The sequence below is a fragment of the Nomascus leucogenys genome, chromosome 2 (genome assembly GCF_006542625.1).
Source record: "Nomascus leucogenys isolate Asia chromosome 2, Asia_NLE_v1, whole genome shotgun sequence".
NCBI classification, from domain to species: domain Eukaryota; kingdom Metazoa; phylum Chordata; class Mammalia; order Primates; family Hylobatidae; genus Nomascus; species Nomascus leucogenys.
This window is the reverse complement of record NC_044382.1, coordinates 2,624,882-2,769,060: the sequence shown is the minus strand read 5'-3', so window position 1 is coordinate 2,769,060 and position 144,179 is coordinate 2,624,882. Positions and strand designations below refer to the sequence as shown.

General features: G+C 45.1%; 2 protein-coding genes across 3 annotated transcripts; both read right to left on the bottom strand.

Annotated features, from left to right (window-relative positions):
* Window positions 1-63,719: 63,719 nt before the first annotated feature.
* On the bottom strand, window positions 63,720-73,184 carry THOC3 (THO complex 3). Its single transcript, XM_030824860.1, has 6 exons — window positions 72,585-73,184; window positions 71,729-71,885; window positions 69,492-69,696; window positions 65,600-65,761; window positions 65,380-65,480; window positions 63,720-64,326 (listed from the first exon to the last, which is right to left on the bottom strand). Exons 1-6 carry the CDS (start codon window positions 72,849-72,851, stop codon window positions 64,163-64,165), a joined length of 1,056 nt encoding a protein of 351 aa, XP_030680720.1. The 5' UTR covers window positions 72,852-73,184; the 3' UTR covers window positions 63,720-64,162.
* Window positions 73,185-76,433: 3,249 nt separating this feature from the next.
* On the bottom strand, window positions 76,434-137,482 carry LOC105739319. 2 transcript variants are annotated; one of them, XM_030824848.1, is made up of 12 exons: window positions 137,293-137,482; window positions 98,142-98,234; window positions 95,614-95,684; window positions 95,124-95,148; window positions 93,190-93,260; window positions 92,698-92,722; window positions 81,233-81,300; window positions 80,754-80,778; window positions 78,866-78,933; window positions 78,149-78,213; window positions 77,976-78,062; window positions 76,434-76,553 (listed from the first exon to the last, which is right to left on the bottom strand). In XM_030824848.1, the coding sequence occupies exons 2-11, from the start codon at window positions 98,185-98,187 to the stop codon at window positions 77,978-77,980; spliced, it is 549 nt and encodes a 182-aa protein (XP_030680708.1). In that variant the 5' UTR covers window positions 98,188-98,234; window positions 137,293-137,482; the 3' UTR covers window positions 76,434-76,553; window positions 77,976-77,977. The 2 variants fall into 2 exon arrangements, with proteins under 2 accessions (XP_030680708.1, XP_030680704.1); XM_030824844.1 differs by lacking the exons at window positions 92,698-92,722; window positions 93,190-93,260; window positions 95,124-95,148; ... (1 more) ...; window positions 98,142-98,234; window positions 137,293-137,482 and adding exons at window positions 83,295-83,325; window positions 83,788-83,828; window positions 89,273-89,372; window positions 89,757-90,152.
* Between the last annotated feature and the right edge of the window lie 6,697 nt (window positions 137,483-144,179).

Below are 144,179 nucleotides of genomic sequence, written 5' to 3'. Positions count from 1 at the left end.
CCCAGCACTTTGGGAGGCCGAGGTGGGTGGATCATGAGGTCAGGAGTTAGAAACCAGCCTGGCCAACATGGTGAATCCTTGTATCTACTAAAAATATGAAAAACCAGCCTGGCCAACATGGTGAATCCCTGTCTCTATTAAAAATATGAAAATTAGCCAAGTGTGGTGGCATGCGCCTGTAATCCCAGCTACTCAGGAGGCTGAGGCAGGAGAATCACTTGAGTCCGGGAGGCAGAGGTTCCAGTGAGCTGAGATCGCACCACTGCACTCCAGCCTGGGTGACATAGAGAGACTCTGTCTCCCTACCCATTGCCAAAAAAATGGGTAGAGAGAGAGAGTACAACCCTGACACACAGGCTAGGGACATCTAGGTTGAGGTCTCTACAAATGATGGACTCTCTATATCCCCCTGAGCCCTCTGAGCCTGCAGGAATGCCACCCCTGCCGCTAAGAGCTGGCACTCCCTCCCTCCTTGCCTGGACACTGTGCAGAGGCCTCTCCCCAGCCAGACAACACATCCCCGGCTCAGGCTCTGCCTCGTCTGTCCTCCTGGTCATTAGGCCAATGACTAGGATGAAGTCACAACGGCAACCGGCTGTGGGCATATTGAGCCTGGTGAGGAAGGATGGGGCTATACCCCAAAGGAGCTGTAGGACCTAGCCAGCACAGGTCTGCAGGAACATAGGACTGGAATCCCAGAGTGCCTGGTCAAGGAGGTCAGAAGGTAAGGTTGGATAAGGGAGTATTTATCAACTTGGGAGAACTCTCCCAGGATACAGGATTTAATACTCTCACCAGTGTCCCAGGAGATGGTGCAAACTCACTACAGATGGTTCCCAGAAACATGGGAAAAAGCAGCGGCCAACATGAAGTGAGAAATGCCGAAGCAGACGGTAGGCCCTTGGCACTTAGACTCAGAGAGGTGGGCTCACCAGAGGAGGTGTGCCATGTAAGGCTGGAACTCCCAGAGGCCTATGCTGCACACAGGACCCAGATGATAACCCACTTCCCAAGGCTGTTAGGAATGGATCACTTAGAAATTCAGTGATGGCTCCTCTCTGGAGACCAGGGCTGGCAGGAGGAGTTGCCACTGTAGAACCAGGCTGACTCACAGAAATGATCCCAAGGACCTTGGAAAACTAGAAGCCATCTGCCTTAGTGCTGCTGTAACAAAATGCCATAGGCTGGGTGGCTTATAAAGAAATTTATTTCTAACAGTTCTGGAGGCTGGGAAGTCCAAGATCAAAGTAGATTTGGTGTCTGCTGAAGGCCCACTTTCTGGCTCATAGATGGTGCCTTCTCACTGTGTCCTCAGAGAGTAGAACAGGCAGGGCAGCATGCTGGGACATCTTTTCATTAGGGTACTAGTCCCATTCATGAGGCTCCACCTTCATGACCCAATCGCCTTCCAAAGGCCCCACCTTCTGATACCCTCACATTGGTGATCAGGTTTCAACGTATGAATTTTGGGGAGACACCAACATTCAGACCATGGCACCATCAGAAGGCAGGAAGATGTCACTGTGGTGAGTGGTAGGGTACAGAGGAGGCCAGGGGAGCCTGACCTACAGAGACTTGTGGAGTGACTAGAACTTGGCACCCCTAGGGGCCACATAGATGTGGAGCCAACAAGGATACTACTGTACCTGCATAATCAAAAACAGCAAGGATGGATGGCTGGGAAGCTAAGGACAGTCACCTTAATTTAAAAAAAAGTAAAAATCCCTTCCCCAATGTCCATCCCTGAGCAAGTTCTTGGACGTGGAAATTTGATTGACAGAAAGCCCATGTCCCCAGAAGGAAGAACCCCACGACTGCACACAGCAAGGATTCCCCCATTTCTTCCCAGCGTTACTCAGATAACTGTGTACTGGGGAAGGGGAAACCCAGAGCATTAGCATGGCCCCTCCTAAGGGAGCCAGGTGATAGATGGAGTTCTAGCTTAGGTCCACTTCACCCACAGTCCATGGTCCCACCCTGAGTGGTCTCCAAATGTATAACTGTAATTGACATACTTAGTAATTGACACAAGCCCTTTATCCTGTGAGGTAAGAGCTATCATAGTGGGGAAATCCAAGTGGAAGCCTCTGAAACTCCTCCTTCTGGCCAAGATGGCAAATAAAAAGCAGTATTACATCCCAGGGGATGGCAAAGATGAGTGCTGTTCTTAAAGATCTAAAAGATGCATGGATGATCATTCCTATTATAGTCCCATTTAATTCACCAGTCTGTTCCCCATGGAAACTACCAGAAGTGCAATAAGTAGTAGCCCAATTGCAGCTTCCTTGCTAGGTGTGGTATTGCTGCTAGAGAAGATTAATATGAATTCAGGGAGCCAGGCGAAGTGGCTCATGCCTACAGTCTCAGCATTTGGGAGGCTGAGGTTGGTGGATCATTTGAAGTCAGGAGTTCGAGACCAGCTTGGTCAACAAGGTAAACCCCATCTCTATTAAAAATACAAAAACTGGCCAGGCATGGTGGCTCACGCCTGTAATCCCAGCTACTCAGGAGGCTGAGGCAGGAGAATCACTTGACCTGGGAGGCAAAGGTTGTGTGAGCCAAGATCACGCCCCACTGCACTCCAGCCTGGGTGACAGAGATTCCGTCTCAAAAAAAAATGGAATTCAGGTACATGTTATTGAAGCCATTAATCTGTTGAATATGTTCATTTCTATCTCAATCAAGAAAGAGAATCAGAAAGAGTTCACATTCACATGGAAGGGACAACAGTATACATTCACAATTTTCATCAGGGCTCTGTCATGACCATCCAAAAAGATCTGGATCATCAGACATCCTGCAGAACATCACACTGATCCAGTACACTGATGTCATCATGCTGATCAGGCAGATAGACAAGCGGTACCTATCATGCTGGAAGCCAAAGGATGAGAGAGAAAACTACTGAAGATCGAGAGGCCGCCACATTAGTAAAATTTCTAGGAATTCAATGGTCTAGTGAATACTTGGACATACCTACAAAGCAAAGATAAATTATTTAATTTTTCACCTCCCACCATGAAGAAGAAATCCTAACACTTGATAGGTAGATCTGGAGGCAACATATTTCATAGCTGGGAATACTGCTCCAACCCCATATGCGAGTGCCACGAAAAGCTGCCAAGGCCCAGAGCAAGAAAGGATTCTGCAGAAGTGTCAGGCTGCTGGAGCCATCAGCCCCATCCCTTGAGCCATACAGTACTCAGCAGACCCTATGGTGTCAGCCATGTGAGTGATAGGAAGGGATGCCTGTGAAGGACGCAAGCTCCAATGGGAGAATCCCTTAGGATCTGGAGACTCCCTAGAATTTGGGAGTGAATTACAATTAGCAGCAAAGGATTATTCACCTTTTGAAAACAGGTCCTGGTGTGCTTGTGCTACTAGCCCTTGTGTGACACAGAACACCCAGACATGAGACACCGAGTGATCAGGCAGCCAGAACTGCCTGTCATGAGCTGGGTCTGCCCGACCTAATCAATCAATCTAACATGGTGGGGACATCCCGGGTCAAACATGAGCAGGCCTTGAGGACACCAGCAAGCTACACGGCAGGTAGCCCAGACCCCAAATCATCCCCACTGAGGCACCAGCAGCCTCAGCTCATTCGAATGGCCACATGGGGGACTCCCATGTCACCAGCTGAAGAGGACAAAACTGAGATTGGTTTGGCCTGGCATGTGGCAGATGACTACATTGGACCCCCTCCTGAAAGATCAGGAATAGAGACCAGTTCCAGATAGAGATTTGCCTTTCCTGCCCATGGGTTCTCTGCTCAAGGGTCTATGAAGTGTTCGATTCACTGGCACAGGATGCCACATAACATCACTTCTGACTCAATAGCCCATCTTATAGCAATAACCCTGGAGGGGCAGGAGTGGGCTGGCCCATGACCAAGGATCCACTGGTAATACTGCACACCATGTGACCCCAAAGCTGCTGGCCCGATGGTGCATTGTGATGGCCAGTTGAAGACAGAGCTGCAATGCCAGTTCAGAAACAAGCCTTCACAAGGTTTCAGTACCATCCTCCAAGATGCAGTATCACTTCAAGTCAAATACTATATATGGCATTGCATCCCCACTGGGCAGAATACACGGGTCTAGGAACCTAGGGGTAGAAGCTTAAGTGGCCCAGTGGCCCACTTAGAGAATTTGTGCTTTCTGTCCCTCAACTCTGGGTTCCGTAAGTTTAGAGGTCCTTGTTCCCAAAGAGAAAATACTTCTGCAAGGTGGCACAGCCAGAGTCCCTCAAAGTTGAAGCACAGCTGCCTCCTTGGCACTCTGGGTTTCTTGTCCTTGCATCAAGGGGCCAGCGGTAAGAAGAGGAATCACATCCTGGCATCCAGAAGGGGTTGCATATGGGGCCTGGAAGGAATATGTTTGACATCCAGGTGATGTCCTTGGGTGCTTCTTGGTACTCCCTTGCCCAATTTTGATGGTAAGTTGACAAGTGTAGCAACACTGGCCTGAAAATAGCATGAAGACCAGGGTCTCAGTTCCCTCAGGTAATCAGGAGACCAACAGAGATGTCATCTGAGAGTGAGGTGGTCTATAATGGGTAGTGGAGTGGGCAGGTGAGGATGTCAGTTGCAACCCTGAGACCCCAAAACTTCAGAGGCAGGGACTAGAGTTCATCCCAGTAATTTTCCTCTTCAAGTTGCCTCCTGGAAGAGCTTCTTGCAGAACTTACATGAAGTGGATCCAAGAGGTGACTGTGAAGGACTCTGTAAGGTGCCACTCAGGTCCCTCTGCAGGAATAAAGGACTTATTACCCCAGCTGCTGGGAGTACCACCTGCAGAAAGTTGACAACCCTCATGCTCCATTCCCAGGGAGGCCTACATCCAATGACCCAATGTGGGGTCACTGGCACCAATGTGGGGTGCCAAGTATCTGAACTTTTGCCTTGACTTGGGACAGTCCTGAGGGGTCATCCCATCCTCAGGCCAGCTGAGGCTTCTGCTGAGATAGCATCACAGGTCAGCCTCCCGCTTTGCCCACGCCTGCTCCTCCCTGCTCCCTTCCAGTGGTATTGACTTCAGGAGCACCGGCCAATGAGCCCACACACACTTCATCTCAGAGACTTGCCCAAGCTCATACTCAGACCTGAAGTGGCAGAAACAAACCCCAGACTCACTGTGGCTGTCCAAAGCCCAGAGATTGGAAAGGTTAGGACGTGCAGGACTCAGAAGTGAGAAACAAAGCAGATACCTTGGAGGCAATGAAGATTTGAACTCCATACAAGGAATGACAGTCTAATTACCTTAGGCTGCTTATGACGTCGCTCAGTTTCTGCTCACAGGATGGGGAAGGGGAGATATTCCAGAAGAACAGAGCAGCCCCCTCACCCATCTCAGGCTTTGGGGTCATTCAGATCTGAGAATGTCAGAGCTTTCACTTCCTAGCTGTGGGGCCTTGAGTAAACTGCTCCACCTCTCTGAGCCTCAGTTTCCCCCACTCCAAACTGGAGCCAATAAGATGCACCTGTGATTCTTGCGTAGCTCACATTTGCAGGGCTCCTCATGCACAGAAATCTCTCGGTAAATGTGGCCATTATTATTCAAGAGCCGAGGAGCTAATTAGCCTTGCTGCTGATGCAACAAGAATTCACAGCGCGGGGACTGGCCTGCCGAAGGGAGGACGAGGCTGGAACATCTCATTTTGACAAATGGCTTTTGTTTACCCACGACTGGCAAACAAACGCTCCACGACGTGCGGCTAATCACCTAAAAATAACAGCACATATGTTCCCTCTGAGGAGTGTTCCTTGCTAACAAGCACAGCGGCCGTGGGCTGCTGGGGGTGGGGTGGGGACACTGCACTCCTCTGAGGCAAATACAAAAGCCTCTCTCTCTGCCCCCAGCCGTCCTCCTGCACCCCACATCCATCCTGCTACCCAGCCCTGTCCGCAGCGCCACACACAAACCACCCTCCCTTTTGTCTCCCTGAACCACCCCCCACCAAGTCCCTGGCTGCTGTCCTGGGGCAGGGCTGGTGCCACAGTCCCTTTTCTGCCCTCCTGGCCTTGCTCCATCCCCTCCACCCTGCCCAGGAGGCACCCTTCTAAAACACACACATCTGACTAGTCACTCCCCTTCTCGGAACTCCTCATGGCTCTCTGCCTCCAGGCCATGCCAGTCTCATTTCCCACACTACCTGGGCCTGACCATCAGTGTTCACCAGGGCCTTCCAGCCTCCAGGCCTCTGCAGATGTTGGAGTACAGCTGCTTCTCCACCTACACACCTCCTCCACCCTCGGGCAGGTGCTCAGCTCTAAATGACATCCAAGCTGATGACGAATGAATGAGTTCTCTCTGAACTCCTGCCCACTGCATGTCTCCTCCTGGTTGTCCAGTGGGCATCTCTGAACCGTGTCCAAAAGCACACGTGAACACACACACACACACACACACACACACACACACACACACACGGGATCCTCCTGCAATCTTATCGGTTGCTCAGGACAAAAGCCTTGGAGTCCTCCATGTCCCCCACCTGCCATCCCACAACCAACCCATTAGCAAATGGGGCCAGCTCTGTCTTCAAAACACATGCAGACTCCCCTCAGCACCTGCATACTGCCTCCTGGCACCTGCAGCCCACCTCCTACCTCCTACCTCCCACCTCCAGCGGCTCCCCGCCTTGCCAGCCACAGTCCGCTCACGCCCCAGGACCCTTTAAAACTGGTCACGCCCCATCTCTCTTGTACCCCAAAGCTTCCAGTGGCTTCCATCTCAGAGTAAAGCCAAAGTCTTACGGAGGCCACAGCTAGGGTGGCCAGATTTCACAAACAAAAAGGCAGGATGCCTGTTAGGTTTGAATTTCAAGGACATGTTAAGTGAAATAAGCCAGACACAGAAAAACAAATACCATGTGATCTCACATGGACATGCAAACTCTGAAAAAGCCAAATTCATTGAAGCAGAAAGTAGAATGGTGGTTACCAGAGGCTGGGGGGCAGGGAGTGAGAATTGGGGAGCTGTGGGTCAAAGGACACAAAGTTCCAGTTAGGGAGAATAAGTGCAAGAGCCCCATGGTACGCCGTGGCAGTATAGCTAACGACAGTGTACTGCATTCTTGAAAATCGCTAAGAGTAGATTTTAAGTGTTCTCACCACAGGAAAAAAAAAACAATGTGGGAAGTAATGCATATGTTAATTAGCTCAATTTAGTCATCCCATAAATGTATACATATTCCAAAACATCATGTTGTAGGCCGTAAGTATATGCAATTTTTATTGGTCAATTAAAACAATGTTTTAAAAAGAAGAAAGGGATATTAGGAACCAAAAATCTTTTTTTGAATTTCAGAGAAAGGCAAACTTGCGTGGGACACACTTATACTAAAAAATTATTTGCTGTTTATCTGAAATTCCAATGTAACTGGGCATCCTGTAATTTTCCGGCAGCCAGACCTACAAAGCCTGAGATGACCGGGGACACCCCCGCACCCCGTCGTACCTCACGCCCCCACCTCCCCTGCAGCTTGGGTGTCCTGCTTTTCCCGGAGCCCAGAGAGAGTTCCTCCACTTCAGGAATGCGTCCCGCCATCCCCTCTGCTCCTGGTATCCCTGTGGGCCACTCCCCTGGCCCCTGCAGATCTCTGCCCAGATGGTGTCTCTCGCCGAGGCCTGTCCTGACCAACCGGTACGAAACAGCAGCCCCGTCACTGCCCCCTCACTGCTCGGTGGCTTCTATGACCTTCCACCAGAAAGCCGTCTCCTTGAAGGCAGAGTTTCATCTCCACTGTCCACAGCTGTGTCCCCACACTGAGGACAGTGCCTGGCATGTAGTAGTTAGTCAATAAATATTTTTCAAATAAATGATGTCCCTACTGCCCCACCCCAGGTCACCTGGCAAACTCCTTAAACCACAAGGACAGATTTGTGGCCTCTCCTCTGCAAAGCTCTCCCTGACCACACGTGTGTCCTCCAGGCAGGAAGAGCCTCCTCACTAGACAAAGAGTCCCTCTGAGGTAGCGATGGTGTCCCATCCACCTTTTTATCCCCAGTGCCACATCGATGCCAATGTGAGAGGTGCTTGGTACACGTGTGAGTGGATGACTCAATGAATGAATATCTGAGTGAGTGAAGAAATGAAGAGCATAGGAACCAAGCAAAACTCTATCTCTACGGCTCGCTGTGGGAGCTAGTTTGATTTTGGTTGCCCCTAAAGGAAGACTTTTGATATTTATCCCCACTGGGTAAAGAACAATGAAGAAGGAGGAGATGGTGAAGATGCCCTTCGCTCCCCTCTAGTCCACATTCTACAAAATGTGTCCACCTCATTCCATGATCCTCTCACCAGCCTGAGAGGCAGCTATCATTACCCCATAGTTCAGATGAAGAAACACAGGCCCAAAGACATGAAGCGAGTTGCTGGAGCCACAGGGAGAGGGGAGAGGGGAGAGGAGATGCAGCTGGGACCCAGCCCCAGCCCATCCAGCCCTGAAGGCCTCCATGCCCCGCTGCCTCTCCAGTCTGCCCAGGGTTTCAGTGACTCAGTGACCCATGCAGGCCCCCCGAGCAGGGAGGAGGGAGCAGTCAGGCTGCACAAGAGGACAGGGACCCTGCCCAAGGCAGAGCTGCTTTGCCCCCTCTTCCCCTCAGGCATCCCAGGGACCCGGCCTGGTTGTCCACCCACGTATGCACAGTTCTCTCTGTCTTGGACCGCGGTACCATTACCCACACCAGCTTCTGAGCCAGCCCTCCATAGGCATCTGCCCTGAATCATTGCATTTGTCTCAAAAGATTTTTGATATTAATGTCATTCTGCACTAATGAGTCCAGCCCACTTGGTCCCAGCTGGAGCTTCCATTGTCTGCTGATTAATTGGTACAGAACTCTGGGGGGTAGCAAGGGGAGGGGAGGGGAGGGGAAGAAAGAGGTGGGGGAAGAGAAAGGGAGAGAAGAGTCATTTCCAGAGCAGAAATAGGTTTCCTCTGTTCACCAGTGATTATTCCCCTTATCCTGAAGCCTTCAGCTAGGTATGGGGCAGAAACTAGAGGGCCACTCCCTCCTCAGCCACTTAACTGTCCCGCTTCAGGAAAAATGAGACCCATGGATACTGCCCCAGGGTGCAAAGGTAGGTCTGGAGGAAAGCACAAGTTAAGAACTGGTAGACTTGAGCCAGCACAGTGGCTCACACCTGTAATCCTAGCACTTTGGGAGGCCCAGGCATGTGGATCACTTGAGGTCAGGATTTTGAGACCAGCCTGGCCAACATGGTGAAACACCATCTCTACTAAAAATACAAAAATTAGCTGGGTGTCATGGTGCATGCCTGTAGTCCCAGCTACTCGGGAGGCTGAGGCAGGAGAATTGCTTGAACCCAGGAGGTGGAGGTTGCAGTGAGCCGAGATTGCGCTGCTGCACTCTAGCCTGGGTGACAGAGTGAGACTCTATCTCAGTTGGTAGACTTGGATTCCGACTCATCCCAGCTCTGCTCGCTGTTGCCCTGGGCAAGTCACTGGCCTCCCCAAGCCTCATTTTCCATCTGCAAAATGGGGGACAAAAGTCCCACCAAAGCAGAGTTGAAAGCTCTTGGATTTGACAACTTGGCTTTCAACTCCGTATCTTCCATTTAGGGGGGCTATGTGGCCTTGGGCAAGCTGCTTAACCTCATGTGCAAAACGGAAATATTAACAGCACCCACCTGATGGGGCTGCAGCGAGGACTGAAGGAGAGATGAGGAAGGTGCAGTGCTTGGCCTGGCGCCTAGCAGGATCAGTAAATAGAGGCTATTGTTACCACATCTGGAAATAGCCATCTGATTAAACAAAGCCCGTGACTCTACTTGGTGGAATATTATGCAGGCACCAAAAAGGATACGCAGTAGATGGTGCAGCCCAGGAAATGCCTATGTCCAAATGCCTTCTTCACTAGATCTCTCCAAGGGAATAATTATCTCCATTGACAGAAGGGATAGCTGAGGCTCATAGAAGGGGCCTGAATGGTCCCAGGCCACAGAGCAAGTAAATAGCTGGGCTGCCTCAAAATGCAGACTCCATCCTCTTAACACAATTTCTGCACATCATATTTTAAAAATTGATTTGCTCAAGTCAGGAGCCTGCAGGCATTTCATTTTGGTTTCTGTCCAGGTGATCATGATGTTTTTGTGCCACTGATAATTATTTTTTAAGGCAGATAATAATGTTGACCTGCACTCCCCACCTGGCTGATGTGCACAGCAAAGGAGCTCAAGGCTGTGTGTGGGATCTGGCAACAGGACAGAGCATGTGAGCAAGTTAACATCATTCCAGGACTGGGGTGGCTTAGCTTAATACTACACAGTCATTCATTCATTTATTCTACAAGCATTTATTGAGCCTAAAGGTACACGTTCTAGGCTCAGAGGACACAGCAGGGAACCAGAGAAATGACATATTCCTGCCTTCTTAGAGCTGACATCCCTGGGGAAAAGACATACAATAGACAAGTAAACAGATACAAATACTAGAGAGGAAAATAAAGCAGGACCACGGCATGGGGGCGTGGGGTGAGGCTCCTTTGTTCATGGTGTCATGGAAGTCCTCCCTGGTAAGGTGCCATAGGAGGCTGAGGTTCAAACAAAGAAAGGAGATAAACCATGATATCCAAGGGAAAAGCATCTGGGCAGAGAAATGGCAAGTGCAAAGGCCCTTAGTCTGTTGGGGCTGCTCTAACAAAATATCATAAAATGGGAAGCTTATAAACAAATAATTGACTTCTAACCATTCTGGAGCCTGCGAAGTCCAAGATCAGGGCACCAGCAGATTCAGTGTCTAATGACAGACAGCCTGCTTTCTGGTTCCTAGATGGCACTTTCTCACCATGTCCCCAAACATTGGAAAGGACAAGGCAGGCCTCTTTGATGAGGGCACTAATTCCATTTGTAAGGGCTCCACCCTCATGACCTACCCACCTCCCAAAGGCCCCCTTCCTAATACCCTCACACTGGGGATTAGGTTTCAACATAGATTCAGAAGGACACAGTTGGACCACAGCAGGCCCTGAGGCTGAATTATACCTGCGATGTTCAGGAAACAGCAAGGAGGCCAGTGTGGCTGCAGCGAGTAGGGGAAGGAGATGGGGAAGGGGTGTGGTGGGCAGCAAATGCTGCAGGGCCTCACAGGCCATTGTAGGTACTCCAGAATTTACCATTCAGCATGAAGGATCTGGCTTGTCATTCTCTCATTGGTTGTATTACTTGCATTTTCTTTACCCAACAATTTCCCATTTCTGACCAGATAAAACCTGAACTCCCAGATGTGGCATTCAAAGGCTTTCAGAGTAAGGGGAGGACAGGGAGGTGCTCAGTACCCCACCTCACTTTCCAGCCTCCAGTCCTGCCGCTTCCCACCATACATCGTCACGGCCCCCCTCGCCTCACTACCCTGTCACACCTCTGTGCCTTTGCCCACGCAGGGCTCTCTGCCTGCCTTCATTCAGGCGGACACTCAAATACTTGAGGAGCACCTCCCGAGTGCCAGGCCCTAAGGGAGGGGCTGGAGAAATAGTGGTGAGCAAAACTGTCCCCATCTCTGCTCGTCTGGCATCTAGCAGAGAAGAGCAACACTAACCTGGTAGGTGGGGAACTGTGGGCCGCGGCAACGGCCACTCTGGAGTGAGGGTAGTCAGGGAGGCCCTGAAGAGGGAGTGTTGAAGCTGAGACACAAGAATGAGCAGCAGTCAGCCCAGGAAAGAGGTGGGAAGAATGACTAGCCCCCTTGAACAGCACAGCAGAGGCAGGAGGGAGGGAGAAAGAGGGCAGAGCTCGCCTAACCTGAGCCAGGCCGGAAAGGCAGCTCAGCAAATACGCAGCGCCCGCCAGGCTCAGCGGCAGGTAAACAGGACTCTGTTCCACACCTGCTGCCTCCTCACAGCCCGCAGCTGCACAGGGATAAATATTTGCCTACAGACCTGTCTTGCCTAATGAGTGTTTGGGCATCCGCCAGGCAGGCCTGGCTGGAGGGGAGCTGGCAAGAAGGGGGACAGTCCTAGGGGATTCCAGCGCCTCACTGCCTGTAGCCCTGAGATGTAGGACCCAGACCTAGAAGAACCACAGCCAGGAGCCAAGGGCAGGGCATCACCAAAGGCCTTCATTAGTGCTCCAGCAGGGTTAGGAAGGCCTGATGCCAGGAAACCAAGGATAGAGTGACCCCAAAAAGGGCAGCCCACCTCCACCACACCTGACCACAGCTGCCGACCGCAGAGCAGCCGCTGCCTGTGTCCCCGACCCTTTCTCACTCATTTCTCCTCCTCCTCCTTCTAAATACACTAAATGCATGCCGGGAATAAATTAATTCTATATCAGATAGTTGAGAGAACTGCAGAATTATGCATCTCCATCTTGTGCCTTTTGAATTTTTGTGCATTATTGGGTATTCAAATGAGTAAACAAATAGTAAGGTGCATATGTTCATAATTTTTAAAAATCAAATTGTAAAGATTAATTCATTGAAAACAGAAGTCCCCTGACCCCCTAATTCTACTTTCCAACTTATCTGCATCTTAACTTTGGTAAGATTTCATTTTCAGCATAAATAGCATCATATCACACATCCGGTTCTCCCCTAATGACACGGTATACCCTGGGCACCTTTCCACCCCCACACATCTGGGGTACCTCATTCTTTTTCGCTGCTAACATGTTTTCCATGTCTTGGATGTACTGGGGTTCGTGTAGACCCATTTTGGTGGCATTTGTTTCCAGTTTTGTTTTGTTTTCTTTCGGTTTTGGTTTTGGCTTTTGCTATTAAAAATAATTCTCTACTGGACAGTCTTTTACTTGCATCTCTGCATATTTATTGGAGTTTCTTTGTAGAATACATTCTAAACTGGAGGGCAAATGGCTCGTACACTGTTTACATTTCACAGACATTGCCACAGTGCCCTGCAAAGAGGCTGTGCCCCTTCCCCTCCTACTGCCTCAGCCCAGGAAAGAGCCTATTTCCCTGCCCTCGCTGTCAGGAAACCTTTAACTCTTTGACAAACTCATGAGTGAAAGATGATAGCTGTTTTATTTGTATTTCTTAATTATTAGTGAAGTTGGTATCTTTTAGGGCTAAGTCATTTGCATGTTTTGATGAACCGCCTTATTATACACTTTACACCGTTTTTCTAAAGGGGTATTCTTCCCTTATTTCATTTCAGCGATGTTTTAGCACCTACTCTGTAGTGGATATTGTGTTTACCACCCCCTTGTGAATCAGGATAGAGTGTGTCTGCACGGAAGCAGGGGACAGAAGCAAACAAGAGTTCCTGTGTGGGGCATTCCCAACACAAAAGGGAGGTTGTCAAGCCTTGAATCTGGTGAGACTTGAAGCATCTGATTACAAATGGATTGAGCCTCCATTTCCTTATCAGTAAAACAGAAAAATACAGTAATTCCTGTCCCTTGGTGAAAAAAAGCACAAAACCATACGTGTAAGTCAGAATATCAGTCAAAACTGACATAAACCAAAAGGGAACTTACTGGTTCATGTGACTAAAAGCTCCAACTTCAGGCATGGCTGGATCCAGGTGTTCAAACATCATCAAGCATCGTCTGGCTCTCTCCACATTTCAACTCTGCTTTCCTCTGTGTTAGCTGCATTCTCAACCTAGAGATATTGAGACAGCACCCAGTAGCTCCAGACTTATATCCTATTGATTCAACTATCCATGGAGAGCAGCTCCAGCAAAAACCCAGGGATTCATTGTGATTGGTCTGGACTGGGTCATGCATCCATCCTCAAGCTAATCACTGAGGCTTGGGTGATGGACGATATAGATTCGCCAGGCCTGGAGCTGAGGGATGAGAATGAGTCCCACATGAAGCATGTGGCCCGAGCAGGAAGATGAGGAAATTCAGCTGCTGTTACCAAAAGAAAGGACAGGATAAAACTACAGATGTCCCTCTGCGAGATATTAGCCCTGCCTCAGCTATGTGACCCTGGACAAGTTATTTCTCCTCTCCAGCCCTTGAGTTCCCCACCTGTAAGATTCTGACTTCAAACTCAATTGCTGATTTTGATACCTTTTGTAGCAGAAAACTTTTTTACTTTTCAATAAACAATACATGGAACCCAAAACATAGAACAGATAAGAGCTGTGTTTTATGAGAAATGTTATTTGTGTTTAATTTTTATTTTTATTTTACTTTAAGCTCTGGGATACATGTGCAGAACGTGCAGGTTTGTTACATAGGTATACATGTGTCATGGTGGTTTGCTGCACCTATCAACCCATCATCTAGGTTTCAAGCCCTGCATGCATTAGGTATTTGTCCTAATGCTGTCCCTCCCCTGGCCCCTCACCCCCTGACAGGCCCTGGTGTGTGAGGTTCCCCTCTCTGTGTCCATGTGTTCTCATTGCTCAACTCCCACTTATGAGTGAGAACATGCGGTGTTTGGTTTTCTGTTCCTGTGTTAGTTTGCTGAGGATGACGGTTTCCAGCTCTATCCATGTCCCTGCAAAGGACGTGAACTCATTTTTTATGGCTGCATAGTATTCCATGGTGTGTATTTGCCATATTTTCTTAATCCAGTCTATTATTGATGGGCATTTGGGTTGGTTCCAAGTCTTTGCTATTGTAAATAGTGCTGCAATAAACTACGTGTGCATGTGTCTTTATAGTAGAATGACTTATCATCCTTTGGATATATACCCAGTAATGGGATTGCTGGGTCAAATGGTATTTCTGGTTCTAGATCCTTGAGGAATCACCACACTGTCTTCCACAATGGTTGAACTAATTTACACTCCCACTAACAGTGTAAAAGCGTTCCTATTTCTCCACAGCCTCGCCAGCATCTGTTGTTTCCTGACTTTTTAATAATCTCCTTTCTAACTGGCGTGAGACGGTATCTCACTGTGGTTTTGATTTGCAAGAAACGTTATTTGTTTGATCCAGTATTAGTCAGGGTAGACCAGAATCTGCTGTAATAAATAAACCCCAATATCGCAGTGGCTTAACACACAAAGGTTTGCTTCTCGCTCCTGTCACCGTTCAGTGCAGGTCAGGGAACTCTTCTTAGCAGATCTTCTCTACCCCTCAACCAGTGGTCCAGAGACCCACCCTCCCACCATCTGTGGTTCTGCCATGATAAAGCTCTGGCCTCTGTGTAAGGGGAAGAAGCCACAAACCCCATGTCTGCCCACATCCCAGGGGCCCTCAGCATCCAGTCATAGGCCTCTATTCAAAGGCAAGAAACTCTGGGAAATGTAATCTTCCTCTACTGGAAAATGAAAATGACACTGTATGTTCTATAACATTTACTTATTATAAGGTCAGTCATTGAGAACAATGAAGTTGTTTTGATAGATCAAAAAGAATAAGAAATTCTGCCAGGCATGGTGGCTCATGCCTGTAATCGCAAAACTTTGGGAGGCCGAGGCAGGTGGGTTGCTTGAGGTCAGGAGTTTGAGAACAGCCTGGCCAACATGGTGAAACCCCATCTCTACTAAACATACAAAAATTAGCCAGGCGTCGTGGTGGGCGCCTGTAATCCCAGCTACTTGGGAGGCTGAGGCAGGAGAATTGCTTGAACCACTGCACACCAGCCTGGGTAACAGAACGAGACGCTGTCTCAAAAAACAAACAAACAAACAAAAGAAATTAGAGATCATGGATGACTAGTCATGTCTCAACCTCAGCACTGACTTTAAGCTTCAAAACTTTTAAACTTTTTAAAGTTGCAAATATATTAAGAAAATCCCAGGTCAACAAGTAATAGCAGTTGAAAATCCTAGCAGTATTTAGAACCTTGCTTTGCTTGCAATTTTTAGGGTCCTCTTTACTTGTACAGAGATAGCAGGACAAACTTCAGTGCCAAACTTGCTGACAACTGAGTTAATGGCATAAGAAACTGTGCTGGCCATCTCCAAATGCTAACATTTAGTATGCAATATATCCAAGGGTTTTTGTTTTGTTTATTACAATGCTCAAATCCATATTTCAAATGTGAAGCTCAAATACAGTGTTTGCGGAGGGCTCTGTTTTGGAGAGCACAGTGCCAGAGGACCTTTGGGTTTCATAATGCATGCATCTAAGTAGAGAATGGCTGGGTGTCCTCAGGCAAGACGTTTCCCCTCATTAGGCCTTGGTCTTCTCATCTATAATAGGGAAGGCTCAGCAAACCCAAGGGCCTCGACCAGAAAACAAACAAACAGACCACACACAAACACACAAAGATCCTTTGCTTTGGGTGAAGGCATCTGCCATGTTGTGACAATGCTCAGGTAGACTAGGTCGGGCAATGGAGAAAGAACCTCAGGCTTCCAGACATCAGCCACTGAATAAGCCTGGAGATCTCTGCTTCAACTGGAAGCTTTATTGCAACCTCGTGAGAGACTCTGAGCCAGAACCATCCAGCTAAGCTGCTTTCAGATTTCTAACAGTCGGGCACTGTGAGATAAAAATATTTGTGGTGTTAAATGCTACGTTTTGGAGTATTTTGTTACCCAGCAGCAGATAACTAATACAGATGATAAAGGGAATGATTTCATCTTAGGTGTGATACTGGTGATGTGATTATGCAGGAGACTGTCCTTATTTTTAGGAGTTTCAGGCCAGTGTGTTTAGTGATTTAGTGGTGATACCCATGCACACCTGTGACTCACTTGGATTACCTACAACTTAATAACCTACAAAGGCCATTAGCATGAAACTGCTGTTTTTATAGATCAAAAATGGCCAAATATAAGCAATTTTGCATGCAATATAAACTAATATATGAGAACTGATAGTCTATGACCCTTTTCTAGCCCATATACATGTCTGTTTTTTTTTAATGTGATTCATTTTAATCTTACAAATTGAGACGTCGCACATAGAAAACAGATTTCTGGTCTCTCTTTAGAAAAAAATACCTTTAAAGGAAGATGCAGACGTAGTGGGAAATCTTTGTGATCATAGATTAGGCAGAGATTTTTTCAGCTATAACACTAGAAGAATGACCCATAAAAGAAAAAGTTGATAAATTGGACTTTGTCAAAATTCTGCTCTTCAAAAGATGTTGCTAAGAGAAGGAAATCAGAACCCACAGACTTGAGAGAACATATCTGCAAACTATATATCAGATTTTTAAAACTCTTATATCCAGACTATATGGAGAAGCTTCAAGTCACAAAAGACTACAGATTACATGATTGCATTTTATGAGACGTCCAGAATAGGCTAATCCAGAGAGAGACAGAAATAAGTAGTTGCTTAGGGCAGGAGTGGAGGGGTTATTACGGGGCTTGGGTAATGCCTAAAAGAATGGGGTTTCTTTTCGAGGTAATGAATATGCTTTAAAATGGACAGTGGTAATGACTGTACAACTCTGTGAATATACTAAAATATTTAGCCCCAGCCCTGAAGCATGCATGCCCTATTCCACTGACCCCCTTCATTTTCCTCCATACCACTTATCACCATCTCACATATATCTGCTTGCTTGTTGTCTTTATCCTCCCACAGAATGTAAGAATAATGACAGGGCTGGGCACGGTGGCTCATGCCTATAATCCCAGCACTTTGGGAGGCTGAAGTGGGCAGATCACCTGAGGTTGGGAGTTTGAGACCAGCCTGACCAACATGGAGAAACCCCATCTCTATTAAAAATACAAAATTAGCTGTGTGTGGTGGCCCATGCCTGCAATCCCAGCTACTCAGGAGGCTGAGGCAGAAGAATCACTCGAACCCAGGAGGCGGCAGTTGCGATGAGCTGAGATCACACCATAGCACTTTCCAGCCTGGGCAACAAGAGAAAAACTCCATCTCAAATAAAAAAAAAATAATAATAATAATGACAGCAGAGATACTGTTTAATTCATTGCTGTGTCCTCAGCACATAAAATGGTGTCTGAATCAGAGTCAGGAGCTCAATAAAATATTTGTGAAATAAATGAATCCCTTTTTTTTTTTTTTTTTTAAAGAGGCGGGGTCTCATTCTATCACCTAGGCTGGAGTGCAGTGGCACATCACAGCTCACTGCAGCCTTGCCTCCTGGGCTCAAGCCATCCTCCCACCTCAGCCTTCCAAGCAGCTGGGACTAAAAGTGCATGCCACCACGCCTGGCTGAATCCCTATTTTACAGATGGGGAAACAAGGTCTTACAGCTAGTAAGATCTGGGTTTTATATGAGTTTGACTTTAAAGAACGTTCTCTTAACCAGAGTCTGGCAGAGGGGGCCTCAGAGAACAGGCTTTGGAATCAGAAAAGCCTTGGCTTAAATTAGTGGCTCTTAATCTTTGAGAATCACGGACCCCTTTGAGAATCCTTTGAAAGTTTTAGGCTCTTTACCCTTGGAAATGGACACAAGTACAAACATAAAACATTTTGCAGATGATTTCAGGAGCGCATGGACACTTTTGTACCTTCCTGAGTGTCTTGGGTTTGTGTCTTTGAATAGTCCTTTCATCCCTCTGAGCCTCAGTTAATGCTATAAAGTGAGGATAATGAGATTGACCTTACACGGTTGCCTGGAAGATCCAGTGAGATCAGTATGAACATTAGGGGTTCAAATATTGTCAGGCCCCAATTCCCCTTCCCTACCTGAGCCTGGGTCCCAGGCTGGCCTCTCCCTTTTCCCAGCTTGTATGACTCTCAGACCCTTATTTTCTATCAGCCTTAGTGCCCCCTGCCCAGGAAAATAGGATTATTGCTCATTTAATGGAACAACTCAAATGAGATAGGGGAAGCCCTCAGGAAACATGAAAGCCCTAGAAACGTTTCCCAAGACATTCCCTCTGCCTGCTGCAAATTGTTTTACTTTTTCAATTTCAGCTACAAAAAGTGTTCTGCAGGTCCATGCCTAAGGAGCTCAAGGATAATGTGGGTCAAATCCCATTTCACTAAATCCTATTACAGTGCCCCTTTTCCATGAAAGGCTTCTCTCACCCCTGGATCGCAGCCTCCCAGGGAGGACCGACTGACTTGCCTTTGTCCCCAACCACCCTAGCACAGAGCCTGGCACTGTGGGAGCTTTGCTGCCAAAACTGTCACCTGCAGTCAAAAACTTTGTTTAGTCCCCATGATTTCTGTTTCAATTAGATGCCAACATTTAAAAATCAGGAGAGTTCATAAACAAATTGAGGTTTTTGGCTCCACTTGGAAAATCAGATCTATATCCCGAACTCAAGTTCTCATGTGCGGGAAGAACTGGAATTGCAGCTGCCCCCATCCTTTTCAATGGCAACTAGCATGGGGCCTCTAGCCCCCACAGTCCTCACAGTGGTATTTATGTCCATCTCCAGGCTGGAATCAATAGGCATGGGAGTCAGGTTCTGTATTTTATATCCTTAGAATGCTACATGAAACCCGTTCGCAAGCAGCATCTTCTTTAGCCCATAAGAAACCTCTGTGAGTTACGTACTATCAACCTACATCATAGGTGAAAAAAGTAAGGCTCCAAGAGGCAAAGAAACTCATCCAAGAGCACAAAGTTAGTAAGACACAAATTCATGGCTCAATCATAAATTCCTGTTACCCGGAGAGAGATTAACACCTCTAATAAGTGGCTTCCATTTATTTAAAGTGATATTCACTGCAACTATACTCTGGTGCAAAGACTTTGAGTCAAGCAGATCTTGTTTCAAATCTGGATTCTGCCATGTACTGACATTGAGACTTTACCTTATCCATTTCTGCATCTCTAAAATGGAGCCTAAAATTCCTTCCTCACAGGGCTATTTACTAATCCTTTGTAGATCTTAGTGAGTCAATCTGGAAAATGCTACCCTGACCCAAGAATGAGGGCCACTCCACGGAGTTCATCGAAAGGAGAGTCAACAAGTGGGTTTTGTTTGGTTTGGGACAAAACCAGAAGACAGTGATCTCTAAACAGGGACTATGAAAAGATATATAACCAAAGGCAGCTTTCTCTAAAATATTTGAACCATGTAGTCATAGCTGAACAGATGTCTAGAGGTGGTATTCAGAGGGTTCCAGTGAGAAGAGGAGATGAGAGCAACAAAACTAATGAAACTAGATGGATAATAACTGTTTTAGCAGACCAGAGGAAGCAGAAACCTAGGCTACCGGTGGGGAAGCTCAGAAGCTGGCTGATTAGCACTGCAAGTCTCCAGAAGGCCTCAGGAATTGAAGGCACCAAGTACCTCTGAAAGGGGCGTGAAGATGGGGCTTAAAGCAGGTAGTCTGGTTGAAAGTCTGTTTAAGAAGCAGTTGGAATCAAATGATCAAACAGCATCACCAATAGCAATCCCTCCTGACATATGCCTCTGGGTGAAGTACATAGCTTTGGCTATGATACCTTCCTGGCAGGATGTTTAACCTGAATTTAAAAGGCCTGTAGACTAAACTTTCAGTCCATAGGAAATACAGGGGATAGAGGAACAAGTCAAGTGAGGAAATAATCAGCAAGCCTAGACTGTGGGACGTTCTAGAAGACTGGCCTTTTCAAAAAGCCAATGTCATATATTAGAAAGACCAAAGAGATACAACAGCCAAATGCAATGGATCCTGGTTTTTTTTGTTTGTTTGTTTGTTTTGTTTTTTAGGCCATTTGGAGAAATTTGAAGATGAGTCAGATATTAGATGGTGAGGTAGCCAGCCTCCAAGATGGGCCATAGTGATCCCCACACTCATACATAGTCCTTCCTGCATTATACTAGGATTGGTCTATGTGCCTAACACCATACTGCAGAAGTGATGGTAAGTCACTGCTGTGAATAGTTATAAAAGACTACAGCTTCCGTCTTGGGTACTTGCTCTCTCTCTCTCTCTCTCTCTCTCTTTCTCTCACTCTCATTCACACACACACACACACACACACACACACACACACACACAAAGATCCTTTGCTTTGGGTGAAGGCATCTGCCATGTTGTGACAATGCTCAGGTAGACTAGGTCAGGCAATGGAGAAAGAACCTCAGGCTTCCAGACATCAGCCACTGAATAAGCTGGAGATCTCTGCTTCAACTGGAAGCTTTATTGCAACCTCATGAGAGACTCTGAGCCAGAACCATCCAGCTAAGCTGCTTTCAGATTTCTAACAGTCGGGCACTGTGAGATAAAAATATTTGTGGTGTTAAATGCTACGTTTTGGAGTATTTTGTTACCCAGCAGCAGATAACTAATACAGATGACAAAGGGAATGATTTCATCTTCTTAGGTGTGATACTGGTGGTGTGATTATGCAGGAGACTGTCCTTATTTTTAGGAGTTTCAGGCCAATGTATTTAGTGATTTAGTGGTGAAATGTCCTGATACCTCTACAATTTAGTTTCAAATGATCCAGCAAATATATAAACATGGCAGGCACACACACACACACACACACACACACACACACACACACACACACACAGAGTTCCTGAATCCAGGTGCTAAGTATACAAATAATCATTGTATCATTCTTTTAACGACTCTATCTTTGAAAATTCTCACAATAAAAACTTAAAGAATTTCTGCTTCTAGCCAAGATGAAGTAACAGAATCTTGATGTATCCTACCATTGAAAACAACCAAGAAACCATTAAAAATGTATGAAATAGGCCAGGGAACAGTGGCTCACACTTGTAATCCCAGCACTTTGGGAGGCAAAGGTGGGTGGATCACTTGAGGCCAGGAGTTCGAGACCAGCCTCGCCAACATGGTGAAAACTCGCCTTTACTAAAAATACAAAAATTAGCCCAGCATGGTGGCAGGCGCCTGTAATCCCAGCTACTTGGGAAGCTGAGGCAGAAGAATTGCTTGAGCCCAGGAGGCAGAGGTTGCAGTGAGCCAAGATCACGCCACTGCACTCCAGGCTGAGTAACAGAGTGAGACCCTGTCTCAAATATATATATACATATATATAATATTTTATATATAAAATACATATATTTATATATAAATAAAATAATGAAATAGCAGTTTTCAAGACATTGGACACCAGACAACAACAAAGGACAGTGATCTCTGAGAGATGCAAAATAAGACAAACCCTGTAATTTTCCCCAATCACCGTATTAACAGAGATTCCCAACCATAACCCAGGGCAGGCGAACTGAGGCAGATCCCAGCAGACTCCCTAAATTGAGGAGATAGAGCTTCTTTTCAATGTCTGCCTACAAACTCGTTTGTGTTAAAATCTTCCATTCATTGAAAGAAAACAGTAACTGATGAATCATTCGGAAAGCAAGCTTCTTTTTACTTTCCAGGGCTGAATATCTCCATTGGCTTGTGGATGCATATGAGAGTAAGACATTTCTTCTACTAGGTTCTTCTTGATATCTACCTACGATCTCCTTTTTGTCTTAAGATTTTCCACTCCAGGAAGAGAGACAAAAGCAGAGTTTCTAGAGCAGATTGCAGAGAAAAGGTAACTGCCCAGAGAGAGAGCACCAGAAATCTGCAGTGGGTCTCCCTCATGGAAACGGCAGAGTACTGGTCAACTCATGCATGCAATAAAAATACCTGAGGCCAGGCCAGGTATGGTGGGCACACGCCTACAGTCCCAGCTACTCGGGAGGCTGAGGTGGGAGGATCACTTGAGCCCAGGAGTTCAAGACCGTAGTGTGTGATGATCATGCCTGTGAATAGCCACTGCACTCCAGCCTGGGCAACACAGTGAGAACTCATCTCTAAAACAAAAAAAATGTAAAAGAAACCTGAGGCTGTGGAAAAAAACAAACAAACAAACATCTGAAAGGATTCAAAGCAATAGTATCTCGCACTCACTCACACAGGGCTAAGAACAGTGCTTATTGACACCAGACAGACGGTAAAATCGAACAATTCACGGATCATTGGGTGGAGCACTCACAAGGGTCTTTCTTTAGTCATGGGAATAATTAGTCCTAGACTAAGCATTGCTCTAAACCTTCCTAACGAATAATAAAAGCAAGACCCCAGAAAGATCAAACTATTTCCAAGTAAATTGCATTCCAGAGCAAATATTTATAAAAATACAAACATATTAAACACCTGACAAAGTAAAATTCACATATGGCATTCAATCATCAGGGATTATCAACCATGCATAGAGGTGGTAAAAACACAAACTATAATGAGGACAATAATCAATAAATCAAACTGACCAAGAACTGACATAGATGTAAGAATTAGCAAAGAAAGCCTGGGTGCAGTGGCTTATGCCTATAATCCCAGCACTTTGGGAGGCTAAGGCGGGTGGATCACTTGAGGCTAAGAGTTTGAGACCAGCCTGGCCAACATGGCAAAACCCCATCTCTACTAAAAATACGGAAATAAGCTAGGCGTCGTGGCAGGCACCTGTAATCCCAGGTACTCAGGAGGCTGAGGTAGGAGAATGGTTTGAATCCGTAAGGCAAGTTTGCAGTGAGCCAAGATCATGCCACTGTACTCCAGCCTGGGCAACAGAACAAGACTCCATTTCAAAAAAAAAAAAAAATCATCAAAGAAGGTCATTAAAAGTTATGAAAATTATACTCCATAAATTCGACATTAGGTAGAGATATGGAAGACATACAAAATACCCAAATCAAACTTCTAGAGATAAAATCGATAATGCTTAAGAGGAAAAATATATTATCTAAGATTAAGAGCAGATGAGACATCGCAGAAGATTAGTGAAGTTGAAGACATAGAAATTACCCATAATTACACAGAAGGAAAAAAGAAAAAAAAAAGAGTATCAACAACTCTATGTCCAAAATTTAATAACTTAATTGAAATTGACCAATTACTTGAAGGACACAATCTACCAAAACTCACACAAAGAGAAATAGACAATCTGATAGGCCTGTATCTTTAACAAAATTTAACCAGAATTAATAACCTTCCAAAACAGAAAACATCAGGTCCAGCTGATTTCACTGGTAAACTGTACCACTTAAGGAAGAAATGATACTAATTCTCTATCATCTATTCCAGAAAATAGAAGCAGAGGGAACACTTCTTAACTTATTCTGTGAGTCCAGCATTACCCTAATATCAAAACCAGATAAAGAAATTAGAAGAAAGGAAGACTTCAGATCAGTATCTTTCATGAACATAAATATAAAAATCTTCAGCAAAACATTAGCAAATCAAATTCAACAATGTATTTTTTAAAAACTACATGCCATGGCTAAGTGGAATTTATTCCAGGTACACAAAGCTGGTTCAACATTCAAATGGCAGCAGAGACAGTGGAATGATCACACTGCTGCAAACTGGTCTCTTGGCCGGGGGGCCAACTGGTCTCTGGGAGGCCGAGTGTGTCTGTTGGACTGTGCAAGGAGAAGAAAAAAGATACCGACCAGAGGAAACGAATGGAATATTTTTCCTCCCTACCTTACAGAGGGCGGTAATAATCTACACTAAAGCAAAGGTCTTAAGTAGGGGACTATAAACTATTGGAAATTTTACGCACAATTATGCATTTTTGTAGAAAGAAGGTCCATAATATCAGCAGATTCTCAAACAGGACAGCGTTCTGTAAAAGCTTGAGAACCACTTCTCTGTGACTTCTGACATCTTTTTAAATTAACCCCAGTGCAGGTTCCTTATCATAGGAAGAACATTTTTTTTTGAACTTTAGGTGCTTTGATATGCATCTCAAAAAAAAAAAAAAATTCTGAACTCGGGACTTTGGCAAGTATCTCTATGTTGTCTCCTAAGGTGGGCAGTCCTGCTTCTTTTATCCAGTTACTTTCTCTATTCTTGAAATGTGGTTGTCTCTTCTCTGCACATTACCTCCATGGCTTGGAATGGAAAAGGCCACCTTTCTTTTTGTTCCACCTCTTAGATTCAACACAGAGATGCCCCTAGGATTGCACTTATCCTGTCAACTTCTCCAGGAAGAAAAAAGCAACTAGCATAGGTTTTCTGCTGCTATTTCCTTAATTATAAAGACATTATTTTGCAAGCTGAAGACCGATGTTTCATTTGAAACAGGTGCTTAGGTGGTAGTATTTGTGAATTATTTACTTCTCGTTCCAAACAAGACGACTAAATAGCAAATATGGATAACTTCAGGATTTTTTTTAAATGTCTTCTCATGTCAGCCATTATCACGAGACTACAGCAGTAAATTCCAAATACGTGGTTCTAATTTGAAATGAAAGATGCTAAAAAGTTACATATATTTACATATGTAAATCCTGGCTCATCCTGTAACATGGATTTACTGAACAAGAACAAAGGTCCAATTTTGCAAGTAAACCTTTGATGTGATAAGCCTCAAGATAACAAAGTTAATTTCATATGCAATTAAAATCATCACAATGTCTGTACAAATAGTTTTAAAAAACATTCAAAAGTCAATAAATATAATCTGTCACATCAAGAAGCTAAAGAAAAAAATCATATGCTCATATGAATAAATGGATAAAAAGCATTTGACAAAATCCAACCTCCATCTCGATAAAAATTCAGCAAACTAGAAATAGAGGAGAAATTCCTCAACTTAATACAGAACATCTATAAAAAACCTACAGCTACTGTCATACTTCATGATGAGAAACTGGATGTCTTCTCCCTAAGATTAGGATGTACTCTCTCATCATTCCTTTTCAACATTGTACTGGAAGTTCTAGCTGATGCCCTAAGACAAGAAAAGGAGATAAATATACACAGATTGGAAAGAAATAAATGAAAACTGTCCTTGTTCACAGATGACATGATTTTTATATAGAAAAATCCTAAAGAATTAACAAAAGAAAACTGGAACCAATGATCAATTATAGCAAGTTTGCCAGGATAAAAGGTTTACACATAAGTCAATTTTTTCCTATATACCAGCAACAAACCACTGAAATCTGAAATTTCAAACAAAATACCATTTATATTAGCATTAAAAAATACTTGGTTACGAATCTAATAAAATATGTATAAGATCTATATGAGGAAAACTACAAAACTGATTAAAGAAATCAAAAGAAATCTAAATAGATACTTCATGTTTATGGAGAGGAAGATTCAATATTGCCAAGATGTCAGTTGATCTATAGATTCAATGCCATCCCAGTAAAAATTTCAGCAAGTTATTTTGTGGATTTTGACAAACTGATTCTAAAATTTATATGGAAAGATGAACGACCCAGAATAGCCAACACAGTACTAAGGAAAGACAGTCAGGGGATCAATAATATCTGACTTCAAGACTTACTGTAAAGCTACAGTAATCAAGACAGTGTACTATTAGTAAAAGAATAGATGAATAGATCAATGGAACAGAACAGAGACCAGAAGTAGACCTATACAAGTAGTCAACTGATCTTTGACAAAGGAGCAAAGGCAATTCAAGGGTAGCAAAGGCAATGGAGCAAGGGGTAGTGTTTTCAACAAATGGTGCCGAAACAAGTGGACATGCAACATCACATGCAGAAACAACAGGGAAGGAAGGAAGGGAGGAAGGAAGGGAGGGAGGGAGGGAGGGAGGGAGGAAGGAAGGAAGGAAAGAAGGAAGGGAGGGAGGGAGGGAGGGTAGGTTCTAGACACAGATCTTACACCTTTCATAAAAATGTGCTCAAAATGAATCATAGACCTAAATGTAAACTACTAGAAGATGACATAGTAGTTACATAGGAGAAAATCTAAATAACCCTGGGTTTGGCGATGACTTTTATTATACAACACCAAAACCCTGATCCATGAAAGAAATACTTGAAAAATTGGACTTCATTAAAAATTACAAACTTCTGATCTGAGAAAGTCCTTGATAAGAACACACAGACAAGTCACACAGTAGGAGAAAATATTTGCCAAACACATAAAAGACTGGCATCCAAAATATGTGAAGATCTTTTAAAACTCAACAATAAGAAACAAACAGGCCAAATTAAAAATGGCAAAAGATCTAAGCAGACATCTCATCAAAGAAGATATATAAATTACAAATAAAAATAGAAAAGATGCTCAACATCATATGTCTTTAGGAAATTGCAAATCAAAACAACAATGGGACAGCACTATATACCATTTAGCAGAATGACTAAAAATCTGACAATACCAGAGGCTAACAAGGATCCGAGGCAATAGGAACTCTCATTCATTGCTGGTGGGAATTCAAAATGTTACAGCCACTCTAGAAGACAATTTGGTAGTTTCTTACAAAATTAAACATTCTCTTACCATACAATCCAGCAACCATGTTCCTAGGTATTTAAGTAATTGGGTTGAAAACATATGTCTACATAAAATCCTGCATATGAATGTTTATTATGGCTGTATTCATAATTGCCCCAAACTGGAAGCAACCAGGATGTCCTTCAATAGGTGAATGGTAAAAACAAACATGTATACAATAGAATATTATTGATAGATAAGAAGAGATGAGCTATCAAGCCATAATAAGACCTGAAGGAAGTGTAAATGGGTATTGCTAAATGAAAGAAATCAGTTTGAAAAAGGCTACATACTGTGCGATTCCAACTATATGACATTCTGGAAAAGGCAAAACTAGAGAGACAATAAAAGATAGTAGTTTCCAGGGAGAGGGGAAGCAGGTATATTTAGGTGGAGCATAGGGGATTTTTTTCAAGGCAGAGAAATGATTCTGTATGATACTGTAATGGTGGATATATGATATCATCATTTGTCAAAATACCCAGAATGTACAACACAAAGAGTGAACTCTAATGTAAACTATGGACTTGAGTTAGCAATAATGGATCAGTGTTGGTTCATCAATTGTAACTAATGTATCACACTAAAAAAGCTATAGGAAGGAGAGGGGGGAATGGACTTATGGGAATTATTTGCAAGATTTTTTTGTACATCTAAAACTGCTCTAAAAAATAAAGTCTATTAATTTTAAAAAAGTATCAGCGAGTTGTGGGACAAGATCAAGCAGCCTATTATGTATATAATTTGAGTCACCAAATAATAGGAGTGAAGTGGGGACAGAAAAAATATCTGAAGAAACAATGACCAAAAATTTTCTACACTTGCCATAGATCTAAGAAGCTCAAAGAATCCAAGCACACACACACACCAAAAAAAAAAAAAAAAAAAAAAAAACTGAAAATTACATATTATAATCAAATTTGTAAAGACCAGTTAGCAAAAGAACATCTTAAAGGCAGCCAAAGAAAAAAGAAAAAGGCATGTCATGTAGACAGAAATCAAAATAAGGATGGCACAGATTTCTTGTCAGAAATAAGGCAATCAAGAAGACAGCAGATAAACACCATTACACTACTGAAAGAAAAACATTCTCAATGTAATTGACAATAAAATATTTTCACTATACTTAGTTAAAATATTGAAAAATGAAAGTGAAGATTTACAAAAGCTGAGGAAATTAATCACCAGCAGATCCACACTATAAGAAATGTTAAAGTGAGTCCTTCGGGCAGAAAAAAATAATACCAGATGGAAATCTGGTTCTAGACAAAGGAATGATGAATACCAAAAATGGTAACTATGTAAGTAAATATATAATTTTTTTTAATTTTTTGAAACTCCTTACATAAAATTGACCATACAAAAATACTAACAATGTATTTTGGATTTTAAAACATAAACAAAAGTAAGATACATGACAATAAGTATAAAGAACAGGAAGGAGGCAATAGAAATAGATTATTGTAAGCTTATACTATACATGAAGTGGTATAATAGTACTTGCTTGAAGATAGATTGCGATAAATAAACATATACCTTATAAACTCTAAAACAACTACTAAAATAACAAAACAAAGAGTTATAGCTAGTAATTCACTAATAGTGTACCATATAAAATGGAATCACAGGCCAGGCATGGTGGTTCACACCTGTAATCCCAGCACGTTGCGAGGCCAAGGCAGGCAGATTACTTGAGGCCAGGAGTTGGAGACCAGCCTGGCCAATATAGCGAAACCCCATCACTACTAAAAATACAAAAAAATTAGCTGGGCATGGTGGTGCATACCTGTGATCTCAGCTACTCAGGAGGCTGAGGCACGAGAATCACTTGAATCCAGGAGGCAGAGGTTGTAGTAAGCTGAGATTGCACCACTGCACTCTAGCCTGGGCAACAAAGCAAGGCTCTGTCTCAAAAACAATAGTAATAAATAAAATGGAATCATTAAAAAACTAATCCAGGAGGATACTGAATGTTCCCAAAACAAAGAAACAATAAAATGTTTGAGATGATGAATATGCTAATTACCTTGATCTGATCACTATACATTATATGTATTGAAACATCACTGTTTTCCGTGAATATATACAATTATTTGTCAATTTTAAAAAATAAAATGAAAATTAATCCAAAAAAAGAACAAAAGGAAAAAGGAAACAAAGAATGATGGGAAATAGAATACAAATAATAAGATGATAGACTTAAAAGTAACTATATTAATAAACACATTAAATGTAAGTGATCTAAACACTCCCAGTTAAAATACAGGAATTACCAGATTGCATTTTTTTAAAAAGCAGGACCAGACTCTATGCTGTCTACAAGAAACACACTTTAAATATGAAGACACCAATGGGTTAAGAGTAAAAAGATGGAAAATTATATAGCATGTTAACACAGTTCAAAGATAGCTAGAATGGCTATACTAATATTAGACAAGGTATATTTCAGAGCAAAAACTGTTATAAGATAAAAAGAAGTTTATTTTGTAATAAAGGGGGACAATTAATCAAAAGAACGTAACAATTCTAAACACCTATGTACCTAATAAGAGTTTCAAAATACATGAAGTAAAAAATGATAGCACTGCTGGGAGAAATTTAAAAATCCACCATCATAGTCAGAAATTTTAATATCGTCAATAATGAACAGAACAACTATATAGAAAGTCAACAAGAATATAGAAGATGAATAGCACTATCAATCAACTTGACCTGATTGACATTTACAGAACATTCCATCCAACAACAACAGAATACACATTCTTCTCAAGTGTACATAGAACATTTACCAAGATAGACCACATTCTGGGTCATAAAACAAATCTCAATAAATTCAGAAGGATTCAAGTCATAAAAAGTGTGTTATCTGATCAAAACAGAATTAATTAAAAATCAGCAACAAAAAGATCTCTGGAAAACCCCCAAGTGTTGAGAAATTAAACACCACACTTCAAAATAACCCACGGATCAAAGAAAAAAGTCAAAAGACACTTATATTTTGGACTGAATGAAAGTGAAAATACAACATATCAAAATCTGTGGGAGGCTGCTAACACATCATTTAGTGGGAAATTTATAGCACTAAATGCCTATATTAGAAAATAATAAAGGTCTGCTGGGTGCAGTGGCTCTTGCCTGTAATCCTAACACTTTGGGAGGCCGGGGCAGATCACTTGAGCCCAGGAACTAGCAATCAGCCTGGCCAACACAGAGCATAAAGCATACAAAAAAATGCTTTAAAAATTAGCTGGGCATGGTGGCATGCACCTGTAGTCTCAGCTACTCAGGAGGCTGAGATGGGAGGATCGCTTCAGCCCAGGAGGTTGACGCTACAGTGAGCTGTACTCCAGTTTGGGTAACAGAGCAAGAACCTGTCTCAAAAGAAAAAAGAAGAAAAGAAAATCATCAGATCTTAAATCAGTGAGTCCAACTTTCCCTTTACAAAACTAGAATAAGAAGAGATTTTAAATTTAAAATAAACAAAGAAGCTGGGTGCGGTGGCTCATGCCTGTAATCCCAGCACATTGGGAGGCCAAGGCAGGCAGATAACTTGAGGTCAGGAGTTCTAGACCTGCCTGGCCAACATGGTGAAACACCGTTTCTACTAAAAATACAAGAATTAGCCAGTTGTGGTGGCATGCACCTGTAGTCCCAGCTACTCGGGAGGCTGAGGCACGAGAATCACTTGAACCCAGGAGGCGGAGGTTGCAGTGAGCCAAGATCACACAACTGCACTCTAGCCTGGGCGACAGAGCAAGACCCTGTCTCAAATAATAACAACAATAATCATCATCATCACCATCATCAAAGAAAATAGTGAGAATGAAAACCAATAAACTACAAAATAGAAAAACAATACAGAAAATCAATAAAAATAAAAGCTAGTTGTTTAAAAAGATAAATAAAATTGATAAACTTCTAGCCAGATAGATCAGGGAAAAAGGAAAGAAAGTAAAAATTATCAAGATCAAAAATAAGAGAGGTGCCATCAGTACAGATTCTATAGATATGAAAAGGATAAGAGAATACTGTGAACTCTTCATGCCAATAAATCTGAAAACTTAAAGAGACAAATTCATGAAAGATACAAACTACAAAAGTTCACTTAAGAAGCAATAGTCAAGGGGAATAGCCCCTTATCTATTTTAGAAGTTGCAGTTGTAGTTAAAACCTTCCCACAAAGAAAACTTCCAGTCCACATCACTTCGTCTGAATGTTATCAAATATTTAGGGGAAGAAAAAATGCCAGTTCTACACAAACTCTTCCAAAAAATTGAAGAGGAACAAATATCCCCCCAATTTGTTCCATGAAGCAAGCATTACCCACATACCAAAACCAGAAAAAGACATTGTGAGAAAAGAAAACTACAGACCATTAACGCTCATAAATACAGATAGGGAAAAAAAGTCTAAACAAATTTTATCAATTTGAATCTGACAACATACTAAAAGGATAATAACCAATTGGACTATGTGTCAGAAATTAAAGCTTGGTCATTATTAGAAAAATCAATCAATGTAACTCACAATAGTAACTAAAAAACAGAAACCATATGATCACTTACACAGACATAAAAAGCATTCAAAAAAATTCAATGCCCATTCCTGATTTTTTAGAAAAAATCTCTTAGAAAACTAGGAATAGAAAGGAACTTAACCTGATTTTAAAAATCTGCAAACCACCTACAACAAAAATCACACTTAGTGATGAAAGACTAAATGCTTTCCTCCTGAGATCAGAAGCAAGACAAGACAAGCTCTCACCATTCCTATTAAACATTGTTCTGGAGTTCACAGCCAGTAATAAAAGGAAAAAAAATACATAAAAGGCATCCTGATTAGAAAGGAAGAAGTAAAACTGTATTTGTCTATGTAGAAAATCCAAAGAAATGAGAAAAAAAAAAAAGCTACTAGTACTAATGAATGGCTTTGGGCAAAATTGCAGGATACAAGATGTGTAGACTAGGGCAAATTATATTTTTGTATGCCAGAAACAATCAGAAATTACAACTTTTTAAAATATCACTTTATAAAACATTAAAAATGTGAAACAGAGACATTTGACAAAAGATGCAGAAGACTAGTACACTCTAAACTACGAAACCTTGCTGAAAAAAGCTCTCAAAGACAAGTAAGTAGAAAGATACACCTGACTATTGGGTCAGAATAGTCTTTTGTTTTTTGTTGTTGTTGTTTTTTGTTTTTTGAGATGGAGTTTCACCCTTGTTGCCCAGTGGCGTGATCTTGACTCACTGCAACCTCCACCTCCCGGGGTCAAGTGATTCTCCTGCCTCAGCCTCCCGAAGAGCTGGGATTACAGGCGCCTGCCACCATGCCTGGCTAATTTTTTGTATTTTTAGTAGAGACAGGGTTTCACAGGCTGGTCTCGAACTCCTGCCTCAGCCTCCCAAAGTACTGGGGTTACCGGTGTGAACCACCATGCTCGGCCAGAATAGTCAATATTTAACATGTCAGTTCTCCTGGTTTGATCCCTATATTCAACACAATCTTAATCAAAATATCAGGAAGCATTTTTTTGTACAAATTAGCAAGCTAATTTTAAAATTCTAGCAAAGGAGCTAAAATTCACACACACACACAACTCACATATTATTAGGTTGGTGCAAAAGTAATTGCGGTTTTTGCCATTACTTTTGGGAGTAAAACTGCAATTACTTTTGTACCAACCTAATAGAATGGTTTCTGTGAAAAAGACTGACCATAACAAGTATTGGTGAGAATGTAGAGGAAATGGCACTCTTACGGTGGGTGCAGTTAAACACATGCTTACGATATGATCCAGCCATTCCACTCTTAGGAAATTCCCAAGAGAAAAGGAAATATATATCCATGTAAAAACTTGTACACAAATGTTCAGAGCAGCTTTGTTTGTAATAGCCAAAAACTGGAAAAAATTCAAATGGCTAACAACAAATCATGATATAGCCATTCAATTGAATATTATTTAGCGATAAACAGGAATGAAATATTTGTGCAAATAACAACATAGATTAATCTCAAAATAATTATGCTAAGTGAAAGAAGCCAGACAAAAAAGTACATATTCTATGATTCTAGTTAAAACACTAAGAAGAGGCCGGGCGCGGTGGCTCACGCTTGTAATCCCAGCACTTTGGGAGGCCGAGGCGGGCGGATCACGAGGTCAGGAGATCGAGACCACGGTGAAACCCCGTCTCTACTAAAAATACAAAAAATTAGCCGGGCGTGGTGGCGGGCGCCTGTAGTCCCAGCTACTCGGAGAGGCTGAGGCAGGAGAATGGCGTGAACCCGGGATGCGGAGCTTGCAGTGAGCCGAGATCGGGCCACTGCACTCCAGCCTGGGCGACAGAGCGAGACTCTGTCTCAAAAAAATAAAAATAAAAAAAAATAAAAACAAACAAACAAACAAAAAAAACACTAAGAAATGCAAACTAAATTATAGTAACACAAATCAGAACAGTGCTTTCTTATGGGAGGGTGGCATCCATGGAGGAGTGATGACAGTCAAGAGGACACCATTGGGACAAAGGCTATATTCACTATCTCAATTGTGGTAATGGTTTCGTGGATGTATACATCTGTGAAAGTTTATAAAACTGTACACTTTAAATTGATGCAGTTTACTGTCAATCAACCATACCCCAATAAAAGCCGAGCAACAAATTAAAGCACAGAGGAACATGTTAAATGATACCACAAGAATGCAATCTACAAAACCCACACTGTGAGAGACTCTACAGGCAAATGACCCAGTGTCTTCAAGAAGTAAATTGCAAGAAAAAAGAAAGAGAACCATGGAGAACTTTATGTTAAATAGACTTAAGAGATCTATCAACTAATGGCAATGATCTTGAATCTAATTCAGACATCCAGTTAGAAACTTGACGCCGGGCATAGTGGCTCATGCCTGTAATCCCAGCACTTTGGGAGGCTGAGGCGGGCAGATCACTTGAGGCCAGGAGTTCAAGACCAGCCTGGCCAACATGGCAAAACCCTTTCTCTACTAAAAATACAACAAAATAAGCCGGGAATGGTGGTATATACCTGTAGTCCCAGATATTCAGGAGGCTGAGGATCGCTTGAACCCAGGAGGCAGGGGTTGCAGTGAGCCAAGATTGTGCAACTGCACCTCCAGCCTGGGCAATGGAGCAAGACTCTGTCTCAAAGACAAAAACAAACAAAAAAACCTTGAACATTGGGTATTTTATGATACTAAGAAGGTATTTTTAATGCTTTAGGCATGATAATATTGTGGTTACTAGTTTTTTATCTTTTTTTTTTTTTTTTTTTTTGAGATGGGGTCTCACTGTGTCACCCAGGCTGGAGTACAATGGTGTCATCACTGCTCACTGCAGCTTTGACTTCCTAGACTCAGGCAATCCTCCCACCTCAGCCTCCCCAGTAGCTGGGACTACAGGTGCATGCCACCACGCCCAGGTAAATATTTGTATTTTTTGTAGCAGAGATGGGGTTTTGCCATGTTGCCCAGGCTAATCTCAAACTCCTGGAATCAAATGATCCACCCACCTGGGCCTCCCAGAGTGCTAGGATTACAGGTATGAGCCACCATGCCCGGCCTTAAAAGAATCTTATTTAGAGATTTGCCTAAAATTTATTCACTCCCTCCCCAAGAACTAATTTTTGCCCCCTTTGACACCCTCTTAACCCTGGTTGAGAACAAGTGCATTATAATACATTGGTGCAAAAGTAGTTGTGGTTTTTGCCGTTGACAGTAATGGCAAAACTCAGCCTCCCAAAGTGCTGGGATTATAGGCATGAGCCACTATGCCCGGCGTCAAGTTTCTAATTGGATGTCTGAATTAGATTCAAATCAGGATCACTGGCATTAGTTGATAGATTGAAAGTAATGGCAAAAACCACAATTACTTTTGCACCAACCTCGTACTATTCTACTTCTGTATATGTCTCTAAGTTTTCATTAAAATTTAAAAAACATATTTTTTAAGAAAAAACAGGAGTGTAATCACTCATATAACAAATCACTGGTGAGGGAAAATCCCACGGACCTGGCTTTTGAGCTAACTGGAACCAGAATTCAAATAGTATCAAGACTAATTTGTCAGTTGAGAGGCTTGTGGTCGTATTTTAGACCATAGAGGGGATTTATGACTTCCGTATCAGGAGGAGCTAGAGATAGGATGGGCTTCAGGGAAGAAGTGGTCAACTAGCTAGACCCAGAATCTCTGCTTGTCTCTCTTCCTCAAGAATCATTCTCAGCTGGGTGCAGTGGCTCACGCCTGTAATCCCAGCACTTTGGGAGGCCAAGGCAGGCGGATCACTGGAGGTCAGGAATTCGAGACCGGCCTGGCCAACAGGGTGAAACTCCGTCTCTACTAAAAATACAAAAATTAGGCTGGCATGGTGGTGCGTGCCTGTAGTCCCAGCTACTCAGGAGGCTGAGGCAGAAGAATCACTTGAACCCCGAAGGTGGAGGTTGCAGTGAGTTGAGATTGCACCACTGCACTCCTGCCTGGGCGACAGAGCAAGATTCCATCTCAAAAAAAAAAAATCAATCTCAGGCCAGGCGAAGGTGGCTCAAGCCTGTAATCACTTTGGGAGGCCAAGGCGGGTGGATCATGTGAGGTCAGGAGTTCGAGACCAGCCTGCCCAACATGGCAAAACCCCGTCTCCAATAAAAATACAAAAATTAGCCAGGAGTGGTGGTAGGAGCCTGTAATCCCAGCTACTTGGGAGGCTGAGGCAGGAGAATAGCTTGAACCCAGGTGGCAAAGGTTGCAGTGAGCCAAGATCTCACCATTGCCCTACAGCCTGGGTGACAGAGTGAAACTCCATCTCAAAAAATACATACATACATACATACATACATTAAAAAAAAAAAAAGGATCAAACTTATTCCAAGACTGTCTTGCCTGCTGGTCCCAAAATGGAAGCTTACTGGGTAGCTGCATGCGTCCTGGTTGGTTCTCATCCAACAGGAAAGAGACACTGCACTTCAGCATTCAGTACGAGTCTTTAATTCACTCTGATTGGACTAGCCTTAATAACTGCCCATATTGGGCAGTTTCTGCAGTGGAGAAATAGAACGTGCTGAGTGCCCAGCCCAGGCCAAGTGGTCCACTCTGGGGTCATGGGGACAGGGAGAGTCGATGTTTCTAGGACTACATAGCTCTCTAAACAGAAATCAGGGCTTTTGGAAGGGAGAAAGAGAAACTGCCCATCTTTTCTTTACTTTATTGGCATATTTGTTTAATTTGTTCCAGTCAGTGTCTCCACAAGGTTAAGAATGTGTCTGCCAGATGATCTGGGAAGACCTACAATTACCCTTTGCTAGAGGGGTAAGTAGGGTTATGAGCTCAATTTTAAATAAAAAATCTCAGAAAAGGATGTGATTGGCCTGGTTTGAGTCATGTGCTCACGCCTGGACCAATTACTATTGCTGTGGAGGTGGAATGCTATGATTGGCACAGCTAGGGTCAAATGCCCACCCCCAGGCAGGGAGGCAGTGCTGGGGATGCAGCTCCTGTTTCCCTGAAGACAGAGGGTTGCTCTTAGGTGGACAAAACATTTGGAGTTCTCTCAGTGGTTATCAAACAGGGTTATTATGAAAATGTACAATTAAGTTTCCTTTTCTCTTGCGCATCCATTGTGTCTTTAATTCTTGTTTTCTTTCCCAAGCCCCCATCCCACCCCACCTTCCAGCTCTGAATTTGCCAAGTGGAAGAGCAGGCCCTGGGAAGAAACAAAACAATAAAAACTACTGGATGATTTCTATCGAAGCAGGCTCTGACTCCCCCATGAACATCTTTCTCATCTCAAATAAATAAAATGCAGCGGGGGCTTGAACTAGCCACCATATCCCTGAGACACAGACTCCTCGCCTGTAAATGGAATTAGTAACAGAACCTACCTCACAGGGTAAATGTGATATGAAGTGGGTTGATGCACGTGAAATGCATTCCAAGCATACGGTAGATACTTAATAAATGGTAGCTATTATGTTCCATTCTATTCTACACTTTAAATAACCCAGTCAGAAGGAAATTTCACCAAAAATAAATCACCCAAGTACATTTCAAAATCTCCTCCATAGCCAAGAAAAGACCACATCACCTTCTTCCCAGGAAACACCTGTGCCTTGGGTATCACCCACTATTGCCCCCACCTGCAACTCTGCACACCAGACTGACTCCCTTCCACCCTGTTTCTCAGAGATCTGAGGATCTGCACATTAACCTCCCACCACCTCCCTCCCCACCCACCAGTCATCTGTGCTGCCCACCCTGGCAAGCTGTCTCCCTAACACCTCACCTACTCACAGCTTCATTATTTTATTTCCCACCTTTCTCACTCAGAGAAAGGGGGAGGAGCAGAGATAATCCTACAAGCCAGAAGACAGTGGGAGCCGGCTGGACCTAGCTCCTGTCTCCTGGGGCCATGCCATCTAGCCACAGCTCCTGCAAGCCTACCCATTGGCCTTCTGGTACTCCCTTCTCCCTCCCCTCACCTCCCTGACCACCCCAACTTGAGCAACCATTACTCCTTATCCATTACCTCTTCCCTAATCCCTCTTCTCCACTTTCCATGAAAGCCTATAAAGCCAGGCCAAGTTCCAGACCCCCGGGTCTACAGCTCTGGCAAAAAGCCCAATTCTCCTGTCTGGATGCATGCATGAGGTAGAAGGCACACTCCTTTATCTGAAGGGGTTGGGTGTGGGAAGGGGGCATTAGGAAAACAACTCACGGAGATCTCTGACTCTCCACAAACTCCTGGGCTCATTAGCCCTGTAGGCCTTGATATATTACTCTCTGAGCCCACCTTTATTGACCTCTCCCAAAAAAAAATATAGTAATGCCAACCCTTCATGTGGTTCTGTTTCCCCTGTGGGAACTACAAGTATAATGGGAACATGGGTTCAATCCTGGCTCTGCCGTTATAGACCATGTGACCTTGAACAAGTCTCTTCACCTCTCTGAGGTTCTGTCCCCTTATCTGTAAAATGGGGATGACATGACATCCACCTCGCAGGCTTACTTTGAAAAGCAGAGCAATCACAGGACAATGGGAACACACTTTGTCAAGCTGTCGGTTGTTGTTACAGAGGAAGGTTCCTTCTAATGCGGGTTTTGAAGGAAAAATAATATATTAAAAAGGTAATACTTCTACTTCTAGCAAGATGGTGTCACAGGGTATGGATTTACTCTCTTACCTGACATAACCAAAAAGCCAGAAAAAAAAAAATACATGAAACAACAGTTTTCAGGCCAGTGGTCATCAGGCAACAAATGACAATAATCCCTGTGAGACAGAAAACAAACAAAGTGAGCCTACAGCTGCCCTGCCTCGCTGCCTGGAGTGTCCAGGCTGTAGGGCAGGGAGGGAGAGAAGCAAGGTAGAGGACTGCCAAATGTGAGGTGGGAGACAGAACTTTGTAGACACTAAGGTGTCTGCAGTGTGCAAGGCAGATTCTAAAGAGTATACAGCTACACAGAGAACTCTGGAGCTATCTGAGGAGTCCCCCAGAGTATGTAGCAAAGCACTGAGCAGTACATGCATTATCCAAGGCCAGGGAAAAAAAACATTCAAGGGCATTTGAGGGAACAGCTTCAGGTTCTGAGGGCCAGGAATAGCGCCTGTACCAGTCAGATTGTAAAGCCTCAAGCTCCACAGGGCATTCAGGAGTATACTCAGAGGCTTGCCTTCATAGTGAGGGATAATTAGCCCGCACTACATATAGCTATGGTCTTGTACAGCTCATCTTCAAAGCAAGACACAAAAAATAATCTGTTTTCAAACGATTTAACCGCTTTTTAAAACAAAGCTCAGGAACACTTTTATGAATACTAAAATAGCTAGCAACACAAGGTAAAATTCACAATGCATGACATCCAATAAGAGACTAACAGGCATAAAAAAGAGCAGGAAAACATAACCCATAATAAAGCAAAAAATAAATCATAACCAATCTAGAACTAACACGAATATCAGAACGAGCAAAGAAGGGCATTATGTTACTATATTTTAGCATATTGTATTATATTATTATAATGTTTTGAAAATATTCCATATTTTTAAAAAGTTAACCAGACACATGGAAGTTATATTTTTATAGACCCAAATTGAATTTTTAGAGATGAAAACTACAATGTTTGAAATGGAAAATATACTAGATGGGATTAACAACAGATTAGTCGTTGCAGGAGAAAATATTAGTGAACTTAAAGATACAGCAATAGAAACTATCCAAAATAAATCACACAAAGGAAAAATGGTTTAAAAAATGAAAGGAATGCCAGGAAACCACGGAACAATTTCAAACAACCTAATATACATGCAATTGAAGTTCCTGAAGAAATGAATACACAGAAAAGTATTTGAAGAAATAACACCCTAAATTTTCTAGATTTGATGAAAACTATAAACCCACAGATCCAAGAAGCTCAATAAACTCCAAGAACAAGAAACATCAATAAAACTACACCAAGACACATCATAATAAAATTGTTCAAAACCAGTAATAAAGAAAATCTTAAAATAGAGGGGAAAATGTCACATATAGAGGGATAAAGATGAAGAAAACACAAATTTTTCATCAGAAACAATGCAAGCAAGAAAACAAACAATGGGGCAATATATTTAAAGTATTAAAAAAGACAACAGTAAAACTGGAGATATACCTTGTTATTGGTTAAGAAGTATCACAGGATAGAGAACCCAGAAATAAATCCACGTATTTACAGCCAACTGATTTTTGACAAAGATGCCAAGAAAATACACTGGAGAAAGGACACCCTGTTCAATAACTGGTGCTGGGAAAATTGGATATCCATATGCAGAAGAATGAAACTGGACCCCATCTCTCACCATATACAAAAATCAACTCAAGATGGATTAAAGATTTAAACATAAGACCTAAAACTATAAAACTACTAGAAGAAAACATACAAGGGAAACACTTCAGGATATTGGTCTAGACAGAGATTTTTGTGGCTAAGACCTCAAAAGAACAGGCAACAAAAATAAAAATAGGCAAATGGGACTGTATTAAACTAAAAAGCTTCTGCACAGAAAACAACCAACAAAGTGAAGAGACAACCCACAGAATGGGATTAAAATATATGCAAACTGTCCATCTGACAAGAGATGAATATCCAGAATGTACAAGGAACTCAAACAACTCAACAGTAAAAAAAAATAAAAAGTCCCATTAACAAGCGGACAAAGGACATGAATAGACATTTACAAATGGTCAACAGGTATATTAAAAAACACTCAACATCACTAATCATTAGGGAAATGCAAATCAAAATCACAATGAGATATTCTCCTAGCCCAGTTAGAATGGCTATTACTAAATGACAAAAAGTAACAGATGACGGTGAGGATGTAGAGAAAAGGGAACTTTTATACATTGTTGGTGGGTACATAAAATAGAGCAGCCACTATGGAAAAGTGTACGGGGATTTCTCAAAAAACTAAAAACAGAAATGCCATACAGTCTAGCAATCTCACTACTGGGTATTTATCCAAAGGAAAAGAAATCAGTGTATCAAAAGGATACCTGAACTCCATGCTTAGTGAAGCACTATTTAGAATAGCAAAGATATAGAATCAACCTAAGTATCCATCAGTGGACAAATGAATAAAGAAAATGTGGTATATATACACAGTGGAATACTATTTGGTCAAAAAAATGAAATCATTTGCAGCAACATGGATAGAACTGAAGGTCATTATGTTAAGTGAAATAAGCCAGGCACAGAAAGACAAATATCACATATTCTCATTCAAATGTAAGAGCTAGAAAAGTTAGTCTTGTGGAGGTAAAGAATAGAATGATAGATACTAGAGACTTGGACAGGTAAGTGTGGTGCAGGGGGGATAAAGAGAGGTTGGTTAATGGGTACAAACATATAGTTTTATAGAAGGAAGAAGTTCTAATGTTTGATAGCAGAGCAGGGTGACTACAGTTACCAATGTGTTTTATATTTCAAAATAGCTTGAAGAGAGGACTTGAAATGTTCCCAAGACATAGATATGATAAATACTTGAGGGGATGGATATCCCAAACACCCTTGTTTGATCATTAAACAGTCTAGGCATATAACAAAACGAAACAGGAAATTTTCCCTGAACCCTCTGCAGGCCTCATGACAGGGGTGCTCACTTACTCAGCCTGCAGCTCTCAACCCCTCATGGGAGGGGCGGCACACAGGTGATCAGGTACAGGAGCCAAGGTGAGTGCTTCTGGGTGCCAGCAGGAGCAAAACACCATGCAGGCCCAAGGCAGCATCAAGTAGGGAGTACTCGTGATCCCTGAAGCTCCAGAGGGCGTGTGTTACAGCGTGCTCTTTTAGCTTTGCCATCCACAGACAGCTTAAGTGTTAAACAGCTCAGTGGGCCCTCTGCCTTTTCACGTGAGGTGGTTGCTCTCCACCAGTGAGGGCAGAGGGTAAGTGTGACAGCCTTTAGTGTTCACACCCGTAGCACCTGAGCTCTTATTCAGCATCCAGGAATAATCAGGTTGCACGAACAAATTGAAGGGTGGTAAATATGGAGGATTTTATTGCCAATGGAAGTGGCTGTCAGTGGGAAGGAGAGCTAGAAAGGGGATGGAGCAGGAAGGTGTTTTTCTCCAAAGTCCCACCATCAAGCCGTTCCTCTGAAGTCAAACTGCTTCTCTCTGATGTTCAGCTGCTCCTTCTCTTCTCCCTTTCTCTGCCCTCTGCCAGTGAAGCCTGGGGTTTTTATGGATAGGGGATGGCGGTGCAGGGTGGGCCAGGGGTGGTTTTGGAAAAGGCAACATTCAAGCAGGAAAATGGGGATGTAAAGTTCTCACTTTGGGCCATGATTCCTGGCTTGAGGGTGGGGCCCTTGCCAGGGACCCTGCCCTTTTCTGCCTGGAATTTCTCTGCCTCCTGGCCCTATCAAAAATATCACATGAACCCCATAAATATGTACAAATATTATAAATCAACTTTTAAAAGAACAGTCAATATTATTAACATATCAATTATCCCCAAATTGTTGCATATATTCAACATAACCCCAGTTAAAGTATCAGGAAGCTTTTCTGTACAAATTGACAAGCTAATTATAAAGGTCATAGGGAGATGTAAAGAAGCTAGAACTCACACACACACACACACACACACACACACACCCCTCTGAAAAAGAAGAACAAAGTTGAAGGGTTAGGACTACCAGATTTCAAGAATCATAAAGTTACATTAATCAAGGCAGCATGGTATCAGCATCAAAATAGCCACACAGATCAGTGAAACAGAAGAAAGGGTCAAAAAATAAACCCATACATATTTGAATTTTTGACAAAATTGCAAAGGAAATGCAGTAGACAAAAGACAGCCTTCTCAACAAATGGTGTTAGGACAACTGGATATCCATATGCACAAAGACAAACTTGGATACATACTTGTCATCATCTATAAAAAATTAACTAAAAAATGGATCATAGACCTAAATGTAAAGCCCAAAACTATAAAATTTCTAGAAGAAAACACAGAAAACAATATTTGGCCTTGAATATCATATCAAAAAATTTTTTATATCTGACACCAAAAACATGATCCATAAAAGAACAAAGTTCTTGTACATGAGTTCCTTGTGTTTTCTGGATCTCAATAAATAAATTGGACTTCATCAAAATTAAATACTTCTGCACTTTGAAAGACACTTTTTAAAAAATAAAATGACAAGCCACAGACAGGGAGAAAATATTTGTGAAGAATATATCTGATTTAACATTTATATTCAGAATAAACAAAGAACTCTCAAAACTCAACAATAAGAAAACAAACAAGCTAATTTTAAAAAACGGTCAAAATGAGCATCTGCAAAGATGGCCGAATAGGAATAGCTCCGGTCTACAGCTCCCAGCAAGAGCGATGCAGAAGACGGGTGATTTCTGCATTTCCAACTGAGGTACTGGGTTCATCTCACTGGGGAGTGCCAGACAGTAGGTGCAGGACAGTAGGTGCAGGGCACCGTGCACGAGCCGAAGCAGGGCAAGGCATCGCCTCACCCAGGAAGCACAAGGGGTCAGGGAATTCCCTTTCCTAGTCAAAGAAAGGGGTGGCAGACAGCACCTGGAAAATCAGGTCACTCCCACCCTAATACTGCACTTTTCCAACGGGCTTAAAAAACGGCACACCAGGAGATTATATCCCACACCTGGCTTGGAGGGTCCTACGCCCACGGAGTCTTGCTCATTGCTAGCACAGCAGTCCGAGAGCAAACTGCAAGGCGGCGGCGAGGCAGGGGGAGGGGCGCCTGCCATTGCCGAGTTAGTTGTTTGATTAGGTAAACAAAGCAGCCAGGAAGCTCGAACTGGGTGGGGCCCACCACCGCTCAAGGAGGCCTGCCTGCCTCTGTAGGCTCCACCTCTGGGGGCAGGGCAGAGAAAAACAAAAGGACAGCAGTCACCTCTGCAGACTTAAATGTCCCTCTCTGACAGCTTTGAAGAGAGTAGTGGTTCTCCCAGCACGCAGCTTCTGAGAACGGGCAGACTGCCTCCTCAAGTGGGTCCCTGACCCCCAAGTAGCCTAACTGGGAGGCACCCCCCAGTAGGGGCGGACTGACACCTCACACAGCCAGGTACTCCTCTGAGACAAAACTTCCAGAGGAACGATCAGGCAGCAGCATTTGCAGTTCACCAATATCCGCTGTTCTGCAGCCACTGCTGCTGAAACCTAGGCAAACAGAGTCTGGAGTGAACCTCTAACAAACTCCAACAGATCTACAGCTGAGGGTCCTGTCTGTTAGAAGGAAAACTATCAAACAGCAAGGACATCCACACAAAAAACCCATCTGTACGTCACCATCATCAAAGACCAAAGGTAGATAAAACCACAAAATGAGAAAAAAACAGAGCAGAAAAACTGGAAACTCTAAAAATCAGAGCGCCTCTCCTCCTCCAAAGGAACGCAGCTCCTCACCAGCAATGGAACAAAGCTGGACGGAGAATGACTTTGACAAGTTGAGAGAAGAAGGCTTCAGACGATCAAACTACTCCGAGCTACAGGAGGAAATTCAAACCAATGGCAAAGAAGTTAAAAGCTTTGAAAAAAAATTAGACGAATGGATAACTAGAATAACCAATGCAGAGAAGTCCTTAAAGGACCTGATGGAGCTGAAAACCAAGGCACGAGAGCTACGTGACGAATGCAGAAGCCTCAGTAGCCGATGCAATCAACTGGAAGAAAGGGTATCAGTGATGGAAGATGAAATGAATGAAACGAAGCGAGAAGGGAAGTTTAGAGAAAAAAGAATAAAAAGGAACGAACGAAGCCTCCAAGAAATTTGGGACTATGTGAAAAGACCAAACCTATGTCTGATTGGTGTACCTGAAAGTGACGGGGAGAATGGAACCAAGTTGGAAAACACTCTGCAAGATATTATCCAGGAGAACTTCCCCAATCTAGCAAGGCAGGCCAACATTCAGATTCAGGAAATACAGGTAACGCCACAAAGATACTCCTCGAGAAGAGCAACTCCAAGACACATAATTGTCAGATTCACCAAAGTTGAAATGAAGGAAAAAATGTTAAGAGCAGCCAGAGAGAAAGGTCAGGTTACCCACAAAGGGAAGCCCATCGGACTAACAGCTGATCTCTCGGCAGAAACTCTACAAGCCAGAAGAGAGTGGGGACCGATATTCAACATTCTCAAAGAAAAGAATTTTCAACCCAGAATTTCATATCCAGCCAAACTAAGCTTCTTAAGTGAAGGAGAAATAAAATCCTTTACAGACAAGCAAATGCTGAGAGATTTTGTCACTACCAGGCCTGCCCTAAAAGAGCTCCTGAAGGAAGCACTAAACATGGAAAGGAACAACCGGTACCAGCCCCTGCAAAAACATGCCAGATTGTAAAGACCATCAAGCCTAGGAAGAAACTGCATCAACTAACAAGCAAAATAACCAGCTAACATCATAATGACAGGATCAAATTCACACATAACAATATTAACTTTAAATGTAAATAGGCTAAATGCTCCAATTAAAAGACACAGACTGGCAAATTGGATAAAGAGTCAAGACCCATCAGTGTGCTGTATTCAGGAAACCCATCTCATGTGCAGAGACACACATAGGCTCAGAATAAAGGGATGGAGGAAGATCTACCAAGCAAATGGAAAACAAAAAAAAGCAGGGGTTGCAATCCTAGTCTCTGATAAAACAGACTTTAAACCAACAAAGATCAAAAGAGACAAAGAAGGCCATTACATAATGGTAAAGGGATCAATTCAACAAGAAGAGCTAACTATCCTAAATATACATGCACCCAATACAGGAGCACCCAGATTCATAAAGCAAGTCCTTAGTGACCTACAAAGAGACTTAAGACTCCCACACAATAATAATGGGAGACGTTAACACCCCACCGTCAACATTAGACAGATCAACGAGACACAAAGTTAACAAGGATACCCAGGAATTGAACTCAGCTCTGCACCAAGCGGACCTAATAGACATCTACAGAACTCTCCACCCCAAATCAATAGAATATACATTCTTTTCAGCACCACACCACATCTACTCCAAAATTGACCACATAGTTGGAAGTAAAGCACTCCTCAGGAAATGTAAAAGAATAGAAATTATAACAAACTGTCTCTCAGACCACAGTGCAATCAAACTAGAACTCAGGATTAAGAAACTCGCTCAAAACCGCTCAACTACATGGAAACTGAACAACCTGCTCCGGAATGACTACTGGGTAAATAATGAAATGAAGGCAGAAATAAAGATGTTCTTTGAAACCAACGAGAACAAAGACACAACATACCAGAATCTCTGGAACACATTCAAAGCAGTGTGTAGAGGGAAATTTACAGCACTAAATGCCCACAAGAGAAAGCAGGAAAGATCTAAAATTGACACCCTAACATCACAATTAAAAGAACTAGAAAAGCAAGAGCAAACACATTCAAAAGCTAGCAGAAGGCATGAAATAACTAAGATCAGAGCAGAACTGAAGGAAATAGAGACACAAAAAACCCTTCAAAAAATTAATGAATCCAGGAGCTGGTTTTTTGAAAAGATCAACAAACTTGATAGACCGCTAGCAAGACTAATAAAGAAGAAAAGAGAGAAGAATCAAATAGACGCAATAAAAAATGATAAAGGGGATATCACCACCCATCCCACAGAAATACAAACTACCATCAGAGAATACTATAAACACCTCTACGCAAATAAACTAGAAAATCTAGAAGAAATGCATAAATTCCTCAACACATACATCCTCCCAAGACTAAAACAGGAAGAAGCTGAATCTCTGAATAGACCAATAACAGGCTCTGAAATTGAGGCAATAATCAATAGCTTACCAACCAAAAAAAGTCCAGAACCAGATGGATTCACAGCCGAATTCTACCAGAGGTACAAGGAGGAGTTGGTACCATTCCTTCTGAAACTATTCCAATCAATAGAAAAAGAGGGAATCCTCCCTAACTCATTTTATGAGGCCAGCATCATCCTGATACCAAAGCCTGGCAGAGACACAACCAAAAAAGAATTTTGGACCAATATCCTTGATGAACATCGATGCAAAAATCCTCAATAAAATACTGGGAAACCAAATCCAGCAGCACATCAAAAAGTTTATCCACCATGACCAAGTGGGCTTCATCCCTGGGATGCAAGGCTGGTTCAACATACGCAAATCAATAAACATAATCCAGCATATAAACAGAACCAAAGACAAAAACCACATGATTATCTCAATAGATGCAGAAAAGGCCTTTGACAAAATTCAACAACCCTTCATGCTAAAAACTCTCAATAAATTAGGTATTGATGGGATGTATCTCAAAATAACAAGAGCTATCTATGACAAACCCATAGCCAATATCATACTGAATGGGCAAAAACTGGAAGCATTCCCTTTGAAAACTGGCACAAGACAGGGATGCCCTCTCTCACCACTCCTATTCAACATAGTGTTGGAAGTTCTGGCCAGGGCAATCAGGCAGGAGAAGGAAATAAAGGGTATCCAGTTAGGAAAAGAGGAAGCCAAATTGTCCCTGTTTGCAGATGACATGATTGTATATCTAGAAAACCCCATTGTCTCAGCCCAAAATCTCCTCAAGCTGATAAGCAAATTCAGCAAAGTCTCAGGATACAAAATCAATGTACAAAAATCACAAGCATTCTTATACACCAATAACAGACAAACAGCCAAATCATGAGTGAATTCCCATTCACAATTGCTTCAAAGAGAATAAAATACCTAGGAATCCAACTTACAAGGGATGTGAAGGACCTCTTCAAGGAGAACTATAAACCACTGCTCAGTGAAATAAAAGAGGATACAAACAAATGGAAGAACATTCCATGCTCATGGGTAGGAAGAATCAATATCGTGAAAATGGCCATACTGCCCAAGGTAATTTATAGATTCAATGCCATCCCCATCAAGCTACCAATGACTTTCTTCACAGAATTGGAAAAAACTACTTTAAAGTTCATATGGAACCAAAAAAGAGCCTGCATTGCCAAGTCAATCCTAAGCCAAAAGAACAAAGCTGGAGGCATCACGCTACCTGACTTCAAACTATACTACAAGGCTACAGTAACCAAAACAGGATGGTCCTGGTACCAAAACAGAGAGATAGACCAATGGAACAGAACAGAGCCCTCAGAAATAATGCCACATATCTACAACTATCTGATCTTTGACAAACCTGACAAAAACAAGCAACGGGGAAAGGATTCCCTATTTAATAAATGGTGCTGGGAAAACTGGCTAGCCATATGTAGAAAGCTGAAACTGGATCCCTTCCTTAAACCTTATACAAAAATTAATTCAAGATGGATTAAAGACTTACATGTTAGACCTAAAACCATAAAAACCCTAGAAGAAAACCTAGGCAATACCATTCAGGACATAGGCGTGGGCAAGGACTTCATGTCTAAAACACCAAAAGCAATGGCAACAAAAGCCAAAATTGACAAATGGGATCTAATTAAACTAAAGAGCTTCTGCACAGCAAAAGAAACTGCCATCAGAGTTAACAGGCCACCTACAGAATGGGAGAAAATTTTTGCAACCTACTCATCTGACAAGGGGCTAATATCCAGAATCTACAATGAACTCAAACAAATTTACAAGAAAAAAACAACCACATCAAAAAGTGGGCAAAGGATATGAACAGACACTTCTCAAAAGATGACATTTATGCAGCCAAAAAACACATGAAAAAATGCTCATCATCACTGGCCATCAGGGAAATGCAAATCAAAACCACAATTAGATACCATCTCACACCAGTTAGAATGGTGATCATTAAAAAGTCAGGAAACAACAGTTGCTGGAGAGGATGTGGAGAAATAGGAACACTTTTACACTGTTGGTGGGACTGTAAACTAGTTCAACCATTGTGGAAGTCAGTGTGGCGATTCCTCAGGGATCCAGAACTAGAAATACCATTTGACCCAGCCATCCCATTACTGGGTATATACCCAAAGGATTATAAATTATGCTGCTATAAAGACACATGCACATGTATGTTTATAGTGGCACTATTTACAATAGCAAGGACTTGGAACCAACCTAAATGTCCAACAATGATAGCCTGGATTAAGAAAATGTGGCACATATGCCGGGCGCGGTGACTCACGCCTGTAATCCCAGTACTTTGGGAGGCCGAGGCAGGCGGATCACGAGGTCAGGAGATCAAGAGCATCCTGGCTAACACGGTGAAACTCCGTCTCTACTAAAAATACAAAAAATTAGCCGGGCGAGGTGGCAGGCGCCTATAGTCCCAGCTACTCAGGAGGCTGAGGCAGGAGAATGGCATGAACCCTGGGGGGCGGAGCCTGCAGTGAGCCGAGATCGCGCCACTGCACTCCAGCCTGGGCAACAGCGAGACTGCGTCTCAAAAAAAAAAAAAGAAAATGTGGCACATATACACCATGGAATACTATGCAGCCATAAAAAATGATGAATTCATGTCCTTTGTAGGCACATGGATGAAGCTGGAAACCATCATTCTCAGCAAACTATCGCAAGGACAAAAAACCAAACACCACATGTTCTCACTCATAGGTGGGAACTGAACAATGAGAACACATGGACACAGGAAGGGGAATATCACACACTGGGGACTGTTGTGGGGCAGGGGGAGAGGGGAGGGATAGCATTAGGAGATAAACCTAATGCTAAATGACGAGTTGATGGATGCAGCATACCAACATGGCACATGTATACCTATGTAACAAACCTGCACGTTGTGCACATGTACCCTAAAACTTAAAGTATAATAATAATAAAATTTAAAAGAAAAACGGTCAAAATATTTTAATAGGCATTTCACCAAAGAAGACATACAGATGGCAAATAAGCACATGAAGAAATGCTCTACAATGTAAGTCATTAGAAAAATGCAAATTAAAACCACAGTGAGATACCGTTACATGCCCATTAGGATGGCTTCAATAAAAAGATTGGCTATAACAAGTGTTGGCAAAGGTGTGGGGGAAATGGCACTCTCGTGGAAAAGTTAAACATACACTTACCATATGATGCAGCCATCACACTCCTAGGTGTCTGCCCAGGAGAAAAGGAAAGATATATCCGTACAAAGACTTGTACACAAATGTTCATAGAAGCTGTTTGTAACAGCCCCAAATTGGAAACAAATGGCCACCAACAGCTAAATGGATAAACAAAATGTGATGTATCCATTCAATGGAATACTTTGCAGAAATAAAAATGAACTATTTTTGCAAGAAACAACATGGATGAATCTCAAAATAATTATGCTGACTAAATGGAGCAAGACAAAAGAGTACATGCTGGGTCACAGCAATTAGGCAAGAAAAAGAAGTAAAAGGCATCCAAATCTGAAAGGAAGATGTCAAATTAGCCTTGTTTGCAAAGGACATGATCTTATACCTAGAAAAAAGTTTAAAGATTCCACCAAAAATACACTATGGAGTATTATTCAGCCATAAAAAAGAATGAAATCCTATCATTTGCAGCAGCATAAATGAAATTAGAGGTCATTATGTTAAGTGAAATAAGCCAAGCATAGACAGATAAATATTGCATGTTCTCACTTATATGCAGGAGCTAAAAAGGTGGATCTCATGAAGATAGAGAGTAGACTGGTTGTTACCAGAGGCCGGGAAGGGGAAGGAAGAGAGGTGATGATGGGAGAAAATACACATATAAATGTATTTATTTTATTTTTATAATTTTTTTTAATTTTTTTGAGGCAGAGCCTCGGTCTGTTACCCAGGCTGGAGTGCAGTAGCGCAATCTTGGCTCACTGCAACCTCCACTTCCTGGGTTCAGGCGATTCTCCTGCCTCAGCCTCTTGAGTAGCTGGGACTACAGGCACACTCCACCATGCCGCCTGGCTAATTTTTGTATTTTTAATAGAGACAGGGTTTCACCATGTTGGCCAGGCTGGTCTCAAACTCCTGATCTCAGGTGATCTGCCCCCCTCGGCTTCCCAAAGTGCTGGGATTACAGGCATGAGTCATCGTGCCCGACCTTATAAATCTATTTATTACCACTGAACTAGACACTTTAAAGTGGTAAAGATGGTAAATTAAATATATAATTTACCTCAATTTTTTAAGTAATAATTTTAAAAAGAGTACATGCTGTATGATTCCATTGATATGCAACTCTAGACAAACTAACCTACAGTGACGCAAAGCAGATCAGCAGTTGTCTATTGCAGGGAGAGGTGCAGGCACAGAGAGGAATGACAAGGAGACATGAGGAACTGTCTGTAAGTGACAGGTGTATTCACTACCCTGACTGCAGTGATGGGTTTCATGAGAGAATACGTATGTCAAAACTTATCAAACTATCGTATGCTTATCACATACTTTAAACGTGTAATTTATTGCATGTCAATATGTAAATCAAAAAAGGCATTTAAAAACATAACACATGAGTAAAGCAGGCACTGCTGCACCCAGTACAATCTACTTCTGGTTTGAAATTATCTTACACTTACAGAAGTGTTGCAAAGACAACACACATTATTTCCAAATACCCTTCCCTCAGATCCCCCTAATGCCAACAGTGTACATAACCACAGTACAATTAGCAAAATTCACACACTCCTCGCTCTCCTCCCTCTGTGGGACAGCCTGCTGCAGTCCAGAAGGTCCATGCCTTTAATAAGAAGGTCCATGCCAGGCCTCCACTCCAGCTTTGCCTCTGCTGCTCTGCGCGCAATCGGCACTCTCCACACTCCAGATGTCTCACTGGCTCCCCCCAGCCCCCATCTCTCACAAGCTCCAGATCTTATAATTAACTGCATCCTAAATGTCTCCCCAGCTATCCCACAGACGCCTCAAATGCAGCTCGTCTAAAACTGAATGCATTACTGTTGCAGCATCCCCCACAACCCTTTCTCCTGTGGTCTTTAGCTAAGCAAATGGCATTGTCATCTATACTCCCTCCCTCCATCCCTCCGGCCCCAGTCAGACATCTCTGACATCACCATTCAAGTTCTACTAACTTTCTCCACATGTCGCTCAAACCCCACCCTGCAGGCCCAATCTCTGCTATGGACACCTTGATTCAGGCAGGATGTCAACTGTCCTAAGGCTGTCAGAACAGGCTCTAAACACTCCTTACACTTGAGTCCCTCTGCCTCTAATCCTACTGCCTGGAGTGGTCTCTCTGAAATGCTCACCTACCTATGTCACTTCCTGCTGAAAATCCTACAGTGCCTCCCAAACGTGCACAGGGTGGCATTCTGGCTCTGGGATTCAAGATCCTCTCCAAATAGGCTTTGACAACCCCTCTTGACTATAACTGGCCAGTTGGCTCCTTGAAGGAGTCATCAAATGACATGAAACTCCTCTTCCTCCTACACGCACCGGATAGCGTCATGCCTCTGCTCCTGTTGTTCCCTCAGCCTAGGTTCTTCCCCATCTTCCCCACTGGGAAACTCCTATCCAGATGCAGCACTATTTTAACCCTTAGAATGAAGCCTTCACAGAAATACGAGGCAGAATTGCAACTCCTTTCTTGTGTACGAGAGCCTTTTATACATCCTTTGAGGCAGGTTTCTGCATCTGTCCGCACTGGATGTAAAAGCCTAAACAGCAAAGATTGTTTCTTACTTATCTCCATCCCAGCACAGCCTAGGACTTGGGCCTTATAGACACACTGATGGCTGGATGAATGGATAAAGAGATAAACAGATGTACTCATGGATGGATGGAGAGAGGAGACAAATGGAAAAATGAGTAGATAAAGGACAAACGGGGGGATGGATGGGTAGTGAGATGAACAGATAAGACAAACACCAGATCAGTGATTGCATGGACAGAAACATGAACGTACAAATGGATGGATGAATGAATGGAAAGTTCCTAGGCATTTCAAGAGCAGAGATTGTTTCTTATTCAACTCTGTTTTTATAGGGCCTAGAACACAGCCTGGAATATACTAGTAGATGTTCAATATGTGCTACTGGAGCGAAGCGCCAGGTTTTTGTGGGAAAAGTTTTGGACCAACAGTTGGAAGACCTGATTTCCAGCTCTATCTGTATCCTCAGTAGTTCATATAAACATGAGCAACCCAACCTCCAATTTTCCATTTACTCTTCTGTAAAGTGGGTAGGTTTAATTAAACGACTTTTAGGTATTTTCCAAATACACTGGCTCCCTGATTTGAAGCTGCCCAAATCCAAGATAAGGCTACAGAATGGGAGGAGGGCCACATTTGAGCAAATGTGTGTTTACTTACAACTTGTCCTAATGCAGAGCTGATCCCAGATCTCTGCCAGCGATGGGGGAGAAGAGCAAACGCACTCTAAATGAGATTCTGTTCCAACTGTCTGGCTGACAGCCTTGTGGTGGGAATGAGAGACAGGCTGATAAAAGAGCCTGGGGGGTAATTAATAGCGAAACATGAACCTCCGTGAGGCTGTACCCACCCCTCGCTGAATGGAAGGAGGGAAGGGCCGGGCTGCACAAAGCCTTCCCAGGGCCCTTGGCTGCTGGCCAAATGCACCCTTTATCCAGAAAGATGGGCTTTTGTTCACAGAGTATGGGGTCTGTCCCGTTAGATTCACACCTGGACTCCTGGCATGCTGTGGAGTAGCAATTGTACTATGAACACAGCTATCACCACTCACAGAACAAAGTGTGCCAGGCTGTCTACATGTCCCCTTGACACTTCCAACAACCCTGGGAGACAGGAAAGGTGGTCATCATGAAGGAACGTGTAGCTCGTAAGTGGGAGGTTCAGGCTTTGAACCCAGGACAGCCTGACTCTTTGTGCTACGACCGGCTGCTCTCTGCAGACAGCTGCCCTGGAACTGGTCAGATAACACGCCAGAGACATCATAGTTCACGCCACCCCAAACTGCAGCGCTGCCTGCCTGAGCCTGCTTGGACTCTTTGCAAGGTGCTTTCATGTGGATTCAAGCTGGCAATGTGGGCCATCACTCCTATTGTGCAGACGGGACACTGAGACTCAGGCTGACAGGTGAAGTGACCCAGCCACGGTCACACAACTTGTAAATGGTGGAGCTGAGATTCCATCCCTGGGAACTGGAGTCCCAAGCCAGGTGCTTAATGGGTGAATTATTCTGTTCCATGGTGGTAGCTGTAGTGGACATCTGTGGGTTTTGCCTGGTGACAGCATCTGAATTTTCTTTGTGAAATAACAGTTCCCTCCCCCTACCACCCACCTCAGCTCATGTGATTTGGGCAAAACTAATATGCCCTGTATCTCTGTACTCCTCGCAGGGGTGGGCAGGCAATCCCTGCAGCCATGGTGGATGCATATGACTGACAATGTCCTATGATATTCAATTCCACAACGCCAGAGGAAACTACTGATCAAGAGGCATCCTCCTTCTGCTGGGGTTCCCTGAGCTGGTGACTTGGAAGCCAGGAGCTGCTGGAGACCACCTGTAACACTGCAAAGGGACAATCTGCCAAAGAGTGAAGCCAACACAGAGAAAAGCAGGGGAAAGAGGCAAGCAGTTTCCTGAAGACATATTTTGAGACCCCCGAATCCAGCCACACTTGAATATATTCCAGGCAAATGAGCCAGTGTGAATTTCCTTTCTGCTTAAACCAGTCTGACTCAGGTGCCTCTCACCCACATCTGAGAGGCTCCAAGTCAATACTGCCCTTCATCACACTGAATAACCATCACTTGTTTCCTTGGCTATTGTCCCATTAGACCCAGGGCACTTGAGGGCAGGGCCTAGTTCAAAGCCACCACAATGTCTCAGCACCTGATTCCAACCATGCTGGATGAATATTTGCTGAATGAATAAAAACCCAATCTGACTCAATGTTCGTTTGTGAACTTGTTGGTATATGAGGCCCAAGAGAAGGCTGAATTCTCTGGTCCAACCCACTCTTCCCCTCCTTCTCCTCCTCCCACCTTTCAAGGCCTAATTCCAAAGCCACCTCCTCTGAAGCTGGCCCATGGCCTGCACCCCAGTCCAAAAGTGCTTTCGCCCATATCAGGACCTCCATGGTATGTTTCTGCCTTTTACAGTAATTCACACACATGCCTGGCCTCTCCAACCAGACTGAGAAGTCCTGAGGACAGGGTCTAACATTGATTCATTTTTATATCAAGCTAGCTCCTGGCACCCGCCAAAACTCAAAAAAAAAAAAAAAAAATCTGAATCCAAAGGATCATTTTATTCAATATTCACCAACCCCTAATATAAGTCAGGCACTGAGAATATATGGGTGAATACAGCATAATGGTTAAGAATAATGATGATGATGACAATAGCTACCATCTACTGAGGTATTACTTAGTGCCCAGCACTAATCTAAGCACTTTACATTTATTAACTTATTTAACCCTCAGAGAAAACCAATGAGGTGGCTACTATTATCCCCCATTTTACAAATGAAAAAACTAAGGCTCAGACATCAAAGAATTTGCCCAAGGTTGCAAAGATGGTAAGTGGCAGAGCCAGGACTTGAACCCAGGCAATCTGGCTCTGAATCCCTGCTCTTAACTGAATCTTATGCTATAGGACCATGAATACTAAACAGACTGTTTTGTAAAAACCATGGCCTTCTCCTTTCTAATGCCTAATGTCTTTTGGAAAGAGCTGGGCTAAAAATGGAATCGACCATGCCCAGTGATTCTGGAGGAAGAAGCTTGGACAGCAGGCAGGTTTTTAGCAAATTGGAGTCAGACACACTGGTCTGAATTTCTAATAGCACCATTCTTTGGCCCTATGTGTGTTACTGTGACCTCCCTGAGCCTCAGTTTCTGCAGGATTAATAATCTTATGGGCAGTTACTGGGGTTAGAAGAGTTAACACGTGAAAATCACTTAGCATAGTACCTGGCTCATACCACACAATCAGTGAGCGGACGCTGCTGTCACTAGTACCTTTTATTATTATTATGGAATAAAGTAAATGTACAGGGCTTGGGACAAGGTATACTGTCCAATATTATAAATGTGCTTCTGGTTGTTTTTTTTTTCTTCCTATAACCTTGAAAGAATACCTGCCCTTCTCTAAAATGATTCAACCAGGGCTGCTTACCAGGCCCACAGAAAGCCCTGCTACCAGCCAGCCTTCAAAATGGATTAAGGATTTGGAGTTCTCTTCATTTCTCCACTCACAGGATCAAAGGGTGCGGGCGAGGACTGGGAAGCGGGGGAGGAATGCAAGATGGAACAGGCCCCAAGTTTTTAACTGGCATAAGAGCAACTGTGGTTCATCCTAGGCTCAGCTGAGCTGCAGGGAGCAGGCCCCCATGATCTGTACAGCCTGTGCCCTTGAGAAATAAACACAACTGCCAGAAAGCAGCACGCTTCAGCTACTGCTAATCCCAGGCTACAAGACAAGCAGGAAATCAGAGGTGCCCTGTGATGTGTTTTCCAAAAAGCATCAGCAAGTACACAGACCAAGGAGGAGGGGACAGTCCAATGCAAACACACAATTGGGTTTCAGAACAGGGAATAAAGGCTGAACGCACAGACCAGCCCCAATCAAGGGCACACGATGCTCCATCCGCAGCCTTGACTCCACTGCCCTCTAGAGGACACACAGGCACCAGCCAACAGGTCTTCAGCAAGTTCCCACTATGGAAGCAAGCAACGTGTTCTCCTATGAGGATCATAGGCTTTGAGCCACTGAGAAAACAGATGCCCTCCATCCCTCAGCCACGAGCCTCGTTCAGCCTCTCTCTCATCTCTCCCTTGGACTTCTGCAACAGCCTCCTCACTGGTATTAATAAAATAATAAAACGATCCTCTATTAAATGCTGACCACAGGCACTGTGCTGAGGGATTACACACGTTAAATCATGGGATTCCTACAACATCCTAGGAAGTAGGTAGCATTCCAATTTACAGATGAGGAAACTAAGGCTCACACAGGTTAGAGGACCTGGCCAAGGCCACATAGCTAGCTACAAGTAGAAGATCTAAAGTTTAAACCCAGTAAGGGTTTAAACCCCGGGCAAGGGCCCTGTATCTATCTGACTAACCACTTTACCAACATTAGCGGCAGCAGCGACAGCGACCCCTGAGAATCTGTTAGAAAATCAAACTCTCAGCTGGGCTCACGCCTGTAATCCCAGCACTTTGGGAGGCCAGGAGTATGAGACCAGCCTGGCCAACATGGTGAAACCCCATCTCTACTAAAAATACAAAAAGAAAAAAAAATTAGCCGGACATGGTGGCAGGCACCTGTAATCCCAGCTACTGAGGAGGCTGAAGCAGAAGAATTGCTTGAACCCAGGAAGGCTGAGGTTGCAGTGAACCAAGATCGCACCATTGCACTCCTGCCTAAGCAACGAGAGCAAGACTCTGTCTCAAAAAACAAACAAACAAACAAACAAAAATAAAACTCTCAGAGTGGGATCTAGCAACATGTGCTTTAACAGCTCCTCCAGATACTCAGATGCACCCTAGCTTGAGAGGCTCTGCACTAGACAGAGCTGCTTCAAGAAACTCTCTCCCTCAATCATGACATTTCCACACTGCCCCAGGTGGTCTTCCTAAAACACAACTCTTAAACTCTTTAAAGACCTTAGAACTCCACTGGCAGGCCCCAGGCCTAACTCAGCACAGAGGTCAGGGCCTCCACAGCCCCTTAAATCCATGAGAAGCAGGACTTGGAAGGGGAGAGAACCTGATCGAGCATCTCCTGTATCGTGTACAAGCTCTCCCCTAGTCCTGAGCCTACAGGAGGGTACTTAGTCCTTGTCTGTGAGAAAATCCTTCTGCCCAGAATAGAGAGACTGAAACTGGGACAGGTGACAAGATGTGCTCATGTTCATGCAGCCAGCAAGCGGCAAGGCCAAGATCAGGGTGTGGGACCATTTGACCCCACAGCCCAAGTGCTTCCAAGGCAAATAGGGCCAAACTGGTTAGGAAGCTGGGCCAGGGTCCCATGCCTGTGGGCCCTGACATCCAAACAGGCACAGGCTTCCGACCCCAGGTTCTGGTCTTTAACAAACTGACCCAGCCAATATCCAGCTGATTTCATCCAAAAAGGCTTCATGGGTAAATCCGTCTTGACCTCCTCCTCTGTGACCCTAATACTAGTGGGATAGGAGCTGGGAGAGGCCAAAGCCCTGAAAGGATCCTCAAGAAACCACATCCTGCTGGGCGCAGTGGCTCACGCCTGTAATCCCAGCACGTGGGAGGCCAAGGCAGGCAGATCATCTGAGGTCAGGAGTTCGAGACCAGCCTGGCCAACATGCTGAAACCTCGTCTCTACTAAAAAATACACAAATTAGCCGGGTGTAGTGGCACACACCTGTGGTCCCAGCTACTCGGGGGGCTGAGGCAGGAGAATCGCTTGAACCCAGGAGGTGGAGGGTGCAGTGAGTCAAGATCGTGCCACTGCACTCCAGCCTGGGTGACAGGGCAAGACTCAGTCTCAAAAAAACAAAACAACAACAACAAAAAAAAGAAACCACATCCAGAAAAGACATGCGTTAAACCATGACAGACAAGGTAGAAGAGTCCAAATGCGTCAGTCAACACTCTCCTCAGTGCAAGACTGTTCAAGGAGTCCATCCTCACTCTGCCTCCCCCGCTGCCCTGCTCCTTGTCCACACCAGACCAGGATGGTTCACATCTCCACGCCTTTGCAGACACTAGCCCCTCTGCCTCAAACCTTCTCCAAGAGCTGCCCCGCAGATTCCTACCCACCCTTCTAAGACAAACCCCAGTGCCTTCTTCAGGAAGCCTTCTCCCTCCACTCCCAGGCACTGTTGTGCCATTTCTGTGACAACACTCACCTTTCCACAGACCAGAGAAGCACCAGGGCCTAGGGTGGTGGTTCTCCATCCTGTTAGAATCCCCTGGGGAGCTTGCTTGGCATGGAGACTGAACATCAGGTGGTTCCAGTATATAGCCAGGATCAGGAAAAACTGACTTCCTGGAAGACCTGGGCTTTGAAGCTGCAAACAAATGTATAGATCCTGCTTCTCTGCCTCACAGCTGAGTCACTGGAACAAGGAAACACAACCTGCTTCCCACCCTGTGAACTGGGGATTACAGCACCTACCACTCTGAGATCCCACCTTCTTGCCTTCTCCCCTCCCACATCCCCACCAAGTAAGGACTAACAGCCTGCTTGTCATTCTGCCCAGATTGGTAACTCCTTTCACGTGCATTCATTTACTTAATGGCTATTTATTGAACACCTGCTGAGTACTACCGGGCACAGTGCTGGAGATGTGGGGTACGGCAATGAATATGTCAGGCAAAATTGCCAGGACATTTGGCAGTTTACCTGGGGAGACAGCCACAAAGGAAGCAAACATGAGTAGCTTCCGATGATAAGCACGCTGAATAAAATTAAAGTCGGTGGGAAGAGATCCAGCAATGGGGCAAAGGGAGGCTACATTAAAATTCAGGTTAGAGAGGACTGCTTATAAATTAAGACCTAAATGTTGAGAAAGCAGCCTGGGAAGATCAGATCTGAGGAAGGTGCAGCGAGAGCCAATGGAGTGTTCTAGGCAAGGGAGAGGTGGGATCTGTCTTGCTCTTTAATGAAACCACTCACATGAATCGTCACCGTCTGCACACCAGGCTGTGGGACCTTCACCTCTGTACCCTCAGTGCTCCAGTCAGGCCTGGCACAGGAGAGAGGTTGAGTGACTGGCTGAATAAATGAACGCTCTTCCCCTGAATGTGTTGTTTCCAGGTCTCCAAGCTAAAGCTTCTCTGTCCCCTGGCTTCTGCCCATCAGCAGTGTGACATCTTTCCCACAAAGAACCAGGTGAATCCCATGTTGATGGTCAAACTCTTAAGACCCTAAGCCTTTACATCTGTGTTATTGTTAAGCCACATCTAGACTAGGCTAAACTTAAAACAGCTGGGATGAAAGGAACATGGGCTTCAAACTCATATACAGACCGTTTGACCTTGGACAAGTTCTCTAACCTCCTTGAACCAGTTTTTACCTGTACAGTAGGTCCAAGGTACAGTGGTCTGGTTTATCCCTCTCCCTTGTACAGTCCTAGCCAGATGAGTTCAATGTGTGCTCAACCCAACAGAGCGTGAGAGGGCCTCCTATGTGTTGAGCAAAGCACTTTGGCCGTCATTTTGGAGGAGACACAGCCCATCATAAACGTTCAATAAACAATCACAGGCCTGATCACCCTCAACCTGAACTCGACCATGATACTTCAGGAGAGCAGTTATTCTGGAAGCTGACTGTAATCCCCCTTCGGGGTACAGTTGACGACCAGCTACAAATCAACCTGTGCCAGCCCAGATTTCCTTTGGTCCTCAAGGACATCCTGAGATGACTGGACAGATTCCTTGCTGCATCTGCACCATTCCCTGACCTGTATTCTAGTAACCGTATCAGGAAGGTAACAGGAAATGTAAATTTATCAACTTGTTCTTGGTAGATCCATGGTGTCCCAGTGGTCCCTGACAGCGGGCAAGTTGTACCCGGTGACTCTGTCACTGACACTGCTGGTCAGGTGGGCATGTTTTCACACGCAGGTCTGCTTCTTGTAAGTTGTAAGAATGAGATGCTAGATGTCTTAAAATTCAACGATTTATGCCTCTTGCCGGATGTCTTAAAATTCAACAACTTATGGCTCTGCATCACTAACCATCCCAAACATGTAAACTGTTAGTAAATCTGTATAAATATTGGCTGAATAGTTTCCAGTTTAGTGTTCCTGAAAGTTAAATGGCCTTAGCTCTACAAATGGGTAATAAAAAATAATTGTCAAATATTCATTTTCTCCAAATCCCATCCCCTTTTCAAGGCTACAATATCTTCTTTACAACCCTATATCCCTCCCTTTTAGACAATGAGATGAGCCCAGGGGACACTGAAAGCCCCTTCCTAAGATAGGGAGGTTATACAGCACACACATATGGTATTAGCACCTACATAACAAGAGCTGCTGTTGACTGCACACCCACAGTGTGCCAGGCATTTACACACAGCCACTCATTTAACCCTCCTGAGTCACATGACCATCAGGCACATCTTAAAGACAAGCAAAATCATGAAGGTGAAGTAATTTGGCTAAAGTCTCCGTTAGCAATGGCAGGAAAGGATCTGAACCCAGGTATATCCGTCTCTTACCTACTCACCCAGCCACACTACCAGCCAGTTCAAACTGAAACCACCCAGAACCAGACACCCCTCCCTCCCTCTTCCCTCCAGCGCCATCTCCTACTGCCCCTGACCATCTTCACGTCCAGGACACTGATGGCCACACCTTGGGTGGCTCCAAGCTGCAGCACCACCCCCCACCTGTCCCCTGTCCTGCACTCACCTCTGCTCTACCCAAGGCCTGCACTGAGGCCACCCCCTCCCCATGCGACCCTTTCCCAGCAGCCTCAGCTAACAGGAGCTTTGCCCTCCTCCTCCTTCACCCGTTGCTGTGCAATCTGAGTTATGCTCCACTTGTTCACACACACACACTTATCCATCATGCGCCCAAACAGACTGCAAACAGAAAGCAGATCTCATATTTCTCCTCTGAACCTCCCACTGCACCCGGGGTGTGATGGATCCATATCCTCCCTTCACAGCACTCACTCTGGAATGATGAACGTGGCTCGCTTGGTGGCGGCACTGGAGCTGAGAAGGATGACAGACCAGTGACAGGTCTCTACGCTCTCGCTAGGAGCTGCTCCACCTCAAGCAAGGGGAAGGCTTATTAAGCACCTCCCTTGTGCCAGGTGCTGTGCTAGACACTTTAGAGACTGTATCTTGTTTAATCTTCCTAACAACCCAAGGAGAAGGGGATTCATTATCCCCACTTAATGGATGAGCAAAGTGGGTTCAGATAAATCACTGCTGGAGCCAGATTCAAATCTGATTCTGCCCAAGTTATGAAGCCAGTGTTATTTCCACTGCACCACAGTGTCAGAGAGAGAAAAGAATGTAACACCTCACCTACATCTAGGTATCTCTGAGTCCGCAACACACTCTATTCAACCTCTACTCTCTTCCTGAAGAGAGGACTTTTCTTTTACATCTGTCTATGGGCTTTTTTCCTTCCAAAGCAGGAAGACATTTCATGGTCCTTTGTGTAACTGAAACCCTTGGGAGTAGATGCATCTTTCAAACAGGAAAGGAAGGGCTCAAGGACATTTCTACCCTACTCCCGGCCACTCTAAACTGCGCCAACCCACACATCACATCGCACCCCAACCAGATTCTGTCTTCCCTCCCCCAGCCCCTACACCCCCCACCCCTGCAAGACCTCCTAGGAGCCTGCTCTAGGCTTAGCCCCTTCCTTGGATCCACCTGCCTCTGGCAAGGACTCCCTGCACCAGCCTCCCATCCCCACACAGGATCCTCTCCCAGGACTCTAGCTGGTCAGCCTCCCACCCACACAGGTTAAGGTGTGGGGAACAACATGGCACATACACTTCACAAGCTTCCCATGTGGCATGGCTCATCCTACTCTGGATCTCACGCCATCCAAATACCAGGATCTCAGCAAAAGAGATGATACTACAAACTTCACTACCTATCAGTCTGACTTGTCATTCCAGCCAACACAACAGTGGGTCATTGGCATGCTGATACTGCAGTCCGTTTGGGCACATGATGAGTAAGTGTGTGTGTGAACAAGTGGAGCAAATCCTAGACTCTCCCTGCCAACTAAAATCTAGCTCATAGCTGACCTCCCCACTCACTCCTGACTTGCTGATGTGTGTAGTAGCAACTGCAGAAAATGCCTCGACAGACCAAATAATAAATGGCCAGCTGTGACTCTGAATGGCATCCTTCCAGCTCTGCAGAACTAGAAAATGCACTCAAACCAAAGGGGCCCCGGGTCTGAGACACATGTCATTTCCCCAGGATGGACCCACCTTTGAACTCCTCCAGTCCTTCAAAGCCAAGGCACAGAGATGGTGTCATCAAGACCTTGACAGTCTGCAAAAACTCACACACACTGGGACTCTTTGCTCATGGATGTGTGTTTTCCTGTTGCTACAAGTGTCCCACCAATTAAATGCAAAGTTTCATCTTGTTTAAGTGACAGGTCGTGTGGATCACTAATTTACATAAACCCAGAGGAGAAAAAAATCCACAAGGATGGAAGAGGGAATCAATCAAATATTAAGATGTAGCCCAAACCCTCAGCATCTGGTACCAGTTCTAGAGGGAATATATAAACATGGCAGAGACCACAGGAATGACAGATGGTTGCAAAAATAAGAAATAATGCATCAAAATTTACTCACAGTGACACGAACAACACTCAACTTCTGCTGCTGAGGTGGCAAGTTGGTTTGCAACTGAAAAGACCCTTCATCAGGGAAGGTGAGAAACGCTACTGCAAACACTACTGTGCACACTACTGCACCTGCTCAACACATCACTCACTAATATGGGCCAACAGTTGACTTCTCATGGCCATGGTTTATTCACCTGTGAAGGGGGAATGGCAATACTTGCAGAAACAGAGTAGCCCATTGCAAGCAAAGGCACATGGGCCTTTAAACAAACCTAGATCTGAATACAGTCACTTGATGAGTAACACTGAGTTACTTAAACTCCCTGAGGTAGTACAATGGTGATAACACCCACCTCAGAAGGCTGCTGCAAACACGGAGTAACAGCTGATAAAAGTGTTCCTTATAGTAGCAGGCATGTAGTGAATGCCCAGTAACTACAAATGTCTATTAAGACTTGTTGAGTGTTTATAATACTCCCCAACATGGTGCTGTGCACCTTGCCTAACTTATCTTGCCATACTTGGTTTGTCTACCCTTCATGTATGAAGATAAACATGTTTTTATACATAAACATGGACACGAGAAAACTTCTGGAAGGATATATATCAAAATTCTAATAGCAGTTACCTCTTGGTGCTAGGAATGTAATTTTTCTTTTTGCTTATCTTTTTCCAAAATTTTCTACCAACACTATTTCTATACGCCTCAATATTTGCTTTAACACCAAAGAAAATTACAATATAATGAAAAACTACTGCTCTTAGGTAACAACCCCCCAAACATAAGCCCGTTTTTTTAGAGGGAAGAACTAATAAAGCTTTGCTTTCCATGAGGAACCAATAAGTGTTTTTCTTTTCAATAAGAAAGCTAACTGACTTACTCCCCTCTTCACTTTGCCACCAGGAAGCTCAGAGCCAAAATTTCAGTTCAGGCATTCAATTAGCTTTGTCCCTACATTTCAGAGGCTTCTTGGTTGGGACATTAAATGACAGATTATAACATTTAAATTCTTTCTGAAATTAAAAAAAAAAAACAAAACTGCAATTCAAGGACATAATAATTTTAAAAGTCTTAGAAGTTCCATAATAACAAAAGTCAGTTTATTAAATGCTCAATTCTCAAAATTATATATATGTATATTTTTTAAAATTATTTTAAAAAACTTCCACGCCCTTCCATTCCCCTCCCCTCCAAACTAGGTATTGTCCAAGTTGTATCAAATGCCACAAAGTCTACCGTGTACCCAGAAGCAGAGAAGACAGGAGGTCCAGAGGACAAGGTATGCTGGGGTCACTACTCGCACTGCAGAGTCCACACGAGTTAACTCATGCTGGGGGCAAAGAATGGAAAGAGCTAATACACAGACAAAGCAAAAGAACAAAATGGGCGGCCTGACCGAGACGTTTACAATTTATACCAACTTACAAATATTTAGGGTGCCCACTAACTCCGAGAGAACAGACCAAACTAACCACATGAAGGAAAACCTCCGCCGGGGCCTCCTCTCCCTACAACCTCCTCTCAAGAATCATTAGGAAGCCCAAACAGCTTCACAGTTCCGGCCTCCCGGCTGCTGTCATATTTGCCGTCTTTGTCATCACAGGCAAATGCCAGCAGAGGCCTTTTGGGGTGCCACGCCACTGTGAAGGTCGGAGACTCACACTGTACCTCCCATAGTTTGTCCCCTATAGAAAACAATAGAGAGAAACCAATCAATACGTTCAAAACGAAGGACACATTCATTAAGTACTTACCTGTATTAACTCGTTTAATCCACCTACTAATCCCATGAGATAGATACAACTATTAACTCATTTTACAGAGAACCCCCAGGCACAGAGAGCCCACAAGCCAGCGGGGGACAGAACAGGTTCTGAGCACAGGTGGGTTAACTCATGAGCAGGTCACTGAGCAGCAAAGTGTCTCTGCGTCACAGGGACATGCAGTTACATGAAGGATCTGCATGGCTGGATGCTGGACAACGTTCACCACAACGTGACTAATGGGCATTCTTTACATAGTGGAATTTCAAGTTCTTTACTTTCCTCTTCGAAGTTTTCTATATAGTTTTAATCTTTTTACGCAGAGTGTCACAGATTTCCAAAAACAATAAAGCAACATTAAAAAACAAATCTGAGGAAATTCTTTTGTAAAATGAATACTGTCCTCCCATTTTTCTATTTCCAGCTTCTGTTGTTTTTAAAGGAAAACTTTATAATTCCTTAAATTTTAAAAAATATTTTTTCAAGTTCATATACAGGCAAAAGATAAAGAGAAATATATCACAACATTTAAAACAGGTGGTATTTAGATAGTGGGACCCCAAGTGATGCTTTTTTCTTCCTCCTACTCTGTAGTTTGAAGTTTAAATATTTAGGGTGCCCACTAACTCCTAGAGAACAGACCAAACTAACCACATGAAGGAAAACCTCCGACAGGGCATCCTCTCCCTACAACCTCCTCTCAAGAATCATTAGGAAGCCCAAACAGCTTCACAGTTCCGGCCTCCCGGCTGCTGTCATATTTTTCTAAATCACTTTCCTCAGAACTGCCTGTTTTATTTCTGAACTCTTTGCTTCCTCACCACCTGGCAGTGACAGTCAAAACAGAAACACCCTTGTCTAAAGGAGACAAATTCATTCATGATCATGCTGGTTAAGTAGTCACGTGCAGAGATGAGATCACTAGAGAAGTCCTGACTGCCAAAGGTGAAAGACGGTAGATTCTCATGAAGTTACCTGTCTCCACTTCAGCAATGTCAATAAAATGATCTTCTGATGCTGACGCCAGCATTTTCCCATCATGGCTGAAACTGAGGGTCCTTACAGGCCAATCCAGCCTATGATACAGAGTGGACAGAAGAGACGAGAATTACCAAGTAAGAGGAGGGAACAATGTCACTCACGATGAAGTAAAATTAATGCACCCAACAAGGAAAGTGCTGATAGAGTCACTTACCTGGAAAAGCACCGAACACACACTAACTCATCCACATCCCAGAGGCTGACCAAAGCATCTGCACTTCCTGTGGCAAAGTACTTCCCCATGGGGTCAAATTTGATACAGATGCAGTTGGAAGGATGGGCGTTGATGGACTGCACAGGCTTCAGTTCTGGGTAGCTGAGAAAAAAGACAGACAGCGATCAAACTGCAGAAGAGGACTGTGGTGCTAAAACAATAATAGGAGACAATGAAGAAGAAAAGCATAGATAATGGACCACCACCAAGAACTGTCATTCAAGATAACATTCCTGAAATAAAAAAAGATTTTGAACTACATTATTTAAAAAGCACGACACATACCTGAGACTACAGAACCAAAGCTACCAACATCGAGACAGAGACTAGTAAAATTAGTGGACTTTAAAGAAAAAGAAAATTAGATTATCAGGCTTTCTGACAGCAACACTTGATGCCAAAAGAAAATGGAGTACCGTATTTAAGAAAGATACACAAGCAAGAAAATGAGTCAAGGATTTTTACATCCAGCAAAACAGAATTTCAAATATAATGATACAAACAATAAGTACAATAATGTTTTATAAAATCTGTAAGTTTTATAAGTACATAAATAAGTTGTAATAAAAACTCCAGGAATAATGTTCCCATGAACACTTCCCGAGGAATCTTAACTAGAGAATGAGCTTCAATAAAAAAAAAGACTAGAGACTTATAAGGCCTGGTGCTGAACACTGAATATACAGTTTCTTGCAAAAACTATACATGGTTTAAAGAGAGGGTATAATATGTAACATCTGCACATGCTTATAATATATAGTACTATTTTTTTAATGGGGAAGAATGGAAAGAGCATATGCAAAAAGCAAAAACATTTTTTGTTTCAAGTCATCACACTGGTGGTAGCGGCAGTAATACTGTTATTCTGAGACATCGATATGTTTACCATGGGATATAGGTAATAAGTAACCATCAGATATTCTAATTCTATGATCCCCTGTGCCCTTGAGAACCAGAATACTCAATTTGGAAGGAAATAAATATATTTGTAATATAGAAGAGGTTTAGTAAAATCCCTGGAGTCCTCAATTTTGATTGGAAGTTATCCATGTGAATTCATAAGGTATTTTACCTTTAAATATATATATATATACACACACACACGTAATTCCTAGGCCAACCCAGCGGTAATGAACATTCCTAACTTCAGTATCATTTCTCAGTAAAAGAATGTAAGGCTCCTTTTTTTTTTTTTTTTTTTTTTGAGGTGGAATCTCACTCAGTCGCCCAGGATGCTGGAGCGCAGTGGTGCAATCTAAACTTACTACAACCTCCACCTCCCGGGTTCAAGCAATTCTCCTGCATCAGTCTCCCAAGCAGCTGGGAATACGCACCTGCATCACCATGCCCAGCTAATTTTTGTATTTTGAGTAGAGACGGGGTTTCTCTATGATTGCCAGGCCTCAAGTGATCCACTCGCCTCGGCCTCCCAAACTGCCAAAGTGCTGGGATTACAGGCGAGAGCCACCGCACCCAGCCAGAATGTTAAGGCTTCTTGGAGAATTTTCTGATTAAAGGTCTGGGGCAAGAAATGCACAAGATGAACTTGGAACATCTTATCAAACCAGAGAGCAAAAAAACAGAAGACGATGGGATTATGTCAAAAAAGGTCTCAGGAACCAACTTGAAGAGGTTCTCATTGGCCAAAGATGGGATAATTTGAGCTTCAACAGGCATAACAATTACAAGAGATGGAAACACATCAACTATGTTTAAAAACATCAGCCCATAATGATTCTTAAAAAAAAAAAAAACAAAAAACACCTAACTGGTCATCTTTGGACGTAGCAGGAAACAAAATCATTATCTGACAAACAGAGAGAATCAAAATTTTATCCTGCCTTCCCTAGATGAACTGCACTACTGGGTAACCAAATCGCAGATGAGAAGCAGCATCTCTTTATACAACAGTCCAACACATAAACAGCATATGGAATCAGCAAAACCCAAACTGGGATAATCTCCACAGGTTAACAGTCTGGTTTTTCAACAGCTACGTTTTAGGAAGTTTCTTTTGAGTAATTTAAGAGATACAAAAGACATATCAATTTTTTTTTTAATGAGCAAAACTAGGGTATCTAGGGGCTGCACATGTGGTAGATAAACTACAAAGAAACACTATAAAAGTCAGGATAGTGTTTGCTTTTGTGGAAGGGAGTTGTAATTAGGACAAAACACCTGGATGGAATTCTGGGATGGCTGGAAAGAACTACTTCTCAACTTGGGCGGGGTTGCACAAGAGTTAAACCTAGAAGTGTTCATTAAGCTATACATTTGTTTTATGTGGTTTTCAATATCTGTGTTTTATAATAAAAAGGTTTTTCTTCAAAAGTTATAGAATCCCCATTGCCTACAAAATAAAACCCAAGATACTAAGCATAAAATAAAGGCCTTTTATAATCTGGTCCCAAATTAGACTTCATCTTCCCATTATCATGCCCTCTCTTATTTCCCTTATCTGCCACCACTCCCCCAACAACCCTGACCTAACCAGTCTCCAAATAAGTCATGCTCACTCATGCCTGCTTTGTCAGTTATGTGGTTCCCTTTTGCTTATTCTTAAAATTCTGCTCATCTTTCAAGATCAATCTCACAAGCTCCCTCCTTCAACCTCCCATATAGTATATATGCTCTTTCCGTGGAATTTCACAGCAGACTCCTGGCCTCCCACTCACAGAACCTATCTCACTTGGCCTTGCATTGTTCACCTGGGATAGTGGAAGGCTATCCACTATCAGACTCATTGTTATTTTATTTTTATTTTTGAGACAGGGTCTTGCCCTGTTACCCAGGATGGAGTACAGTGGCACAATATTGGCTCCCTGCAGCCTCCACCTGGGCTCAAGCCATCCTCCCACCTCAACCTCCTGAGTAGCTGGGTCCTAACAGAATTGAACAGACCTGAATTTCAGCTCCACAGTTTCATTCATTTACAGAACAAATATTTACTAAGATCCTACTATGTGGAGCAGGTACAGGACTAGACATTAGGGATTCAACACTAAACAAGGCAAACACCATCCCTACCATCACGGAATTCACAGTCTAACAGGAGACATGGGCAAATAAACATGCAATTACAATATAGAAAGAAAAGTGCTTCCTACAGAAAGTATATAAAATAAGCCTCTAACCTACCTCTAACCTTGGGGCAGCGGGAGAGCTTCCCTGAAGGGAAAGTGATATTTAAGTTGAAACTTTCTAAGAGTACAAATTAGCCAGTTGGGCACGGTGGTTCACGCCTGTAATCCCAGCACTTTGGGTGGCCGAGGCGGGCGGATCACCTGAGGTCGGGAGTTGGAGACCAGCCTGACCAACATGGAGAAACCCTAAACTACAAAAAATACAAAATTAGCCGGGTGTGGTGGCGCATGCCTCTAATTGCAGCTACTTGGGAGGCCGAGGCAGGCGAATCGCTTGAACCCAGGAGGCAGAAGTTGCGGTGAGCCGAAATCACACCATTGCACTCCAGCCTCGGCAACAAGAGCAAAACTCTGTCTCAAAAAAAAAAAAAGAGAGTATGAATTAGCCATAATTCAAGGTGCATCCAGTTCTAGCACACACTAGCTGACTACTGATGTAACCTCTCACCCTCAGATCCTCATCTGTCAAATGAGAAGCAAACCATCAACCCCTAGAATTTCTATAAGGACTCAGTAAAATATAAAGTGTATAAAATATACAGCTCAAATGTACTTAAGACAGGTTAGGATTCTCTCTTACTATTTGTGTTTTAAGCTCCTTCAGGATAGACTCACATCTAATTCATCTCCATATCTGACACAGCACCCAGCACAAAGACATGACAGTCCCCTAAGCTAGACCCCCTCACCTGAGGATGTTGATACAACCATTGCCATTTGTCAGGAAGAACATATTATTGTCATTGTTCCAGGAGATTTCGTTGACCTCGAACTTGAACTGCTCTTCTGCTTTGGAACGGTGTGTCTTGGCATCAATAAAGGTCACCACATCATCCTTGTTGCCTACAGCGATGGTCTGCCCATCAGGACTCCAGCAGATATTAATGTTCTCCCCTGGGAACCCAAACATAATTAGCAAGATAATCTGTTTGCTCATAATCTTCCACAAATTTATTGTGCTATCCTAGAAAGAAGACCAGAGCTTTCTTCAGGGCTTACTCATTAAAGTCCTAGACAATGAAAGGGAGCTACCACTTATGATTCAACAATGAGTCCAGAACATTCATCTACACATTTTCCTATTTGGTCTTCACAATACTCCTCTAACATACACTTTATTATCTCCATTTATAAAATCTATAAGATTTTATAGATTTCCTTCTATAAAATGAAGGAAATAGGAGATAAGAAGACAAGCCAAAGTGTCAAAGCTATGAAGTCACACGGCCAAGTTTTTTTCTTTTTTTTTTTTTGAGACGGAGTCTTGCTCTGTTTGTTGCCCAGGCTGGAGTGCAGTGGCGCGATCTCGGCTCACTGCAAGCTCCGCCTCCTGGGTTCACACCATTCTCTCGCCTCAGCCTCCCAAGCAACTGGGACTACAGGCACCTGCCACCATGCCAGGCTAATTTTTTTGTATTTTTAGTAGAGATGGGGTTTCACCGTTAGCCAGGATGGTTTCGATCTCCTGACCTCGTGATCCGCCCGCCTCGGCCTCCCAAAGTGCTGGGATTACAGGTGTGAGCCACCCACCCGGCCGAGCCAAGATTTTAAACCCAGATTTGACCCCAAAGCCCCCTTTTCTCTTACACCAGCATTTCTCAACTCTAGCCATTCGCATGCCAACATCACAATTTTTGTCCTCTCCATTAAACACTGTACTTTTCTTTATTCAATATTTTTCTTAAAATTGATTCAAAAAAATTTACTTAAATAAATTTAGCAGCCAGCTGTGGAGGCTCAAGCCTGTAATCCCAGCACTTTGGGAGGCCAAGGCAGGCAAATCACTTGAGTCCAGGAGTTCAAGATCAGCCTGGGCAATATGGCAAAACCCATCTCTACAAAAAATTAGCCAGGCATGGTGGCATGTGCCTGTAGTCCCAGCTACTCAGGAGGTTGAGGTGGGAGGATGGCTTGAGCCCAGGTGGAGGCTGCAGGGAGCCAATATTGTGCCACTGTACTCCATCCTGGGTAACAGGGCAAGACCCTGTCTCAAAAATAAAAATAAAATAAAATAAATAAAAATAAAGTAAATTTAGCTTCAACTGAATAATAAATTCTATGAGCTAGTTCTTCTAGTAGACATTAAAATATTTGCAAAACTGGTTTTTAATGTTCACCCATGCATCACCTGAATCACTCATGGATCAGCAGCTGTATACTTGGGGAAGAACCACGCCATTCTGCCTCCAGAGATAAGTCTTGTCAACAAAGTCCAGTGGCCCACACTGAACACATCAATTAAAAATCTCACCAACTTTTTCCATTCTAAAACGCATATTTTCTCACATTTTAGTATCTATACTGTATCTTAAAATGTATCAGAAAGCATTTCAAAATTTTGGGTGTATCACAGTTATTTACCAACTTTCTTTCCTAATGGAACATCTTATGATCAATGAAAACTCAGAGTCCCACACAATACCGGCCTCAATACTTACAACAGAGCCTATAAATGTACTGCACAACTTTCTCCCAGATCACCAAGACCATCCAAGTTTCAACCATTGTAACTCATCAGAATTTTCCAAATTCTCCATGCCTTTGCACATGCTGTTCCCTCCTGGAAATGCCCCATTCCCCACCCACTGCACCCTGACCACTCAATTCCTATGGCTACCCTAAAAGTTTGCTCAAATTTGGTGAGGCCTTCCCTGGCTCCCCTAGGCAGACTTTTGTTTTCATTTCTATTCTGGGTTTCCACCTTGCAGATCTCTCCATTATAAAATGAACCATATCTTGCTATGTTATTTGTATATATATATATGTCTTCTCCCCGCAGGGGAGGTCCTTGGAGCTGGAAACTCTTATTCAGCTCAGGATGTCTCATACACAGCTGAGTGCCAGGCACAGAAAAGATATTCGGAAAATGGTTGTTGAATGAATTCAAACAGCTTATCTTCCTGTTGCCCTCTCTCTGAATAGTCACCTTTAGTGTTCACAGTGGCAATGCATTTTGTAGTCCTCACATCCCAGATGCGAATGGTTTTATCTCCGGATGCCGTAACAAATAGGTCAGGATTACTTGGATGCCAACAAAGCTGGTCCACACTATCCCCATGTCCCCGATAATTGTTTTCTTTGACCTGAAAGAACAGAATCCAGATGTGACTTCACATAGATGTAGCTGCCTGCGCATGTAACTTTATAACCTTATTCAAACCAAAGTATGCTGGGTCGAGTAAAGATCTGGGTAATTCAGAATCCAGTTCTTCCAAGCCCTTTCTCCCTTTTCTTCTCTGCAGTCCTTCTGAACCGTTTTTCTCAGCTTCCACACGTATGCACTTACTTTTGTGACCTCCTTGGCTTCCTCCTCCTTCCTGGTTTTTCACCCTTACTCTACCACCAACGTTCCTAACCCGGCCGCTCATTCCCACGGGACGCCCTATGACTTTCAAATGGGCCCTCCTCACCACCACCACCACCACAGCCCCTAGCCACTTCTTACCAGCACACCATTCGACTCCAAACGGGTAAGGCTCCCACCGCAGCCCCGTCCCATCCACTCTCTCCTAACCTCCACCCGCCACCGCCAACCTCCTTACTTCCACACTCTCCACACGCCCCCCATCTTCCTCTCCTCACCCCTCACGACCCCGTCAACCCCACACTCCACCTCCCCACTTCCTCCTCATCTCCACACTCCCCCTTTCCCTTTCCCTTTCCCTCAAGCCCACTCTCCTTTCACCCCTGGGGCTCCGTTCGCCCCCATTCGCTCTCCCACTACCGCACCTCACTTCACCACGGCCCCTCTCCCTGGCCTGGGCCAAGCCCCGGCAGCTCACCAACCGGTCCTTCTCCAGCAAGAAGACGCTGGCCGTCTTGTCGAAGGACCCCGAGGCTAGGCGACGCCCGTCGCAACTCCAGGCCACCGAGTGCACCTTGGCGCTGTGCGCCAGGAACTCGCGCGTCTTGCTGTGGCCCCGGAACAGCTCCTGCATCCCAAGCACGTAGCGCGACGGGCCGCTGCTCACTGAGCACCACGGGGCCATCGAGCCGGGGCCGCTCTGGCCCAACGCCGAGGGCCCCATGGCTGCAGCGGGGACAGCCATGCCGAGCTCCCAGCTTCCAGCTCACAATACGGCAGCAGCCTCGAGGGTGCAATCAGTCCTGGCGCCGCTGCCGCACGCATGCGCCGGGAAGAGCGACGGCCCCTCTACGCAGGCGCGCTGTACCCAGCCCCGGAAGGGACTACAAATCCCGGTATGCAGCGCGTGCCCGCCTCTGCTTACTTAGTAATATTTGTTTCTTTTAACTCCAAATATGCTTCACACTTAACGATTCCGAGTTTTTTTAGTGTTCTTATTTCTCCCTTACCTATTCCTTGGTAGATATATGTGTATCCCTGTTTAATCGAATAAAAGAACCAACACTAACCTTCTAAACAGTTAACTCATCACCTTTCTTGTGGGGTTGTTCCCTAATCCCTAGTCCCCTCCCTTAAGAGCAGAAAGCCCTGAGCTTTTTGCTGGACGAAGGACCAGTTGGTGAGCTTGTCCCATGAAAAGGGCTAGCGGGTGTGGAGTGAGGGAAGAGGTGTTAAGAAGGGGTCTGGAGGGTTTTTTTTTTTTTAAATAAAAATGAATTTTTTGTTTTTAAAAGGTAATGGCAGAGGCGTGTGAACCAGAGCAACTCTATCTTAAATAGGAACTGAGTAAAATGAGGCTTAAACCTACTGGGCTGCATTCCCAGATTGTTAAGGCATTCTAATCACAGGATGAAATAGGAGGTCAGCACAAAATACAGGTCATAAAGACCTTGATGATAAAACAGCTTGCAGTAAAGGAGCCGGCCAAAACCCACCAAAACCAAAATAGTGACGAGAGTGACCTCTGGTCATCCTCACTGCTACACTCCCACCAGTGCCAGGACAGTTTGTAAATGCCATGGCAACGTCAGGAAGTTACCCTATATGGTCTAAAAAAGGGAGGCATGAATAATCCACCATTTGTTTAGCATATCATCAGGAAAACCCATAAAAATGGGCAACCAGCAGCCCTCGGGGCTGCTCTGTCTATGGAGTGGCCATTCTTTTATTCCCTTTACTTTCTTAACAAACTTACTTTCACTTTGCACTGCGGACTCGCCCTGAATCCCTTCTTGACTGAGATCCAAGAACCCACTCTTGGGGTCTGGATTGGGACCCTTTTCCTGTAACAGTATTACATGCACATGATTGTAAATATAAAAATAAAAGATATAGCGTGAAAAGTAAATGTCCACCTGCATATCCACCCCACCTCTCATATCTCCCTTAAACCAGTGGCTTCTTGCTGGAGAAAAAAGGGGTGGTGAGCTGCCAGTGCCAGTCAAGGCCCTGGAGAAGAGCTGAGGGATGGGGGAAGGTTTTGATGGTGAGTAGTAGTGGTAAATGTGTTTAAAAACCCAATTTTTAAAAGACAACACGTGCACTTGGTAACAAATATAAAAAGTATAAAAGGGAATAGATTGAAAAGTTTCCCTCCATCCTGTGTCCCCAAACTTCTCTTCTGAAAACGTTAAATTTCTTGTGTGGCCTTCCAGAGACAGTGTAAGTAAGCACCTTGGAGAAGTAGATAGGTGTGTGCATAACCTCCCCCAACCCACTGCCAAAAAGGTAGCATTCCTTACACAACTTGTTTTCTATGGTAAATATGTATAGGAAATCATTTCTTGTCAGAAAATGCAGACGTCTCATTCTTCTTACTGGTTGCAATCTTTATATGAATATATAATAGTTTATTCAACTGATCCCTTCATGAATTTGCTTTTAGAAAAAAATTGCAGTGAATATCCCTATACAACCTTCATTGTGCACATCTGCACTTTTTTATTTGGATATATATTGCCAAAACACCTATGAAGAGGTTTAATAATCTATACTTCCACCAGCAACGTATAAGGAAGTGTCAGAAGGTCCTAGGTACTAAATGAGTACACATATAAAGCATGTGGCTCTCAGAAGGACCGTAGGAAATAAGGTCCCTATCTTTCCCCAATCTTTTCCCTACCCCATTGCAACCAGAAATTCTTGGAAACTACAAAGCTTTTCAGACTCCAAGAATACCAGTGAAGTCTCTAAAATCTTGGAGTAGGAAACTATTTGGTGTCTAGTTTTCTTCCTTACCCCCTCTTTTTCAGGAATCTTCTTCATATATATATATATGTATGTATGTATGTATGTATGTATTTTTAGATATTTTTCCTACATTTTCTATATATATATATATATATATTTTTTTTTTTTTTTTTTTTTTTTTTTGCTGCATACACTGAGGATTTACAAGTCCCTGTCCAAGATACAAAAACTGAAGTAGAAAGAGGTAAAATGTCCTGTTCCAAGTCACATGACTATCATGTGACAGAGCAAAGGTTAGAACTCAGAGGTTACTGACTCTAAAATCTACACTCTGATTCTCAGTATCTGAGATCATGTAAATGTGATTCTTTATATTTCTGCATTCGTTTTGTATTTTTGTATGTAATGTATATTTTTAAATTTTTTTTTTGAGATTGTAATGCCTAACCTTGTTTTTACTCTAGCTCCCTACTTTAAATTTTCCCTGTTTGTCTCTTTAATCACCTAGCCTTGCTTCTCATGTAAATAAGACTCTCTTTAGCTGGGAAAGCCGGACAAACTCCAATTGACCCCTTAATTTACAAGACACTAACGGCTCCTTACCCAACCTCCTTCCTCAAGGAGTTAACCTGTGTAAGCAGATCCTCAGCATTTCAAAGGAGCCCAATTAACTGATCAGGTACTGGAACAAACAATGTATGAAGTTCCCAGGGTTTTGCTCAAAGAGATAACAACATAAAGCCTTGAGTCTGTGTCCGGCATAGCATCCATATCTAACTCTAATGAAGGATTTAGAGCCCCGCACCTGGTTCCGTTGCTTTTTTTGTAACCATTTGTCTTTTAAATTGTTTATCTCTCTGTAACCATTTGGTTTTTTGATTCTTGCGTTTTTACTTCTGTAGAATTATTGCATTTGAGTTCCCCTCCCCTTCCTAAACCAAGGTATAAAAGTTAATCAAGCCCCTTCCTCGGGGCCGAGAGAATTTTGAGCATTAGCCGTCTCTTTGGCCACCGGCTTAAATCAAGGACTCTTTGAGAGGGAGTCTCGCTCTGTCACCCAGACTGGAGTGCAGTGGCGCGATCTCGGCTCACTGCAAGCTCTGCCTCCCGGGTTCACGCCATTCTCCTGCCTCAGCCTCTCCGAGTAGCTGGGACTACAGGCGCCCGCCACCACGCCCGGCTAATTTTTTGTATTTTTAGTAGAGACAGGGTTTCACCGTGGTCTCGATCTCCTGACCTCGTGATCCGCCCGCCTCAGCCTCCCAAAGTGCTGGGATTACAAGCGTGAGCCACCGCGCCCGGCCTAAATCAAGGACTCTTAATTCGTCTCAAAGTGTGGCGTTTTCTCTAACTCACTTGGGTATAATACTGTACTATGGATTTGTTAAAAACTAAGGTAAAAGTCATTAAGAAAACAACACAAAGCATAAAAGAACATCTATCGAAATTACAAAAACTCCAAAATGAGTGGACGAAGATCCAAAAAAACTAATAAAATGTTTGAAAATTTACTTCAGCAATAAAATATAAGCTGACACAATCACACCTTGTGTCTTAAACAGGTTAAAGAGTATTTTTAAATACATCCAGGAAAGTCAAAAGAAAATACAGAGGAAGGGGGTTCTCCAAAACTCGCACGCACCAGAGGCTCAATGGACGAGGGAAATCGACAGGGTGGCGGCCCTTCTGGAAGAACCTGCAACGCAGACAGAGGTTCCACGGTCACTAGGGGGGCACAGAGGTGGAGGGAGGCACTCCCTGGGGTGGGTGTGCAGGTCTCAGAGGGCTCCTCGGGCCCTGGAAGGTGGCCTTGGGGCCCTGGCCTCCCCAGAGTCCATCCACAGGGCACTGAGGCCTGTGCGCTGCTCTCTGCTGAGGGAGTTGTCTGTGCACAGAGTGTCTATAAATGTCCTGCAGGAGGCACTGAGCCCAGGCACGCACATGGGCGCCTTCAGGGCACTGGACCTCCAGATACTGAAACACAAAGAGCAAGGATCAACAGGCAGAGCCCCATGCCCCCAGGCCCTGGGAGGAGCTGGAGGTCTGATGACACAGGGCGGGGTGGTGACCTGCCCCGCCACCCAGACCCTCCATGCCATCCAGACAGAAGAGCTGCACGTTAAATGTGTGCCGCTTCCTGGAACACATCATTGTTATCGCCCAATAAGACTTGATCCTTCCAACATCCCCACCAACCCGTCTATGCATTTTCATTTAAAAAATCATTAATGCTTTGCTAAAACATACATTTCTCACTTTAAATACATTCCAGCATAAAAAGATTATGGAAACCACTGTTTTAAAGAGTAAAAAACTGGGTGTGTGTGACTGTGTGTATGTGTGTGTGTGTGTATATATACACAGTGTGTATATATATAAAATACACAAAAACACACACTCATATATGTTAATTTCAAATTGGAAAATACATTTAAAACAGTGACTCCCTGAATCCTGCCCCTCAACTCCTCCTAAGTGAGCATGGCCCTGACTTGTCTTCAAGGGTTTTTTTGTTGGCATCTGACACAGACACAGAACCACTGATGCCCAAAACAGTGCTCTCTACACACAGAAGCCTCCAAACTCACCTTGAGAAATGCGGCCATGAGGCCACCCCAGGCACCGAGGGCTCCATGGAGGCCGGGGGGTCCCTGGGACTGGGCACATCCCAGCGGGTCTTGGATCCTGGCCTTTCCCCTTCTTGATGCCAGGACCTACCGAGTGCTCGCAGGTGTGCAATGCTGGGCTGGGTGGGCTGCTTGTGTGGCAAGAAGCCTGGGGCTGCCTCCCTCCCTCTCACACCTCTCCCAGGAGGCATGAAACAGGGGGATTCATGATCAACCCAGTGGCTGCTCATGTTGAATTGGTGAAGCTCCCTCCCTGTTGTCTTCTGGGGACATGGAGGGCAGGGCTGGGTCCCCTCAAATGAGCTTAAGTGGCACCGCAGACAAGAACGCGCTGCATGGCCCTCAGAATCCTGCATCTGGTAGCCTGACTGGCACCTCAGCCCCTCCCTCATTAAAGCAGCCTATGGAGGGCTCAGCCCAGTGGGCTCAGGGGCTGCTATGGAGAGGGTGTCTGTTCCCTGAAGGATGTTCTCAGGCCATCCTTCACTTGCCTTTAGGGATTTCCAGCATAAGTACAAAGGCCACAGCAGGTCAGCTCAGGCTCTTCAGCAGCCTCATCCTTCAGCTCACTAGGTTTTCTGATGGGACAACAGGAGAGTGAGGGCAGCCATGGGCACACAGGCATTGTCTGCCTTCCCCGGTCATGCCGCCCCTGCACACTCACATTTCTGCCTCTTCAGTGTTTTTCTCCACTTTTTCTGCAGGTGCTGGGAGAGGGCTTGTTGGTATCTGGGAGGAAGAAAACAAGTGCGCATGTCCAGAGACCCCAGTGCAGCAAAAGCCCTGGGGCAGAGGGGGGCAGCCAGAGCAGACCCAGATGTCCCTGGGAACCCTTCCTGCAGGGTGGGGCCAACTCTTCTGACCTCAGCGGGGATCCCTTCCTAAACCCTGTGGGGTTGCTCAACAAGATTCAACGCTGCAGCCTGGGGACCAGGAATCGAGGCAATGCCAAGACAGTGGGCAGGAGGGCTGCAGGGGGACTTCATAGACACTGAAGACTCAGGACATTGACTGTCACAATGAGATCACCCAAAAGAACCCAAAATAAGCACAGGACACACCGAATCATGCTAAAAACCTAAGTTTTTATTGGAGGATGTTTCTTCTAAGTCCATGTTGCTTGGCAATTAAGTGATTTTGCCCGAAGGAGAGAACCAAGCTGCTGAGGAAAAAGCTCACTGCCGCTCAGTGAGTGGCTGATGCTGTCATTTTCTTCTGCCGTCTTAAATCAAACCTCAGTGGGGAACAGACTCCCACTCTAAATTCTCCCTACCAAGGACACTGTATAAGTCACCTATGATACATACGGTCAGATTCTCATCTCTTATTTTAATTCAAATAGGAGTTATCTTTTTTCTTTGACAAAAGCAGGTGGCCTGACCTTCGATGGTCTTGGGGCATCCTCATCTGATTCATATATGAATTCTTCCACGGGATCCTCCATGGAACCTAGGAGGACACAGAGTGATGGTCAGCAGGTGCAAGGGAGGAGCAGGGAAGAAAGGCTTTCTAGCCACCTCATCAACGTGAAATAGCCCATCTCGAACAGGGCACACCACCCGGGGCAGGCTGTGTGTCCCTGCAGCCTCTCAGGGCTCCTGCCTCCTAATCTGATCTGAACTCACTTGCCCTCCCTTCCTGAGTCCTTCCGAGGTTAGTTCCTCCCTAGAATTCACCTGTGGTGCTGCTGTAAATATCATCCCACCTAACAACCTGTCTTTAAAGAGAAGACTTAATTATGACCAAAATATTCTATTTATTTCCTCACCATTTTTTTAGGCAATGAAACGAAGCTTTGAAAATACTCAGTTTTCTTCCCATTTAAAGATAACTCCTATTTAGCACGTGCTATCTGTCCTTCCACTCTCTTTTCCATACGTGTGTGTGTGTATGTCCGTGGAGTCCATTACTGGTCACACTTACACTGGCTTTGACACTGGGACAGCCTGTCATGGGGAAAGAATGTGGGGGCGCTGACCCTCTCTAACCCAGCTGTTTGAGACTCCAGTGGGGAGGAGGGGCACCAGGCTAACACCCAAGTTGCTTTTGACTTTATATTGGACACTGGATCTTGGGGATGTGTGTTACTAAGCTGGAGCATTTCTAAGGCTTGTGGTCATCATGATTTTTTTTTTTTTTTTTGTGGCAGGGTCTCACTCTGTTTCCCAGATGGAATGCAGTGGCACAATCATGGCTCACTGAAGACTCCACCTGCAAGGCTAAAGCGATCCTCCTCCCTCAGCCTCCTGAGAAACTGGGACTATAGGAGCACGTCACCACACCTGGCTAATTTTTGTATTTTTTGTAGAGATGTGGTTTTACTGTGTTGCCCAGGCTGATCTTAAACTCCTGGGCTCAAGTGATCCTCCTGCCTCAACCTCCCAAAGTGCTGGGATTACAGGCATGAGCCTCTCCATTGGGTCCAATCACATATTTAAATACAACAGGACATATCCCTGATTGTTCTCTGCTTTTGAACAAGAGCTGAGAAATGACACCACCACTGCAGCCAAAAGCCTATGACTCCCCTACGTGGGTTTCACATTAAGGACCACCCCAAAGTCCACTGTATTGCTACCCTGCCTTTCGCCGTCACTGAGAACATGTTACAATGCTGGGCAGTGTGTGGGATCTCTCTAGGCTGTCATGCTTCCACATGCACACACAGATGCTGGAACTCCCTGGTGGGGTGACGAGTTATACCCGGGCCACGTGAGGACTGCGGAGTAGCAGCCCATCACCTCAACCTTTCACCCATTCCTGAATTCACATTTGCCTTTTCCGTTCAGGAAATTGAGAGCTTGGGAAATTCATCTCTCCACCATCTCCAATCTGAGGATGGGAGATATTAAACTAACCTTCAGGTACAGCTGTGGTAAAGGATGAAGTGTTGACTGATGCGGGGATGGAATTTTGTTTCTAGAACATTGATCCTTGGGTCGTGCTTTGCACAGAGGAACATGCTTTCTAGAGAAATGCACACACACACTCCCAAAGGCATTCACCATCACTCCACACGGACTCTCTCCACACCTCCCCACCCCGATGCACCCTACTCCTATTCAAATGACATCACTGCTTCTGGGAACTGCAGTGGATGGCCACAGTTGTTGACTAAACTCTTCAATTTTTCACACCCAACTGCCCAACCTCATTTGTGGCAGGAAGCTCAAACCAGGGTGGCTCTCCAGCAAAAGTAGGGAGGAAAGTGTCACCTTTCTCAACACTAAGGTATTTCCTTAGCAAATGGGTGACCGCAGAGTACATACCACTTGCCCCAAGTGCCGAGTCCCTCTGCAGACAGAAAGGAAAACACTGTGAGCCGCAGACCATGCTGTGTCCTGTGTGCACAGGTCTTTTCTTCAGTTGCCGACATTAGAAAACCAGACTAGAAATAGTGCTCGAGGCAATGGCCCCCAAATACAGCCTAGAAGACACTCGTGGAAACGCACGAGAGTTTTGTCTAAGACTTTCGATATGACTTTTGTTGCAAAGTCACCATTATTTTCAAACAGTAAGCATTTCTCCTGAGGAAAATGTTATCTGCATAGTTTGTAACTGAAGGTGCCACCTATGTGTGCCATATGGAGCCAGCTCCTAGTTGGTCATGAACTCTCACATTTTCCCACCAAGAAATTCTGTAACTTATATATAATGCCCATGGTAAGGTTTGAGTATCTTAATTCAAATGAAATAGGAAGAAACCAAGAGAAATACAATTCCCATCTTAGTCAAAGAAAGATCTTACTTCGAAAACGGCAATTACTTGCTCTGAGGACTCCGTCCCAGGAAGCTCTGCTGCCACAGGCTTGAAACCTAGGAAACGTAACATTCGCTGTCAGCTCATGGGAGCTGCTGAAGAATCCCTCAGGCGGCCTTGAGTGCTATGGACAGGGGGCTGGCGTGTGTGGAAAAGGTGGGTTAACAGCACGGTCTGAGCAGCTGCTGGCCGTCCTGCTTAATAGAGAAGGAAAGCAAAGGAGACCGTCAGGAAAGCCCTGGGAGACAGAGCCTTGGCTCTCTAGCTAAGCCACCCTCATCGGTGTGAAAGCTGATCTCAAACAGGGTACACCATACAATGTGGCTGTTTCAACAACAGCATCTCAGGGAGCCTTCTATTCAAACCTGAGCCAAGTTGTACTTTTCTTCTTTTTTTTTTTTTTGAGATGGTCTCGCACTGTCACCCAGGCTGGAGTGCTATGGTTCAATCACGACTCACTGCAGCCTCGACCTCCCAAGCCCAGGTGGATCCTTCGCCTCAGCCTCCAAATCACTAAAATTACAGATGCCCCCATCGTGCCCAGCTGATTTTTTGTATTTTTTTTTTGTAGAAATGGGGTTTTGCCAGGTTGCCCAGGCTGGTCTCGAACTCCTGGGCTCAAGCAATATATCCACCGTGGCTTCCAAAAGTACTCGGATTACAGACATGAGCCACAGCTCCCAGCCTGTGCTGCCTTCCTGGTCCCTTCTGAGGGCATTTACTCCCAGGACCCACCTGCACTGCTGTGTGGATCACCCCTCCTAGAAGATTTCTTACTCCATAAAATCAGCCCTTCTTTTAAAAAATATGTAATTCAGCCAAAATATTCTACAACATATATCTGTCAAACATCTGTTTTATGGAAAATTAAAGATTTGAAAATACAATTATCCTACCATTTAAACATGACATGTCACATGTGCTATCTGTCCTTCCGGTCTCCCTTTTCAACACACGTGTCCAGGGAGTCTGCTACTGCTCAGGCTCTCACTGACTCTGACACTGGGACAGCCTGTCCTGGAAGCAGCAGGTGGGGGCGCTGACCCTCTCCATCCCAGCTGTGCAGGAATTCCAGCAGGGGAGATGGGCACCAGGCTAACGCCCAAGTTGTTCCTTGAGTTCCTGTTTGGTGCTGTGTCTTAGGTGCGTGTACTAGTGAACTGGAGCATTTCTAAGGCTTGTGGTTACTATGTTCTTAAATACAACAGAATATGTCCTTGATTATTCTCTGCTCTTGACCAGGGCTGAGGAATGAACCCATCATGCCGCCAAAACCCTCTGAGCTCTGCAAGTGTGCCCCACATTAATGACCACATCAGATCCGGCTGTAAAATGTAGCTATTCCTACCCGGTGTTAGGTGACCACTAAGACCGTCCTGTAATGACAGTGCTTAAAATCTCTACAGGCTGTCATACTTCCACTGCACACATAGGTGCTGGAACTCCCTGACATGGTCATGAGTTATGCCAGGGCTGTCTGATAAATGCGCAATAGTAGCCCATCGCATCCATGTTTCACCCATTCTTGAGTTCACGTTTGTCTCTTCCTTTAGGAGACCAAGAGCTCGGGAAATTCATCTCCACACCGTCTCTATCTGAGGAGTGAGAACAGGAAACTTACCTTCAGATACAGCTGCCATGGAGGATGAAAGGGTTGATTGATGTGACGTGTACAATGGTGAGGAATTTTGTGTTTAGAACAGTAATCCTTGTGTTGTGCTTTGCACATAGGAACATGCTTTCTGGGGAAATGCACACATACTCCCAAAGACATTTATGATCCCTTTACACAGACTCCCTCCTCCATACCTCCCACCCTGATGCACACCACCCTCTTCCATCTAAATGACACCACTGCCTCTGGGACCAGACTGGGATGCTCACAGTTCTTTACTAGACCCATAATGTTTTCTAACCAAACTGTCCGAACCTCATTTCTGGCAAGCAGCTCAATCCAAAGTGGCTCTCCAGCACAAACAGGCTAGTAAGTTCCAGCTCTCTCAACAATGAAGGTTTTTTCTTAGGAAAGGGGTGCGTCCAGAATACATACGTGTCCGGCGAGCTCCTGGTCCTCCTATTCCCTGCATATAGAGAAAGGAAAACACTGTGAGGCTCAGACCATGCTGTGTCCTGTATGCACAGGTCTTTTGTTTACATGATGACATTAGAAACCCAGACGGGAAATAGTGCTTGAGGCAATGGTTCCAAAATAAAGCCTAGAAGACACTTGTGGAAAGGCACTAGAGTTTTGTCTAAGATTTTCAAAGCGATTTTGTTGCAAAGTCACCATCATTTTCAAGAACTAATTTCTCATGAGGAAAATGCTCTCTGCCACGCAGTTTGTCCCTGAATCTGTCACCTATGGGTGCCATCTTGTATCAGTTCTTAGTTGGTAATGGACTCTTACTTACATTTGCCTACCAAGAAATTCTGCAATTCATCTATAATTTCCATGGTGAGATTTGCATATCATAATTCAAATGAAATGGAAAGAAACCAAGAGAAATAAAATTCCCATCTCAGACAAAGAAAGAAGATATTACCGTGTGATGAGCTACTTCCGGGATCGGACTGGTCATCATCACTAGGAAACATAGAGTCACTGTTAGCTGTGGGAGCTGCTGAAGGACCTCTGGCAGCCTTGGGTGCTGAGGACACAGGGCTGGCGTGTGTGGAAGAGGTGGGTGAGAGCACGGGCGGAGCTGCTGCTGGGCCACCCTCCTTGGTGGTGAAGGCAGGCAAAGGACACCATCAGGAGAGCCCTGGGAGACATAGCCTCAGGTCCCTGGCGAAGCCACCCTCATCACTGTGAAGTAGGTGTTCACACAGGCGGCACACAAATGCACGACATCACTCCAGGACAGGGTCTCCTCACAGAAAGAGGCCTGGTAAATATCCTCTTGTTTGTAAAAATGTTACTGTGTCACTTAACTTTCCTAAACAAACCTATGCTCCTCCTGCTATTAACATCCATTTTATTGGACTTTAAAACATTATGTTGGGCTATACACAGTATTTATTATTTTAATCCTTAATTGCACACTTCAGGAGCAGACAGGACAGTAACATCAAACACAGAGGGGAGCCCATGCACTTCTCCCTGACCCTGAATCAGAATCCACACAGGAATCTGGATTTGTGTGGGACTCAGCAGACTGCAGAGGGTGAGCAGGAAGCCTTTTCACATTCATGGTCTATCTCGGCACAGGGCTGTATGCATCAGAACGTCACTGGGGCCCCCAAGATGGGCTGCCCAGGGCTGAGCAGGAACAAAAAGGACGTAGCCCCTGCCTTCACAGTGACCAGCCATGGCCAGAATCCTTCCACCCATGGGTGGCAGAACACAGACTTTGGGACTGATGATTCCAAGCCTATCTCAGAAAAACAAGCAAAGTGATGTCTTATGGGTCACAAGGGAGATTTGCAAGGAACACCTGGCCTCTGGGGCAGCCCCTCCCTTTGCTTAGCTCATCCCGCACTGGAACTGGCTCCCCTCCCACCTCTGCTGCAACTAGTGTGAAGCAGCTGCCCTGGCCAGGAGCTGTGAGGCTCCCTCCAGTTAAATGGGATTGTGGGATGGATCAAACTTGGCCAACAGCATCTACACAAGGACCAGCTGTCAGGTGACTTCCAGAAGCTGGTGAAAAGTAAATGCTGTTCTCTGTCCCAGCCACAGGGAGAGCAGGCCTGAGGACGGCTCTGTCTGGCCTGACTCTGATGGCCAACCCTGCTCATCATATCCCCCGTGTTCAAGTCAGGTATTTTGGGAATTCACTCCTCTTCTTTGCCTCTCACTAATTTCTGATTGTGTTATTGCCATCAACAGGGAAAGACGGAGAAGACAAACGAAAAAGCAGCTCCTCTCTCCAGGCTCTTGGAAAGATGGCCAGGCAGTGCTCATGCCAGCCCTGAAGTCCAAGCTCTGCTCCTTCCCCGTCAGATGGGCCCGAACATCCTGGCTGCGCCCACGCCATGACATTGGCCTGACTCTCCTGACCTTTCAATCTTGGCTTTCCCCCATGGCTTGGATATCCTCATGCCTTCTTCCTGCTCCTCTATATCGTGTTCCTTTTCAGGCCCAGGCCCAGGCTGTGCTCTGCTCTCTCATGGAGCCCACGGGGAGGCTGGCCATGAGTTTTTAGAACCTCAGTGTTGGTAACACTGATTGGTACCTTTAATCACACACAGCAGAAGGCCACCTCAGTACCAGAGAAAAACTATACTCTAGAGAGTAAAGATCATTAGGGGAATTTGGTTATAAGGACATACTTTCTGGGACAAACAAGGGACATTTTAAAATCACACAGCCTCATTCTATTGAAAACTAGGAAAAATACTGTCACCTACGTAGCAATCCAAATGACATATAAGAAGTTTCTTCCAAATGCACACTCCAAAGAAACGCAAACCATAATTTGGCTCATTTTAGATTCATATGGACTGAAACCAACCACCTTGAGTTGTTTTTTGCACAGGCCTTTGGAGGCAAAGAAGTATCTTCGTCAACAGCGGGTGCAGCAGGAGCATCATGGAGCCTCTGCTGTCCCACAGCTGAGTTTGTCTTTCCCCACCTGCAATTCATGAGCCCCCCTCCATCCTGCTAGGAGGAAGGTAAGTGCTCACCCTGCCACTCAGACCCTTGGGCAAACCCCTTGGTTCTCTTGTCCTGTTGCTGTTTCCTGAGCCGAACACACAGAAACCATAACTAGGCTGAGTGCCGGAGGCTGAGCCCCTACATGACCCTGGCATTATCTATTCTGGGCCACATTATCTGATGATCAATATGAGGCCGCAATGAAGTGAGTCAAGTGATGTTACCCCAACCCTGCATGCAGGCTCCTCTTTCCTCAGTCTCCTACCAAAACTGGTCACAGCATGGGGCTACCCCAGGGTCTCCCTGCAAAGAAAGAAGCCCCGCCCCACTACCCATGCTGAAGATGGGTCGTGGAGGACCAGCTCTGAGGACTTGAGTAGAAAAGGCTTGTGAAGGAGGGAAGTGGCAACAGTGAGGTGTCACGACCACTCCAATGCCAGGAGGAAATGGGAAGGCCTGTTACCAGGTGAGATTTATTGAAAAATGAGGTTTAGAAGGGGATTCCCAATGAAAAATAAAAATGAATGAGTAGGGATCCTAAGAGTTTTGTTCTGTTAGTACCCAATGAACATTTGCTGGGTGTTGACAGGATTTCCTCTGGATTAATTCAAGTGTTCTTTGCGTGCAATAAACGGCACACATCGTAAGCTTACGTGTTCACTAATAATTACCTATGCCCGTCATCAGGCTGCAAGAGTGATGGCCTTTTTCTATGAAGAATGTGGACACTAATAAGGGGGAGACATGTATCTAGGGAAACACACACACACACACACCCAGGCACAGTCAGCATCACACTACGCGCATTCACACAGACACACACCAGTCCCATGCACACAAACCTGCCCCACATACAGAGAATGCAGTTCCTCTCAGGGACTGCAGAATGTGCCCGTAGATCCTTCACTGGAACAACCACTTCTCCCACCACAGCCTAGGTCCTCAGTCACAACAGGAAGCTCAACTCTGGCTGCCTGTCTACAGGAAAGCCAGCGAGGCAGTGGCACATTCCTCATCACCTGGATCCTTCATTCACACGGCGGGGATTCCCCCATACATACCACTCTCCTGCTCTGTCCAGGCCTCCTGTAATAACAGAAAACATATTGCTATGTGCGCCAGACCATGCCGTGTCCTGTGTGCACAGGCCTTTTCCTCACTGGGTGATATTAGAAAACCAGATGGCAAACAGTGCTCAGGTCCAAGGAACCCAAAAGAAGAACAGGACAAACTGAAGCATGCTAAAGACACACGCTTTTCTTGGGGGATGTTTCCTCTAAGTCCATGTTGCTTGGCAATTAGGTACTTTTGTTCTAAGAAGTCAATCAAGTGGCTAAGGAAAAAGCTCACTACCACACAGTGCATGGCTGATGCTGTCATATTCTCCTGCTCTTTAAAATCAAGCCTCAGTGGGGAACAGACTCTCACCCTAAATTCTCCCCACCAAGGACACTGTATAAGTCACCTATGATACATAAGGTCAGATTCTCATCTCTTAGGCTCATTCAGAAAGATAAAGCTAGGAAAGCAACTGCATTCCTCAGACAAATGCAGGGGGTCTGACCTTCACTTTCCATGGAGGCTTCTCCTGGGGATCTTCAGTGGAACATAGGAAGACAAAGAGTGATGGTCAGCAGGTGCAAGGGAGGAGCAGGGAAGAAAGGCGTTCTAGCTCCAGGCCACCTCATCAACGTGAAATAGCCCATCTCGAACAGGGCACACCACCCAGGGCAGGCTGTATGTCCCTGCAGCCTCTCAGGGCTCCTGCCTCCTAATCTGATCTGAACTCACTTGCCCTCCCTTCCTGAGTCCTTCCGAGGTTAGTTCCTCCCTAGAATTCACCTGTGGTGCTGCTGTAAATATCATCCCACCTAACAACCTGTCTTTAAAGAGAAGACTTAATTATGACCAAAATATTCTATTTATTTCCTCATCATTTTTTTAAGGCAATGAAACAAAGCTTTGAAAATACTCAGTTTTCTTCCCATTTAAAGATAACTCCTATTTAGCACGTGCTATCTGTCCTTCCACTCTCTTTTCCATACGTGTGTGTGTGTGCGTGTGTCCGTGGAGTCCATTACTGGTCACACTTACACTGGCTTTGACACTGGGACAGCCTGTCATGGGGAAAGAATGTGGGGGCGCTGACCCTCTCTAACCCAGCTGTTTGAGACTCCAGTGGGGAGGAGGGGCACCAGGCTAACACCCAAGTTGCTTTTGACTTTATATTGGACACTGATCTTGGGTATGTGTGTTACTAAGCTGGAGCATTTCTAAGGCTTGTGGTCATCATTTTTGTTTTGTTTTTTTTTTTTTGTGGCAGGATCTCACTCTGTTTCCCAGATGGAATGCAGTGGCACAATCATGGCTCACTGAAGACTCCACCTGCAAGGCTAAAGCAATCCTCCTCCCTCAGCCTCCTGAGAAACTGGGACTATAGAAGCACATCACCACACCTGGCTAATTTTTCTATTTTTTGTAGAGATGTGGTTTTACTATGTCGCCCAGGTTGATCTTAAACTCCTGGGCTCAAGTGATCCTCCTGCCTCAACCTCCCAAAGAGCTGGGATTACAGACATGAGCCTCCCCATTGGGTCCAATTATATCTTTAAATACAACAGGACATATCCTGATTGTTCTCTGCTTTTGAACAAGAGCTGAGAAATGACACCACCACTGCAGCCAAAAGCCTGTGACTCCCCTATGTGGGTTTCACATTAAGGACCACCCCAAAGTCCACTGTATTGCTACCCTGCCTTTCACTTTCACTGAGAACATGTTACAATGCTGGGCAGTGTGTGGGATCTCTCTAGGCTGTCATGCTTCCACATGCACACACAGATGCTGGAACTCCCTGGTGGGGTGACGAGTTATACCAGGGCCACGTGAGGACTGTGGAGTAGCATCACCTCAACCTTTCACCCATTCCTGAGTTCACATTTGCCTTTTCCGTTCAGGAAATTGAGAGCTTGGGAAATTCATCTCTCCACCATCTCCAATCTGAGGACAGGAGATGTTAAACTAACCTTCAGGTACAGCTGTGGTAAAGGATGAAGTGTTGACTGATGCGGGGATGGAATTTTGTTTCTAGAACATTGATCCTTGGGTCGTGCTTTGCACAGAAGAACATGCTTTCTAGAGAAATGCACACACACTCCCAAAGGCATTCACCATCACTCCACACGGACTCTCTCCACACCTCCCCACCCCGATGCACCCTACTCCTATTCAAATGACATCACTGCTTCTGGGAACTGCAGTGGATGGCCACAGTTGTTGACTAAACTCTTCATTTTTTCACACCCAACTGCTCAACCTCATTTCTAGCAGGAAGCTCAAACCAGGATGGCTCTCCAGCAGAAGTAGGGAGGAAAGTGTCACCTTTCTCAACACTAAGTATTTCCTTAGCAAATGGGTGACCGCAGAGTACATACCACTTGCCCCAAGTGCCGAGTCCCTCTGCAGACAGAAAGGAAAACACTGTGAGCCGCAGACCATGCTGTGTCCTGTGTGCACAGGTCTTTTCTTCAGTTGCTGACATTAGAAAACCAGACGAGAAATAGTGCTCGAGGCAATGGCCCCAAAATAAAGCCTAGAAGACACTTGTGGAAAAGCACAAGTGTTTTTGTCTAAGACTTTCGATATGATTTTTGTTGCAGAGTCACCATTATTTTCAAACAGTAAGCATTTCTCCTGAGGAAAATGTTATCTGCATAGAGTTGGTAACTGAAGGTGCCACCTATGCATGTGCCATCTGGAGCCAGCTCCTAGTTGGTCATGAACTCTCACATTATCCCACCAAGAAATTCTGTAACTTATATATAATGCCCATGGTAAGGTTTGCATATCTTAATTCAAATGAAATAGGAAGAAACCAAGAGAAATACAATTCCCATCTTAGTCAAAGAAAGATCTTACTTCGAAAACGGCAATGACTTGCTCTGAGGACTCTGCCCCAGGAAGCTCTGCTGCCACAGGCTTGAAACCTAGGAAACGTAACATTCGCTGTCAGCTCATGGGAGCTGCTGAAGAATCCCTCAGGCGGCCTTGAGTGCTATGGACAGGGGGCTGGCGTGTGTGGAAAAGGTGGGTTAACAGCACAGGCTGAGCAGCTGCTGGCCGTCCTCCTTAGTGGAGAAGGAAAGCAAAGGAGGCCGTCAGGAAAGCCCTGGGAGACAGAGCCTTGGCTCTCTAGCTAAGCCACCCTCATCGGTGTGAAAGCTGATCTCAAACAGGGTACACCATACAATGTGGCTGTTTCAACAACAGCATCTCAGGGAGCCTTCTATTCAAACCTGAACTAAGTTGTACTTTTTTTTTTTTTTTTTTTTTTGAGATGGTCTCGCACTGTCACCCAGGCTGGGGTGCTATGGTTCAATCACGACTCACTGCAGCCTCGACCTCCCAAGCCCGGGTGGATCCTTCGCCTCAGCCTCCAAGTCACTAAAACTACAGATGCCCCCATCGTGCCCAGCTGATTTTTTTTTGTAGAAATGGGGTTTTGCCAGGTTGCCCAGGCTGGTCTCGAACTCCTGGGCTCAAGCAATATATCCACCGTGGCCTCCAAAAGTACTCGGATTACAGACGTGAGCCACAGCTCCCAGCCTGTGCTGCCTTCCTGGTCCCTTCTGAGGGCATTTACTCCCAGGACCCACCTGCATTGCTGTGTGGATCACCCCTCCTAGAAGATTTCTTACTCCATAAAATCAGCCCTTCTTTTAAAAAATATGTAATTCAGCCAAAATATTCTACAACATTTATCTCACATTAATGACCACACCAGATCCCACTGTAAAATGTAGCTATTCCTACCTGGTGTTAGGTGACCACTAAGACCATCCTGTAATGACAGTGCTTAAAATCTCTACAGGCTGTCATACTTCACATGCACACATAGGTGCTGGAACTCCCTGGTACGCTGATGAGTTATGCCAGGGCTGTCTGATAAATGCACAATAGTAGCCCATCGCATCCATGTTTCACCCATTCTTGAGTTCACATTTGTCTCTTCCATTTAGGAGACCAAGAGCTCGGGAAATTCATCTCTACACCATCTCTATCTGAGGAGTGAAGACCGGAAACTTACCTTCAGATACAGCTGTCATGGAAGATGAAAGGGTTGATTGATGTGACGTGTACAATGGTGATGAATTTTGATGAATTTTTGACCAGACTGGGATGCTCACAGTTCTTTACTAGACTTGCCCTCCCTTCCTGAGTCCTTCCAACATCATTTGCTCCCTAGAATCTACCTGTGGTGCTTCTGTGTGTATCAGTCATTCTAGAATATTTTATACTTGGTAAAAACGATATTTGTTCAGAGAGATTTCATTCCAGCCCCAATATTCTACATATTCACCAACGTTTTCTGTTAAAGACAATAAAACAAAGCTTTGAAAATGCTCAATTATCCTCTATTTAAAGATAACCCCTACTTAGCAAGTGCTATCTGTCCTTGCACTCAACCTTCTCAATGCAATGTCTGTATGTTGGGAGTCCCTTGCTGCTCACACTCACACTGGCTCTGACACTGGGAGAGAATGTCACGGGGGCAGCAGGTGGCAGCACTGACCATCTCCAACCCAGCTGTGCAGGAGGTTCCAGCAGGGGAGATGGGTGGGAGGCCAACACCCAAGTTGTTCCTTGGGATGATATTTGGCGCTATGTATTGATTGCGTTTGCTATGTAACTAAAGCATTTCTTTCCTTCTTTCAATAGCGGGTCTCTGTTACCAAAGCTGGAGTGTAGTGGCATGATCTCTGCTCACTGGAACCTGTGCCTCCTGGGATCTAGTGATCCTCCCCACTCAGCCTCCCAGGTAGCTGAGACCACGGGTGGGCCACCACGCTGAGGTAGTTTTTTGTATTTTTAGTAGATACGAGGTTTCACCTTTCTGCCTCGCCTCATCTCCAACTCCTGAACTTGCCTCAGCCTCCCTAACTACTAGGATTACAGGCATGAGCCACTGTTCCTGGCCAACTGGAGCATTTCTAAGACTTGTGATAATCATGTTAGAGCATGTTCCTGAGTATTCTCTGCTTTTGACCATGAGCTGAGAAATAACCCCACCACTACGGCCAAAACCCTGTGAGCTCGCTATGTGTGTTTCACATTAATGGCCACATCAAAGTCCAGTGTAAAATGTACCTACTGCTACCCTGGGTTAGGCAACCTTTGAGACCTCCCTACAATGACAGACAGTGTTTGGGACCTCTCTAGGCTATCATCCTTCCACATGCAGAAACGGATGCCGAACTCCCTGGACTAATAGTGAATTATATACCAGGGCTGGCTGGTGAATGCACAATAGTCACCCTTTCCATCAACTCTCCACACATTCCTGAGTTCACATTTGCCTCTTGCATTTAGGAGACTGAGAGCCTGGGAAATGTGCACCATCTCTATCTGAGGAGTGAGGATGCAAAATTTACCTTCAGGTACAGCTGTAGTGGAGGATGAATGGGTTAATTCATGTGAAGTGTGCAGTAGTGATGCAATTTTTTTTTAGGAAAATTGCTCCTTCGGTTGTGCTCTGCACAGGGGAACATGCTTTCTGGGGAAATGCCCCACAACTCCCAAAGACACTCCCAATCACTCCACACGACTCTCTCCTCCGTACGTCCCCACCCTGATGCACACCACACTATTCCACCTAAATGACAATCCTGCCTCCCCGGACTCGAGTGGATGGTCACAGTTCTTTACTGGACTCAGTGTTTTTTATACCAAACTGTCCAAATCCCATTTCTGTCAGGAAGCTCAAACCAAAGTGTCTCTCCAGTAAAAACAGACTAGTAAGTGCCACCCTTTGCAACACTGAAGGTCTTTCCTTAGAAAGGAGTGCTCCCAGAATACACACCTTTCTCCTCAGCCTGTTCCTCTGCCTGCATTGAGAGAAAGAAAAACACCATGAGCTTCAGACCATCCGAGTCCCGAGTGCACAGGACTTTTCTTCACTTGGTGACATTAGAAAACCAGATGGAAAACAGTGTTCAAATCAAAGGAACACACAAGAAGAACAGGGCAAACTGACTCGTGCTAAAATTTTTCTTGGACGATGTTTCCTTTCAAGGTCATGTTGCTCGGCAATTAAGTGATTTTGCCCCAAAGAGAGAATCAAGCTGCTGAGGAAAAAGCTCACTGCCACTCAGTGTGTGGCTGATGCTGTCATTTTCTCCTGCCGTCTTAAATCAAACCTCAGTGGGGAACAGACTCACTCAGAATTCCCCCCACCAAGGACACTGTATAAGTCACCTATGATATATAGGGTCAGATTCTCATCTCTTATTTTAATTCAAGATGATAAAGCTAAGAAAGTAACTTTTGCCCAGACAAAACCAGGTGGCCTGACCTTCAGTTGTCGTGTGTCACTATCATCTCTGGTGTTCCTGCGAAGTCTCCTCAAGAGGGGATCTCTTGCCACTAGGAGGACACAGAGTGACCGTCAGCAGGTGCAGGGCAGGAGCAGGGAAGAAAGGCTTTCTAGCCCTGACTGCCTCATCAATGTGAAATGGCCCATCTTAAACAGGGCACACCACCCAGGGCAGGCTGTGTGTCCCTGCAGCCTCTCAGGGCTCCTGCTTCTTAATCTGACCCGAGCTCACTTGCCCTCTCTTCTTGTGTCCTTCCAAGGTCATTTCCTCCCCAGAATCCACCTGTGGTGCTGCTGTGACTATCATCCCTCCTAGAAGTTTTCTACTTGATAAGAAGCAGCCTTTCTTTAAAGAGAAGATTTAATTCCAACCAAAACCTTTTATTTTTTCACTATCCATTTGTTTTTAGGACAATGAAACAAAGCTTTGAAAATACCCAGTTTTCCTCCCATTTAAAGATAACCCCTATTTAGCACGAGCTAGCTGTCCTTCCACTCTCTCTTTTCCATACGTGTGTGTGTGTGTGTCCGCGGAGTCTGCTACTGCTCACACTTACACTGGCTTTGACACTGGGACAGCCTGTCATGGGAGCAGCATGTGGGGACGCTGACCCTCTCTAACCCAGCTGTTTGAGATTCCAGCAGGGAAGAGGGGCACCAGGCTAACACCCAAGTTGTTTTTGACATCATGTTGGGCGCTACTTCTTGGGTGTTTGTATTACTAACCTGGAGCATTTCTAAGGCTTGTGGTCATCATGATTTTTTTTTTTTTTTTTTTTTTTTTTTTTTGTGGCAGGATCTCACTCTGTTTCCCAGATGTAATGCAGTGGCATATCATGGCTCACTAAAGACTCAACCTGTCTGGCCAAAGCAATCCTCCGGCCTCAGCCTCCTGAGAAACTGGGACTATAGGAGCATGTCACCACACCCGGCCAATTTTTGTATTTTTTGTAGAGATGTGGTTTTACTATGTTGCCCAGGCTGATCTTAAACTCCTGGGCTCAAGTGATCCTCCAGCCTCAACCTCCCAAAATGCTGGGATTACAGGCAGGAGCCTCTCCATTGGGTCAAATCACATCTTTAAATACAATAGGACATATCCTGATTGTTCTCTGCTTTTGAACAAGAGCTGAGAAATGACACCACCACTGCAGCCAAAAGCCTGTGACTCCCCTATGTGGGTTTCACATTAAGGACCACCCCAAAGTTCACCGTATTGCTAACCTGCCTTTCACCTTCACTGAGAACATGTTACAATGCTGGGCAGTGTGTGGGATTCTCTCTAGGCTGTCATGCTTCCACATGCACACACAGATGCTGGAACTCCCTGGTGGGGTGATGAGTTATACCAGGGCCACGTGAGGACTGTGGAGTAGCAGCCCATCACCTCAACCTTTCACCCATTCCTGAGTGCACATTTGCCTTTTCCGTTCAGGAAATTGAGAGCTTAGGAAATTCATCTCTCCACCATCTCCAATCTGAGGATGGGAGATGTTAAACTAACCTTCAGGTACAGCTGTGGTAAAGGATGAAGTGTTGACTGATGCGGGGATGGAATTTTGTTTCTAGAACATTGATCCTTGGGTCGTGCTTTGCACAGAGGAACATGCTTTCTAGAGAAATGCACACACACTCCCAAAGGCATTCACCATCACTCCACACGGACTCTCTCCACACCTCCCCACCCCGATGCAGCCTACTCCTATTCAAATGACATCACTGCTTCTGGGAACTGCAGTGGATGGCCACAGTTGTTGACTAAACTCTTCATTTTTTCACACCGAACAGCCCAACCTCATTTCTAGCAAGAAGCTCAAACCAGGGTGGCTCTCCAGCAGAAGTAGGGAGGAAAGTGTCACCTTTCTCAACACTAAGATTTTTCCTTATCAAATGGGAGATCCCAGAGTACGTACAGTAGAGCTGAATCGCTGAGTGTGTCTGCAGAGAAAGGAAAACACTGTGAGTGTCAGACCATGCTGTGTCCTGTGTTCATGGGTCTTTTCTTCACTTGGTGACATGAGAAAACTGGTTGGGAGATAGTGCTCGAGGCAATGGCCCCCAAATAAAGCCTAGAAGACACTTGAGGAAATGCACAAGAGTGTTGTATGAGATTTTCAAAAATGATTTTTGGTTGCAAAGTCACCGCTATTTTCAAGAATGCATTTCTCCTGAGGACAATGCTCTCTGCCATGCAGTTTGTCACTAACACTGTCATCTATGAGTGCCATCTAGAACAAGTTCCAAGTTGGCAATGAATGGTCTCTCACATACCTCTGCCCACCAAGAAATTCTGTGGCTTATCTGTAAAGTCCGTGGTAAGAATTACATATCTTAATTCAGAGAAAATAGAAAGAAACCAAAAGAAATAAAATTCCCATCTCAGACAAAGAAAGAAGACTTTACCGAGTGTGCTGCCTGGATCAGGTCCCAAGAATCCAGCGAGGGAAACCGCCAATTCTGGCGGTAGAAGAAGCCTAGGAAACATAGAGTCACTGTCAGCCGTGGGAGCTGCTGAAGGACCTCTGGCAGCCTTGGGTGCTGAGGACACAGGGCTGGCGTGTGTGGAGGAGGTGGGTGAGAGCACGGACGGAGCTGCTGCTGGGCCATCCTCCTTGTTGGTGAAGGCAGGCAAAGGACACCATCAAGAGAGCCCTGGGAGACACAGCCTCGGGTCTCTGGCGAAGCCACCCTCATCACTGTGAAGTAGGCACCCTCATCACACAGGCAGCACACAAATGCACGACATCACTCCAGGACAGGGTCTGCTCACAGAAAGAGGCCTGGAAAACGTCCTCTATTTTAAAAAAAAGTTATCATGTTTAACATTCCTGAATCTACAAATGCTCCTTCTGCACTTATCATCTCTATTATTGGATTTTTTTTTTTTTTTTTTTGAGACAGAGTCTCACTCTGTTGCCCAGGCTGGAGTGCAGTGGCGTGATCTTGGCTCACTGCAACCTCCGCCTCCTGGGATCAAGTGATTCTCCTGCTTCAGTCACCTGATATTATTGGATTTTAAAGCATTATTGTGGTGAAAAATACACAATATGTATTATTTTAATTATTAAGTGCACACTTCGGAGCATTAGTTCTGTTCACAATGCTGTATAGAAAACTAAAAACAGGCCAGGTGCAGTGGCTCGCACTGTAATCCCAGCACTTTGGGAGGCCAAGATGGGTGGATCACCTGAGGTCAGGAGTTTGAGACAAGCCTGACCAATACTGTGAAACCCCATCCCTACTAAAAATACAAAAATTAGGTGGGTGTGGTGGTGGGCACCTGCAATCGCAGCTTCTAGGGAGGCTGAGATGGGAAAATCACTTGAACCCGGGAGGTGGAGGTTGCTGTGAGTCAAGATCGTGCCATTGCACTGCAGCCTTGGCAACAGAGCAAGACTTTTTTGTCTTAAAGAAACAAACAAACAAACAAAACTAAAAACAATCTTAATTCAGTTTTCTTACCTTCTACCTTAGAAAGCTACAGAAAAAACTATAGTGTAATGTAAACCAGACATAAAAACAGAACAAAAAATTATTTACAGAAATCATTATAATAGAAATGATAAAAGAAACAAAACCAAGGGCTGCTTCATAGGAAAGATAAATAGAATTGATAAACCTCCAGCCAAGCTAACCACCAAGAAAAGCTAGGAGACACAATTTATAAATAATATAAATAAAAGGAAGAATCATTCCTGTTGAACCCATTAATATCAAGCAGATAATAGAAGAATACTTAGAATAAATCTATGCTCACAAATTTGACAGCTTAGATAAAAATGACAAATTCCTTCAAAGGCAGAAACTATATCAAAAGTACCCAAAGGAGACTCAGATAATCTGAGTAGGCTTATATCTATTACAGAAATTGAATCAATAAGAACTTTTTTAAAAATGCATTTTTAAAAATGACTTTACTGAATTCTACCTCTTACAAGGGAAAACATAGTCTTATTATATAGACAACTGATTAAAATTCTAAACATTTACCCAGTTACATTTTAAAATTACGCCCATTGCAAAATCTGCACGAGAATGAGGGCAGCTGTATTCATAATCACCTGAACTGGAAGCAGCTGAGATGCTGCTCAGGCGGTGAATGCACCAACCCACACTGTTACAAGAACCCAATGGAATATGATTCACTGATAAACATTAGTAAGCCGTTAAGCTACAAAAAGATAGGAAAAATCTTGCATGTATATTGCGAAGTGAAATCAGTTAGTCCTAAGTAACTGCATACTTTATGATTCCAATTCTATAGAATTTGGGGAAAGAAAATCTACTGAGGCAGTAAAATAAATGATCTATGGTAGTCAGGGGTCCTAAGAAAAGAAGAAAGGGACTAAGAGGTGCAGCACCCGTCATGTTTTGAGTGCGAAACTTTTCTGTCTGGGTGATGAATGAAATTATGAGTTTGTCAAAATCCGTAGGCTGAACAACACCGGGTGAGCCTTACTGCAAACTCTAAACGTTCATTAAGAAAAAGATATCACTATTGCTTCAGCCACTATAACAAATGCACCACATTCATGTAAGATGTGATCACAAAAAAGATACTGAAGGGGGAGGGTATATGGGAACTTTCTGTACTATTTCCATTTTTATGTTAATTTACAGGTTTCACGTGATCTCCATTTGTTTGAAAATGCAGCAACATTATCTCAGGAAGAGTTCCATTTTAGCCGATGTCTAACAATCAGCTAAATATCTAAACCTTGCATGGAGGTGTTCTTTACTATTAAAAGTGAACCAAACTTGAAGTGGAAATACAGTCAGACTAATGACTGACTAGTGCTACACTAGTCAATTTGCACACGTGAAATAAAGAAGATACAGTGTAGCAATGTCAGAGTGGTCTGAAGTGTGGGACACTGAAGAATGTGGAATCCTTATGCCTGCAAGGGTGAGTAACTGAATTTCCACAGTACCTCTACGTCGCTGTCCTTCAGGAGGCAAACTAGGATCAGAGCACATATCTGATCGGAATCTGTGCGTGAATTCCAGTTGATCCAAGTAATTCTCTGGGAAATGTAAGAAAATAAAGACAGCTGTTGACATCTTGCTGCAGAAGACCATAGAGAAATGAGGAATCGTTTATTCACAGTTCAACCCATTTCCTGGGTTCCCCGAGAACACTGTGCTGCCAGCAAGCTGCACTTTTCTTTTCCAAATGGGAAATGGGTTAAATCAGGGGTCCCCAACCCCTGGGCCATCGATAGTGTGTGGCCTGTTCGGAACCGGGCTGCACAGCAGGGGGTGAGCAGCTGGCTGGGAGCAAAGCTTCATCTGTATTTACAGCCACTCCCCATCACTCCCATCACCGCCTGAGTTCCACCTCCTGTCAGATTAGCCATGGCATTAGATTCTCATAGAAGCGCAAACCCTACTGTGAGCTGCACAGGCCAGGGATATAGGCTGCATGAGCTTTATGAGAATCTAATGCCTGATGGTGGGTCACTGTCTCCCATCACCCCCAGATGGGACTGTCTAGTTGCAGGAAAACAAGCTCAAGGCTCCCATTGATTCCACATTATGGTGAGTTGCAGAATTACTTCATTAATTATTACAATATAATATTAAAGTGCACAATAAATGTGCAAGAATCATCCTGAAAGCATCCTTCCACCCCACCCACATCCTTTGAAAAATTATGTTCCATGAAACTGGTCCCTGTTGTCAAAAAGGCTGGGGACCACTGGGTTCAATGTTTGATCCACTGTCCACTGTCACCATCTGCAGAGATAAGCCTCCTGAATCTGAGTTGGGTGTTAGGAAGAATTTGCACTGTGTAGGCAAATCCCTGTACTGAGATGAGACAAGGTAGAAGGGTGGCAGATGGGAGTGACCAAGAGCACGGGGAACTGGTGCACAAAGGTCTGGGCTCAAGTCCTTATTTGGAAGCTACATGAACTGAGAAGGTCTATAGACCCTTCTGTGCCTCAGTTCCCTCTTCTGAGTGTGGAAATGTTCATAATGGCCTATGTTACATTCTAAGGCTAAAAGTATTAAACAGGTCAATTCTGAAGAAAACAGGTGCTTCCTGAGTGCCATCAAGTGTTCAGTCATTACATGTCTGAAGGAATAAGCCGGGACCTTGGCAGTGGTTAATACAGAGACGGCACTTGGGGGGCTCCAGGGCAGTAGAGGGTGAAATTTTCTTTCTCCTTCACACGGGCCTGACGCTTTAGAGCTCAAGATCGTTTCTGTGCTTTCCTGTGATGCCCACATCAGCCTGGAGGGATAAGCAGGGCAGGGGCTGCCACCCAGAGTTGACAGCTCAGGGAAGTGAAATGAGGGATTTGAAGTGACCTGCCCAGAGTCACAGCACTCAGAAGTGATGGATCTGGGACAAGAATGTGGATGGTTTTCTGGGGACAGATATCCCTGAACCCCTGAGACCTCTAAATCATGGCCTGAACCCTGACCAGGAGCTCTTTTCACTCCCTTTCTCAATCCTCCTGCCCCAAAGTCTCTACAGGGAGGTGGATGCCTGGAGGTGGCTAGGTCCAGAGAAGAGCTCAAATCATTCAAACAAAGCAAAACTTCTGTCTCTAGATTGTCATTCTTCACCTAAAATATGGCACTTGCCTGCAAACAAAGCCTCCTGAACAAATTCAAATGTCTGGCCATCGTTCCCCAGCAGCTTCACACTGCCAGCTGCCTGGTGGTGAGCACCCTCATGACCAGTGACCACCCCAAGGGACCAACGGTCTACTAGGTCCCCAAGATGGCTCAGAACTCAGAACATTCTAAGCCAACTGCCACCTGATGGCTGTGCCAAGAATCAACCTCCCTTCAACTGACCAACCCTGCATGAGCAGTTAACTGAAAATGTGGCCATCAGGGCTGGTGCTTAAGTGACTGAATGAATTAAATCTGTGACCCCCACTGTCTCACTGACTACTCATCTGAGCAACTATCTGAGCAGGCTGAACTAAGGCCTGCCCGAGAATGGGCAGTGTTTAAATGAAGCCTATTGAGTAACTTGGAAGTCACACCTCATGAGAAGGGTACTCAAATTTAGTAAGACACAGCGTGTGTTCAGTCATGAGTGAATACTGTATTATAGAGAAGTATAAACAGAACTGCTAGTAACTTGAGCAGGGGGATACCTGGCTCTAACAGCAGGGGAGGCTTCCTGATCACCTGAAACAATTAAGACATAGCAAAAGGCCAAGAGTACAAAATCATTTTACATCTGAGACAAACATTAGTATTTCAGACCTTTAAAATAAGCATTTTAGTATTACAGCAGCAGAATTAGAACCTGGGTGGGGGCGGATGAAAATTTAAAGGAGAGAGTTATCATCCAAGCCAAGTATAAAGATGCACCTTTTCCAGGGGAAAAGAAACAGAAAGCAATGATGTGGGACCCGTAACTTAGGTGTAAAAAGACAGAAAAATTCGAACCTCTGAGGTATAAATCTGAGAAGTTTAACAAAAAAAAAAACAGATTTCAGAAGAAAAAATTATTACTTCTTATAATTTCATTGAGAACAAATTATCTATCTTAACAAAAGCTTATTTTTAAACCAAAATTTTAGTTTCGTATTACTGTATTTTTAATATTGTAGCTAATTTTAATAAGACCTTATCAATAAATCTACCCCAGTCAGTTTTGACTACAAAGTAAGATTTTCATAAACCTTTTATAACCTCTAATAATTTTTTCTATTTTGTAACTTTGTATATCCACTTGATTGTGCTTATGTTTTAAAAATGTCTTTAATTTAAAACAATCCCTCAAAACCTCTTAACTAGGCTACTGTGTTTCCCACCAGACGATCTCAGTTTATTTTCTAAAAATCTCTGGATTCCAGCTGTTTCAACATTTGATTTAAGATTTTCACATCTCAATTTAGAAGACTTTGGCCTGTCATCTGCCTTTCACGGAACATCTCACACTGTAATCGGTATCAAGATCTCCCGATATGACTAAGGAAATGCTATTGCATTTCTTCTGGGTCTATTCTATGGAAATGTGTGTAAAATTGACCTTGGAAACAGTACATTTTTCTAAACAGAAGAAAATATTTAAGGCAGAAAGCTTGATCGCAGAATCAAAAATACAAATTGAGTCATAAAACTCTAAAACCAATTTGTAAATCTGTAGACAAACTGGAGGTGGGGGAAAAATAAATAAATCAGGAAAACATTTAAGTACAAGTGGCCCATCTGAAGAAACTGCAGTGAGAAGATGGAAATGAACCTACCTTCACGTTCACCACAGCAGCAGAGGCTGCCTCCCATTTTGGTGAGTAGTCTAGCTGGCAGTTCCAACACAGCGGCAGTTGAAACACAGAAACACAGCCCGCGGCAGTTGAAACACAGAAACACAGCCCGCGGCAGTTGAAACACAGAAACACAGCCCGCGGCAGTTGAAACACAGAAACACAGCCCACGGCAGTTGAAACACAGAAACACAGCCCGCGGCAGTTGAAACACAGTGGCAGCTGGGGTGGAAGACAGGATATGCATCATCACATGACCTCAGCGATAGGTCATCAGAGAATGTTCAAATGAACACAGGAACACGTGCCACACTCTGGGGTCCAACTGCCACTATCTAGACCAGTGCACTTTCACAAGGACAAGGGGCCACTCAGAGTCCACGCTTCATTTCAAAATCTGAATCCCACACCCACACTACTATTCCCTGTGTATGAAATAAATGTTAAATGAGGAAAGAAGACCCGCCTTCCAAATATATTTGATAGTGAAAATTTCAGGGTGAAGAGGGTCAAAACTAACACATTCAGAATAAAATGAGGTTCCTTCCTTGATTGGAAATACTATCCCCATCCATCTTACTATTCCTGAGTCATCAGCAATTTCCATATTCAACAATTTTAAATTTATTCCAGATGAAAGTTTAAAATGCCTTAGCATAAATTCAATTTTTTTTTTTTTTTGAAACCAGAGTCTCACTCTGTCACCCAGGCTGGAATCCAGTGGTGCAATCTTGGCTCACTGCAACCTCCGCCCCCCGGATTCAAGTGATCCTCCTGCCTCAGCCTCCTGAGTAGCTGGAACTACAGGCATGCACCACCACACCCGGCTAATTTTTGTATGTTTAGTAGAGATGGGGTTTCACCGTGTTGGCCAAGCTGGTCTTGAACTCCTGACCTCAGGTGATCCACTCACCTCGGCTTCCCAAAATGCTGGGATTACAGGAGGGAGCCACTGGGCCCAGCCTAAATTCAATTTTTAAAAGTCGGTCTCTAAGAATATAACTCATAGTAATTGTATAAAATATCTTACCACCTATCTATATTATCTACTGTTTTTCTCTGTATGTAACTAAGTTGCAGACTTACTAATTTCTGAATCTCTTTGAGTTCTTGAGAGATCTCTCTGTGAATATACACACGAAAGACTGGCTATTCACTCGGAGATGAAGAAGAAAGAAGCATTGTATGTTCAACATACAATGATGATTTTCTAAAACATAAAGGATGATTTTCTAAATGGGGAGTTCTGATAACCTCAAACTCCAGATTAAATGTGTTCGGCTCATCAATCAACACCCAGTCACACCCATTCTTATCTCGTCATGAGAATTAGCACTTGGAAGGCAATGGACAAGGCCCCCAAAAGACACAACAACTGAAAATTAGAGAATAAAAACGAAAGAGTTACCATGTTTAAAACAAAGTGGATAGCCATTAAGATATGAAATGGTTCAGTGAAAATTTCCATCACCGCAGATTCATCACAAGCTTTAAGAACTATCAAATCAAATGGGCATTGATGAGGTATAAAAACTGCATTAATACAGAATTGCCATTTTTTCAGGGATTACCTAATTGAGAAGGTGACAAGACAGGATTTGGGAAGGAATAAGTAATATTACCTGTCTAAATGGAGAACTGTAATTGTTAACAACTGAACAGAAAAATGTGTGTGTGTTTGCACATAATATACATATACTTGCATATATACATACATACATACATATACATGTATATGCATATATATATGTATGCATGAGACAGAGAAAGAGACAGTGGTGAGACTTAAGAAAAAACTGGAAAACAGATTCACATCTCCAATGCAAACTGGGGAAGAAATTGTTTTAAAAAATAGAGAATACATTAAAAAAAAAAAATCTCACTGGAGGAACAGCATTCAAAAGCAACTTTTAAAAAAGCAGCTCATTTATAGGGAAGAGTTAAAAAGAGCAAACAGCTTTCCTTCCTGCTGCCACCTGAGTGTTTACAGGGAATGAAAACTAAATGGGTCTTTCACATTGGTAGGTAGGCAACGCCCTTAGAAAGCTTTGTCATGGTGTCAGCGCTATATGATTGTTCAATTAATAAATCTGGAAAAATGTACAAAAACTAAACAGCCATTTCTTCCAGAGGCAGGAGCTGGCAGGCTGCAGAAGAGGGAAAGGAGGAAACCCAGATTTCAGTGTGTCTTCTTCTGTATCTCGTGAATGTGCTACAAGTGTGTTATTCCTGGTGCATTTATTGTGAGTTTATTAAAAATATATATATACCCCAAAATGCTGGTATAAAACAACCATTTTCTTTTGTTGATGCTTCACGGGGATAGGAATTCACGCAAGACACAGAAAAGATATCTTCTTGCTATGTGTTGATATCTGGGGCCTGCAGAGAAGGCTCACTGGCTGGGGCTGAATCCACAGCAAGGGGTTGGGATCATCCAGAGGGTACATCACTCCCGGGTCTGCCGGGGTCATCGGGCTTGGCTGGAGGACCTACAGGAGACTCTCTGGTGTCCGGGGCTTCCAAGCAGTGGGGCAGTCTCAGGATATTCGGAGCCTTGACTTAGTGGCCAAGGGTGCCACAGGTGAGTGACTGGAGTAAACCAGAAAGAGGCTCGTGGCCTTTTCAAATGTAGCTTGGGAAGTTTCCCAGCGTCCCCTCCACATCACTGTCAGTGACAAGTGAGCACTAGTGCCTGGCCTCATGAGAAGAGGCATAGACGCCCACCTCTCAAGAGGAGAATAGCAGAGAAATTGCAAACATGTTTAAAAAGCCACATGCAAATTCCTGTTTGAAAATCTCCAGCACAGAGATACCTCTCAAACATGAGATAAAAGACCTGCCGCTGTATGACCCAGGTCAAGGGTAAGACACGTGTGTGTTTTCCTGCTGCTTCAGCCACTGTGAGTTGACTGACAAGTAAACACACACATTCAGGGAAATTAACCAGAGAGTTATGGAGTAACAGGGTAATGAAAGCTAATGTAGACCTGAAATGCTGCTCTACAAAGGAAGCATTTCATTCACTCTGTTAACTTAAAAAAAATCACAACATTCATACATTCAGAAAACAAGAGGAGACTTTTTTTCTTCACTTCGTTTTAGGTTCAGGGGCTTCATGTGCGGGTTTGTTACCTGGGTACATCATGTCGCTGAGGCCTGGTATAAGACCTAATTAAACCAAGGAGCTTCTGGCACAACCAGAGACTTGATTTCTTATGAAAGTTTATAGACCGCAAGGTGGCCATCCTGCAGGCTGGGAAGCGTGCCTCCTGCCAAGGCCAGAGCCTGGCACATGGAAGGAGGGGGAGTTGCTGCAGGAGCTTTACGCTGGACAGACTGGCTGAATAGAAACCTTCGACAGGTTACAGGAGGAGCAGTGAATATTCATGAGGATGGTCCTGATGCATGCATACCAAACAAACATGCATGTAACATATGACCCATGTTCACTATGGGGTGGAGACGTAATATTTAAATGTATTACAATTAGGCCCTATACCTCAAAACATCTTTTCAGGACACAAAGGCACACAAGTGCACAGCCTCTGTAAACCGGCCACAGCCAGCTCATGGCGGGTGGTCTCTTCCCGGGAGAGAGTTACTGAAATCGGTCTCCCGTCCAATTGGAGCTCTAGCTATGGCTGGTGGAACAGGGCCTGGGGGCCAGTTACTCAGTGTCTGGTGGTGCGCTACAACTGTTAATAGTGCTTACGTAGCTGCTAGAGAAAAAGAAACCCTGCGGCAGTCGGAACAGTTTATTCCTTGTTTGGGGGCGTATGACTCAACCCCTGCCTGGCATGGCTGCAGGTGCTGTTTACACGTTGGTACCTTACTGCCACAGACTCTGTTCTGTCCATCTCGTGACCTCTATTGGAACATGTATGCTGGACACTGGCTGTGTCTAAACATAAAAGGAAGGGGCAGAACGAGGCATCGGGTCGCCCATCTGCCATGGCCTGATGCCCTTCATTGAGCAAGTGTGGAGAGGTCTGGAGCAGGCTAGAGTGACAGGATGGTCCACAGGAGCCTCACTCTGGGAACAGCTGCTTCAGCTCATGGCTCCACAGCCCAGCTGCACTCATCTACAAGCCAGTGCTTCCATCTGGAAAACCAGACAGCCTGTCCTATTCCTAGTGCCCTGAGTTTAAGCATCTCTCTGCCAAACCATCAAGAAAACCCTGGGCTCTGCAGATGCATGAACAGCCTAGTGCATACACCAGGCACTCAATGAATGCCAAGGACAGCTACCTCCCTGGTGTCCAATGAGGACAACAGTCACCATCATGGCAGTGCAGTCTCAGTTCTAGACTTAAATTCCTTCTTCCCAACATGTGGAGCAGGAGACCCAGTGTGGGGCGCAGAGCCTCTGCAGACACCTCTCCTCCTGGGCCCCCAGACAGGAGGGGTGGCCTGGAGGAGCAGTGGGAGGAGGAGCAGAGATGGGAGTCAGCCCTGGCCTCGGAGGTGCCACCATCCCTGCCCACACAGGCACAGCCCTCTCTCCCTCGAGGCTCTTCCTCCAACACCCGGCCTGAGCCACCCACTGGAGAACACGGACATCCCTCTCCCCATTCTGTGCGGGGAAACGGAGGCCCAGCACTCGCATCTCACACTCATGGTGGAACTCTGACCGGGACCCAAGTCTCCTGACACCCCTACAACGACATGCAGCCCTCTGCCATGGGTGGGGAGGGGGTCCGGGCACAGCTGAGGTTTGGGGGAAGGTGGTCTTCTGGGAATGTTCCCAGGGTTCCCGAGGATGGTGGTGACTCAGTGCCCATGAGAGAAATCAGATGATCCCACGCCCTCCTCAAAAGGGACGGGGGGGCTCAGACACTGATGAAGATGCCTCTGGATGAAGCTGCTTGATGGTTTCGGCAGAGAAATGCTTCAACTCAGGGCACTAAAAATGGGACAGGCTGTTAGGTTTTCCAAATGCAGACAACGGGCAGAGGGCTCAAAGAGATGCCATTCCAATGAGAGGCAACTGGCCAGCAAGCCCAGGAAAAGATGCCCGGCAGCACTGTCGCCAGGGAAAGGCAAGCCAGAGCCACAGTGAGATGACACCGTGCACCCACAGGATGGCCAGTTAGACACGCACTAGAGAATAACACAGGGTGGGGAGGATGGGATAGACCCCTGTGCACTGCTGTTGGGAATGGAACATGACTCATCCACTGTGGAAAACAGCATGGCAGCTCCTCAAAAAACAAAAGAATTACCCAGCAATGTCACACCTGGGGCCTAGGTACGTACCCAAGAGAACTGAGAGCAGAGACTCAGATATTTGTAATGGGAATGTCCCTGACAGCACTTTTCATAATCGCCAAAGGGTGGAAGGTACCCACATGTCTGTCCCCAATGAACGGGTGATGGAACACTATTCACCCCTCTCAGAAATGGGGCCTGACGCACGCCACAGTGTGGCGGAGCCCAGAAGACCTTATGCTGAGTGACAGAAGCCAGACAAAGGTCCAGGTGAAATGTCCAGAAGAGGCGAGGCCACAGAGACAGAACCCAGGGGCCGGGGGAGGGGGGAGCAGGGAGCAACTGTTTAATACGTATGGGGTTTCCTTTTGGGGCCATGGAAACGTCTTGGAACTACACAGAGGCGATGCCTGTGCAAGGCTGTGACGGCGCTGAATGCCACAAACCTCCCACTTAAAAATGGATAACTTTGGGCCGGGCGCGGTGGCTCACGCCTGTAATCCCAGCAGTTTGGGAGGCCGAGGCAGGTGGATCACGAGGTCAGGAGATCGAGACCACGGTGAAACCCCGTCTCTACTAAAAATACACACACACACAAAAAAACAGCCGAGCATGGTAGCGGGTGCCTGTAGTCCCAGCTACTCAGGAGGCTGAGGCAGGAGAATGGCGTGAACCCAGGAGGTGGAGCTTGCAGTGAGCCGAGATTGCGCCACTGCACTCCAGCCTGGGCGACAGAGCGAGACTCCGTCTCAAAAAAAAAAAAAAAAGTAAACCGTAATTATTTGCCACCCCAATTTCCCCTCCCTGCCCCCCAGCTGCTGGGCCCACCACCAGCTCCTGCTGTGCAGCCAGGACAAGGGCAGAAGGGCCGTGTGCAGGAGCGTGTGCAGGTGCATAACTGAGCACCCCAGCCCCGTGTCCTCTGTACTCCAAGCCTCCCTTGAGGTGAGAAGGGCTGTGTGACCGGATACCATGGAACACAGGCAAAGTGACAACAGCCCTTCCCAGGCCTCAAACCTCCTCAAGCCTCAGGCTCCTCGAGGCTCTGTGCTCTCCTGTGCACACGGCCGGGTACATGGGCTGGAGGTGCGGCCACCAGTCCCAGAGCCTGGAGGACATGCCAGGCTGTGCGCCATAAGCAGGACACGAGTGGACGGCGTTAGCTCCCGAGACTGGGAGTGTTCCTGTCCCCAAATAGTGTCACCTGCCCTCACAGGTACTGATGGTCTGGAGGCTGGGCGAGCAAAGAAGATTCGAGCCCTTCCTGGGTCACGACTTTTCAAAGCTCTGCGGGGTGTCCTGTATGTGACCTGCCAGAGGAGTCTCCTGCAGAGACGACCTGGGGGCTGCCCACCGGTGCTGGCTCCCACAGCCAAGGCTGACCTCTCACCATGGAAGAGCAACGTGCCCACGTCACCAAGCGCCTGTGAGCCCCGTTTCCGCAGGTGAGGAGGGCCCGGCCCAGAGCCCCACCTCCGCTCAGTGTGAGGCTGGAAGGGAGCTGGGGCTTCCCGGGGTGCAGCAGACACCCTACAGGCCATGGTGGAGGAGCAGGAGCGGGAAAAGACTGGAACGAAACCACTGGCCCACCCAGGACCAGCCCCATCGGCCAGGTCTGTGCCGGCTTCAGTGGCAACTAAAGTGTGAGGAAGAAACCCAGGGAGCCCTCCCCACCCTCGCCCACCCCAGCTCATGCTGTACCCCCAGCTCCCCTCCCTCGCCCACCCCGGCCCATGCTGCACCCCCAGCTCCCCACCCTCGGGTCCTGGCACCCGGAGTGCACACCTCCCCCAGCATCCCCCAGGTCATGACTTAAATTCTAGGCAACTACATTTTTTCTCTTTCAGGAACACAAGGGTGAGAATTTTCTAGTCATGGAGACACAGGAGAGACCTGGAAGCGACTGGGATGGCCCCTGTCCTGCCTCCCCTGCCTCCTGCCCAGGGCCACACCGCCCCCCCGGTGCTTCCCTGGAACTCTGGGCTCTGTAGGACACAGACATCAGCAGCCCAGGGCACGGAGGAGCCCAGGGCCATGACCAGAAGCACCACTGCCAGCACCCAAATCTGGGAAGCGGCTCTGGTGCCCCAGGACCTGGGCCTGCAGGGCTGCAGACATCTCCCCTGAGCTGGCCCCAGCTCCTCTGGTATCACTGGTATCAAGGAGGAAAGCCTGCACCAGGTGGGTGCACACCTGTCCAGGTGCACAGAGAACCTGTGGTGGTGACTGGGCTGCTGTAATTTGTGGAGCCATCCATGAGGCAAAAGCCAACAGAGATGTTTCCTCAGAGCTAAACGCCAGTCCCTCCAAGACCCAGGTGAGCCTGAACTGCCATCCTCAAGGTCCTGCCTGCACCATCTCCCTGCCCCAGGCTCTCTAGGGGACAGGAACCAAGCAGAATGGAGCTTCAGGAATAAGGACACCTCACTGCCTGCTCTTGCCCAACCCCTACCTTGCCCGGGGTGTCAGAGGGGACAGCTCAGGTATCCATCCACAGGCCTCATGGCCTTCGGGCTCAGGGGCAGAGGGGAGAGGGGTCCCTGAGGCCCTCACAATTACACAGCTGTGAGGCCAGAGCTCCATGGAGGCCCAGGGATAATCTCAGAGCCATTCACAGGCCTGGGCCTCACCCTAGAGCTCTGGGAGGGAGACCAAGGCTGGAGAAAGGGCAGGACCATAGGAGCTGCCAAGTGTCCTTGAGCCTGGGTCAGGAGAGGGCCTATCCTCCAAGGTCCCCTGGGGAAAGTGGAGCCTGCCTCAGGGAGCACAGCATCACCTCCTCAACTCCAAGCCTGGCTGCATTTCTGATGGAGGAGCCAGGTGAGCTCTGGGAGGCCTAGAACCTTCTCACCCCTCCCAGCCCCAAAGGGTGCTGTTACTGCATCACAGCCCCCAGGGGACCCCTGACCACAACCTCTCCGAGTCACACTGACCGGCAGCCTCCCAGGGGCCGAAGACCCCCACCCCACGGAGCATGGAAGACAGCCCTGGCAGGCCCAGGTGCAGACATGCAGGGAGAGATGGCCCCACTGCCGTGGTCCCCTACAGCCACCGCCGGGGTGCACTCCCTGTTTGGCAGCCACTATCTAGTCCCCCACGCCTGGCCACACACATGTGGAGAAGAAATCATGACACAGGGTGTTGACTATGGCCTCTCCCTGCCATGTGACAGCTCCTGAGGTCCCTGTGGCAGTCTCCCCAGTGCATCCTGACCTCACTGTATCTGCACCCCAAACCCTGGCACCCAGGCCCCACACGGCACTCCCTGTCCTTAGCGCAGTGGTACCCCTGTCCCTGGACCCTCAGCCCGTCAACCTTCACCCCGTCCTCAGCACAGCAGCACCCCTGTCTCATGAAACCAAGCCCCCTACCCTGCACCCTGTTCTCAGCAAAGCAGCACCCCTGCCCCAACACCCATTCCCCCACCCTGACCCCTGAAACCGAGCCCCCGGCCCTGCACCCGCTGTCCTCAGCACAGCAGCACCCCTGCCCTGACTCCCAGGCCCACCACCCTGAACCCCGTCCTCAGCACAGCACCATCCACGCCTTTTGACGCCCAGCCACCCGCCCTGCCCCACCACTGTCCTCAGCACAGCAACATCCCTGTCCTCTGACACCCAGTCCCAAAACCTGCACCCGTAAAGTGTTGGCCCTGAGCCTCCCATGGCCCTGAAGGCCGCATCTTCCGGTGCTCTGTCCGCAGCAGCACGTAACTCCCAGGCTGCCCGGTGGGTTGAGGCCCGCGGCAGCCTTACCAAGGGCTCCACCCAGAAACGACAGGCTTTTAGATGTTTAAAGACCAGAGTGGCAAAAATGCAGGAGAGCAAAGCAGCCTTGCCTAAGAGACCGCTCCACTCCAGCAGCAGAGCTGGAGGAGGAATGAGGGAGGTAGGGCGCAGAAGGGAACTCAGGACTGGGCCATCTGCTGCAGAAACAGCAGGCCCAGGACAGTGGCGACTTCTGGGCTCCCCGGCCCTCTGCTCATGCTTGCTCAGAAAGGGCTGTCCTGTTTACTTCGGGAGGAGGCTTTGGCAGGAGGGGCAGCCACACTGGGACCTCCGGCTGTGGCTGGGTTCTGGGCACCAACCCCGCTGCCAGGCCGGCGCCTGCTCCTGCAGACCTGCCATGCCAATGCTCTCCAAGCTGAGGCCGGGTGGCCTGCGACGCTCAGCCCGCTGCCCATCACAAGGAGAAAAGTGCTTCTCAGGGCACTGTGTGCACGGGGCCACCTTCGCGCTGGCCGATGCGGGCACCCTCAGCCGGCGGGACTTTTACCTTTGCCGAGCAGCGGCAGCAGCACCGGATGTCGCCTTCGCTCCTGTGCACCGGTGTCACTCCAGAAAGGACGGTGGTTCTGGCCGGCGGCTCTCCGGGGCGGGGTGCCGCGCTCAGCCCGGTCGCCCCATGCCTGCCCAGGGCTTGGTGGACCCGAGAGACACTGTGGGCATGGCACCTCTGGGCAGGGACTCCTGGGCAATCTGAGCTGCTGTACGCCCTGCTCTGGTCTCTGCCCGCCAGGCGAGCGCTGTGCGCGAGAGGAGCGGGCAGGGGCAGCACGCAGGCGGCATATGTAGGAGAGGAGCGCGGGCTGTGAAAGGGCAGGAGCGGGGCGGGGGCCAGGCAGGGGTAGGAGCGGGGCGTGGGCTGTGCAGGAGGAGGAGCAGGAGCAGGAGCCGGGCGCGGGCCAGGCAGGGGCAGGGGCAGGGGCAGGAGCGGGGAGCGGGCCAGGCAGGGGTAGGAGCGGGGCGTGGGCCCTGGCAGGAATAGGAGCGGGTCGCCACAGGAGCGGGGCACGGGTAGGAGCAAAGCCCGCCGGCAGAGGTAGGAGCAGAGCGCGGGCGGGAGCAGGGCGTGGTGCTAGGAAGGCCACCAGTAACCTGGGTCCGCTCACCTTTGCATGCACAGCCCCTCCTTTCACCAGGTGCACCTGCCTGCAGTCCCTGTGCTTTGCCTTTTTTGCTGCACAAAGATAGCAGGGAAGCTGTGCAGGATGCAAGATCTGGGACTGCTGGGGTTGCAACCCAGAGGACTCTGAGAACACCACCCTCCCCGCCAACCGCCCATCCCTATCCCAGCTCCAGGCTCCCCCTACCAGAGCGCATCCCCAGCCATTTCTCCTGAGGCAGAGGCTCGGTGGAGCTCAGCCTCTGTGGGGCTAGAGGCGAGAGGAAGGGAAGATATGGGCAGGGAAGGGGGCAGGAGAGCCTTTGTCAGCATCCAGGGCAGTGCAGAGGGTGGGGGTCCTGGAGGCCTGGCCTGGGAAAAATGTAACCAGGTTTGGAAAAACAAGAATTAGGGAGGCGGGAGGCAGAGGCGTTGGTCAACAGGCACCAGGTGGCTGAGGCAGTCCAGAGGGGTGAGGGGCAGGCCTCTCAATGTCAGGCCCCGAGCTGGTAAGTTTCAACTCCCTACTGTTCTCTGGGAGGTTTCCCGAGAAACCAACTCCAGTGAGACAAATGTAACTTTCTTTAAGACTGGGAGGATCAATTTCTACATTTATTCAAAGAAGCAGTAAACATCTTCTACAGGACAATTTGGCTACTTTCCGCCTCATGGCGGGAGTGTGGACTGGGGGCCCTTCCCTCCTCTACACAGGAAAGCGCGGGGTGTGGGACTAGGAAAGCCAGCATGGAGCCCCAGAGAATCCAATTTTCCCCCAAAGAAATGATGCCCAGCCTCATATTCACCTCTAACAAGGGGAAGCCATGGACCTGTGCAGGGGGGTCCTGGGGTGAGGTAGGAGGTGGGTTCTGGGCTTCTGTGGGGAAAGTCCCTGTTCTTTCCACATCCCCCAGCTGCCTCTTGAGGTCTGGCCTGCACCCAGCCACAGAGAGATGCAGGAAGGGAAGCCCATGGGGCCATGGGGTGGGAGGGCCCAGGAAGCTGGGCGTGGGGTGCCCTGGGGCCAGCCCCTCCTCTTTCTCCTGCGTCCTGGCTGAGCTCGGGGCTGAATCAGTGATCTGCACATCACTGCAGATCTGAAAAAGTGAAGTCACCCTGGCAGGCAGGAGGAGGAGTTGCCAAGACGGGCTGGTTCGGACTTGGCCAACTGCTATGTCCAGAGCCGGCCTGCTGAGGGGTAGGTGGTGTGGGCAGCCAGCCCACGAGAGGTAACCTAAACCACTGGACCCTCTGCTGCCTGCCACCTACCCCCACCAGGCTTTACAGAGCTGGAGTTGGCTCCCTTGGGTGCATACAAGCCCCGTTTCTGTTGCTAGCAGCTACACAGTCTTCACACTTAGGCCTGTGCCCAGGGAAGGGACATTGTAGGTAGGGAGAGGCTGAGGAGGGACTTTTGGCAACAAACAAGCTCCTGTGACTGTCCCCTAGGAGAATGAAGAGGGAAGGGGGTGGGCCTGAATAGCAACCCGCCCCCACCTCCCAGGAACCTCTCTGGCCACATCTTGGCTGCTGCACAGACTAGATGCCTGGCTCAGCTCTGTGACCACCTCAGGGCCCATCTGAGCCTGCACTCCTGCCTGGCATCCCAGGCACTTTTCCCTTCTCCCCATCCCCACACTTGGAGGGCTTGAGTGGACACCTGACACCAGGGGGAGATATGGTCTTCTCCTTGGGAAAAGGTCTGGGGAGCCTCAAGTGGGTGCACCCCTGTACACTTGCATACGTGCACACATGCATACACCTGTGTTCACATGGGTGGACACACATGCACACGATGCACACCTTCCTCCACGTGCACACCCAGGGACCTGACCAGAGGGTCACCCAATAGAGAACAGACGTGAAGCCTGGGGCCTGATGGCCTCAGCAACTACAGGGAGAGGAGACAGCCCTGCCTGGGTGTGGGCTCAGGATCCAAAACATCAGGCAGCAAAAAGGAGCTCCTCGCCCGCACAAGGGAAATGGGGCCACCCGCTGAAGTCCCACAAGGGGAGGTGGAGGCAGAGTGGGTTGCAAGGCAGGCCCTGGCCCTGGCTTCTCTCAGTTCCTCAGGTGAGGAGGGCCTGCAGGGGGCTCTGCCTCCCTTTCTTGCCTTCCCTTAGTCGACTTTCTCTGAGCCTTAGTTTCCCCAGCTATAAACATCTCCATCTCAGAAGGAGGGGTTGTAAGAATTAAAGAGGAGAGAAACACGAAGGGTGGCTCAACAGTCAACAGGTTTATTTCAAACCTGGAAGGGACTTCTGTCCAAGTTAAGTCAGAAGCTGCACTCCTTTACATGCTAAACGTTTTTAAGGATTCAGGGTGGGAGAGTTTATCAGAGGCTTGCACTGCTCCTATGTCTCTTTGTTGTGCTTATCTGGGAGGGAGAGTTGTGTGTCCATTCCCATACATCTTGCTTCACCTGCAGGCATACCCCCCCTCCCCCAGTCTGCTTTTAGTTTCCCTATCTCAGTGCATCTGAAGGGAAAGGACTGTGATTATTAAGGCCCACTGGTTTACTGGGGCCCACTGTATGAGGGTGAAGTTTGGCAGTTACGTGAGAGACTTTCCCCCCTCCCCGCACCTCCTTCTGTGCTGGAGCTGTCTTATCTTTGTTTACTGCCTGCTCTTTCTGGCTGCTGCTTGTAGTTAGAAGTTAAGTGATTTCCTTGAAATGCATGGGGCTAGAAAGGAAGCTGGAACTTAAAGTGGCGGTGTTTGTCTGAGGTGTTTGTCTGAGATGATGGTGCTCCTGCTCTGTCACCCCTGCCTTTTGATGCCCAGGAGCCCCGCCCTGCACCACCTCTGTCCTCTGCACTGCAGCAACTCTGCCTCCAACACTCAGCCCCACACCCTGCACCCCATCCTCAGTACAGCAGCACCCCTGGCCCTGACACCCAGCCCCAAAACTTGCACCCATAAGTGTTGTCCCTGACCTCCCATGGCCCCAAAGCCGCATCTTCAGGTGCCCTCCCAGACAGCGACACAGAACTCCCAGGCTGCAGGCTGGGTCTCAGCCCGCTGCAGCCCCTCCAAGGGAGCCACCCCAGAAACCACAGGCTTTTAGATTTTTAAAGACCAGGGTGGCAAAAACGCAGGAGAGCAAAGCAACCTTGCCAAAGACAGCTTCTGCACTCCTCTGCCAGCCAAAGCCGCAGAGCTGGAGGAGGAATGAGAAAGGTAGAGCTCAAAAAGGAAACCAGGAATCGCCACACTGTCTTCCACAATGGTTGAACTAATTTACACTCCTACCAACCGTGTAAAAGCGTTCCTATTTCTCCACATCCTCAAGGATGTAGAAACAGAAATACAATTTGACCCAGCAATCCCATTACTGGGTATATACCCAAAGGATTATCAATCATTCTACTATAAAGACACAAGCACACATATGTTTATTGTGGCACTGTTCCACAATAGCAAAGACTTGGAACCAACCCAAATGTCCATCAATGATAGACTGGATAAAGAAAATGTGGCACATATACACCATGGAATACTATGCAGCCATAAAAAAGGATGAGTTCATGTCCTTTGCAGGGACATGGATAGAGCTGGAAAACATCATTCTCAGCAAACTAACACAGGAACAGAAAACCAAACACCGCATGTTCTCACTCATAAGTGGGAGTTGAACAATGAGAATACATGGGCACAGGGAGGGGAACATCACACACTGGGGCCTGTGGGGGCTGGGCGGAGGGATATCATTAGGAGAAATATCTAATGTTGATAACGGGTTGATGGGTGCAGCAAACCACCATGGCCCACGTGTACCTATTAACGAACCTGCACATTCTGCACATGTACCCCAGAACTTAAAGCATAATAAAATAAAATTTTAAAAAAGGAAACCAGGACTGCACCATATCCTTCAAAAACAGCAGACCCATGCCAGTCGCGGCTTCCTGGGCTCCCCGCCCCTTCGCCCACACCTGCCCCGAAAGGGCTGTCCTGTTTGCTTCAGGACGCTGGGTTTGGCGCTTGGGACAACCACACTGGGAACTCCCACTGCGCTAGGTTCTGGGTACCGGCCCCGCTGCCCGCAGGCGCCTGCTCCTATCAGAGACCTGCCCGCCGCCGGCCGCCAGCGCGCTCCCAGCCGAGGCCAGGTGACCGGTCACACGCAGCCCGCTGCCCAGCGCAAGCAGAAAGGTGCTTCTCAAAGCCTCCGCTCCGCCGCTTGGCACTCTGGGCCACCTTTGCACTGGCCGGTGCGGGCGCCTGCAGCCAGCAAGACTTACTTTTGTGAGCAGCCGCGGCAGCACCGGATGTCGTCTTTGCCATCCCCAGTGGGCGCTGGGGCCGCATCTGGAGAGACGGTGGCTCTGGCCGGCGGGGTGCGACGCTAAGCCCGACCGCCCCATGCCTGCCCGGGTGAGGCCGACGTGGGCGTGGCACCTCCGGGCAGGGACTCCAGAGCACTCAGCGGCTGCGCGCCCTGCTGTGATCACTGTCGGGCCAGGCGGGTGCCGGCTGCTGGGGAGTAGCCGGAAGGGGCAGCGCAAGGCGGCGGATGGGAGCGGGCACGGGCCGGGCTTAGCTAGGAGCGGGGCACGGATAGGAGCGGGGCGCGGGCAGGTACAGAACACGGGCAGGAGCAGGACGCGGAGGGGAGCGGGGCGCGGGCTGGCAGAGGTAAGAACAGGACGCGGTAGCAGCGGGGCGCCACTGGGCAGGGATAGGAGCGTGGGGCGGTAGCTGCCAAACAGGCGGGTGCTGGAAAGGCCACCAGTATCCTGGGTCGGCGCACCTCTGCAAGCACAGCCACTCCTTTCAACCAGGTGCGCCCTTTCCACCTAGTCCCTGGGTTGCGCCCTTTCCACTGCACAGCGGGCAAGGAAACCAGGTGGGGATGCAAGATCTGGTACTGCTGGGGTTGCTGGGGTTGCGACCCAGAGGAATCTGAGAACAACGCCCTCTCCCCAACCCCCTATCCCTACCCCAGTTTCAGGCTCCTCCGCAGCGCACCCCCAGCCATTTCTCAGAGGCAGAGGCACAAAGTGTAGCTCGGCCTCTGCATGGCCAAAGGTGGGAGGAGGGGAGGAGCTGGTTAGCGAGGGGGAAGGAGAGCCTTCGTCAGCATCCAGGGCAGTGCAGAGGGTGGGGGTCTTGGAGGCCTGGCCAAGAAGAAATGTAACCAGTTGTGGAAAAACAAGAGTTACGGAGCAGGGAGGCAGAGGCGTTGGTCAACAGACACCAGGTAGCTGAGGCACTGCGGAGGGCTGAGGGAGGGGTGAGGGGCACGCCTCTCACTCTCAGGCCCAGAGCTCTAGCTCGTAAGTTTCAGCTCCCTACTGTTCTCTGGGAGGTTTCCCAAGAAAACTCCATTGACACAAATGTAACTTTCTTTAAGTCTGGGATGATCAATTTCTATGTTTATTCACAGCAGCAGCAAACTTTTTCTATGGGAGAATTTGGCCACTTTCAGCCTCATGAGGGGAGTGTGGAGGGGGTGCCCTTCCCTCTTCTACACAGGGGAAGTGGGATGTGGGACTGGCAGCCTAGGAGAGCCAGCAGCAGAGAGGAACTGGAGGCCCAAAGAATCCAATTTTCCCCCAAAGAAATGATGCCCAGGATCACATTCACCTCTAATAACGGGAAGCCACTGGACCTGTGCTGGGGGGTCCCGGGGTGAGCCTATGACCCGGGCTTATACCCAGAGCCTAGGACATGGGGCTTGTACTCAGAGCCCAGGACGCAAGGCTTATACCCAGAGCCTAGGACCCGGGGCTTATACACTACTTATACTCTACTTTTAGTAGAGACGGAGTTTCACCATGTTGGCCAGTCTGGTCTTGAACTCCTGACCTCACATGATCCACCTGCCTCGGCCTCCCAAAGTACTGGGATTACAGGCATGAGCCACTGTGCCTGGCCTAGAACTGCAAAATTTAATTCAAGAAAATATAGGTCCCATGAAAGATTTAACAGTTTTATAAAGCTAAAATCTAATGTTTTCTGGTAAATTGCACTTTAGCCGAAACCCTCCCAATGCTTCTAAAATAATACTAAAAGGGGCATCTGGTAATACAGGAGCAATTTTTTTTGAGATGGAGTCTCACTCTGTCGCCCACGCTGGAGTGCAATGGCATGATCGCAGCTCACTGCAACCTCTGCCACCCGGGTTTAAGCGATTCTTCTGCCTCAGCCTCCTGAGTAGCTGGGATTACAGGTGCCCACCACCATGCCCGACTAATTTTTGTATTTTTAGTAGAGACGAGGTTTCACCATGTTGGCCAGGCTGGTCTCAAACTCCTAACCTCAGGTGATCCACCCGCCTCAGCCTCCCAAAATGCTGGGATTACAGGCATGAGCCATTGCACCCAGCCATACAGTACAGAAGCAAGTTTAAAAATTAAATATTTATTTGAATAACAAGCTTACATTTGAGCTGCAATGTTGGCGATGCAGATTTTCAACACGGATCACAAAAAGCATGCATAAAATCCTACTGGCCCAGGGAACAAAACACTGCTCAGAATTAGGCTAAATAGCTGCTGCTTTTAAGAAAATAAAAGGCCTGAAATCAATATACAAAATTTTAAAAAATGTATTGGCCGGGCGGGTGCCTGTAATTCTAGCACTTTGGGAGGCCAAGATAGGAGGATCACCTGAGGTCAGGAGTTCAAGACCAGCCTGGCCAACATGGTGAAACTCCGTCTCTACTAAAAATAAAAAATTAGCTGGGTGTGGTGACACATGCCTGTAGTCCCAGCTACCTGGGAGGCTGAGGCAGAAAAATTGCTTGAACCCAGGAGAAGGAGATGGCAGTGAACCAAGATCATGCTACTACACTCCAGCCTGGGCAACAGGTGAGATTCCATCTCAGGAAAAAAAACAAAAAAAAGGTATTAAACACTACCATATACAGAACAATCTTTGTTATTGACTATATTTAAAAATCATTTGCATAGTTATTATATTTTGCAAATGAGCATAATACATGAACTTTCTTTTGGAAGGTAATTCCTTTTTACATACAATAAGAAACATCTAATTTCGGCTGGGTGTGGTGGCTGATGCCTATAATTCCAGCACTTTGGGGGGCCAAGATAGGCACATCATCTGAAGTCAGGAGTTGGAGACCAGCCTGCCGAATATGGCAAAAACCTGTCTCTACTAAAAATACAAAAATTAGCCAGGCATGGTGGCAGGCGCCTGTAGTCCCAGCTCCTTAGGGAGGCTAAGGCAGGAGAACCGCTTGAACTCGGGAGGCAGAGGTTGCAGTGAGCTGAGATTCTGCCACTGCACTTTGGCCCGGGCAACAAGAGCAAAACTTGGTCTAAAAAAAAAAAAAAAAAAAAACCTAATTACATCACATTGCAAATATCTCGTTTTTGCTGTCAATAAACAGTTAATAGTATTACTGTAAATATCAGGAAGGCTACAAAAAAAAAGATTTCTTTTTGTCTTCAAAGTGTTTTTTTTTTTTTTTTTTTGAGACGGAGTCTCGCTCTATCGCCCAGGCTGGAGTGCAGTGGCGCAATCTCGGCTCACTGCAAGCTCCACCTCCCGGGTTCATGCCATTCTCCTGCCTCAGCCTCTCCGAGTAGCTGGGACTACAGGCGCCCGCCACCACGCCCGGCTAATTTTTTGTATTGTTTTTAGTAGAGACGGGGTTTCACCGTGGTCTCGATCTCCTGACCTCGTGATCCGCCCGCCTCGGCCTCCCAAAGTGCTGGGATTACAAGCGTGAGCCACCGCGCCCGGCTTAAATCTTATTCTTAAAACTAACTCTTTGTATTCAATTCTACTACAGGCTCTCAGTAATTATCCAACTGCCTATTTAGTAGCTTCACCCTCTTGATATTAATGCTTTTATAAGGGAGATAGTACACAATTGCTATTTGCAGAGGAACCTCCAAAACTATCATCCAGATGAAACTTCTTTATATTTGTCCTAGTAATGTCATTTACCCCTACACCGCAACTTCAATGTGCTGAAGTACTAGTATTTGTTTAACTGTTTTTCTCATATTCTTTACAGCCCCTCTTCTTTCCTGTCTTCCTAAGTTTACCATATATTGTCATTTTCCTTAAATATGATTCTGTTTTTACTCTATCATAGCTATTGCCTCAATGGCTGCACCCAAGCACCCACTCTGCCCAGTAATATCTCAAGTTGCTAACATAACACACAATACTGACTGCCGAATATGCCCACACAGGCAGGCACTTGAGGATGACACTACACTCCTTCCTAGCTCTCGCACTATCTATAGAAGAAATTGGTAACATACAAGCCCAATATTCTGGATGCAACTACACCACTTACACACACACCAAAAACGCAGGTTTAAGAGGGGGACCTAGGCCAATGGATCCCTCATGGCAGTCATCCACCATGACAAAGTGGATCAGGAAGGCACCAGAGATGGCCTATAAGGCAAACCTCTGCATTAGAAACTCCAAGGGGTCCGGCCCTTTCCTAGGGGCTTTAACACAAGTGCATTGCAATTCCGCCCTCAGCTATAATCAGGTACACCAGGAACAGGGGCCATATGACGACTCTGATCAGCTCACTGTGGACCCCCACAGGCTTTCTCTATTGCAGGGAAACAACAAAGTTAATGCCTGCAAGATTGATGATGATGACTTTATGCCTATTAACAATTCAGCAACTGGGATGGAATATATAGGAATAGGGGTCAAGACTAGGCAACTCCTCATCCTCACTAATACATCTACATATTTTCCTCAATTTTCCCTTATCCCATTAACATTTAGAAATCTTTATCTGTCAGACCCCACTTCTCCCACCTGTAATAATGCTCATAGGAGTTCATTTGTACCATTCATTGTTAATGCAATACCTCATTTTGTGTCTTCTAGAATACAACAATTTCAAACCAAAATGTTACTGCAGCAACGGTATCAGCCATTAAGAGTACTCCATTAACTCTCCTTTAAACACAGCAGGACAAAATTTTAGGCTGCTAAATGCTGTTCTCCCATAGTCCCACAGTCACCCTGCCCAATTCAAGTCCCAACTCCGGGGTTTAGGCCCATATAACCTCCTAACAGGCCAATAATCCTAGGTAGGGCCAACTCTATGCCCCTGGTCAGCAGGAAGCAGTTGGAAGATGAGAACTGCACCCACATGACAAAGATTTGTCATTATTGCTGTCAGCAGGAAAATGTGGAGTCTTAATTAGGGAAAAGGAGTCAGGCTGGTGGGACTAAGGGAAAGCAAAAAGAGAAGGCAGATAAGCTGTAAGTTTGCCTTTCTTCATGGTGCAGGACACGTAGCCCTCTTGGGCAAATAACTCACAATCTTCCTGCACCTATCACCAGACCCTCAGCTGATAGAAAATTGCAGGTTAGCTCACTGGAACCTTGGTGTTATCAATACTGCACAAAGCCCCCTTCAGCACACAGCACAAGCACCACCCTATAAAATCCCCAGCAAGCCTTTGTCTCCTTGTAGTTAGCTCCTCTCTTGCAAGCTTGCCTGTTGCCTCCTTGCAATGTATTTTCCTACTTTCTCTAATACATCTGCCTTTCTTTACCTTCAACTATCTTGGTAAACTCTTTTTACCACCACGCCACCAGCCCCAGATAGTTACTGCTCACCCATGACAGATTAGACAGAGTCCTTAGATAGAACACCAAAAGCCTAATGCATAAAGAAAAATCTGATAAACTGCATAAACATGTAAAAAATTTTTGCTCTTAAGAAGACATCATTTAGAAAATAAAAAGAAAAATCACAGACTGGAAAAAATATTTGCAAATCATATACCTGATCAAGGACTTGTATCTAGAATATATAAAGGCCTCTCATAACTCAATGATAAGTACACAAACAATTCAATTCAAATATGGGTAAAATATTTGAACAAACATTTCACCAAGGAAGATATACAAATTGTTAACGAGCACACGAGTAGATGCTTGACATCATTAGTCATTAGATAAATGCAAATTAAAGCCATAATGAGCTACCACTAGAATGGCTATAATTAGGTAAGAGGTTGGTAAATTACAGAACCACCTGTTTCTGTATAATAAAGTTTTATTGCAATACAGCCCTCCCATTTATTTATAATGTATGGTCTATGCCTGCTTTTACACTATCATGGCAGAATTGAGTAGCTGCTACAGAGACCACAGTGGTCTGCAAATTCTAAAATATTTACTATCAGAATTTTCAATCTGAATTTTCAAATTCTAAAATATTTACTATCTGAACCAAGTTTTGAGGGAAGTATTGGTGAGGTTGTGGTAGGTAAATTATACCTCAACATTGCTGATGGGAATGTGAAATAACAGTCTGGTGGCTTTTTAAAAGGTTAATCACAAATTTACCATATTATCCAGCCATTCCATCCTAGGTAATAAAGAGAAATGAAATTATATGTCCACAGGGACTTGCACAGGGATGTTCACAGCAGCATTATTCATACAGCCAAAAAGTGGAAAGAACCAAATGTTAATCCACTGGTAAACAGACAAGTGAAATGCAGTCTATCTATACAATAGAATACTATTAAGAAATAAAAGGGCCTGGTGCAGTGGCTCACGCCTGTAATCCCAGCACTTTGGGAGGCCGAGACGGGTGGATCACAAGGTCAGGAGATTGAGACCATCCTGGCTAACATGGTGAAACCCTGTCTCTACCAAAAATACAAAAAACATTAGCTGGGTGTGGTGGTGGGCACCTGTAGTCCCAGCTACTCGGGAGGCTGAGGCAGGAGAATGGTGTGAACCTGGAAGGCAGAGCTTGCAGTGAGCTGAGATTGCGCCACTGCACTCCAGCCTGGGCAACAGAGCCAGACTCTGTCTCAACAACAACAAAAAAAGAAATGATATATTGACACATGCTACAACATGGATGACCTCAAAACCATTACGTTGAATGAAAGAAGCCCGATGCAAAAGATCAGATATTATATGATTTCATGTATATGAAATGTCCAGATGAGGCATTCAACCTAGAGACAGAAAGCAGATTAGCAGTTGCCTGAGCCTATGGGTAGGAATAGGGATTGGTTACAAATAAACAAAAGCAGGGGATTTTTGGGGGGTGATCAAAATGTTCTAAAATTTGATTGTGATGGTGGTTACACAACCCTATAAATATACTAAAAATCATTAAATTATAACACTTAACATGTATAAATATTGTGGTATGTAAACTGTGCCTCAACAAAGCTGTTTTAAGAAAGGCTATAAAAATTACGTAACTTTCTACCTGTAAATTACAGAGAGAATCTGGTTCTTAAAGGAAAAATACGAAAGCAATGAAATAGACAAGCTCACACTAGCCTAAAGGGGGTTGGGGGATCAATATACCATATAAAAAGCAAGAAGAGATTAAACCACAGATGTGATTTCCCCCCATTATAATAAGATAGTTTATACAATTCTTTCCTGATGAATGTTTAAGTCTTGAATCAGACATTTTTTGAGAAAATATGAATTACCAAAATTGGTTCAAGAAGAACCATAAAATCAGAAGTTAAAAAAAAAACTTTGAAAAACAAGTACTGAAAGAAACATTCCATAAAAAGGCACCAGACCAAAGATTTTTATGTGCAAGTCCTTTTGAATTTTCAAGGAACAGTCAGTCCCAAATATTCATCAAATGTCTACTAGGTTATTGGACCCTGTGCCAGGCACTGGGCTGCAAGCAGTGTTCACAGGCATTCTCCACGCTCTCACGGCACTCACAATTGAAGAGAGAGGGGCGAATGTTCATCAAAGGTACCACCTCTAGGCCCCGTTATTAACTTAGACTATGACCTACAGAAAAGGGCCCCAATTCTCCAGAAAGTTCTAAGATACGTTCTTGACACAGATTGGAGGTTTGGAGAGTTTTCCATGACCTAGGGATGCTGTGCTGAGATCTGCCAGGGAAAAAGCATTTCATAGAGGCTCCCATAAAGGCCCTGCCTGGGTCAAGGGGGAACATACCACGTTAGAAGGGTCACTATGGCTGAATTTCAGGGAGCAAGTGGGGAGTGTGGCACAATGAGACTAGAGATGCAGGCTGTGGTAAGAAGACAGAGACTGGCAGGTCATCTTAAGGATTTGGGGGTTTTAGTCAAAGACTGAGAGGAGATGATTAAAGCCTTTAAATGCATTAAAGCAGAACAAAAAGACATTTAAAAAAGAAACATGATCAGATTCGTGTTTTGAAAATATCCCTCAAGCAACAATATGGACAATGGACTGGAGATGGGCCTAGGGTAGATGTAAGGGAATAGGTTTGAAGGCTACAATAAGAGTCCTGGTGACAAAGAATCATGGCTTGGATAGCAGAGGAGATTTAAGAGATGATGCAGGGGATAAGCAGGCTTGGAAATGGATTAGATACGTGGTTAAGGAGAGAGGTGCATGGCGGGATATAAGCAACTGGATAGATGGTGGTAGTGTTATTCACTGAAATAGAAAACACAGAAAGAGAACCAAGTTTTGAGGGAAAGATGATTTGTTTTCTGAGTAGAGACTGAGGTGCTTTGGGGGTGATGAAGGATAATGCTGAGCAAGCAGTTTCATATGTAGGTGAATTGTTCTGGGAAGACGTCTGGGTTGGATGAAGAAACTGTCAACTGCATATTTACTGAGAGGCTGAGTGAGAACTCTGAGAAGGAGATTAGATTGAAAAGAGAAGAAGACTTTAAAGAGCTCATCACTGAAATGACTGTAGAGAAGAAAGAACTGGCAAAGGAATGAGAAGGAAGGATTGGGGAGGTAGAAGAATGCAGTGTCGTGGAATTAAAAGGAAGAGTGTTTCAGAGAGGGAGAGGTCAACAGTGTCAAACGCTGCCCAGAAGTCGTGGCATCCTTTAGATATAACAATGTGTAGGTTGTATTCCTTATCTGTTGCTGTGTAACAAATTACCCTAAACTTCAGCACCTTACAACAACAAATATATATTAACTGATTGCTGTGGTTTGAATGCGTCCCCTCCAAAATTCAGGTGTTGCCAACGTGACAGTATTAAGGGGTGGGGTGTTTATGAGATGATCAGGCCATGAAGTTTCCTCTCTCATTAATGGGATTGAGGTCCTTATAAAGGAGGCTTCTTGCAGCATTTGCTTAGCTCTCTCTTCTCCTCTTCAACCATGTGAGGACACAGTATTCCTCTCTCCCAGAGGATGCAGCAAGAAGGCCCTCACCACGTACCAGTGCTGGCACCTTGATCTTGGACTTCCCAGCCTCCGGAAACAGTGAGGAAATGAATTTCTGTTCTTTATAAATTACCCAGTCTTAGGTATTCTGTCACAGCAGCATGAACAGATTAAGATACTCATGCAGTTTCTGAAAGTGAAGGATCCAGGAGCTGCGCAGCTGAGTGATTTGGGCTCAGTGTCTCATGAGGCTGCAGCCGTCCAAAAGGCCAGTAGGCCTGGAGGATCCTCATCCACCAAGGCCCACTCACACCTGGCTCTCCCAGAGCAGGCAAGCTATCCGGGAGAGAAACGTTGAAGTCACATTGTCTTTTTCAACCCAGACTTGGAAATCACCCACCATCACTTCTGACGCATTCTATTTGTCATACGCAAGTCAACCAAGTACAACCCACACTTAAAGGGAAGGAAATTAGACTCTGCCTTTTGAAGGAGGGACTTCTAAGGAATTTGTGGACATGTTTTAAAACCACCACAGAGGTCAGGGGACCTGAGTGAGCACTATCTCTGCTGACTAATGAGGAGTGGGAGCTAGATTGGGGTGGGTTGAGAAGTGAGTATGAGGCTAGAAAATGGAGCCTGCTAATGTAGATGACTCGCTCAGGAAGTGTGTGAAGGAGAGAAAATTGATTAGAATAGTGTTGAGGCCTGATATGTTGACAATCATTAGTCTGCAGGAATTATAAGGAAATCCCAGAAAAATGGAGGCAAATGGTATCAGATTGAAGGAGAAAATCATAACCTAAAACATCCAGAGGAGAAAACCACAACAAAAGATCAACTTGATGGATCTCCAGCCTCAGGAGCAGTGGATATGAGGAAACAGGAGCGAGCCCTGCGCACCTAAGAGTAACCTTCTCCAGCGTTTGCAAAGCAACTGGCAGCAGAAGCTGAAGAGCAGGAAGTGCGAGTGTGAGCACCTGAGCCAGAGGCAGGGCGGTGCAGTGCCCATGGTAACTGTGTGGTTTCCCCCAACACACACGCATGCCTGTCCCAGAAGACCGGATGCTAACAAACCGTGTCCCACTGCAAGTCCAAATTCTTTCCTGCAATTACTGGCAACAAGGTGCTATGAAAAAATCCAGCACTCACATGTGAGCTAACAGGGAACTTCAAAAATTAAGACGAACACCCAACCAAGAATGACAAAATATTTGAGGAAAACTAACACTAAAAATGAGAAACACCACCCCGCACGAAGGAGAGAAGTCACATCTAAGGAAATAGAACTAATAGAACAAGCAACATGACTTACTCTGAGGGGGAAGAAACTGGCTCAGAATATCTTACACCTGAGCCCCAGCTTTGACACTCACAAGCCAAGAATGTGTCTTTTTGTATTCTGGTTCCATTGTGACAATCTTCTTTAAGGCAAAGGATGACTCCGTCTAGTTATCTGAATGGTGAAAGAGTTACACACTGGATAAAAACAGGTGGGCTTAAATATTAATATTTTCCCAGCACATCAAAGAATTGTTATGTATAATATTATGTAACCAACGACTCAAGATGAAAGGCACTAAAAGGGACAAATGGTGATATTTCATACCAGTAAAATAACAGTTAACTTGAATTTTTATATATCTCACATAAGCACTTGTAAATATATAAATCAAAATAGAAATATCAGACTTCTGATAAGATGATGATATGAAATTGTATTAGCAATTTTCTCCCTCAATACCTTACAAAATGAGCAATGAGTGGTAAACGCACTCACACACACGCACACACACACGTGTGAGCACACACATTATCAGCATCGGCCAAACTAGACTGGTAGTTAAGAAGACAGTCTAGAGCAAAAGGAGGTCCAACTTAGCAACACTGCAGCCTCAACCCCCAGTAGTAGCCTTACTGGAGAACTGACAAAACCCTGAAAATACTTGCTAATGTCATCAAACCTGGAGTGATCTAACCTGAATGGGAATCCTTATCTTTTACTTCTTCTAGGTAGTACATATGTATCCTAGAAAAGAACAGGGGTTGGGAGGAAATGGGGATGATTAACAGGTACAAAAAAAGTAGTTAGAATGAATAAGACCTAGTATTTGCTAGCATAATGGGGGGGACTATAGTCAAAAATAATTTAATTGTACATTTTTACATAAGAGTATAATTGGAGAGTTTGTATCACAAAGGATAAATGCTTGAGGTTTACCCCCATTTACCCTGATGTGATTGCTACACATTGCATGCCTGTATCAGTGTCTCATGCAACCCACAAATATATGCACCTATGTACCCACAAAAACATTTTTTTTTTTTTTTGAGATGGAGTCTGGCTCTTGTCACCCAGGCTGGATGACAAGTGCAGTGGTGCAATCTCGGCTCACTGCAACCTCCACTTCCCAAGGTTAAGCGATTCTCCCGCCTCAGCCTCCCAAGTAGCTGGGATTACAGGCACCCACCACCACGCCCAGCTAATTTTTGTATTTTTGTATTTTTAGTAGAGATGAGGTTTCACCACATTGGCCAGGCTGGTCTTGAACTCCTAACCTCAGGTGATCCACCCACCTCGGCCTCCCTAAGTGCTGGGATTACAGCTACCATGCCTGGCCAAAAAAATATTTTTAAAGAGTGGGGTAGGTAAAAATGAAACTGACTCTCAGACAAAAGGAAAAATTTCAAAACTACCCACTGAATTGGGAAAATGTTCCAAAGAAGAAGAAATCCAAATTGACAAACTTTAAAAAGATTGTTTTAAAGCCCGCTGACTGAAGGCCATCAGGAACATTTCTATGGTAGAAAATAGTTTGGTTTATTTACCTTGCTGCAGGAGCGGGGAAAGCACTCCAAAGGAACTGTAGAGGTCTCAACGAGGAATTGAAAGGGGCTTCTCATAGGATTTGGGCTTGTACTAGATTATTTCAAGAAAAGCTGGAGAAGTGAGGATTAACTGTGAGTTGAGGGTTGTTAATAAGTTAGGGCAATGCAGTGGCTGGGATATCTTAATTCTTATCTAGGAAGTAGGACTAAGGTAAGACTACAGTCGTCATTGGTAAATGAGCACCAGTCACTCCAGTTAGAAGTGGAGAATGTTTTACTGTTTCCATGGTTACAAAATGGCTTTTCTCTATTTTGTTCCAGACATGGTCATGCAGTAGCCTTGTCTATATCCTATTTATATTCTAGAAAGTATTATTTATGTTTGTTTGGGAACACCATAACCTGACTGCTAGCTGCCAAAAACGAAGTGTTACACTTTCTCAAGATAATCAATCTCACTAGCAGTAAGGTAAATACAAATTATAGCAGCAAATACCTCTTTGCACACATCAGATTGACAAAAATAAAAGTAGTAACACCCATTACCAAGGGAAATGTAAGGTAATCATTTTTCTCATACATTGATAATATAGGGTGAATTATTACAGCTTTATAAATTATTGTGGACAACTTCTAACATATCTAAAAAGAAGACAGTGGTATAATGGACTCTCATTATACCAGCTCCAACAATTGTCAATTCATGGCCATTCATTTTATCCCTGTTTCCGTCTACTTCTCTCTCCCCAATACCTTTCTGAAGCAAATTATTTTATCCATGAATATTTCAGAATGTCTCTTGACCATTATTACACCTAAAAAAAGAAAACCAAAAAGTCCTTAACTTAGTGAAACATCTACGCAGTGTGTTCAAATTTTTTTTTTAAGAGACAGGGTCTTGCTCTTCTGCCCAGGCTGGAGCGCAGCAGCACGATCATAGCTCACTGCAGCCTTGATCTCCTGGGCTCAAGTGATCTTCCTACCTCAGCCTCCCCAGGACCTGGGATTACAGGCATGAGCCACCACACCTGACCCTGTGTTCAAATTTCCAACTGTCTTATAAATGTCATACTTTTCATATTTTGTTTGAACTGAGATCCAAATAAAGTCCACACATTGATACTGGGTGATATGACCTACAACCTTTTAAAGTAAGTAACATGGCCTTATACACTAACACCAAAAATATACATACCCTTTGATCTAGTGATCCTAGTCCTAACAATGTAAGGTTGAATCTGAGACTTATAGTGACATTGTAAGGACAAAAAAACATGAAAACAGCTTGAATGACCATCAATGGGGAAAAAGTAAATAAACATGTACCTCTACAGTAGGAATAACTATGTCACTATTTAAAACAAGTTGGATCTGTAGTGTATTGATTGATCTAAGTGCTGGGCTGTCCTGATGAATTAAGCAAAAAAAAAGTGGTTAAGAAATATAGTTTATGATCTCACTTTAGTAAAAGCAAATGACAAATTCACAATCTTTTACACATATTTTATATATTTCTGTGTGGTGTACATGTGTCTGTATATCTTTGGAGAGGCTTACATGATTATGGAGAAATATGTACAGGCTTACATACCTGGGCAAACAACATTTGCCTGGTGACGGTGGTCACGATGGTGGTCAACAAAGAATGTATAAGAAGAGCATAAAGGGAGATAACAAACAGATTAGCAAAATTGGAAAATATTCACGGTATGCTAAGTGAAATGTATAAATCCAAAGTCTAACCACCATATTGTTAAAATATGTAAAACTGAATATGTAATGGTAACTAGGACAAAGGACAACTTAATGTGAGTAGTAGATTTTTGTCTTAGATGTCTTTTTTCACAAGAAAGTAACATTGGAACAAAGAAAAAATAGCATTTTATATATCGTTATTAACTAAATGCATATTAGAACAAAACATGAGAGCACACCAATTTTTGTCTATTTGATTCTGTCAATAACATGAATGCAGAAATGTTCAGATAATTATTCTGAAAAGATGGTGTTAATAACTTCAGTTCTTTGCTACCTCAAGGTAGACCTCATACTTGGTCAAAACTACCTCCAAACAATCCTGGAATGCCTGGTTTTATGCAGTTACCCAATAACTCCTGTAAAACTAAGGTGGACATTGTGGTCATTAATGTAATTTGGCTTGACTTGGTGTCCTAATCCAATTATTACTCAAATCAGAAATGTAAAACAATGTCATTGTTTCCTACTACACTTGCTGCTAGTGAACAAGTCGTACAAAGACAGGATTTGTGCAATTCATCCTCCCTCAAATCACTTCCTACATTCTTCTGATTTAAAGGATTGCTTTTGCCCAGGTTCTTTTGAGCTCTGCTTGCCCCGGAGTCCACCTGCCCCATGAGTAAACTGGCTCAATTCTCCCACTACCTCCCTCCACTTAATTAAAATTCATGAACTACCATAGTGCCTTAAAACATTACGCACCTGGCCGGGCGTGGTGGCTCACGCCTGTAATCCCAGCACTTTGGGAGGCCAAGGCAGGCGGATCACGAGGTCAGGAGATCGAGACAATCCTGGCTAACACGGTAAAACCCCGTTTCTGCTTAAAAATACAAAAAATTAGCCAGGCGTGGTGGCGAGTGCCTGTAGTCCCAGCTACTTGGGAGGCTGAGACAGGAGAATGGCGTGAACCAGGGAGGCGGAGCTTGCAGTGAGCCGAGATGGCGCCACTGCACTCCAGCCTGTGGGACAGAGCAAGACCCGTCTCAAAAAAAAAAAGACAAAAACATTATGCACCAACGCAGGCAACTGTAAACAGAAATATAAAGCCAATGTTGGAGCTGTATGGTCATAAAACGATTCAGAATGTGCTTATAATTTTTAATACTATTGCTCACCTGAAAATTACAAAATTATTTTTTCCTTTTTTTTTTTTTAACCCTAGAATTTGCAGACTCCCAGGAGGTCTGGGCACTCAAATAGAGAAGGAGAGTTAGGATTTTACAAAGCTTATTGATGAAAGCAGCTAGGATGATATCATCAATTAGCCTGCTAACTAAACTCTAATTTAGAGCCGACTGGCCTTGCAATTAGGAATAACTGTTTAGTTCCTTTCTTTCCTACTTTCTCACTTGGACCACACAATGCTATTTGGAACATTTGGACAAATAATTCAACTTTAAATCAGCAATTCCACTTCTAGACATTTAACTTAAACAGATATCTGGTCCAGAGTACAAAGATGTATGTGCAAGAATGTTTAAAGCAGCAAGATAATACTGTAAACATCCTAAATGTTCATTATTTGGTGTCTTGTTGAATATGCAAGCAATGTAATACTTTCTAAATGTTAGCTATTCATATAAATTTCACTTACTGAAAAAGATGAACAGCATAGGAGAAAAAAGTCAATGTATATGAACACAGCTTAAAGAAAAAGCTACAAATAGCCAATGAGCACTTTAAAAGTATCGTAACTTCACTCATAATGAAGTAAAGGCAATCAGGACAAGATACCAACCTTAAATTATTTGATTGGCAATAATTAAAAAGTCTGATAACCAGTGCTTGAAGAATTTGGGGAGATAAGCACTCTCAAGTGCTTTTGTTGATACGTTATTTGGTGCAACCTTTCTGGATGACAATTTGGTAATTTCTATCAATATGTAAAACACACATCTTCTAACCCAATCCCCCAAGCTTAAGAATTTCCTGGGCCAGGTGCGGTGGCTTACGCCTGTAATCCCAGCACTTTGGGAGGCCAAGGCAGGCAGATCACGAGGTCAGGAGATCGAGACCATCCTGGCTAACACGGTGAAACCCCGTCTCTACTAAAAATACAAAAAAAAATTAGCCGGACGTGGTGACAGGCGCCTGTAATCCCAGCTACTCGGGAGGCTGAGGCAGGAGAATGGTGTGAAGCCGGGAGGCAGAGCTTGCAGTGAGCCAAGATGGTGCCACTGCACTCCAGCCTGGGAGACAGAATGAGACTCTGTCTCAAAAAAAAAAAAAAAAAAAAAAATTTCCCTGCAGATATGCTGGCAAGACTTCTTAGAAGCTCAAAGATGTTGTTGTAACATAATTGGTAATAGTAATAACAAAAATACACAAATAAAAACCCTAGAAACAACCAAAATATCCATGATAGAAAACCAATTAAATAAATTGTGGCACAGCCTAACAAATGACTTTTTAATGTAAGCTGTTAAAAAGAGATATGTTTACCCTGCAGTTAGGAAATAATGCCCATGATAAACGAAAAAAAGCAAAGTAAATAACTGTACAGTGTGTTTTTTTAGGGTGTGTTAGAACAGGTAAGTATGTGTAGTAAGTAAGTATATTTTGAAGGATTTACAAGAAACTAATAAAAGTATTTAGTGTTAGGAAGAAGAACTAGGAAAGAGAGGGTGGCTTTCAACTTTCACTTTTCATTTTGTAAGTTTTGGTAGCAAGATTTTACTGAACAAGATGTTTCTTTTAGTTTTACAAACTGTTCAATGAGGGATACCAAGAATGGGAGAACGTGGTATATTTTTTTGCTTGCTTCTTTGTGGTTTTCTATATAAGAGCAAATACACTATTTTAAAATATGAGCCAATAAAATAGACAATATGGTTACTATAGATCCATGTTCACTGACACAGAAAACCATAAGGACATATTAATTTAAGAAAACCAACTGTGATACAATATGCATAGTCTGATCCCATTTATGTAAAAATTTTGCACATGTGAGTATCGGCCATTTAGAGCTATCTGGAAAGATGTTATCAAAATATGATGGAGTTACACATTCTGCTTCATAACCATTCTCAATTGCTTTAATTTTCTCAAATGAGGATGTATCATCTTCAAACATAGGGAATGAAACAAAATTTTTACAAAGACCTTGATATCACAGCAAATTTGAAGATGGGAGGGAAGCAGGGAGAAAGTATAAGAAAATGATTTAAATAAAGTTATGTAAACTGAGAGGCCGCCTGCTGAAGCAATCCAGTGGAAAAGCTAAGAGTGCCCTGAAACTGGAAGATTAGACCTGGAATCCCGCAGAAGGGACAGAATATTCCCTAGAGCAGGGAGAAACTTGAGCTAGCTGGCTTTAGCATAAACAAAAGCGGGTCTGCAGGCACTGACCCTGCCATGTAATGAAAAATAGAAAAAAGAAAAAATATTTTAAAGATGAATAACCACCAAAAAAAAAAAATCCCCATTAATAAGGCAGGAAGCTTTGTATTTAGAATGTTTTTACCACAAACGATGGTTTCAAATCTCAATAGCAGGCTGGGTGCGGTGGCTCACGCCTGTAATCCCAGCACTTTGGGAGGCCAAGGCAGGCGGATCACGAGGTCAGGAGTTCAAGACCAGACTGGTCAACATAGTGAAACCCCGTCTCTACTGAAAAAAAAAATACAAAAATTAGCTGGGCATGGTGGCGTGCATGCCCAGCTACTCCCAGCTACTCAGGAGGCTGAGGCAGGAGAACCGCTTGAACCCAGGAGGCGGAGGTTGTGGTGAGCCAAGATCGTGCCACTGCACTGCAGCCTGGGTGATACAGCGAGACTCCGTCTCAAAAAAAACAACTCTACACCAGAGCAGATATGTTATTCGATAAAGCTAAAAATGTATTTAATTTTAGTAAGTACACATGAATTCGGATAAATACACAGAAGCAGCTCTAGAGGAATAAACATAACAGCACTGAAAAGGGGGAATTGCGAATCTGGATGGGGGAGGTGGCAAAAGGGTCTTTTAGCCTTGTCTGTAATGCTTTTAAATTTTATAAAAGAAAACCATGCACATAGTGTGTCCTATTTTGGTAAAATAGACATAACACAAAATTTACCATTTAACCATTTTAAGTGTACAATTCAGTGATATTAGTTCATTCACAAAGTTGTGCAACCATCACCACCATCCATTTCCAGAACTCTTTGTCATCCCAAGCTGAAACTCAATACCCATTAAACAATAACTCCCCATTCTCCCCATCCCCAACCCCTGAAAACCATTATTCCATTATCTGTCTCTGTGAATTTGCCTATTCTAGGTACTTCATAAACATGGAATTGTATAATATTTGTCCTTTTGTCTCTGGCTTATTTCACTTAGCATAATATTCTCAAGGTTCATCCATGTTGTGACATGTTATCAGAATTTAATTCCTTTTCATGGCTGAATATATTATTCCATTATATGTATATATCACTTTTTTTTAATCCATTCATCTGCTGAGGAAGACTTGTTTCTACCTTTTGGCTATTACAAATAATGCTGCTGTGAAGATTTGCAGACAAGTACCTGTTTGAGTTCCCATTTTCAGTTTTTCTGGGCAAATATCTAGGAGTAGAATTGTTGAATCATATGGTAATTCTACGTCTAACTTTTTGAGAAACTGCCAAACTATTTTTCACAGCTGCTTCTCCATTTTACATTCCTACCAGCAACGCACAGTGGTTCCAATTTCTCCATATCCTTGCCCAAATTTGTTTTGTTTTTTAAAAAAAATAGCCATCCTAAATGGGTATAAAGTAGGATCTCAATGTAATTTTGATTTGCATCTTCACACATTTTTTCTTGTATGAATTTTTCATTAAAAATTATTTTAAAAGAAAAGAAACAATTTTTTCTTCATTAACCAACTAGTGATACCTCCTTAACTGCTAAGCTCTTTGAGAACAGAGGCAATAGCTGTCCCGCTCACTGCTTTATCCCCGACCCCTAACACAATGCCTAGCATCTAGCAGGTACTCACCAAATACAGTATTCACTGGATGCATAAAATACATTAGCCTCTCAATTTACATGAGACTAAAGTATGGTTTGGGGGGAGTGAGTCTATGAAAAAGTGTCACTTTAAAAAAAAACACACAAATTTCTGAAAAACATACAATCACTTTGGAAGTCTTGGGTAAACGGCATACTTCAAGACAAATCCAGGATGGCCAAGGAAACATAAGTGACATTACTTATAGTATTAAGGAGGGCAACTTCAGAGCCAGTATTCATCCCACCTGGGTTGCCAAGCAAGGGCAGGGTACTTTTAAGCTGTTCTCATATTATACCACCAGGGGTCCTGAGTTTCCTGTATTTCAGGCAGGATGGCTGGTGAGAAAGACACAATCTGAACACTCTCGTGTCTTGCCACAGTAGAGTAGGCCAGAGCTTGGCTAGAATCAGCAGCAGAGGCCAAAAGAAGTAGACGGATGCAGGAGATGTTCAGGAGGTAAAACAGACAGGACTTGTTGAGGAAAGGGGAGAAATCAAGTGCAATGCTCAGGTTTTTCACTTCAGCAATTGCTGGCTGGTGGAGCCATCACCATAACACACACAAAGAGAGCAGGCTTTTTTGTGGGTGTGGGGAGCATAAAGGTGAGTTTGGCTTTAGACATATTCAACCTGAGAGGCCTACGAGCTTCAGCAGATGTTTGGATGTATACAACTGGAGTTTTAAGGACAGGACTGGGCTGAGATAAACTCGTGGCAGCCATTGGCATAAAACCAATCACTGAAGCCAGGGAATAGTTGAGATTGTAGAGGGAAGAGGTCCCGTGTGTAAAGGTGGCCGATGTCAGGACTCTAAGGGACATGAAGAGTTTAAGGAATGAGTAGAGGAATAGGAGTCAGCTAAGGAGACTAAAAAAAAGTGCTGAGAGAAGTACAGCATCACAGAAACCTAGAGAAGACAGTGTTTCAGCAAGCAGGTAGTCAGACACACTAAATGGTTGCGTATTGTGTTTCGTTTTGTTTTATTGAGACAGGGTCTCACCCTACTGCCCCGACTGGAGTGCAGGGGCAGTATCATAGCTCACTGCAGCCTCCAACTCCTGGGCTCAAGGGATCCTCCTGCCTCAGCTGCCTGAGTAGCTAGGACCACAGGCATGTGCTACCACACCTGGATAATTTGTTTTTATTTTTGTAGAGACAGGGTCTTGCTATATTGCCCAGGCTAGTCTCAAACTCCTGGCCTCAAGCTATTCTCCCAACTGGGCCTCCCAAAGTGCTGGGATTACAGGTGTGAGAGATCACAACCCTAAATATTTAATAGCTTTAGATGAAGACAATTTAATGAATCCTTTCACAAGGGTGACTTCACCCATTGGACCAGAATGTCTGAAATCTGCTGGGCATAAACTCCCTGTCCACCAGACCAGCCGTTCTCACAGTTTGGTCCCCAGACTAGCAGCATCCACATCACCTGGGCACTTGTTAGAAATGCAAATTTCAGGGCCCCACCCCCAAAATTATTTTTCTCAATCAGAAAATCTGATGTGTGATTGTTAGTTCATTCTCGAATTGCTATAAAGAAATACCTGAGACTGACTAATTTATAAAGAAAAAGGGTTTAATTGGCTCACGGTTGTGCAAGCAGTACAGGAAGCACAGTAGCATCTGCTTCTGGGGAGGTCTTAGGAAGCTTACTGTCAAGACGGAAGGCGAAGGGGGAGTGGACGTCACATGGGGAAAGGGGCGAGGTGGGAGGTGCCACACACTTTTAAACAACCAGATCTCAAGAGAACTCGCTATCACAAGGACAGTACCAAAGGGATGGTACTAAACCATTCATAAGAAACCACCCCCATGATCCAATCACCTCCCACCAGATCCCACCTCTAATATTGGGGATTACAATTCAACATGAGACTTGGGTGGGGACACAGATCCAAACCATACCAGCAACCCAGCAATCTGTGTTTTGTTGGGTTTTTTGTTTTTGTTTCTTTGAGATGGAGTCTCGCTCTGTCCCCCAGGCTGCAGTACAATGGCGCGATCTCGGCTCACTGCAACCTCCGCCTCCCGGGTTCAAGCAATTCTCCTGCCTCAGCTTCCCAAGTAGCTGGGATTACAGGCGCCTGCCACCATGCCCAGCTAATTTTTGTATTTTTAGTAGAGACGAGGTGGGCCAGGCTGGTCTCGAACTCCTGACCTCAAGTGAGTGATTCACCCGCCTCAGCCTCCCAGAGTGCTGAGATTACAGGCGTGAGCCACCGCACCCGGCCGCAATCTGTCTTAACAAACACTCTAGGGGATTCTGATGTTCACTAAAGTGTGAAAAACACTGCAATAGACAGTGCTTGGAGAGCACCTGATAACCATTCCTTTAGGAACAAATCCCTCTCCTATTAAACACATTATTCTTTGTATCTGTTAACATATTTTGCAAAATTGTTGGAGCCTGAGCAGCAGGATTTTGTCAATACCCCACATTCAGTGTACCAATAGGTCCTATCTTGATCTTAATGGTCCTGCCCTACAACCAACCAAGCAGCCAACTACCCACGGATTCCTCTACGGGGGACAACCTTTTTCACCTTTATAACTTCCGCTTATTCACAACATCTAATTATTCATGGTCTCTGCTACTTCATGGCTTCTTTTGTGCACCTTTTCAGCTTCTGATCCTGATACCAACTGAACAACTGTCTACGTCAAACTTGTTTAACCCCGTTTAACATTAAGAGATTTTTTTTTCGCAACTCTTTTCCTTTAGGTCATCAGCTATCATTAGTGTATTTTATGTATGGCCTAAGACAATTATTCTTCCTGGGGAAGCCAAAAGATTGGACACCCCTGCCCTAAATCTCAGTTTAAACTCCTGAGAGAAACATATTGTTGGTGAAATCGCAAAACTGGTACAATTTAGGAGGGTAATTTGGCATCATTTATCAAAACTACAAAAACATGGCCTTTGCCCCAATAAGTCCGCTTTTAGGCATTTATCCTACAGATACACATGCGCATGTATACCAAAAAGTGGAGTCTCTCTCCCCTAGCTCGGCCAGAAGCCAGGTCACCTACCCTCGGTCACTCGGGCACCAGGACCTCTCTCCCTACCCCTCAGTCAACGCCCTCTCAGTCCGAGGGGGCTTCACACCTGGGCAGGTTGGGACTGGGCGCGCCTCACTTCACGCTTTCGTCGGTTGGAAGCAGGTGGGGAAGTCCCCGCGGCCTCGGCGTCTCGCAACCCTGGCCCCAACACCTGCCGAAGCCGGCTGCGACTCCATTTTTCTTTTTTTTCTCCTGGGAAAGGGAGGACCCGCGCCGCCGCGAAGCACAGCGACCCCGGCCCTGACCCCAGCCGCCCGCCGCCGGTGGGCGGGGCTTGGCGGCCCGGCAGGGCGGGGCTCGGGGCGGGGCCGGCGTGGCGAGGGCTCGGGTTGTAGCACCCGCCGCTGCTGCCGCCGCCACCTCAAAAGCAGGAACCGAAGTCGCCGCCGCCGCCACTGCCTGGGTCGCCGGCCGCCCGCGCGCTGGCTCGGTCGGGGCCCGCAGCCATGGAGGACTTCATCGTGATCTCGGACGACAGCGGCTCTGAGAGCTCCAGGGGCGCCCGCCCGGGCCGGTCGCGGAGGCTGCGCCGGGCCCTGTCGCGAACCCCCGGTGCGCTGCCCAGCCGGACCGTGGTGAGTGAGCGTCGCCTCGTCTGGGGGCGCGCGTGTTCGCGACTCTCGGCTGGGCCCACCGCCCGCTTCCCGCCCCTTGCGCCTCACAGCTGCAGCTACTTCCCGCCTTGCCTCCTTCCGGGCCTCTCGGCTCCGGGGAGCGCGGCTGGCCGGGGCAGGGACCCGGGCAGGGACCGGGGAGGCCGGGCCTCCTGGGCTCAGCGCTGAAGCCCCAGAGGACTGCGGCTGGAAAGCGGCCGAGCACATGGACGAGCTCCTGGCGCGCCTGCTGCAGGGGCTGGGGTCTCAGACCGGGGCCGCGGGCGTCCTCGGAGCCTCGGCGGGACGTGGGGGCTCGGGTGTACTGGCCGGGCCGATGCAGGAAAGCGGGAGCGCGTAATTGTTCGGCCTGTGGTGGGCACAGATGTGTGCAGGGAGGTAACAGGAGCCCAGGCTGGGAGGGAGGGAAGCGCGGGCCTGGGCCAGATGGTGGCCGCGCTCCAGGGCCTGACTGCAGAGCGAGGGGCCCGATTTTGGAGTTGTACAGGAGGGCGATTTATTTCCTTAGCACTTACCCTGTACCAAGCCCTGAAGGAATAGGGAAGGAAACCTCGCGCACTATTTCTGTTTCCCTCAGAACCCCTTTGTCTTTGTCGTTTATGAGGTGGTGAATTATCTGCCTTTCGAGAATCCTGCATAGATGTTTATTGAATCCCTACTATGGGCCAGGTGTTGTAGGGGCTGGGGATACAACGGCGAACACAACCTCCATGGTCCCCTCATAAGGTGATACATTCATGAGGTGGTTACTGAGGACCTACTCAAGGGGTGGGAGGTGGAGCTTTCTCTCAGAAGGCTTCCAACATCTCCCCAGCCTCCCAGAGCCATCCCCCGGAAACACAAGGATTATCAAGCTGATGTTATGTGTATAGATCATACAGTTTACCATGCTTCCTATGCAAATACTCGTTCAAGACGTTTCCTAGCTTCTGCTGCCCCTGTTCCCTTTCTAGCTGGTTTACAGTCCCTAAACCTCCATTGGGAACCCCTTCTGTGCCCGAGGTACAGTGCCAAGTGCTAGATGATCACTACAGAATGAACAGCATACAAAACTAGTTAATACATATTATTTTTCAAGCAAGAGGGGTTCTCAGTACGTCTTAGTGACAAATTTGGTTGAGTTAGGCAGCTCATGAGGTAGTAAGAGAAGAGATTTCCAAGATAGAAATGACCCGACTTCATGAGTGAATGGATGTATCTAGGGCTGTGGCTGAATGTATCGGACATAATAGATGCACAATAAATATTTGTTGGCTGAAGGAACGATTGAAAGAATATGGGGAGAGAGAATGGTTTAGATGGATGTTTGATAAGTATAAGAGAAGTGCATATAAAAGTAGCAGCAGGCTTGAGATGAAGGAGATGCTGAATTCAGGTTGGACCTATTGGGTTTACAGTGTTAATAGGAAACGTAGATGGATGTGGCCAGCTCAGTAGTTGGAGAAAAGGCAAGAGTGGAGATATTTGGCAATCATGCAAACAGAAAGGAGTGTTGAAGGCCTAATAGTGACTGAGATCATCAAGGAAAAGAGTAGAGAGAGAAAAAAGGTGGAAAGGAAAAAATACTTCTTTCCTCCTAGTTCCTCCTCATTCCTATAGTCTCTTCTCTCAGTACCTGTTTAACTTTGTCCTTCCCACTTGCTTCCTTTCCTCCCAAATGTTGTCCCTTTTCCCTCATTCTTGTCCAGTTTCCTTCTTCAGTGGTCAGATGCCATGCTTAGCTCAGTCTTTTGTGGTCTTTGACACACGTACGTGGGCGTACTCTCCCGCTGTTCCCCTCCCTTGTGACCGCTCAAGCAAGCATTTTGATCTTGAGCCTTTGAGTTGAATCGAAATGAAGGGCAAGTTCCAGAGAGCAGTACCCAATTTAAATCATGCTTCTCCAGATATTTATTCCAGCTCTCTAAAAGCTCCAAGCTTATTCTCGTTTTATCTTTTTTGCAAATTAGATAAAAGTGGTATGATAACCATGTAAAAGGTCAGAGGCATTCAGAGACTTGAAAGGTTATAAAATCTAAAAGTGGCCGGGCGCGGTGGCTCACGCCTGTAATCCCAGCACTTTGGGAGGCCGAGGCGGGCGGATCACGAGGTCAGGAGATCGAGACCATCCTGGCTAACACGGTGAAACCCCGTCTCTACTAAAAACACAAAAAATTAGCCGGGCGAGGTGGCGGGCGCCTGTAGTCCCAGCTATGCGGGAGGCTGAGGCAGGAGAATGGCGTGAACCCCGGGGGACGGAGCCTGCAGTGAGCCGAGATTACGCCATTGCACTCCAGCCTGGGTGAAAGAGCGAGACTCCGTCTCAAAAAAAAACAAACAAACAAAAATCTAAAAGTGCCCTTTTCTCTGTAGCTTTTCCCGAAGGCTCTGAGGTCAGAGCGACTTCTGAATCAATATCTCCAACATAGCAACTATTTGAGTTTTGGAAAGTTCTGTCAGCTCTCAGCTTTTGAGCCTGAGAACATTAATGCCTACCTAGCAGGACGGTTTTAGATTTTTAATGAGACAAATGCAAGGAAAGGATCTCATATAAATGATAGCTTTTGCCACTTTTTGTGTTGTTTCTAAGCCCAGGCCTTTCCCTCTTGAGCTTCACAGGCAATGAAATAAAAGAAGCAACTTTTACATCTTTTTTTTTTTTTTTAATAAATATTGACTAAGGGGAAGTAACTTGCTTGAACTTAAGAAAGCCATGTCTAATACTGAAGTTGACATTTCTGAAGTCTTGATTCTTAACCTGGGCTTTAGTCTTCACCGAGTCGATGAGGTGTGTTTCTGTGTTTATCATGGCTTTTTAGGTTGGGGTTTTTTGTTTTTCATTTTTTTACTTATAAAAACAGAACATTTTCAGATAGTTAATTTTGTTGATCTAATTATACAATTTTTATAAATGTATAAATAAGAAAATTAAAATTGACCGTAATCTCACTATCCAAAGATAACCAATGTTAACATTTTGATGTATGCCTATGTAAATGTTTACTTGTATACACACATGTGCATACATACATACCTATGTGTCCTCCCCATACATGTTTTTATGACCTCCTCTTAATGGATATTATGCCTTCGTTTCTAAATTTTCTCTAAGAACCCAGTGAAAAATTCCCTCATAATCTTTGTACTCTTGTTCATTTGTTTGGTAAGTTCCTCTTAAAAGTTAGATTGCTGAGTCAAAAGGTGTGCCCTACTTTTGATATATGTAGCTAACCCTTGAATATACTGTTAGGGTTATGGGTTGCTAACCCCCTGTGCAGTTGAAAATTTACATATAACATTTGACTCCTCGAAAACTTAACTACCAGTAGCCTACTGTTGACTGGAAGCCTTACCAGTAACATAAGCAGTTAACTCATGTTTTGTATGTTATATGGACTCTTATGATAAAGTAAGCAAGATAAAAATGTTAAGATCATAAGGAAGATAAAATACGTTTACAGTACTATACCGTATTTGTCAATACCGTAAGTTTACATCGTCTGTTTACAAGATAAATCATCTGTCTGAAATAGGGGACAACCACAGCTACAGACCTCTATCTATGGTACATCTCAAGCAATTCAACTTTTCTTACGTCATGACTTTTCTCTGTTTCTTGGGAGCACATCCAGCATCACTAGTAGCACTTTGTATGGGTTTCATGGTGTTATTCAAGGTTTATGACATTACCCTACACATGATTAAAAAAAGTATGTGGAAAAAAACTCCGGAGAGAACACTTTTTACTGTGATACACAGTTTACTGGGAAGTAATGCAGAAATTGATTAGTGTCACATGGCATTTTAAGTGGATATTCACAACACTTGAGCTCACCACAACAGCAGCAGATGTCTGTGGTAGTAGTACATTATTATCACGGTAGTACAGTGTATTCTATGGTTAATTTTATGCAGTTGTGATACAAATTAAAAAGAAAAAAATAAAAAATTAATGTAAAAATATGCAGTTGTGATTTAATATTGCATCTTTACATTTCTGTCAACTGCAAATGTCACCGTGTATGGTCAGTAAGTGATTGCATAAATTTTGATGAAGTTTAACTTTGTATAATAGATTTGTGTTGATTTTATGGTAGTAAATGGATAAAATAGGCTAGTATCTACATACATTTTATGCATTCAGGACATATCTTTTTCTTAGTTTTTTTTCAATTTTTATAGGCTATGGAGTTCGTCTGTGAGTTCTTCAAATTGTTATAAATCGCCAAAAAATTTTCCAATATATTTATTGAAAAAAACTCTCTTGTAAGTGGACCCATGCAGTTCAAACCTGTGTTGTTCAGGAATCAACTGTATTGCCAAATTTCCTACAGAAATTGTGCATTAATATTCTTACCAGTGGTATATGGCCAATCATATCCCTTTCTCTGCTGCCTAGTCACCCCTAGGTATTGTTACATTATTCCATAAATATTTATTGAACACTTATTATATACCAGGCACTCTTACAGGTGCTGGGAATACATCTGTGAAAACCAAGTCCCTGCCCTCATGGAGATTTCATTTTACTGAGGGGGCACAAATAGTAAACAACACTATAAATGTAATGTCAGGTGATAATACAGAGTGTTAGGAAAAAAAATACGGTATTTTTGTTCTTTTAATCTTTGCTGTTTGATAGCCAGATTCCATAAGATGTCATTATTTTTTATTTTTTGATTATGATTCATTTATTCAATAAATATTTATTGAGCATATGCTGTAACCCTGGGGACCAGAGGTGAACAAGATGATAATGGAACTACATTCTACTGTGGAAAGATAGGCAGTAAACAAACTAACAAATAAGAGAACAGTATAATAGAGAGTAACTTTGGTGGGATTGGGAACATTTGACTGTGTTTTCAGAGAAGACCTCTCTGAAGAGTTAATATTTGATCTGAGACTAAAATGACAACAAATTAGTTATAAGATGTAGATAAATAAGGCATTGTCAAAGGGAACAACAAAACCAAAGGTTTGGAGGCGGGAATGAGCATGACTTACTGGAAGAATGGAAAGCCAGTGAGGCTGCAATGTAACGACTGATGGACAGAGTCAGAAGAGATGAGAAGTAGGTAGGTTGGGTTATAGGGCTTTAGAGACCACAATAAGGGATTTGGATTTTATTGTAATAGGGTAAGAAATCTTTGAAGGTTTAAGCAGGACAGTGACATGATTTGATTTACTTTTTTTTTTTTTTTTTTGGAGATGGAGTCTTGCTCTGTTGCATTGCCCAGGCTGGAGTGCAGTGGTGTGATCTTGGCTCACTGCCATCTCCACTTCCCAGGTTCAAGCAATTTCCCCTGCCTCAGCCTCCTGAGTAACTGGGACTACAAGTGCGCCACCACGCTTGACTAATTTTTTGTATTTTGGTAGAGATGGGGTTTCACCATGTTGGCCAGGATGGTCTAGGTGTCCTGACCTCATGATCCACCCGCCTCGGCCTCCCAAACTGCTGGGATTACAGGTGTGAGCTACCACACCTAGCCTTGATTTACATTTTTTAGAGATGACTTTAGCTACTATGAAAAGAAAAGATGGTAAGGTAGGGAGACCATACAATTTATCATCCAATTGGGAAACTTTTGCAAGTGAAAAGGGATGCTAACTGGACCAGGATGTCAAGCAACAGGTGAAAACTGGAACTGTCCCGAACAAAGCAGAAGTGTAGTCACCCTACTGTAAGAGGGGAAGAGTGAAATTAGGGAGATCAGTTAAAAGGTTGGTTGTAGTAGTCCAGGTCAGAAATAACTGTAGCTTGGACTGGAGTGGTGGTACAGACTGGGAGAGTGGAGGGATGTAGATATTTAGTAAATAAAATCAACAGGTCCTGATAACTTGGATGTGGATAACAAGGGGAAAGGAAGGAATTAAGAAGGATGCCCTGAGTTCTGGCCTGAGCAACTGAATGCATGTTAGTGTCATGCATTGAAATGAAGCAGACTTGGGAGGAACAGGGTTAGAGGAAAGAGTCAAGAGTTCTGTTTTGAAGGTATAAAACTTACGATGCCTGTGGAATAGCCAACTGGAGATGCCAAGTATAACATTTGTACTGAGTTTAGAGCTCAGAAGAAAAGTCCTGACTAGAGATACAAATTTAGTCTTGTTAGCGAGCGCATGGGTTATAGTGAAGTCATTGGCCTGGATAAAATCATCTAGGTTGAGGCGACAAGAGGAAGAACATCCAGAACCTAGCCCAAGGGGACACCATAGTGCATAGCCCAAGGGAGGAAGAGCAGCTAGTGAGGTTGGAGATAAGGGAGTGTGCTCACATATAGTACAGCCAGACACTTGCTTATGTTTATTGGAAACACATAGGGTGTGTGTGCGAATTCCC

What these genes read in the sequence shown, in the direction of transcription:
- LOC105739319 (XM_030824844.1), bottom strand. Translation starts at nt 89,840, where the DNA reads ATGTTACGTTTCCTAGGTTTCAAGCCTGTGGCAGCAGAGCTTCCTGGG. An exon ending in CTCGGCACTTGGGGCAAGTG is followed by an intron (nt 83,829 to 89,272) that starts GTATGTACTCTG and finishes TATGTTTCCTAG; the next exon opens with TGATGATGACCAGTCCGATC. An exon ending in ATGCCCCAAGACCATCGAAG is followed by an intron (nt 78,214 to 78,865) that starts GTCAGGCCACCT and finishes TCTTCCTCCCAG; the next exon opens with ATACCAACAAGCCCTCTCCC.
- THOC3 (XM_030824860.1), bottom strand. Translation starts at nt 72,851, where the DNA reads ATGGCTGTCCCCGCTGCAGCCATGGGGCCCTCGGCGTTGGGCCAGAGC. An exon ending in GGTTGTATCAACATCCTCAG is followed by an intron (nt 65,762 to 69,491) that starts GTGAGGGGGTCT and finishes CTTTTTTCTCAG; the next exon opens with CTACCCAGAACTGAAGCCTG. An exon ending in CATTGCTGAAGTGGAGACAG is followed by an intron (nt 64,327 to 65,379) that starts GTAACTTCATGA and finishes TGTTTTCTATAG; the next exon opens with GGGACAAACTATGGGAGGTA.